This window comes from Micropterus salmoides, unplaced genomic scaffold (assembly GCF_014851395.1).
Source record: "Micropterus salmoides isolate LMB-PRFRI ecotype aquatic unplaced genomic scaffold, ASM1485139v1 Ms_hic_scaffold_21, whole genome shotgun sequence".
In the NCBI taxonomy this organism is placed as follows: domain Eukaryota; kingdom Metazoa; phylum Chordata; class Actinopteri; order Centrarchiformes; family Centrarchidae; genus Micropterus; species Micropterus salmoides.
Window position 1 is genome coordinate 1,830,321 of NW_024041262.1, and position 144,179 is coordinate 1,974,499.

At 39.9% G+C, this 144,179-nt stretch overlaps 2 protein-coding genes across 8 annotated transcripts; both read left to right on the top strand.

The window, feature by feature from the left end:
• The first annotated feature begins 52,643 nt into the window (after positions 1 to 52,643).
• Positions 52,644 to 114,817, top strand: exoc6 (exocyst complex component 6). 7 transcript variants are annotated; one of them, XM_038735176.1, is made up of 25 exons: positions 52,644 to 52,854; positions 65,622 to 65,793; positions 71,198 to 71,245; positions 71,390 to 71,480; positions 72,180 to 72,225; positions 75,920 to 75,973; positions 77,360 to 77,510; positions 77,598 to 77,759; positions 77,866 to 77,934; positions 78,490 to 78,573; positions 80,126 to 80,172; positions 80,320 to 80,440; positions 82,823 to 82,894; positions 83,005 to 83,102; positions 84,236 to 84,341; positions 84,550 to 84,659; positions 84,780 to 84,891; positions 84,983 to 85,117; positions 85,606 to 85,785; positions 86,559 to 86,588; positions 90,905 to 91,046; positions 92,762 to 92,835; positions 105,497 to 105,609; positions 106,383 to 106,394; positions 108,095 to 114,817. In XM_038735176.1, exons 1-25 carry the CDS (start codon positions 52,715 to 52,717, stop codon positions 108,219 to 108,221), a joined length of 2,496 nt encoding a protein of 831 aa, XP_038591104.1. In that variant the 5' UTR covers positions 52,644 to 52,714; the 3' UTR covers positions 108,222 to 114,817. The 7 variants fall into 7 exon arrangements, with proteins under 7 accessions (XP_038591104.1, XP_038591098.1, XP_038591099.1 ...); XM_038735173.1 differs by lacking the exon at positions 52,644 to 52,854 and adding an exon at positions 53,374 to 53,525; XM_038735170.1 differs by lacking the exon at positions 106,383 to 106,394 and having other exon boundaries at positions 52,649 to 52,854.
• Positions 114,818 to 123,198: 8,381 nt separating this feature from the next.
• Positions 123,199 to 127,730, top strand: LOC119916349 (cytochrome P450 26A1). Its single transcript, XM_038736334.1, has 7 exons — positions 123,199 to 123,484; positions 123,867 to 124,091; positions 124,599 to 124,880; positions 125,234 to 125,383; positions 125,502 to 125,636; positions 126,599 to 126,745; positions 126,859 to 127,730. The coding sequence occupies exons 1-7, from the start codon at positions 123,296 to 123,298 to the stop codon at positions 127,195 to 127,197; spliced, it is 1,467 nt and encodes a 488-aa protein (XP_038592262.1). The 5' UTR covers positions 123,199 to 123,295; the 3' UTR covers positions 127,198 to 127,730.
• Positions 127,731 to 144,179: the final 16,449 nt, after the last annotated feature.

A 144,179-nucleotide genomic window follows, 5' to 3' on the forward strand; every position in this document is an offset into this window, starting at 1 on the left:
TTTGTCTCATGTCTAAAGCCATGTTATTTTTGCTGCTGCCTGTCCAAGGCAGGTTGAAAAAGAGATTTCCAATCCAGTCTTTTACCTTTTAAATAAAGGTTTAAAAAATCGTAAAATATTCAAACCCAATTATTAAGAAACCATATGACCAGAGTGAAACACAGATATAATATTATTTTACCTTTTTAAATAATATCTGATAAAAAATACATTTAAAAGTTTCTGTTTAAGTTCTTGTGGATTATATATTTTTAGTAGGCTATGAAAAATGTGGTAAATTTGATAAGATAGAATTTATTGATCCCACAATGGGAACATTCAGTAGGATAGGTATGGACTTACAGCAACATTATATTTTTATCTTAAAATATCTTCAAAATCATTTTGATGCTGGCTTGTAATAGGGGGAATGCCTCTGTCATTGCCATTCCGGGCCTACAGCCCCTGTATTGCACATAAATCTAAGAATGTCACACCAAGGAGACTCTTCAGCAAGCTGGCTCAATTTTCTCAGTTTGGAAATCATGGCAGAGGCTGTTAAGAGAAAACTAATTTTACATAATGTACTACTTAAAATAGTATACATAATGTACATACTTTAAATATCCTGCAGCATGCCTTCACCTCATATCTGACCATATCAAATGAATGGCGCAGAAAGTAACATGAAATAGCATTAGGCTATATCATATATATTGTTCACTTTAAATGGTCCAAAACCAACTAAAAAATAGGCATACCGCATCCAGTAGTGAGAGTCAAAGTGCATGTTAGGCTATCTGTATATCCACAGGTGCATTTATGCAGAATTTCCTCTGGTTTGTCACACTGCCTGCACCATTTCATGGACAAGCCGTTCTCATTCCCAGGTTGTCACATAGCGACTCCTTGTCAACGCTCCAGAACCTCTCATACAGACACACAGGAGGCTCCAGTAGCAGACGGTCAGATTAATTGACACGTGATTAATGTTTTGAAATGGTCAGTTTAGTTAGGTTTACACAACAAAACGTGTTTGGGACTTGAGTTGCACTTAAGTTGCACACATAGTGACTTGAGACTCGTCCTCAAAAGATATGAGATTCAACTCAGACTCAAGTTTTGGCATGTAAAAAATATTACATTTTTTTGGCACATTAACACTAAGGAAATATCCGATGAGCTGAATGTAATTCCCTCCCTTATTATCATGAGTAACCTTACGTATCTGGTGGCCACAGATGACTGACAAGCTGCAGCAATCTTAAAACGCAACGATAGCGAGTCAAATATGTTTAAACTAGCTCACTATCAGCTAACTAATGTTAGCTTGCTACTAGCTTTGTAGCTAATGGTGGTCAACTTTATTAGTTTGGCGTTGGCTGAATAGTTTTAAAAGATGAGTGAGTGCTTGTTTGCTTGTCGTACTTGTACACATGCTGGCTTTGCCATGACTATGTTGAAATACTAAGGTAATGTAATCATCCATGTTCTGCTGCCACCATATGCTGGCCTAAGTTTAAACCGCGAGAAAGATCATGTTAATTATTAACGTTGGCTACAGGCAGGTAACAGGTTTATTGTTGACCAGGTAACATTACAGGCTTATTAGGTTTCCATTACACTGGATTTGAGGGGTGTGTTCATTCACAGTTTAGTGTAATTGAAAAAAATGTTACAGTGAATAGGCCTATTGTGTGCCTAATCAATATTTCCTATTGCCATGACCCAATGTTAACGTAGAGGCCTATCCATGTTTTAGCCAACCTTGATCTATACTGTAGCTGATGTTCAAAACACAACCTTTCATTGTCTGTATTTTTGCATATTGCATTGCAATAGCATGTTTAAAATGATCATATACCAAACAATTAATCAATCCTGATACAGCTAAATGATGATAATACAGTACATGCTTTGAATTCCTTAGATATAGCTATGCAGTGTTCTAAGCAATGCAAAGATCATGGTTTGAAGTAAAATAAGTCAATATTATGTTAACTTTTAAATAAGTAAACTGCTTTTGGTTTCACATGTTTGCTGTATCCAGTTTGATCAACCCATCCACCACAAACACCTCATACTGTATGTGGACTTCCTGAAGACACTAAAGGTGCATCTCATACAGATGCTAAAGGGTACCTTGCACATCTGTTTGAAATGTCAAGGGGCAAGTGACAAAACATTGAGATCTGATAACCTGGGAATGAGACTGGGATTGATGAGATGGGTTTTTTTGTAATTGGAAGTAATTGGATCATATTCATACATAGATAGATACCAATACAACGTTATAATACAACATCATAAAATGACTACTTACAAGTAAAATCTGTATTCAAAATTCTACTCTAAGTTTTTTACTTGGGTACATACAAATATGGATTACTGACACAGTAATCATTATTTTAATATATAGCTTGTAAAAAGCTCATATTAACTAAAGTATGACTTTTATAGTTGAATCTATAAAATGCTGTGATGATGATATTCTGTCTTCTTTCTTTGAAGGTTGAAGGTTAATTAAAAAATGGTTATATTTTTATTTACAGGTGGCGATATCTATTCTAAACAAACATTTTTAATTTGTTTTGATTTGTTGAAGAGCTCATATTATACTCATTTTCAGGTTCGTCAGTTTATTTAGGGGTTGTACCAGAACAGGTTTAAATGGTTTAATTTTCAAAAAGCACCATATTTTTTGTCATACTGCACATTGCTGCAGCTCCTCTTTTCATCCCATGTATTGAACGCTCTTTTTTAGCATCTCACTTCTACAAGATCTTTGTTGGGAGTTGCACATGCGCAGTACCTAGATAAGGACCACTAGCCAATCAGACGCAGAGTAGGGTGGGTCCTGCAAGCAAGGTAGTTTGATCCAAAACAAAGCCGCTTCACGTTTTATCACTGGGCCTTTCCAAAACTAGACCCCTCGCCACTTACACTTTCAATTCTGGTCGGAGTCACCTTCACAGCCAAATTGAGCTCCCTAACCTGCGTAGGGTTTAAATACAGCGACAACTTTCGGACGAACTACCCTCTCCCCACAGCGTAAATAGGATCTGACGCTACCGCTGCACTCACTGCTATAATATGCGTATCAAATAAACAACAGTTGTATTAAGATTCAGGATTGATGTTGAGGAAAAGTGTTTTTTTTTACAATAATGAAACTTAAAGCTTTTGTCATTCATTTTGTATTTGTGATCGTGTCGAACATGACTTTATATATTTACGAAAAATAAATACTATATTTTTTTATGAAAAGATTGTTATTCAGTGTAAAGAAAAGCCTATATATTTGAACCTCTTAATCATAGCATATATGAAAAATGTTACATTCACAAATACAACATTTCAATATAAATCATACATTATATTGAAATATATAAAGACTTAGGCTAACTATTTTCCTTTAATGCCTTTGTTGCTTGTTACATAGCGTAATCCTCCTGTGTATCCCGTTGTGTCAATGTTCTATTATTCTGTTGTTTAATGTAGGCTATTTTTTTTTTGGCTGAAGATTTTTGTATAAGATGAATATGATTCAATAAAGACAACCTTTGTATTGTCTATCAGACAAGAGCATTTTTTTTATTAAACACAATATAACCTTTGGGCTACATTGTTCACCTGTGAATAGTGACGTGACATACAATGTTAGTGTAGTTTTGAAATAAAAAATCCGACATGTTAACCGGCAAAGTCACACGGAACGCAAATTGAAAGAAAGGTCCCCCATCGTGCAGCAAAGGGTGTTACACACCTTCAACAAGCCAGCATCGGTGCTGACTCGGCATTGGAGTCTTTAACAACCCACCACCACTCCGCCCTCATTGGTTTCGGATGGCACTCAATGTGGCGGACCCTTCGCATGAACCTATTTAACCTATTTATTAACCTAGTGTAAAAGCGCTTTGAGTGGTTGAAAAGACTAGAAAGGCGCTATACAAGTACGGAGCATTTACATTTACATTTACATTTCATGCATTAAAAGGTATTTAACACAATAGAGGAAATAGAAACAGCATAATATGACCTCTTTAATGTTACGGTTTAGTGGACGACCCCCTCACTCCTGATAATTTCAATGCCACCACTGATCACCTCATAGATAACAAGAGTACTATGGGAAGATGCTGACCCCCAAACTGCTTTGCAGGACTGGAAAGTTGCCTTAAAGTTGACAAGACTAGCTGAACCACTTGTGAACATATGCAAATAAAGCAATATAATGCTTGCTGCTGATGTTGTTGTTGTTTGGAAAACAGATGCTGATACATCAAGGTCCAATTCAAATATGTAAACCCAATCATTGCTCTTCATTCTGCTGTTTTACTGCTTCCTGATTTCCTGAGGAATCAAAGGCAGCCACAGATTAGCAAACAGTTTAGTCCATGTCAATGGTTGTCTCATCACCACATTCAACTTCAAATATCTTATCATTGAGCTCTCATGCAAACACTGTGAGTGGGAGTTTTTCAGTAAGTAGATTAGGTTAATAATTGAGTGAACCCTCAGAGCAGCAGGGACAGCTGGAAGATAGTAGGGGACTGATTGATTGTCAAACAATATCTTCACAGTACTTTTTAATACAAGAGATGATTGCAGTTGTTCAGACTGAGAGGTAAACTGAGAGCATGGGCCTGCTTTGAAAATATCACACAAGGCCATTTTTTGGCAAAGTGTGATAGGTTTAAGGATTAAAGCTCATTCCTCTCATAACCTTGTTTGAGTTACATTACTGAGGTTCAATAGCCTCACACATATACGACTATTCCAAAACCAACAGTATGCCCATTGATCACAGCCTCTGTATTGTGTAATGGTTCACAAATTGTGCAGGTAAAGTCAACATTTGGAGGGATAGCACACACAGTTGGTGGGTGAAATGTTCAGCAGATAGCTGGTTGATTCCAAAGTGCCCGTCTGATCTGGTCATACAAACACACGCACACACACGCACACGCACAAACCACCCTTGGACCCACTTTCTTGTTTGATTGGTGCAGCCTTTTCAAGAATAAATGACTACACTTGTTGACTTTAATGGTTACACATCGTGACCCCTGACAATAAAAATAGTAAAAAAATTTCAGTTGTGGCAACATGTGGCAAAAAAGGAAACCAGGCTTTTTTTTCTGGCTGACAAAAATTCAAGAGTACCTATGTCTTACTATGACAAATACTGTGGAATGTTTGAAGGGCCATCAGGACAGCCTGGTGAAAAAGAATAAACACTGCTGTCAGGTAATCCTTTTCTCCTAGAAATTACAATTATATTCTAAACATTTGTAACAGATTTTTATTAAAAACAAATATGTTTGCAAAAATGTGTCTGACTCATATCTTGACTCAGTTCAGGATTTTATTCATTCTCATTTACTTTTTACCAATTGATGATTCAATAAACTTAGCATAGCATAGTGTTTTAGTAGCCTAAACCTAACTTGCTCAGTGTCAGTGTCTCAATGTATTACGCTTTTTTAAAAACACTTCCTGGGTTGGAAAAAATTGTATGTGAGTGTAATTTTAGGGCACACGGTTGCTTCAAGTTTGTTGATTTTCCCAGTTTCCAGATATTTTTAAAGATTACATTCCTCTCTGTGGACTGAGGAAACTTTACACAAACAGGAAGTAATCGTGCATTTTTTGGGGACTATTTTCCGAGGTGGATGAATCCACCTATGGTGCTGAGATAAGTATTTGGGGCTGCAGGACGGTGTTTGTGGGACTGAATCAGAATAAACTACAGTGTGTGTTCATGGTGATGAAGGAAAATGTCAGTGCAGCAGTGAGGCTCACTGATGGGTTTTAATAGTTTCTGGACAACAATGGAGCTCTATGGCTCAGAGGAATATTAAAATAAAAGCACTTTTTCATCACTGTATGCACAAAAAAATATAGCCCACGTTGACGGTATTCATTAAATGACGTGAAGCTGACTGTGACAGAAACCTTTATCTAACTTTAACCCAATCAATACCTAAAAAAAACTATATACTCTCTATATAGTAACCGTTCAGAAATTTAGCTACTATTTCTGACCAAGGATCAGAGGCTTTGTATCACCTCCCTCATAGACAGGCAGGCCAGTATTACAACAGCTCACTAACAATCTATTAGCTGTGTGTGTGTGTGTGTGTGTGTGTGTGTGTGTGTGTGTGTGTGTGTGTGTGTGTGTGTGTGTGTGTGTGCCCTTGTGCTATTGGTGGACACAAGTTAATGTGTGGTTATATTTGAACGACTGAGGAATGTGGTGACTGTTGACCTTGGCCAAATGGAAGCCATTATCTCCTCTCACTGAGGCCTCCCTCCGCTGAGTTGATAAATTAATGAGAGAAAACACTGCTTACATCGATACTAGTGTCGCCAGCAACCACAGAGAGAGAGAAACAGAGGGAGGAAGGGGGGTTACGGAGAAGAGGAAACAGAGAGACAGGCATTGAGAGACAGAAATATCAAAATGGCAAATATTCTTATTGAGCAACTGGTGCAGCTATTCATTATTCATTCCAGCATTTAATTTCTAGACCTGTGTTCATTTACAAGTATATCAACAAATTTACAATGAAAGAAATTGCACATTTAATAGCAGTAATGCACAACTGGTCCAGTTCCATTTTAAAGGATTTATGAAGTGGTGTTTACTGGTACTCAATTAGAGTGCAAAAATAATAATACACATGTAATAATGTTTTTAATATATATATAACTATGTTCAAAATACAATGGTGCGGTGTAGAACAGTAATAATAATAATAATAAGTAACATTTCAGACAACCAGATGTGATTTTTAGGCAGTTGGCCTTAGATCCATCACACTACCAAGGAAGTGACCACTGCTGTTAAGTGGGTAAACCACTGAGCATCTGTACAAAGAAGTGGATAAAGAAGCATTCATACCAGATTATATCAGTATCAGAATCAGAATCAGAAACAGCTTTTTTGCCAAGTAGTTTTGACACTTATAAGGAATTTGCTTGGTGATTTGGTGCGTGACAACATAATATAATATATAAATGTAAAATATAAAAAATATGAAATTGACAAAACGTACATAGAAGTTGTCATAGAAGAAGAAGAATAAAATTGATCAGAGAGGGAGAATCCTGCAAGGGCAATTGTATTTAGCCACTCACCACCAGGGCCAACACATACATACAGAATAAACAGGAGAGAGAAAAAGAAAAAAAAAACACTTTTCATTATAAAGCTAAAAATATGAAACATCTCAAAACAACCACAAAGTAAAGAAGCTGTACAAAAGCAAACGAAAAAATATGAAAAAGACTGATAGGAGAGGGGATAAAGGACTATTGTCACATGTCCATGCAGCATAGGGCCTGGTGATGTCCTGAAGTCAGCGATGAGACTTCACTTGCTAAGATGTGCTCAGGTAGGTTCAAGATGCTCCTTGAGAGCTTTATGATTTTGTGGTGACAAATACATCTCCCATTCTGTTTGACTATGATAATGTGTGAACAGATCACACAGAACATTGTTCAGGTAATTTCATTTATATACTTTCACAGAGTGTGTGAAACCTGCAATTAATAGACAAGATCAAAAGTCTTTCAATTAGCGATTCATAACAACTCAGAAGAATGACGGAAAGAGTTTAGTCCTGAAACAAGTTCACATCGACGGGAAAAGTCTCTGCGTATATTTTCTGAAGTGACTGGAGAAGAGTGCAACCCCTGCAGGCCACTATTACCTTTACTTACATTTGTCTGTACTTCTGTGAGGATATTGTGCTGGCTGCTCCCTCCTATCCCCCAGCCCTCTCACCCTCTGTATTGCTACCCCTCTCTCTCGCTCTCTCTGTTGCTCTCTTTCTCTCTCCCTCTCCCCCAACCGGTCGAGGCAGACGGCAGCCCACTGCCATGGTTCTGCTCGAGGTTTCTGCCTCTTAAAGGAAGTTTTTCCTTGCCTCTGCCGCGTAGTACTCGTTCGGTACTGCTCTTTCATGAAAAGCCCTATGAGATAACTGTTTTTATGAATTGGCGCTATATAAATCAAATTGAATTGAGTTGAATAATGGTTTTTGACCTTAACACGATAAATCAGGGTACCATCACCCATAATGTGACTGTGTGACACACACACACACACACACACACACACATGACCCAGCTATAACACTGTAGCTAACAGAATTATTATTGCATCCTGGGACCATTTAGTCATGTCTACAGCTCTCAGTGCAGAGGAACTAGGAGTTAAATTGGCCGTGTACTGATTTGTGTTGAAAGCGAACAAACACTGGCTCATGTGCTCTGCTGGGTGGCACACAGGACCAAACAGCTTTCTGAAGACTTTTAATGATGACAGATTTACGTGTCTGGGTGTGCCGTGAGGGAAAGAGTGAGCTGCACCCCACAGCTTCAGCTACCATTAACCTGCCATTAGGACATTGTGCTACTTGTACCTGGGTTTTGTCTTTTTCATTATGGTTCACATTTTGTACGTTTGTCCACTTATTTTTCATTAAATTGTTTGTTAAATTAACAGGGAAATGCCAGATAAATAGGTTTTAGAAGTAGAAATGCAATTATTTAATGCATAGAGGACATTGAATCAAAACTGTGCCCCATAGATCACTATGTATGCATTGACATATTGTAGGTGTACATGTACTGAAGTAAGTTATTCATCTTTGCCCATGAGCTTAATGGGCAAACAGACTGAAATTCAGTCTCAGTTCAAACTCTATGCCTCCAGTTTGTACCTCAGGCTTACTGATATAAATTTTCAGTATTCAAGCCTAGACAATGGTAAGCCTGATCCCATCACAATGACACCATCAGCTGATATTTTACTGTACAGTTTTCACAGGCACAGAGTGTAAAGTTGGTGGACTTTTTCTTTAAGAAACACCATGATGAGAAAGATTGGGGCTGTCCTCAGTGTAACAGTACAAACAAGTTAGACACTGCCAACGCCAGGTATTAAAACAAAGAAGTGAAACCAGTGTGTACTCCAAAGAAAACAGTATTGTGAACGTGAGCAGGGCTGCAGCCCATGGCAAACTTTTCACAAATCTACACTATAAACACACTCCAAGCTTAGCAAATACTGCAACACACAAGCGCTGCTGCATCAAGACAAGGGCTCACCAGCCTTGCAAGATCCAATGAAGCAGAGACATGTAGAAACGATCTGGCCGGACAGATGTAAAGCTGACTAGAATAAGTGGTCATCTCTCGTTTGGGCTCATTGACTTATCATGGTCCCGGAGAATCATAAAGAACTGGTACTGCTGGGAAGGTCCATGGAACTGCCCTGTAAAGCATTTATCTGCAGCCACATTAAACCAATGTCATGTTGTGTACTTAATGTTGTCACTTTTCCAGTTTGAACACTCTATATCCTAAAACCTGCTTAGAATCAGTATGTAATAGGGAATTGAGATACAGCTTTGGTTGTGGTTAGGGAAAGATCATGATTATGGTTAACAAAAAAATCTAACATTAATTCTAGGTGTGTGGCTGGACATACAAGTACCCTGCTACATGAAAGTCAGACTACCATTTGCACTGAACTTGGACATAGATTGTGCTGGGGAACTGTCTAATATGGAGGTCATTTGTAAGGACACTGGGATTAGGTAGGTGCCAAATAAAAGCAAAAAACAGTAGAAAGTGTCTTAGTAAGGTGTTGGTCATCATTTATACATACCTAATTTGTATGTGTGACCAAGATAATATTCATGAGTTAGCAAGAAAGAACATGTTATGTTCCCTCCATCATCCCACACCTGCATATGTGGTCAGGGGTAACGGAGTCTTGCTGCCTGAGGGTTTTATTGTCTGCTTTCACACCATTCAAATAGTTTTGGGACATTCCTTAATATGCAAACTCTCAATGTGAACGCGCAAACGGTCGTCAAGTGGATAGAGTATAGGCGTTGGAACCAGACTGAGGAACTGTTGGAACCAGGCTGGATGTCACAACAACTGTATGCTCTCTGCATCAGATGCTGGGGTGGAACGGACAGGGCAGAATTTAAAATGAAACTCAGATGGACGCAACAGCCTGTAGGTTAAAACACATTCAGAATACATTGATATAGCAATTTAGAGAACCCATTTGCTTTAAACAGTATATTACCATCAACATTGTTTATGCGCATTTTGATTGGCATTTTCTTTTTCATTTTTTTTGTGACATTACAAAAGTTTGCTTGAAATTCGCTTGACATTTAGAAACATGGCTAGTGTTGCTTCTAATACTGAGTACCTTAGCACAGGGGAGTAGGACTGGTGGAAAAAGGTGACTGAGTGTATAGGGCCCTCATGTGAGAAGGGCCCACAAAAATAGAATGATAGTATAGCATAGCATAGAATAAATAGCTGTAGATACGGGGAGGGGCACATAGAGAATACCTGTGTACAGGGTCCAGAATTTTGTGCTACGCTCCCTGTTTCAGCATATAGCCAGTCTACAAGTGTTTATATTCTGTCAGTTAAGCAGGTATGATAAAATCTACAGTAATTATGAGAATACGCTGTGAACACAACAGATTATACCAAAAATTGCTCACCCTCCAACATGTCCTGGCAAGATCAAATTTGCTGTCTGTGGTTCAACCGAAAACATTTACACTGGCAGCCTCTCATCTCTCACTTTGAAACAATGTAATCTATGCCACTGGACAAGAGTGATGGAAGTAAGATGGGTGCAGATACAGGGTTCATCTTAGACTGTGACCTTGCGGGTGCAGTGCTTAAGGTTAGGTTGACATGTTGATTTTGTTGTTCACCAGTTACCCATCCCCTTTCTTTTTTCTCAGTTGTACAATTATTTTTACTGTCTGTATTTATTTAATTTATTCAACAATTATTATTACCTACAATAAACATTATTAATTAAATTAATTTAACATTATTTTGGTTTTATGAGCAGTAAGGAGATTGCTGGGGGACTAAGGGGGGATAATACTGTCTAAAAAGAAAAACATGAATCTGTAATACTGTATCATCATCTGTGCACATTGTTGAATAAAACATGGATAATATAAAACTACAATATACCTTTTACTTATTTTATTATTATTACTAATTTCTGCAAAAAGTCATTTCTGTGTCAGTGATGTTAAATGACTCCATTGCATGAACAAATAACATGATTATAGTGACATGTCAGATTGCAACCCATGACCCCTACACTACTAAAAACGCATTCAAATGCAATAATAAAAACACACAATGCACAGATTAGGTATTGAGAAATGAGCTATTGTCCTTTTTCTTATCTGGTACACACACTCGGTTCTGTTACAAATCATTTAGATATCACACATTTAACACACACACACACACACACACACACAGTTATTTTGGAACATGAAACATGAAAAGTGCCAGTAAAACACAAATGGTAAAATAGGAATGTCAGGCTTTATCAGGATTTATGAGGTCTTGTAATGTTGTAATTCTTGTAACTTATGTATGTTTAAATTTTTTAAAAGAGAGAGAGTGTGTGTGTGTATATATATTTATTGTTATCTTGCCGTTTATATCATGACACTTGTATAAGATGCTGTTTTTGTTGGGGTCATTGTGGGTGTAATGCATGGATTGTGCTAGTCACAAGACCTGCACAGGATCTACTTAGCACACCTGTAAGCACTTTTGTAATTTCACTGTGTGAGCCTGAAGAAGCAATGGGCGAAAAGCGTTGCTCACAAATAAAATAATAAGTCAGATCAGTGTGAGGTAGTTCGCATTTAGATTTTTTATAGACTTATCCTGCTATCTACCAGCACCTCATTGTTGTTGCTGTGCATGGGGAATTTTTTGTTTTGTTTTGGTAAAATACATTCATTTTAATTTATTTATAAATTGATTGGAATGAAAGAAATAGACGGTATATGAAAATATATTTCACAGTTCTCCACCATAATCAATTTGGTCCATTTTAAAAATAAGGGTAATAACGATAATAATAAAATAACAAAATTAGAAGGATTGTTTTCTGTATGTCATGAGTTAGCTCAGTATGTAAATGGCACAGTATTTCATCTATATGTAATATGTTCCAGTGGTGGTCAGGATTGGGAATCAGTCGACTTAGATGTGGGTTTAGATGCTAAGTCCCGTAGGGAGAAATTGTCATGTTAAACCCTTGTGTTTTTAAAGTTGAAGTTTTGGGGGCCTTTATTGGACATTCCATAGAGAAGAGGCAGACAGCAAACAAGGGGAGAGAGGAGTCATAGCTTTTAATCAAACTGTGGACATTGTAGTTATGTTGTATGAACTGGGGATGTACATTCAGATACCACGGCACTGCAGGTTAAATCCTTTTAGTGACTTTTTTAGAATATAAATGAAAAACTTTTTTATAATAAATCTTTTGTTATGCTGAAGGAATGAGAAATACTGAACAGGCTATTAGAGAGAAACGTAAATTTTCTGTGAAACTGTGCATATGACTTTAGCCACAAAATACATACAATAGACTACATGAACTCACAGTACTTCCCATTCAAATTCCTCAAATACAAGAAGTAACATTTATGTAATATAGTACCATTATTTTATCAAACTTCCGTCATCATCAGTTTTTGCTCAAGACATTTTTTTTATATTATTTTCTCATTTTGGAAAATCCTCTTCACATTCACCTTGAATGTTGAGTGTATCAGCCTGTCTTTGTTCAGCATCCCATCTGGTGAGCCAACAGTGAGGCCTTGAGTTGTCCCAGAAACCACTTACTGTGTGTGTGTGAAAAGGCTCCACATCGAGACATTAATCCCCAAAACAATAATCCAATATATAATGTGAGTGAGGCCATTTGAAGCAATGGAAAACAGGAGAGGGGACGGGGGGGCCTGGCAGGATAGTTTCATTCCTCCGGCAGCTAAGGAGACATCACTCACCGATTCATGGGTGCACTCAAGTGTACTATTTGCTTTTCAATTAGGCCATATCCAAATGGAAGATAGGGAGGTTTTAAAAGTATTCACATGCTAGTTAAAAGAGTACAGGATTTTCTGCCTCACCGTCCAATTTAGATAGAGTCCATCTGAGCGATTAGCTGCTCAAACAAGCTGCCCTGGCAGAGCACACACACTGATAATAAATAGTTATGGCCAAATGTTGCAAACATCCTGCTGAATTAAGGTGCTATTAGGGCACAAGTGACATTTTAGGATAGCTCCTGAGGTAAGGTGGGTTGCTACTGGAAAATACAAACTTGTTAAACTTTCCATAGTGATAGGATTATAAAAGTCAGGCTTTTTAATTAGGTCCAAGGGAGTTTAAATCAAAGGCAACTGGACTTGGTTGAAGATACTTCAATAGTCTATTTGGCCTTAATTTAACCTTCCTTGGATAACTATGACCTGGATGACAGATAGATTTAAATATATTAAATATATATGAATATTTTTTGACAAATTAAGCTATTTGTCAAAAAATATTTGTGCTCAAAGTTGCAAAAGTTGCTTAGTTGTTTAAACGGGGTTGTGATGTATGACTATAGTAATTCCATAAGTCATGCCTCATTAAAAAACTGTCACGCCGTCACGCCTCGTTAAGTCAGAGCATCAAACCGATAAACACTGTTGTGAGCTAGCTAACCAATTTATCATATATTTTACTTTCAGTAGGTATGTCTCTCTGTGTCTGATGGTCGGTTTGTCTTTCTAGTTTAGTTAGCTAAGTTAACTAAGTTGTAGTTAGCCAGGTGTAGTTAGCTAGCATAGTTATTGCAGAAAGTTGGCTAATAGAGGGTCTTCATTTAATTTTTTAGTTTCCTCCTCTTGGTCTAGAATACGCATCCCACAGCATTATGCACCACTCTTGGGACACACAGAAAGGCGCTATACGGAGCATTTACATTTTACTTATTTCCACATTTGCCTTATGTTTAGTTGGTACAATAAAACCATTAAGCTTATGTTTACGTGGGCTTCCTCTCTTTGTTACAAGCAGGAGCCAACTTGTAACAATATACTTCACATTCTCAAAAAGGATCTATACAATTTTGATACCCAGTCTTAAAGTTTTTTTATGTCTTTAAGTGTAAAAAGCCGCCAATGAAGAGGAATTATTATCCTGAACCAAGTACAGACATCCACCTTATTTTACCTTACTGCCACAGTTATTTTAATATTTCCAGTAATCTGCATTTACAAAAACTTCAGTGACTCATGAGCCAGTCACACATACTGTAGATAATATGGGGGAACAAACAAGCAAATAAACAGATAAATGATTAAATAACTGTTTTCAGTCACATTAAATTAACAGTACTGTACATAAAAGAGATGCTTATACTTTCATCAAAACACTTTGTTTCCTTGAGTTCAGAAATTTTCAAATAAGAACTCACAATGTGGAAAAATGACCAGAAATTCATGTAGCATTTAAGCTTATTATATTACATTTGGAACACTATCAGAAATCAGCACTGTCTGGGCATGGCGGGATTAACCTGTTAGGCAGCCGTGATGCAAAAACTTGCTATTGGGGCCCTATTTACCATCCGAACACCATCCCCCACTTCTGTGCACCTCAGTGCATTGGATAGTGATGGCTCCATTAAGCACATTGCACAAAGCAGAGTATGGAAGCTTCATTACATGCCCAGGAACCTGGATGCCCAGACCTAGAGATGAACCAGTACTCCTTTGCTGGAAGAAAATTACTCAGTGCCCCACATTTTCCATTGTCTTAATTACCTTCAATAGTGCGTCAATAGAATGTGCTGACTTCATTAAACACGATTCAAACTAAAATGATAAAATTCGAAGGTTTGACACAGGGACCTCTGCGTGACAGGGCATGATTACCTGGTAATACAGGATCTGCCATAGTTTATATTGTATTTTGAGTAATTTCCAAATTATCACATCACTGTAACAAACTTGGGACACCCTAACAGTTGCTTCAACCAGCCTGTGGGCAGTACTAGTACAGTGACAAACATGATAATATCTTACCAGCTTCCCACTGGGAACCTTGCCATTTTCTCCCTGTTGTGAAAACACAGATTGTACAGATATCTAATTTTCCGATGTCAAGGGTGTGCCTTTTCAGTTGGTTGTCAAATCATTGTGACATTGGTTGTTAGAAAACTGACCAAAAAAAGACTGGTTTATTAAACCAAAAATGGCGCCTGATATCATTCTGATGCTGTTTGGCCTGACGGGCTTCAGCAAATGTTGTGTTTTTTGTTATCCTTACTTGGAGTTTGTGTTGGAGGATTGGGAGTGCACATGCACGTCACAGCCAATGAAATTTGCAGATAATCCGTCTCATCTTCATATAGGAATGGGCGTACTGGCCATCCGAGGTAACAGAAAAACCTGTGAAGTGGATTGTTTTTATGTGAGGTTACAACCACTTCACACATGTGCAATTAGAAAATGATTAATTTCATAAAAATAAAAGAAAACTACATATATCCTCTTTAAGTGGTTGTCTGTTTTTCACCATGGTCTCTCGTGTCTCCAGTGTTTTGATGGATCATACTTTGTCTTGTGGATTCTGTACTCTTTTCCTTGGATCTAATGGACTATCAACTTTTGTTTATGGATGAACCTTGTTTTTGACTTTGGACTGCTTCACTGGTAGGCCTACTTTTAAATTTAATAAAACCCATTCCACTATACCTCTATCTCGTAGTGTCTGCCTCAGGGCCCCAAACCCTTGTCTCTAGCGTACAGCTGACCTTAAAGAGGTGGTGTTATAAGTTGGCTCCTGCTTGTAACAAAGAGGAAGCTCACGCAAACATAAGCCTAATGGTTTTATTGCACCAACTAAACAAACAAATTTCAAGGCAAACGGGAAAATCAGTATTATCCGGGGTGTCGCGAGTGTATGGGTGAGTAAGCCTGGAACTCAAACACCAAATCTGAACTGCTTGAAAACAGCTCGTTAGTAGTCCAGCCGTTTCCCTTTCTTCCCTGTGAAGTCACAGGGATGAAAGCTAAATACGCCTCGTATAACGCTCGCCAATCGGCTAGTCCAACACGCCCTCAAAAACACCGGTGGAAAAACAGTGAGCTGCAGCACACCTCTCCTCTCCCTTCCAAACACTAGCTACCCTCCAGGCAGTCAGTGGACATAAAGTTGTTCCTGTGATGTAGAGACAGAGCTCAGTTAAAACTTTATGGATACAGATTAATAACTCACCACTCTGAAACTCTTGCTCCAGTCCATGTTGCCAAGCTGGTCGGCAACATGTACAGCTGAACCCGAGCTGTTTACCGGCTTCTCATTGGCCCGCCCCTTCTCTGCTTCTGATTGGCTAGTAGTCCTTAACTAGGATCTGCGCATGTGCAACTCCAATCAAAGATCATTTAGAGACAAGATGCATCACTCCATAGATAAAACGAAGCCTTCAACACAGGGTGAAAAGAGGAGCTGCAGCAATGTACAGTATGACAAAAATATGGTGTTTTTTAAAAATTAAACCATGTAAACCTGTTCTGGTACAACCCCTAAACAAGATTTTGAACCTGAAAATGAGCATAATACCACCTATTAACAGAATAAAACTGCCACAAATGGACCCAGCAGACAACTGCTCACTGCCATTTTCGTGGCTGGATTTTGAGGTTTCATGGAAGTTTTTTTTTTTTGGAGCCAGACTTCCTCAAGTTTATGGTTCCGTTCTGGGAGTGGGACCCAGAGTTTGCTAAGGGGATGTCAAGTTCCCAATGGCGTGGACATATTAACTTTTCTGCCACTCCTGTAGAACCTGAGCCTGTGTCACTTCTACAGAAAAGCCTTAGCCTGTCTGCTTCAAGGCCTACTTGCCAAAGGCAGGCTAACCATCAGGCTTCAGTATGGCCTGCTAATCACCAGCTCTTGTCCTGACCTGCTAACAATCCAACCTCCAGTTAGCACCCACTCCTGGGCCTGTCGCTGTTCCCTGCTCCTCCAAGGTGGCTTATGAGGCCCCCCAGGGGAATGGGGTCCGCAACATGAAAAAGGCTCCAGGACAGATATTTCTCTGTTTGCATTTCCATCAGACTACACTACTAAATCAGAAAGCCCGCAGTCTTCTAGTCATCAATGAATTTAGCCTGTCGGTTCTGACCGTTCTCCCCGCTGACGGCCAGCTCCTTGTCCTCATCCTCGTCACTGACCAGCTCCTCGTCCTCATCTGCACAGCTCCCCATCCTCATCGCCTCCCAACTTGCCACCCAGTGCTAAGGAGGACTCGCTGTCTGGCATCTCAGATTCAAGACTGCCCGACACCATAGAGATGGATCTGCTCGGCGTCACAGAGAGAGAGAGCTGCCCAGCAATCTGGAGACTTTCAGTGAGTGCCCCAGGGATTAGACTGGCCAGTACATCTGAACCTTGCTTTCCAGTCCTGACATTCAGTTGATTAGCATTTCAGAGACTATGGTAGCACCTCAGAGACTTTCTTGCCAGGATCTTCAGAGACTGAGCTAGCCAGCTTTCCAGTGGCATTGCTATCCAGCTCACCTACAATACAGCTGGTTGTCCAGTACCACGGATGTACCACAAGTCTTGGCAGGTTTCCAGTTGGCGGTTACATCCGTTCCATCAGCAGCCCTGCCAACTTCTGTTTCCTGTGTCCAGTCGGCGGCTTGGCCGACTACTGACCCTGCTAAGCTGCAGCCAGGGATGGAAATTAACACCAAGTGCCAAATGCGGTTAGATTTTCTGTTTGGCTACTAAATGCTGAAAATGTATTTAGCGTGATATCGCCATATAACATCTATTGGTGGTAACTAGCAGCAGATTGGTGTTCCTGTTTGTTGTTTGTCCAGTTAAATTGGTCCTCGCTGTACTCATGGATCTAACATCATGTAACACACGGATTTCATGTTAATTGTAAGGGGGTGGGCGTTAGGAGGGGATAGGAGTCCGAAGGGAAAGAGGGGAGAGTGTAGCCACTTTCAAAAAGAGATCTTGCAATAAACACAGAAAGAATGTTACTATCAACGTTCCTGACTAAGAAGCGAATCAAATTGTACCCCACTCTCCGGCTCGTGCAGCGCAGACAGCTGGCACGACACCGGCAAATTGGCACAAAACTGTGAAAATAATGCAGTGTGTTTAATTACGAAAAATGTACTGAGAGTGTTTTTAGCATTTAGCTAGCTAGCTACCATTGTAATGTGGCGACATTTACCAGTTGTAGTAAACAAAACAACAAAAGGAAAAAATGCAGACGAAAAGGAGGCTGAAGCATAATACAGTATAAAAACAGAAAGTTGGCAGTCCAGTCTAGTGTCTGATACACTGTCAGATCTTTTTATGGCTCAGCTGTCCTCCCAAGAGATCAAGGAGTATGATCCATAGACCGTATAAAATTTTGAACCCACAAATCCTGTGATGCTGTGGCACCAGAACTCTGTCAGAACCAGGAGGCAAGACTTCATGGACCATGCAAACAAGGTGATTTTAGAAAATGAGCAGGCTGATGAGGATGTTTAAGTTCAACGTTAAAAAGTGAGCAGTGATTAGATTTAAGTTGAATGATGATTAGTAAGCATCTTGTAAGTTTAGAAAACAATTTACTGTTATGTCTTAAGTACATTTAATAGCAATAATATAATTTTGGCCAGTAAAAAATATGTTTGGCCAGTGGATTTTTTCATCTACCAGTCCCCTTGACAGGTGAGCCAAAAAGTAAATTTCCATGTTTTACTTCCTCGCCCTGTGTTTCTGGGTTGATTGTTTGCAACTGCCCTAATGTGTATAACCTGTCCCTCTTTGTCTGGCCTCCATAGGGTTTCCACCTTTGTCGCTGGCCTCCTGCCTGTCCTCCTGAGGGGCTTTGTCTTCACTGTCGGTTTCCTGGTCACCCTCCAGACCTGCTCGGCCCTTCAGTCTGGCCCCCTAATGGTCCTCCAAAACTGTTCAGTCCCTCTGTCCTGCTTGAAGGCCACCTGCCTGAGAGCTTGAGTTCCCCTCCGGTCCTGCCTCCGTGCAATCACCTTATCCCCCTCACCAGAGGCCTAGTCCACACAGGTATTTTTATAACCTGAGTTTTTTCTCCTTTGAAAAAAAATCTCTGTCTACATGAAAATGCAAAAACTCGCTATCAAGCGCCGTCAGGAGCATGCCAAATCACCAGGCTAACTGTAAAGCCATGTTGGCCAATTGGAGCCTAATAAAATTGTAAACAAAGCTGGCAGTGGTGCACCATCTGACATCAAACACAGCAGATAACGGTGCACACTCTGACGTCGCAAGGCAAAAACTCCAGTTTTACCGCCTACACAGCCAAACCACGTAGAAAAACTCACAGTTTTGAAAATCCGCGTGTTTGTGTAGACAGGGCTTGAGCCTCCACCGACCTTCATCCCACCTGCACGTCATTCTGTCATCAGCCAGTCTCTATGTATACCTGCCCAGTCACTGCAATCACCCTGTCTGCTTTGACTCTGTGGATGTGGGCCCTTCCCCGGTTGACACCTCAAACCACCTCTGATAGGTAAAAGTGACCTGGGCAGGTTTTACACTGACATGTAAAATTGCCATCACATTTACATAATGTGGTAGGTGCATGTCTTAAAGGGGCTTAGATGTCAGCGATAACAGTGATGCAATATTCCTGCCCCAATTCAGATGCAAATCAGTTTGAAGTGCGTTGTCAGTTAATTTGCAAGTAATGTATCTGTATTAATTTATAGCCTATGTGTGCATGGACGTATGTGTAGAAGTATGTGTGAATAGGATCAACGCAGCTTGTACGTAGTTTTACAGTGTTGAATAGCAGCTCTTATCGTCCCCTCATAGAGACAAACAGACCTAAATGATCCAGTTATAAGCTTTCATCGATCTGCTGCTGGACGTTTTATGGCATGCTTGTGCTGATGTTCCCATCCCACACCATTGATTTTTACTGCCTGCCTGTGTAAACAGCAGGCACCCTTGTAAAACTGTGTGTTCAGTGATAGGGTGATAATCCCAGATCAATGAGAAATAATGGATGCTACTCTTTCTACTGATATATGGGACCGACTGCCTTGACAAGCAGTTGTAAAATATTTTACTCTGTTTATTTTACCTAACTTAAAGCTGTGGTAGGCAATGTTGGAGAAAGAGACAACTATATTTTGAAAGTTTCCAACCAAGAAAGCCCACCCTTTCTTCAGGCCTCCCTCCTGCCACTCCACCAAAACACATGTACATGTGCAGTGAGTGCACGGGCAGAGTGCACACCATAGACAGTATATTAAGTGTAGTAATTACCTACTACAATACTACTACAGGGCTACTTCCTTTTGGCACCAGTGTCTACTGCGCATGATAGCGCAGCATAAGCGTGGTTTAATGGCATGGAGCAGCGTCTGAAACACCGTAATTCTGGTAGCTGCACAGTTGCAATATGCTGCGGCAATAAAAATTCTCTTGGCTCAGTGTATTTGTCTGACTCGGATCATAACTGTTTATTCTTCCCACCTACAAGGCTCACCCACCAAACAGCAACGCAGCGTCACTGATGGCCGAATAGTTTTTTTTAGATTCACAAAGTGCTTGTAATCTAAGTAATACGGGTACATCTTTCATGTGCGACAAGATGTCACAAGGTTGTTGACGTCATTTTTGGGTCGGTATGTAAGCAGGCAGGTAGGCCAACCAATCATCTCATTCGGCCAATCATTAAACTACAAACAGAATTTAAAACAACAAGGTGTGTCTGGAAGGCTAACCTGTAATGATTGCTTCTTCATCTGCCTTGAGCCTTCTCAATCATCTGTGTCTGATTAATCACCATGTTTATTTCTCTGGAGTCTACTGTAGGTTGCCGTTTACAGCAGTAAAGGTGGTAGTAGTACATGCATCAATGGAAATGATTAATAATACTAATAATGATAGCAATGTTGCTGATAGTAATAGCTTCAACCTTAGCTAGTTGATGTTCTTTGACCTGCCAGCCTGATTCCTTTTGTATTTATTCGCCACACCTGACAGGAGTATCAGTAAAAGCATGCTTCAAGGGTTCTTTTAATGGTCATTTTACAACAATGTCAGATAACAAAATGTACATTCGTAATCCCTTTATTCTACACGAACAACACAGAGCAAAACACACCAAAACACTATAGTCAGTAGTCTCAGCCTGGGGGTAAAAGCTGCTCTGCAGTCTGGTGGTGTGGCAGCAGAAACTTCTATATCTCCTGCCAGAAGGCAGCAGGATGAACAGGCTGTGGCTCACCTCACCGATATCACTGATGCTCGGGAGATGGGTACCAATGATCTTGTGAGCAGTTTTAATCACCCGCTGCAGAGTTCTCCTGTCCTGGGCCGTGCACATCCCATGCCAGTTAGTGATGTTTCCTGTCAGGATGCTTTCTGTTGCTCCTCTGTTTTTGTTGCTCCTTCTCCTTAAGAAATACAGCTGTTTCTTGACCATCTTGGAGATGTGAGATGACCATTTGTGGTTCTCTGTGATGCAGATTCCCAGAACCCTGAAACTGTTCACCTGCTCCACCTCGGCTCCACCGAGGTAGACAGGGGGATGTGTCTTCACCTGCTTTTTTCTAAAACCAACGATCAGCTTTTATTTGACTACTACTGTTTGATGAATGCCTGTGGGTCTCAATCCAGACTTAGTACTCGATAGTGAGCTAGTTTAGTGGGTCTTTCTCTGCTTTGTGTTATGTAGAAAGCTAGGACTTCTCAGGACTTCTCAAGCAATTAATTTTCCAGCAGTGATAAGAGCAGTAATAGTTCTGTAATTGTGGACAAACAAATCAGCTCAGCTTTGTTTTTGGGAACTAAAGCCAATGAAAAGGCAGCAAGTGCAGTTAGCGAAATAAAATGTCCACTATACTTCGAATGATGGAACACCAACATTTCCTCTGAGGGAAAATGTCCAACCTTAATCTAAAACCTAATATAATCGCATACACATTTGTAAAAGAACATATTAAAAACATATCAGTAACATAAATCTGATGGCAGAAATACTGGCCAACTTCAAAGTTAAAGTCTCTGATGTGTGTGTGATCTACATAAATCTCCCAAATGTGTAATGCCCTGTCACACTACTGCACTAGGATGGATTCATCTAGACCAGCGCAAGAGCAGGTTCTTCAAAATGAACAAACCAATGAATGCCTCTGAGCTTGAGATGCTTATACATGAGGAAAGAAATGGTTGCAATGTATTTGTCTTTTTTTCCCCCTCGAACTCATGGATGGACAGTAGAGAAATAAATTATGCTTAGAAATATATTATGCCAATTCAGTCATCAACCGAGTCCTCCAATTTATACTACAAAAACTGCTTGCCATTACTTTCCGAAATGACCCATGTGAGCATTTTGTCATTTGGGCCCCTATTGGCAGGACATCACTGTGCGTCAACATTTGTCATGTTAGGTTTAGGACATAAAACTACTCTGTGGAGATGAGTGACAGATCATAGTGATGGTGTCACAGTCACAGTCTATGAACCTACTTTGACAGTTAGTCCCAGTACACAGACACCATCCTGTAACACTACTGAGCAACCAGTCAATATCAGAGTGAACTAGTTAAAAAATATATAATAAGAGTTTTATTTTTGCAGGGTAATCAGGGGTTGGGAACCAGGCTAAATAACCTGTTCTTTGGCTTTAATTCATACTTTGAAGAAAAGTAGTTACTGTCATTCCATATACTTGCCTGCAGGTCAAAGTAACAAAATTTTGTATACTGATGTGTGAGTAGCTGCAGTAAATGAAAAGCCAGAGACAGGGTGGGGAATTCAAAGGAAGAGACTGAACACACGCACACACACACGTATCAACACTGGCCTTTACTTATTAATGTGCGGTTTCAGGAAACTATTGCTGCACTGATGTTTCCAGCTATAATGTGACTGGCCAGAACAATGCAGTCTTAATTTGTTTGGTTTCCGGCTAAGGACTGCAAAAACAGTGATGGCCACAGAGACAGGAAAGGACATTAATAGATGAAGGAATGCTTGTGGAAGAGGGGGGTTGTTGGGCAATATCCAACACGAAGGAATATGTTGAACAGAGAAATTAGCATACTAGCAATAGGGTGTTGAATTATAACACACTGTATCACTAAAATGTAATGTATACATAATTTGTACATGTACAACTGACTCTGATGATGGCTTCATTGAAATTGAATTTCTTATTATATTTTCAATATAATAAGAAATTCAACCTATCACTAATTAATACATAACAGAGGCTGCTTGGCAGAGTACCTGTGGTTTAGCTGTGATAGATCAGTCACATTTGCGGGGATGTTTCTGTTGGTGGACACCAGCTGAGGAAAAGCATTTTAAAATTCTGCTTTGTAAAGGATGAATTACCCGTATCCCTCTAAAGGAAAGATTGTTTCAGATGATTCATAAGATTCACAATTTACATTTGACAAGATTCACATGTTACAAAGTGCCACCAGTTTTTGTTCAGAGCGTGTATCTTTTTCTTACTTTCCTTACTTCCTTTTGGTTTTTTTTTACAATTTGTTTACAAAGTTTTTCAGATTTAACTTTAATAATCTTCCTGGCACCAGTCAATTGTGTATTTGAGGTGTTTTTCTACATTATACTCTCCATGGACCCTGATGCATTCTTGTTATCCATGGAAAGTGTTATCTGAGACAATGAGTGTAACAGGATGTGCTGTTTTATCACTTCCTCCCAGTCTTTGTTTAAGACTGCATCGCAGTGAGTGAAGGAAAAAAGGATGTGGGGGGAAAGTAAAGAATTAAAGGAATTAAGAGGGCATTAGCTAAAAGGATAATTTAACATGTAAATTCCAGCCATTTACTCAGAAAGTGGGACATATTGTCAGTGATTACCAGGCTTCTTGTGGCAGATTTAACATGGGCTGAATACTGATGGAAATGTGATATGGGCTGAGAGTCATTCTGCTTTCTTGATGGGTAAAAGTACTTGGCTTATGTATGGCAGAGTAGGGCACTACTGTGCAATACAGCTTCTGGAATCACTTAATTAAAATGTGTTTTTCCTCAGGGTAGCATGATTCATGATCAGTCATACATCACGCAGTATCTTGTAGGAATTTTGGTGTACGAGTGGTGCCTGTGAGGTTATCAGATATCTTAAGTTGAGAAGATTGTGCCAGAGGAAAGGCCATGGAATCAAAGTCAACAATAAACTGGACTGGATGGACAACACCGAGGCCCTCTACAGGAAAGGACAGAGCAGGCTGTTCTTCCTGCGGAGGCTCAGGTCGTGTGCACCAGGCTGCTACGGATGTTCTACCAGTCTGTAGTGGTCAGTTTCATCTTCTGTGCTGTGGTGTGCTGGGGAGGTGGCATCGGGACTTGTGGCAACCAACTGGAAAAGCTGGTGAGGAAAGCCAGCTCAGTGGTGGGGATGGAACTGGGTAATGTAGAGACAGGATTAGACTGTTTTATTATTTTTGACTTTTCTGATAGTAAATAATTGTTATTGTTTAATGAACTGAACAAAATTATAAAGGCAACACTTTTGTTTTGCCCCCATTCATCATGAGCTGAACTGAAAGATCTAAGACTTTCTTAGGCTGGCCTTTTATTGTGGCCAGCCTAAGGTACACCTGTACAATCCCCCTGCTGTCTGATCAGCATCTTGACATGCCACACCTGTGTAGTGGATGGATTATCTCAGCAAAGGAGAAGTGCTCACTAACACAGATTTTGACAGATTTGTGAACAATATTTGAGAGAAAAAGGCTTTTTGTGTACATAGAGAAAGTCTTAGATCTTTGAGTTCAGCTCATGATGAATGGGGGCAAAAACAAAAGTGTTGCCTTTACGATTTTGTTCAGTGTAAAACTGTCAAGAAGTTGTAAAAGTTACTGATTGGTGCATGCACATTTTGGGGTCATTCAGTAGCTTGTTTTTCTAGCTTAGGTTACTTTGTTTGGCAATGTTGTTCTAGATTTTGATTGCAATGCATGTTTTCTTATTGTGCAAATAAAAAAGTGGTGGGGATATGTCCCCAGCATCCCCAGTGTAAATGACACCTATGTATATGATATTATTTTATCGGCAAAATCAGCAGGGTTCATCCACAGGAAATGTGACAAAATCTCAGACATCATTGTTACGTTTAGTAGAATATTGTTATGATTTACAGGAGCTTTTGAAGTGCTTTTTTCACTTGTTTATCAAATGGAAGAATTCACACAGACTCCGAGAGATGCATGTCTGCCACAGTGCCACCAGCACAAAGTAATTTTTTTCCTTTGGCACACAGTGTAATCTCTATAAACAGCCGCTCAAACCAGACGGATCTCCTGGGCCAGTATTTCAAAACATTTAAGCTAGATCCGATTTGTAATCCATTTTTTTTGCTATACCAGATTAAATTGATCGTAAAAGAATTTTCAGGAAATTCTGATTCTGATCCAGATTCAACAAGATCAAGATTACAGAATGCAGATTTGCATTCTTTGGATAGGCCTCCATCTGTTGGTCAAAGTAATACAACAATTAACAAAGGTGTGAAGTGCCAGTCTCTTTTTTTCCTGAATATTTTGTAGTGGCTATGTCTGATTCTGAATGTGGGTAAAAGTGGACTGGAAAATGGGCTGAACAAGAATGTTTCTTTGACTTCCTTAGCCAGGAGTTTATCGACTGTGCTGGGGTCTGTGATGACTGACAGCAAGTTGTGGGAGAGCTCCAGGGAATGTGGATAGCGGATCACAGCCAAGGTTGACTGGTAGGAGATGAAAAGGACTCCGGTACATCGGGAGTCGGCTGCTCGTCTTCGAACGTGTTGCTGTCCAAAGGACTGATTAGGAGTTCTGGATCCATTGATTAGATGTAAACAATTATTTCTGACTAACTACTCTGTCACAGCTCATGTGAAAACGGAGTTAAAGGTAAAGCGAATGGAAAAAGTGTGCTTAGGTACATAGTGTGCAGAAATGAGTTCAAGGCATAGGTGTCATTTACACTGGGGACGCTGGGGACAAGCATTTTCTACAAATTATGCTTTCAAAAAATTTGTAGAAAATGCTTTTAGAAATGTTTATTTGCACAATAAGAAAACATGCAATGCAATTAAAATATAGAAGAAACAAATGTTCATTGTCCAGGAAAAGTAACCTAAGCTAAAAAAAAACAAAACAAGCTGCGGATTACAAAATGACCCAAAGTCGTGCAGCACCAGTCAGTAACTTTAACAACTTCTGAACACAGTTTCTTTTTGGCCATGTTTTCCGTTCTCTCATGCATACATACAGTATGTGTTGCCTCAGCAGGGATAATATCACACACAGCAATTTCACACTGAAATGACAGCTAACAGCAGGAGAACAGATTTAAAGTTTGACAGCGACTACATGATTGGCTGATTTAACTAAAGAGTGAACGCCCACAGTCCTAATCAGCCCACGGCTGATTAGAGGAGCAGGAAGAGAAAGAGAGTTGTGAATGAATGAAGCATAAAGAGAGACTTCCTGGTTGAACGTACGCTAAGCTTCATATAACATATAATCAAAAATGCTTTGTGCACCTCTGTATTGTTAAAGGAGTAACTACTTAAAATCACACTTGCATGTTTGCAGGTATTCCTTTCACGTTTCACAACTCATCTCCTTTCATTGAAAATCAACCTGAAACTATAAAATTGAGGAGGATAACACCGTCTGACAGTTTTCATTTTTTTTATCCATGTGGTCTCTCAGGCTCTTTATTCAGTTTTTCCCCTCACACTCTCCTTTGACCTCTGTCTCTCTGTGTGTCTCTGTGTCTGCTGAGTTGTGTGGAAGCACCTTCTTCACAGTCTGAAGTCAGTGATGGTACTCAGAGGATTTGCCTATCAGTAGCAGCACATGTTCTCCTGTTCAAAAACAACAAGCTATCTAAGACCGCACATGTGTTTACTAGGGCGTATAACTGCACTGCTTTACTGAACACTCTGCATGTGTGTGTATGAGTGTGTGTGTGTATGTTTGCTGTACATATCTCTGCCTCTCTTTCACTTCCACATTCTAAATGAACGAGAAGCCAATTTCACAAACATGACAGACAGACTAGACTGGCTTGCACATATTTTCCCACACACATACTGATGTTAAGACCGGAGCAAGACATTTAACTTTTGAAGGGGAAAGTGTGTGGGTTGAGGTTGCCCCCTGTTTTCTTTATGGTCATTGTTTATTGTTTATAAATCCATGGCCTCCAGCTGGTGCATCAAAAATGCAATACACTGATCAAGTTATCAGATTATATATCAGGCAATTTTACACAATCTGAGCAGATTTATATTGATTTATTAGGAATGCAATACACTATTTCCCTTGTGCCACAGTCTCCGACATTCCTAAAAAGCTCCAGGATTTACGGTCATTACTTCCATCACAGTTTTCACATATAGAGCCCTGCATGGTGAGGCAACTCGGTACATCGCCAACCTGCTTCACCCATACATAACCATTAGGCCACTTCCTAGTTGTTCCGCACGCTCGACTGAAAACAAAAGGTGATCTTGCACTTGAAGTGGTGGCTCCGCCACTGTGGAATGCTCTTCCCTTAAACTTTGGTTCTTCAGTCTCCGTTGATGCCTTTAAATAGTTGAAGACTCTTTTGTTTAAGCTGACCTTTGTCATGTCATGTGCTATCTAAAGTATGCAAACGTGTGTTTTAACGTGTGTGCCTGTTTTACTGACTGACTATTTTACAGTTTTTATAATGTTGCTTAAGTTTTATTTATTATCATTTATTTCTATTTTACATTGTTAGTGCTTTTGCTTTATTGTTGTCTCTTATTATGGCTCCATTAGTCTTGTAAAGCACTTTTTTTTTGTGACTTTATTCTGGGAAAGGTGCTATATTATATAAACTTCATTTACTTACTTATTTGTTCATCCACTTTGCACCGCTAGACAGGTATATAAAAACAATCTTCACTACATAAACTGTACCATTGTCCCTCCTGCAGCTATCACCCCAGCCAAATTTGCTCTATTCAATGCAAGGTCTTTGTCAAACAAAACCTTTATACTGAATGACTTCATCACATCCCATAATTTGGATTTTCTCATTTTGACTGAGACCTGGCTAAAGACTGCGCACTGCTGCCTTAACCCCAGGAATACAGTTTCCTGAAATCTCCAAGGTGCATGGACTGTGGTGGAGGCCTTGCTTTTGCTTACAGCAACCACTTTACCTGTAAACACATCACTATCAATAACTTTCAGAGCTTTGTTGAGTGTGTTGCAGGCATAAAATTCTAACTGTTTATGTTTACAAAATACAATTACGCTGGTCAGTAAAACTATTGAAAATCTTTTCTTTGTATTTTTGTCAGTTAAATAAATGTTTGCGTAAATGAACAAATCCCAGATTGTTGTTTTTATTATATTTTGGAAAATATGCCAACTTTTCTGGGAATTGGGGTTTGTATGTCTCCACATTTTTAATAATCAGTCTGCTCTAAATTTCTCATTTATATTCTTTGATTTATATAATAGCTCAACTTCTAACATTATTGATTTGGTCAATGATTTCAATAACGTGTGTTCCTCGGCTTTAGATGCCAGTGCACTTATTACAACCATGCTGGTTGCAGCAATGAAAACATCTCCGTAAATAAATTATGCTATTTTTAGCTGTAAGCAAGACTGTAGGAGGGCCGAGCGAAGATGGAAAAATACAAAACTTCATGTCAATTTGCTTCATGTGAAAGAGCTTTTGACTTTGCTCAATCGGAAAATAATGGATGCAAAAACAAAGTACATTTACTATGTATTTTTCTGTATAAGTAATGAGAGACAATGTGTCTCATAATTACTTATAAACAAAGTGCTTAATAAGGTAGCTTGGTAATTATTACCGTGTTCGTTTGGTAGACCAGCTGAAGAATAACAGACCGGAGCATAAAAGTTTGCTGTTTTCACCAGCCATTCTGTCGCCTCGCTGCACTTCCTTCAAAACGTCCAGGTAAGAGTCATGTGACTTATATATAAAACTTGTTAATAATCATAAATTTAACAATGGTAACATAATAACAACTTTGACTCACACCATTACCCATTATTACAGTAAACTAGATGCATTATAATTGCATGAAGAACTACTTTACAATTTCTACTTTATCATTGTCATGTGACTTCAAGAACCCTGCCAAGTTTTCATTTATTACGAGGGAGCTCAACAATCGCAGTATTGCCAACTTGCATATTGGAACATGCTATTGTTTTCTCCACCTTTCTGAAAATTGCTCAGACACATATTGTATTCGTCTCCACCGCTTTTTGGTGTGGTTAAGTTTTCCTTAACAAAGTTACCTGGTGGGGGAAGCGGAACAGAGGATTTCATGGTGAGCAGATGATTTGGTGTACTGTAAGTGGCTCCATACTTGTGGGGACACTGATACTATCAGTAGGAGGGGGGCTGTTTATAGTGGACATGGCTCAATAGAAGAAAGTCCTTAAATAAGTATCGTCCAGTCATCCAGCACTGTGTGCAAGGACTGAGTCAAGTACACACCTCACTGTTCTGATCTGCTGCTCCCATATACCTACAGCTGGCACATTCATGCAGAAGCCACTCTGCTTGTCTGCCAGGTATGTAGCCACTCTTTCTTCGTCCACTTCCTCGCTCTTTCAATTGTATTTCTTGCTCCAGCGAACTTGGATTCCTGATCTGATGTGTCTAACAGTCCCACGGGTGGCTCTCAAACACTGTAAGGCATTGATAAATGCATCGGCCGTCATGTCTTCCAACATCTCTATGTGAACTGCTCTGAAGCATAGACATGTGAAAAGGACTATTGTTTGTTTTCCTTCCAATTGTTTGCTCCAATCTTGCTTGGCATTGAAGGGACCAAAACATCCATACCACAGTACATGATCAGTGGGGAGAGGTCAATGTGGTCGTTGGGTAAATCCGCTGTTGCTCTGGTGGCGCAGGGGACAAACTGCCTTATGTACTGGGCTGCTGTCTTACTGTAACCAATAATCCAGAAAACATTGGACCGAAGTTCATTCAGGGTTTGTCTTCTGCCTTGGTGTTGAGTTTTTTATGATAGTATGCAAGGATGAGGCAGCTTCCCAGATTTCTGGCTGAGTATGTGCAACTCCTTTCTAAAAGCGTCTTGCTGTACAAGCTTGATGAGAGTGAGAGTGGCCCTCCTTCTTTCCTCAACATTAAAGAATCCTGTCTTCTTAATCTCTTAGCTAATCGTCTGTCTTGAAAATCAACTTGCTTTGCAGCGTCAGTTTTCAGAACTAGGGTTTCTTTGATTTCCATCAGGGTCTCCCACCAGCAGCTCTGAAATTCTTTGGTTTGTAACTACTTCTCTCTCCCATAGGAACTTGGGTCCTTTGAGCCAGTTTGACTTGATCAGCTCTGCTACTTTGAAGCCCCTTGAGGTGTGATCAGCAGGGATCTGTTCTGTGTCGAAGTGGAACCACTGTCCTAGGTCAGTGGTTTCCCGAATTCTCTGGACACGGTTTGCGATGAAGACATGGAACCATCAGACTTTGTTATTGATATAACCAAGGACTATTTGTGAATCTGTCCAGAAATCCTCCTTTAGCATGCTGCTCACAGCAGCAGAGATTATTGCTGCACCTAACTCTAGTTAACTCTAATCCCTATATTCTTTGCTGACGTGGAAGTTGTGGCACATTTTTGACATCATGACAGCAATTGGATGTTTACAGAATTGGCAGAGCACTCCAGTCAGCCTGTTTGTAAGACCAGGTCCTGTTAGCAGGTGGTTGTTCAAGGAGGTGCCTTTATACTTCGCAGAATAGCTGAAACTACACTGATCTTATCTGGCTTCCTCAGGTGATAAACACCTAGGTCAGTCTTTTTTTTGTAAGGCTCGTAGTCACCTCCAGTTGTGACCTCTCGTGGTGCCTGTTCTCTGGAGTAGTCATAACCAATCAGAAGTCCCACCCCACAATCCATTAGCGCGAAAATTTTGTGAGCTTTGAATGCAAAGTGTCTCCACTTATTATCTATCTCACAGGTGGGAATGTGTGTACATTCAAGTGGAATTAAATACTTTGTGTAGGCAGGAGGTAGGTTGATGAGCGCCCTCTGACTCTTCCATTAACTCTCTGACTCTCCCTGGTTGAGTCCCGTCCCATCACAGCAGAAAGCTTTAGTTTTACTGGCTCCATTACTGCCTGCAGCTTTGCACACCTCCCTGTCTACAAATGTGTGACTAGTCTGAGTATACAGTAAGGCACACATTAGGGTTTTGGAATGGGGAGTTTCAGGTGAAGAGATCCATACTGGAACGAGGATGGGGATGTATTTTCTCCACCTTGCAGGACACCTTGCGAAGAAGTCTCGTCTGCTGAAGGACAGTTTTCATGCTATTCACTATATAAGCTGGTTTATTGTGACAAAATAAATCTACCTACCTCCCTACCAATAGAGTTGGATGGTTCCTTTTACATATGCCACTCATGCCCTTGTTCTTACAGTCAGAAGTGTGTGTCCTCTTCTCAGGCATGCAAACCATAACTTATTGTCCTGTATGAATTTTCTCTTGTCCTCCACAGACCTTTCCAATAGCTTTTTACACTTATGTATGGAGTGGTTTTCTCCACAATACATACACATGACTGGGTTTGAGTTATGTGCTGGCTTGCTCCCTTTGTTTGTTTATTGGAATATTTCAGCTTGACCTCATCAACATCATAAGATTTGGCTGTGGCACTTGATGTATCTCTGGACTTTATATTAGTGGCAGCGGTGTTTGCTTTTGGACACTTTATTCTTTATTTCAACTTTTCTTAAGGCTTTAAAAGCATTGCAATGATGGCACTGGACTGCATGCTATGCATGCTTCCTTTGAGATGAATCAAGCAAACTCTTTAAAGCTTGAATAGTCTTTGTCTTTATCTAGCTGCTCTGTGACATGATGATTCCACCTGGATGTTATCCGATCAGGGAGTATAGCTAGCATCTTCTGATTCTTTTTGCAGTAGTTCATGATCTTCTATTGGAAAGCACGCTGCACCACATGACCATACCTTTCAATGGTAAGAGCATTTTGATTGGATGCATCTATAGACCACCTGATTCAGACCATAACACATTTATCGATGCACTTCAATCAACACTTGAGTTAATTACTAAAGAAAGTAAATTATGTTTTCTACTTGATGATTTTAATATTAATTTACTCAAATGTGATTTACCACAAACAGTTGATTTCCTAAATGCACTCCATTCTTTTAATTTTTTTCCTCTTATTACTAAACCGTCTAGAATTACCTCCTCATCTGTTACTCTCATTGATAATATTTTATTTAATTCTTATAATTTTGAGGTCTCTTCAGGCCTCTTGAAGTGTGATGTTTCTGACCACTTTCCTGTTTTTCAGTTTATCCAATCCCGTCAACTAATGTCTAGCTATCCTAAGACTGGGTCAAATAAATATCGTAATTTTTCTAGAAATAACATTGTTCATTTTAAGTCTGCCATTAGCAATATCATATGGGAGGAGGTATTTGTGGCACAAGACGTTAATAGTGCATATAGTTTATTCTTAAAGTCTTTTAATAAGGCTTTGGATTTATCATTTCCGTTGATGAGCACAAAATCTGGAAATAAATATTCTAAAGGGAAGCCGTGGATAACTGACGAACTAAAAAAGCTTTCCCGAAAAAAAAAAAAACTGTATAGGAGGTCTATATTTAGTCCTTCTTCAATTAATGTTGAAATTTATAAGAAATGTAAAAACCAATTCTCATCGTTAGTAAGAAAAGCAAAGAAAGCATACTATTCAAATCAATTTGTTCAAGCTTCTAGAAATATTAAGACGACATGGCACCTCATTAATCATTTATTGAACCGCTCTAAATCCCCATTTACTGCCCCTGTAGTAATGAACAGTGAGAAGGGGGTTCTCTCTAACCCTGTTGATATTGCTAATGGTTTTAATGATTTCTTTATATCAGTTGGTTCTGATCTAGCGTCTAACATTAATGATTCGGAAATTCATCCATGCTCCTTAATTAAAGGTCAATATCCTTCTTTTTATAATTTTGACCCACCAACAGTTCAAGAGGTTCGGAATATTATTTTATCACTTAAAAATGCAGCCCATGGTCATGACGGTATTAAAAGTCTTCTTATTAAAGAGACAATTGACTACATTATCAAACCACTTACTCATATTCTCTCACTGTCTCTGAGAACTGGAATTGTCCCTCAAAATTTGAAGATTGCTAGGGTTATACCAATTTTCAAGACCGGTGACTCCAAGGATTTTAGTAATTATAGGCCAATATCAATTCTCCCGTGTATATCGAAAATTTTAGAAAGACTTGTCTATTTGAGATTATTTAATCACCTGGATGCTAATAATATTTTATACAAACATCAATATGGTTTTCGGAAGCGACACTCTACTGAGCATGCCCTTATTCAACTCGTAAACTATATTTCTTCAGCTCTTGACAATAAAAAATATGCTCTTGGAGTCTTTCTGGACTTGAGTAAAGCATTTGATACGGTCAGTCACAATATTTTGATTGCTAAACTTAGTAGATACGGAGTGAAGGATGTTGCCTTGAGATGGTTTAGAAGCTACTTCGCTAATAGAGAGCAATATGTTTACCTGGAAGGCTATGAATCAATGAAGTCACAAATTAAGATTGGGGTCCCTCAAGGATCAATTTTGGGGCCTCTTTTATTCTTAATTTATATTAATGATATGCCTATGACTTGTACCAAACTCCTCCCAGTTCTATTCGCTGATGATACAAATCTTGTAGCTTCGCACCATGACTTCAATATTCTAATAAAAATGGTTAACGAAGAACTATCATATATTATGGAATGGTTTCGATGGAAAAAACTTACTCTTAATATAAAAAATGTAACTTTATGATTTTTTGTAATACTCACAAACATTACCCAATTGAATTATCTAAGATCTTCATAAATAATACTCAAATCGAATTGGTTCAGCATACCAGATTTTTAGGAGTCATTATAGATAGTGGTCTTAATTGGTCTAACCATATCAATTTTGTATCTAAGAGGTCAGCTAAAATGTTGGGCATATTGAGGAGGGTTTGTCCTTTGGTTCATTCATCAGCATTTTTAACCTTATATTATAGTTTTTTGTTTCCATTTATTAATTATTGCAACATTGTTTGGGCAGCTACTTATCCTACCCACCTTAAGAAATTATTAGTTATACAGAAAAAATATCTCAGATTTATCTCACATTCAAATAGATACGCTCCTTCGGGCCCTCTTTATAATAAATTTAAAGTTCTCCCTATTGATAAGGTAAATATTTATCAAATATGTTTACTTATGCATAAGTTTATATATAGGAAACAAGATCTACCAGATTCTTTCCAGAATTTGTTTATTCCTATCTCACATGTTCATTCATTTCACACTAGACATAGCAATAATAACTTAGTCTTACCAATCACACGAACTACAAGACATCGATTTAATATTTCTTTTAGAGGTCCTAAGCTCTGGAGTGACTTAAGTCCATCGTTGCGATCAATGTCCTCTTATTCAGCTTTTAAAAAGCATTTGAAGAGTTTACTACTGCTAGCTTGATGCCTTTATGTAGTTTTTAGTAAGTATTGTTGGTTTGTATTGAATTGCTTTCTATCGCTTGTTGTTTATTTTATTTTCATTTTTTTCTTTTTTTCTTGTGTGTTCTGTTTTTTGTTGTTCTTCTTTTTTTCTTCTACTTTGATGCTTAGTCTGCATATCTCGTGACTTAATATGGGAAAAGGAGTGGAACTCTGTACAAGCCTAGTCTGGCTTCGTTCCCTCCTTGCATTGTTCTGGACTTGTACCAAACGTGCTAAACAAATAAACTAAACTAAACTAATACCTTGTATTCAGCTTCTCCCATGCTTGTTGATAGGCCTCTTCATCTATTCTGTAGAAGCTGCCTTCCAGAGCAGACCTTGCTTCTTTACTGATGTACTTTTGTAAGTAAAATTACCTATTGGCAGGACTTGAGCATTATCTCTCTAAAAGGGCCTTGAAGCTTGTACTTCAATCTGTGAATTTCAGTGGGTCACTTGAGAATACAAAAGGTTCTTGTACTGGAAGAGGTCTACATCTCTCACTCTTTTCTTTTGACTCTTCCTCAGTATACACTCTGAGCTTGATGACCTCAATGTCTCTTTGATTTTCAAGATTTTTCCGTTGCCGCCGTTGTGCATCAATGGCAGCTTCCCTTTCAACTTCAGCTTTCTTGAAATACTTGGTGACTGAGACTGGTGGAGCAGTGGCTGAGTATGGTGGCTTTGGAAACATTGGATCCATAAATGGAAGCATGCATAACTTGGATTTTTCCACTTCAGCTTCAAACTCTTCTTCTTTAGTCAGGCTCATTCTCATTAGTCCCAGTCAATCTGCATCCATCACTTTCTTTCTAATGTTGCATTAGTATCAAAGTCTAAAGGCCGTAGCTACATGCAGCTGCGTATCCTACGGTGTACACTACGCCGTAGCCCCACAACAAAATCTTGTTTGTGATTTGAGAGGAACAACAGTTAATTTTGAAAATAAATCAGGGGGTCAAAGAGATTTGTTAATATAAGTATATGTACTTTACTTGAGTATTTTTAGTTGTTGCAACTTCTTACATTCACTTCGCTATATTTCAAAGCCAAACTTTTTACTCTCTTACGTGCACGAGACCTCGTTACATTGGTAATAGTAATAATAATCTTTATTTGTAGAGCACTTTTCAAAAACAAGTTACAAAGTGCTTTAACAAGTGCAAAGACAATAATACCCAAGAGACAATAATACAAAAACAATACAAAATAAAAGCATGAAAACATTGAAAAGACTAAAATACACGTTTAAGATAAATGTAAAATTAGTAAAATAGAATAAAATAAAAGGGATAAAATAAAGTCAAATAAGATAGGGAAAGGATCTCCTATAAAAGTATGTTTTAAGAAGGGACTTAAAAGAGTTCACTGACTCAGCCGACCTGATTTCCTCGGGCAGGCTGTTCCAGAGCCTCGGGGCCCTGACAGCAAACGCTCTGTCCCCTTTAGTTTTCAGTCGAGAGTAGTCCATGCAGTGCACCTGAGTGGAGCAGCATTGAAAAACAAAGTCTGATGTAGATCACATTTAGCCTAATGTGCAGCTGCAGTGAATCTCTCTGTCCTGCTAACCAGCTGAGCAGTGCAGCTCTTGTGTCTTGGTTGCTTGCCAGACTTTGACTGAACACTTTTACAGTGAAATACAATTCTTTAGTACGTTAAATAATAAACGCAGATGGGCCACAGTGTTTATAAACTGTAGCTCGGAACAGGGGCGGATTGGTTATCTGGCAAATGCCAGAGGGGCCGGACCATTTGCTTTGGAGTGGGCCGGACAGATTTATAATAATATCAGTGTTTCCCACACACAGGCTTTGCTTGGGCGGGATGCTCAGGTGCATTAATGCCGGACCAAGTATATTTGGGGACCCGTTTAAGCATTTTACTGAGAAAGATGCTATCTATTATGTTATAAGACGCAGACACAGTGGATATTTTAAAGAGGTTGTGTCAGGGTTTGGTGTGTAGGTAAGGCTGAAGGAACCAAATTCAGGACACAGAGCGGAGCAGGTACAGTTTGAAAAGGTATTTACTGACGGCAAAACAAAAGGCGAGCATACTTACAACTGGAGTGGCTGAGTCCAAAGAAATCCAAATTAAACAATCCAAATGAAACAGGTAATCCAACGGGTACAGATCCAAGATTGACAGGGCACGAGATGAGACAAAGCAACACATGACAGAGCAACATAAAGCTACAATGGCTGGACAAGGACTGAAGACACAAGCAAGCATATATGCACATCCAGGGACTAACAAGCAGGGCGGGAGCAACACAGGTGACAGGGATCAGGACTAACGAGGCAAAGAGACAGAGAGACAGGCATGCAGAGCGATAACTGGGGGAACAAACATAACCTAGGTACTAGACACTAATCACAGAATGATCATAAACCAATGAACAACTAATCAGGCAGAGATTACAATAACACTAGACAGGTAGACAGAACGGGAACAGGAACAGAACTAGAGGCACAGAATACAGAGCAGACAAAACTAAAATAATGCAGACACAGAAGTAGGAGTAAATACTAAGACATGAACTAAGGCACAGGACTAAGAACTGAGGCAAAGAACTAAAACGCAGGACAAAGAACCAAGATAAGAGACAAGACAGATATTTAGTAAACTTAAAAATGCGAATGAATAAAATAATAAACAAGGCTACACAGAGAAACACAGGACAGGATTGTGACAGGTTTAGAATAAGAAGTAGAATTAAAATGGTAAAAAAGAAATATGCTACTAGAAACAGAAATATACTGTTATTCTGTATGAAACATTGAAAATATAAAAATAAATTGTTTTTACACGACGTCAGTGCAGAAGATGAGGTTTTATCACTTATTTACTATGGTTATAATATTAATATGCCTAATAATTATAATAATAATAATAATTTGCATTTGACCCCATTGGCAATGGCCTGAGATGGGCTGACCATCTCGATTAGGTGAATTAAATTGGGATATTTAGTTAAACACCTCATCAAAGAGAGTGCAACATAATCCGATTGTCGGAAGTTGAAGTTACTTTTCTCTGAACAGAAAACCATAATCCTTTTTTACTCCTGCCATTTACCAGACTTATTTTTATTCATGTCTTTTCCAATGTTGAGAGCAGTGTGTGAGAAAAAAGATTTCTGCAGTGTTTACATCCTATAGCCTATAGTGAACTAGGATGTTGCTGGAATCAGTACAGCCACAAACCCCTGGTCTTCTAGTACCAGTGCTGTGAGGAAGGATGCTACTGTAGGCCTCGCATAGACAGGGAGTGTGGTAGAGGTAGGAAGAAAACAGTGACACACAAATGTTCGGTTTGTAATTAACCCTGCAGTAGAGACAGACAGTAACAGCAGACAAACAGACAGAGAGCAGACAGACTCTACAACATATTCAGATGGACAGCCATTGTTTTAACTGTAGCCTATATAAATTTGTTATAAACCAGTTCTCTTTAAAAACTATTGAGCGGTGTGTGCCAGTCACATACATTAAATGTTATAAATCTGTTACATACGGTGGGCTTACTGCTTATATTATTTCACCATTGTACACAAATGTAGCCTAAGTGAATGTGTGTTCGTGAGAGGGGATGTGTAATAAAGGGGAGCTGGTGTGGCTACAGTGCAGGGCTGAATTTTTGTGCATTCGAGCCAGAAACATCTGTGGGACCAGTCCAGACAGGATGTGATGGCACTCCTCATACATGACTATTAGAATGCTGATTAGCTGGACAGACTGGGCAATATGGATGCACACCTCAGTAAATAATAAGCATCACATATTCAGCCGAGTCATTTTATAAATAGTATTTTACATTTGAAAATGTATTGAAGGAAACCTGGAGGAGCCAGTTTGAATGGACCTGATGCAACTGCTAGAAAATAACTACAATTTACAGGGTTTTACAAGTTTGTAGAGTAGATGCTGGATCATCAGTGAGTACAGGAATAGACTCCAGCCAGTCAGACAGTACAAGAACAGCTGATCTGGATGTGGATCAGCTGTTCTTGCCCAGTACAGGCGTCTTTTGCAGGTTGCACTGACTTAGGTGAAACACATCTAGCCTCAGCTAGTACGAGTACAGACCCAGTCCAGATTTCCTTAGCGGGTCCCACAGACCCAGATGAAGCACATCCAGCCTCAGCCAGTACGAGCACAGCCAGTGTAGAGTCAGCATCAGACTCTAATGAAACAGTTGGCTCCACCAAGTGACCCCCCAGTCTTATCAGACTTCGTGAGGTCTGAGTTAGTGTGTAGAGGTCTGTTCAAACCAGCACTGTTTTTTCTAGAAGAGGATTCTATTCAGGCGTCTTACAGAGGGAGGACTGTAGTGAGAGCATTGCGGTGTCAGGTGTGACTGTGCAGCAGACTGGCTCTGTTTTTACACTGTGAGTCACAGCCTGTTTGTGACCAAGTGGTAACGCAGCTGGTAGAGTTTTGCAATATAAACATCAGAAAACTGAAGCCAACCTTGCTTTGCTTTGGGACTGTTAGCTGCACTTTATGAGAGGTGCTGAAGTTAACATGTGGGTTTTTGGGGAGATTGTGAATTAATAAGTGTTTCAGTTAGGTTTGGTTTCTGCCTCCTTGTCTTGTCTTAACATACCCAAAGTATTTTAAAAACCAGGTACTTTTTTACTTTTACATGAGTAGGCTTATACTAGATGACTTCCACCACTGCTTCAGTCATGGTTTGACATGAAGTTTTGTTTGTTTCCTGTTTTTATTTTTTTTGAAAGTGTCTGACTCTTGTGTTTTATTCTGCTTTATTTCCTGTCTGGATCCTCCCTGTTGATTAACTAATGTCTCACCTGTGTTAATCCACCTGCCTGCCTGTAGATGTGTGTATAGTCCTTGTTCTTTCCTGGTCCTCTGGAAGTCCTTTGTCGTTTAGTGTGTAGTGTTTGCCTGTTACCCTCGCCTGTTTGTTTGCTGTGTATTTTTCTATCTGTACCTCAAGGTCCATCTAGTGGCTGTTGTGGAGCTTCCGATCATATTACATGATCCTTATCAGCACATAAGCAAACTCCATCACCTAATGAAAATCATGTGATGATCGAAAGCTCCAGAACGTCTACTAAATAAAGAGCCAGCAACTGGTTGGTTGGTTGGTTGGTTGGTTGGTTAGACCTTAATGTAAAGGTCTTGTCAACCACTCACAGAATTGTTTCTTTTATCTTAGATTACTTTGTATAACTTCACAAGTGAAATAACTGAATCTGCAACTGCTACTACAAATAGGTTTTTCACATGCGCAAATTTTATCTGTTTGGATCAATCTTTTTACAGGTTCACAAATGATGAAGTCTGAACATCAACAAGATGGAAGTCTTGAGGGAGACCATTATCTTTGTTTGACTTCTTGTTCTTAGTGTTTGATAAATCTGTGTGGCAGAATGAGCTTGAGCTTCATTCAGAGAAACAGAGGTGAAGAGGAGTCCACAGCAGGACAGACAGGAAGACAGCACTGCAAATACAAGTCTGACAGGTACTGTGATCCAGTATGCAGACTGCTGCTCCACGTACAGCCCATTTATACTGGACAAAAAACACTAAACACCGTAAAACATCTGGCTTTTGTGTTCAGTGTGAAAGATTGCGATTGGCATCCATTCCTGGCAGTATAGTCACAGTTATTTATTAGCTCCAGCTCTAATCGGCAGTGATGGAAATGTGACATCCGGGTGGACACGCAAATGTTTGCCCTTATTCTGGCGCAACTTATTCATCTGCTTCCATTTGCAGATGTCTATAAATGTCTCATTCATGTGTTTATGTAGAAAACATAAACAGCTGGCAGACTGTTAGTATGCTAAGCTAACAGTCTGCCAGCTGTGACATTATCCACACCTGTTAACGAGAAACGCTACAGCTACACCTTATTTTCACACAGTCTATGGGCTGCACACAGCAATTACCGTAACATGGGCAATGTAAACGGAGGTTCATTTTGGTGTAAAAAGGGTATTGGTGTCAGAATACCTTTGATAAAATGATGTCATCCTTTATTACTTTTCTTTTCCAAAGAAAGTCATCTAATTCAGGAACCCAGTTTGATATTTATTTAGGAAGTTTCATGGTTTTAAAACAGACAAAAGAGAGACAAAAATCTTGTTTTGTCATTTACTCTTGAGAGGAGAAACGTGGGTGCGTGTGTGTGTGTGTGTGTGTGTGTGTATATAAAGGAGAAGAATAAACAGAGGGATAAAGGGAGAAGAAGTGTGTAGGCTACATATGATAACATTGCTCCTGGTTCCTGTCCACTTGAAGGAGACAGCTGACAGCGTCTGGGAGGTTTATGTCTGCTGAACAATAATAATGCAGGTCTGTATGTGCACAAGAGAGTGTTTTTGTGTGTGTTTGTGTTATGTGTGTGAGTGTGCCAGTGTAAGTAATGAATATGGCTGAGTAAACAAGACACTAAGAGAGACACTCAAAGACCCATCAGAGCTTTTTGTCCTGCTGACACAAGCTCTTCACAGAGACAAACATTCACCTAGAACAACATTTTCAAAGCCAAGCCTACTGTCTATAACTGTTACCTCCAATAGCAGAAATCTGGCAGATCCTTTCAAAACAATAATTTAAAACAAATGTAAAAGTTCCACAATAAGATCACTTCTAATCTTCATTTGCTTACTGGCTACAAAGAGAAACTAGAAGAGAGCACTCAGTGCACAGAGTGCAGATTTCCACCAGGTGTGTCTGGGTGTATGTGGGTGGGGAACAGGGAGTGCGGGGCAGACTGTGTGTCCAGCGTGTGAGCATAATGGAATGAAGGGGTGAAAGTTTTTAGTAATTCAATTAAATTCTATTTATATAGCGCCAAATCACAAACAGTTATCTCTGAGTGCTTTTCATAAAAGAGCAGGTCTAGACCGTACTCTATGATGATATTTACAGAAACCCAACAGTTCCCACCAAGAGCAGCACTAGGCGACAGAGGCAAGGAAAAACTTCCTTGTATAGTGTAAGTTTTCTTATATAGATGTATGCAATGTTTTCAATGTCAGGGTTCCGTTTAGAGGGAGTGATGTGGGAGAACTGGATGGAGAGAAGAGGTGGGGGAATCCAGATGGGAGTGGCTGGGGAGGCCGTGACTGAAGAACACCTCCCTGACCAGGACATCTGCTGTCTCCCTAGCTGTAGGCAGTTTAGGCAGAAGGACAAAATGTGCAAACTTGGAGAAACGATCCACTACAGTCAGTATGACTGATGGAGGGAGCCAATTCACTAAGTCTAATGCCAGCATTACCTGGATCCTGCTGGTTCAGAAGGGCATCCTCAACCTCCTGTTCGATCCTCTATGGACGCTGCCTCGATCACGCAGGCACTGGGCACGACTGGTATCTGTAGCTGAGATGGAACTCTCCTCCTTGGTGAAGAGGCGGGGCAGAGCGCCCGGCTTGATGTTCTTGGAACCAGGCCTGTAAGTCAGCACATATTTAAATTGTCCAAAGAAGATCGCCCACCTGGCCTGTCGAGGGTTGAGGCTTCTTACAGAATGGATGTACTCAAGGTTCTTGTAGCCCATCCACACCACAAATGGCTGCTCCGCCCCCTCCAGCCAGTGGCGCCAATCCTCCAGGGCCAGCTTAACTGCCAACAACTCCCAGTCGCCCACGTCGTAAATGGGGTCTGCGGGGAACAAACGATGGGAGAAGAAAGCACATGGGTGAAGCTTCTTATCCACAGGCGAGCACAAAGACAGGACTGCCCCTGCACCCACATCAGGGGCATCCACTTCCACCACAAACTGCAGGGACTGATCAGGCTGGACCAGGATGGAGGCGGTGGAAAATGCTTCTCAAGTTCTTGGAACTCAGCCTCGGGGGACCAGAGTAACTGCCTGGAAGTGGAGGTTAGAGCAGTGAGGGGAAAAGCAACACGACTACAGATACGAATGAACCGTCTGTAGAAATTGGCGAAGATAAGAAACCTCTGGAGTTGCTTCCTGTTCTCTGGCCTGGGCCATTCCTACTCTCACCTTATCCGGGTCCATCTTGACCTTACCCTCAGCTATGATGCATCCGAGAAAAGACACAGTGGAAGCGTGAAACTCACATTTCTCAGCCTTAATGAACAGCTGGTTCTCCAAAAGCTACTGGAGGACCAGGCGGCATGGTGGATGTGTTCAGCAGGGTCTCTAGACAAAATCCAAAAGTCATCCAGATAGACGAACATAAGTGCCCCATTATGTCTCATATCATGTTGGTGAGCCCAAAAGTCATCACAAGGTACTCGAAATGCCCAAGGGAGGTGTTGAACGCTGTCTTCCACTCATCACCCTGGCAGATCCGGACCAGATGGTAGGCATTGCGCAGGTCTGGAAGCAGAGTTCATATAGAAGCCTTATCTATAAATAACTTTAAACTTTAATATAATTGGAATGTGTTCCAATTAATGTGTTTTATTGTGCAAAAATATTTTATCAATATGTTTCCCAACAATGCTGCCTATTTTAACCTGTGTAAGTTAAGGTTGAATAAAATTACCATATAAAGTGGGAAATCAATGTTAACCTGGCATAACACTATGCATATCTAGCTCTGGTGTAGGCTTGTTCGACACCAGGATCTTTTTTCTGTGAATTAGGTAAAACTTCAGTTTTTTTGTAAAAAAAAAAAAAAAAAAAAAAAAAACATCAACACAAACTTAGACACAACAGAATAACATGAAAGATGAGATAATATACAGTATATGGTACAAATTTATTTTCAAGTTCATCAAATGTCTTGCTGCATTGTGGTAAGTGTATGTGTGTTTTTTAATGTGAGTTAGATATATTGTTGTGTGCAACCAAACTAACCACATAAGGAGAGAAAACAAAACAGACAGCCAGAGACAAAGAATCATGTAAATAAAAGTGTAGGAGAATGTCTATAATTTATATTATTACATATTCAATTGATGTACAGTATTTCAGGGAAAACACAAACATGCAGTTTGGTGGGAGAATCAGCAAAACACATGTGACAACAGATGAGGATAGTTGAAAGGTATGGAGGAAGCCAGTTGTTAATCATCTCCACACGTTCTCTGTAGCTCCCTCTACAGGTTGGCATCAGTCAGTGCTGCTCTGAGGTTAAACTTCAGTTAAACCAGATGCAGCAAGTTTAAATTAAACCTCAGTTAAATCAGGTGTGTGGGAGGGTTAAGTTAAACCTCGGATTACGATGATTTCTAAAGGACAAAGCAGCACTTAAAAGTATTTAAAGTCTGTGCACATCCGGAGCTTCTTCTCTGAAAACAGGTGAGAGTGAAACAGAGCAGTAAAGTTATTGGCCGGACAGATAAAAAATAATTTGAACCTCACTACAGTGGGGCGCTGCAGATTCAGGTGATACTCCCTCCTACACCCCTTTCACACTGTCAGATTGTTTTCACAAAAATATCACTAATAGCTGCTTTAAACCTTACCTAACAGAGCAACAGACCTGAGGCAATTTTTGGATATATATATATATATATATATATATATATATATATATAGATGTGTATAATGTGAACAGTTCAATAGAAAAACAAATTGAAATCTTTGAGGGGGAAAAAATGAAAAATAAAAACCCTCAAATAACCTGGTTGCATAAGTGTGCACACCCTTAGACTAATGCTTTGTTGAAGCACCTTTTGATTTTATTACAGCAGTCAGTCTTTTTGGGTAGGAGTCTATTAGCATGACACATCTTGACGTGGCAATATTTGCCCACTCTTCTTTGCAAAAGCGCTCCAAATCTGTCAGATTGCGAGGACATCGCCTGTGCACAGCCCTCTTCAGATCACCCCACAGATGTTCAGTTGGATTCAGGTCTGGGCTCTGGCTGGGCCATTCCAAAACATTAATCTTCTTCTGGTGAAGCCATGCTTTTGTGGATTTGGATGTGTGCTTTGGGTCGTTGTTGTGCTGAAAGGTGAACTTCCTCTTCATCTTTCTAACTGACGCCTGAAGGTTTTGTGCCACAACTGCCTGGTATATGGAACTGTTCATAATTCCCTCCACCCTGACTAAGGCCCTGGTTCCAGCTGAAGAAAAACAGCCCCAAAGCATGATGCTGCCACCACCATGCTTCACTGTGGGTATGCTGTTCCTTGGGTGATGTGCAGTGTTGTTTTTGCGTCAAACATACCTTTTGTAATTATGGCCAAAAAGTTCTACCTTGGTTTCATCAGACATTTTCCCATATGCTTTTGGGGGACTTGATGTTTGTTTTAGCAAACTTCAGCCGTGCTTGGATGTTTTTCTTTGTAAGAAAAGGCTTGCGTCTTGCCACCCTACCCCATAGCCCATTCATATGAAGAATACAGGAGATAGTCGTCACATGTACCACACAGCCAGTACTTGCCAGAAATTCCTGCAGTTCCTTTAATGTTGCTGTAGGCCTCTTGGAAGCCTCCCTGACCACTTTTCTTTTCGTCTTTTCATCAATTTTGGAGGGATGTCTAGTTCTTGGTAAAGTCACAGTTGTGCCATATTTTCTCCACTTGATGATGACTGTCTTCACTGTGTTCCATGGATATCTAATGCTTTGGAAATGCTTTTGTACCCATCTCCTGTCTTATGTCTTTCAACCATGAGATCTCTCTGTGGACCGTGGCTTTTGCTCGGAGATGCAACTAAGAAAATATCAGGAAAATCCTCCTAGAACAGCTGAACTTTATTTGTGATTAATCAGAGTCACTTTAAATGATGGCAGGTGTGTAATGACTTCTAGTTAACCTGAGTTTGAATGTGATTGGTTAATTCTGAACACAGCCACATCCCCAGTTATAAGAGGGTGTGCACACTTATGCAACCAGGTCATTGTAAAGTTTTTATTTTTCGTTTTTCCCCCTAAAAGATTTCAGTTTGTTTTTCTATTGAATTGTTCACATTATAGGTCACATTAAAGGTGGAAAAAGTTCTGACACGATTTATCTTTGTCTCATTATTTTACGTCATAAGAACCTGGCATTTTAACAGGGGTGTGTAGACTTTTTCTATCCACTGTAGGTCAATTTCAGAGTTAAGTAAAGCTTATTCTCCCTGCACCCAGTCCTTGTGGCATAGCTTGGGTAAACAGTTTTCTCTTTGGTTTGTTGGCAAACTTTGGTTTGTTGGTATTTCTGAAAATGTCAAACTGATACTTAAAACATGGTATTTATCTGAAACATCTGGACAACCTCCCTGGCTTTAGCAGTGGATTGTATCCATTCCAGGATGTCCTTCAGTTCTATTTGTTTGGAGTGTAACTTACAATGGAGGTCAGCTGTTATATAGAAGACTGTGCTCCGGACAGACACGGGAAGCTGGCAGGAAACTGGCAGAGCATGGAAAGGAAGTGCACATGCAGAGAAGAACAGGCACGGTGACAGTCCCCAGTAGACTCTTACTGCTGTGATCCATATATCCTCTTTCAAAAGGGACACATACACACAAGATTTTCACTTGATGTGAATTAGGCTATACATCATCATTTTCTCAAAGTTTAGTGTGAGCATTCAATTCATTGAATCAGTGTCAAAAAATATGCTACACTATCAATTTAGAACTCCCCAAATTAGCACATAATAGCTAGCAAAGGTTGCTGGGTTTTGGAGTTCTGCATAGTAGAGGTTGGCAGCATTCAGTCTTTCATACAACATAAAATAGAGCATGTATCTTCAAAAAACATTTATTTACAAGACACTAAAAATGGAACACAAAAGAGGTAATCTAACCAAATGGAGGGAACAGAAAAGTGTGTGTTTGTTGGTGGGGGGTGTGTGAGTGCATGTTTGCATGTCGGATGCTCCCCAGAAAGAATGTGTACCGAATGTTTCTTTGTTCTGCCACCGTATGTTCCGTGTGCACTGAGTGAACCAGCCAGAAACAAAACCAGTATGTGAAACGGGACCTTTGAATTTCCTCTTCTCGTGTGTGGCTATGTGAAAAGCCAATTCAAGATATTTGTATGTGATTAGTGTGGGATAACGTCTCATTGTGAGTGTCTAAAGTGAGTGTCTAAAGTGAGTTTAATGTGTCAGAGACGCAGGTACCATACCTGTCAACATCACTGCAGCTTCCAGCACACCTGTTGCCGCTAGCAGGGGCGTAGGACTTGGGGGGGAAAGGGGAGTAATCATGGGAGGAGAGCCCACAGAGATACAAGAATGATTAGCCGTAGATGTGGGGAGGGGCCCATCAAGAATGCCTATACATAGGACCCAGGGTTTTGTGCTACGCCCCTGAGGGCTGTTTCACAAAAGCAGAATTTAGAAGAGATAAAGCTCGGCTTGACCTAGTGTGATCAGTGGATCCTGGCTTTATCAGTTTCCCAAACCAGGCTCAGAAGGTGCGACTATGTCAAGCCATGTGTAAGTAATTCAGCTTTCTTCAAGAGACCACACGGTCGATCACAGATTCATTGATGCTGAAATGGAAAAGACGAGTGCAGCATACTTTATTTGCTGTTACTCACTGTGTGTAAAGAAGGTCTTTGATGAAAAAATGCACATAATATAAAAAAAATAAGTAAAGAAACATGGCTGCAGTATTAAAACAGCGAGAAAAGGTGTGGCAGACAATAGAGGACCGACTTAATAAGTAATTAGCTAAAAGTATCACTGCTCCTAACTGAAACAATGCTGAGATATGTGAGTGGGGAGTCTGGCGGTCCTCCCCCAGATGTTTTTGAGCATTAAACACTTAATTTTCTGACGTCTGAAGAAGTATTCTGCACCAATTTATGGTGTAAATGTCTTTATTTATATAAAAAGGAAACACAAAATTCAGCTGGCAGGTGACAATTCAAAATATACAAATATTATGCAGTACTCAGCAGCTTGTTCTTTTTTAGCTTAAGTTACTTTTTTTGGACAATGCACATATGTTTCTTCTATGTTTACATTGTATTGCATGATTTTCTTATTGTGCAAATAAACCTTTCTTAAAGCCTTTTCAGTTTTTACCATTTTTTATTGCAAGCAACATTTTTAACAAATACTTTTAAAGTGTACATATATATAGTAGGCTTGGCAGAGAGGCCTGAGGTCTGTCAATTTTGTGTGAAAATGGTGTACTTGTTTAGTCAGTATGGATAATAGATAATAAGTCAGTGATGTGGTGCTCACACAAAAGACTGCATGATATCTGTAACTTGACCCTGAGGCTATAGTCCTACAGTCTGAAAACCAGTCTGCCAATGTAGTAAGTATAAGGTGAACAATTTCTGCTGTGCTAATTGATATGTGTTTTACAAACTGTCAGATGTCTGAACTGCACACACTTGAAAAAATTAACAAAATAAAAAACAGGACTTGGAAATTTGAAATCCAGCAACTACAAAGAGAGGTGATCATTGCAAAGCACACTGTAAACATGAATGTAGCAAAATGTATTAACCACTGTTTTCTCTCCCAAACTCGCAGCAGATGATCCCAGGGAAAGAAAAGCATTGTTCTGTCCTCTCCCTCTTGTTTCATGAATAAACAGTGTGCAATATAGCCTCCTTATTGAAGAGGGACGATTATTTGACACAGGAATCCTACATTATGTGTGTGCCATGCATTTCTTGAGTGACCTATAATGTCCGGTGCTCACTTGTAAGGCACAATATAATATAACATTATAATTATGACAGTTTCAGTTAAGAGCTGTGATATTTTTAGCTTCTCACACATTCATTTGGTCCACTATAGGCTGCCACTCTTTCTTTCGCTGGTTTATTGCTGTATCCGTGTTACTTTTTCTTTTATTTATCATTTATTCTTTACAAGTGCTTTTATTTCACATAAACCTACTCGCTGGTGCTCATTGTGTGCAAAGTACTACTGAAAAATATGCAAAACACATAGGCCTACATAAGAACATGGAATGACTGAAAAAACACTTTGGTTTCTGATCGGCGTGACCGCTGACTGACAGACTGACAGAGGAGGCACCAGGATTAACTAAGCCTGGCTGTTAGCCTGGTCTGGAGCAGGCTAGCTGCACAGAATGTATCACCAGAGTCAAGGCTTAATTTAGCCAGGATATCTGGAAAATCCCAGCTTAATCCGCTATCCTGGTTTTGTGAAACAGCCCTCTGATCGGTAGCCATGATACACACACAGAAATGCCACTTTGCGGACTGGTTCCAGGGACCCTGCAATATCACACCTTCTTGTTGGCTGGATTTGTGGTGCATTCAAGCACAATCAATTACTGACCGTGGCTTTCCACTCCTGTTGTTTGGCTTTCAGCTCTTTGTATTTTTTATCAAGCAGGTCTTTGTTGGGAACATTTTCACATTGTCTGGTAATGTGGCCAGTCTCCTCACATTTAAAACAACCAAGGTTTATGTTTTGGCTTTGGGGCATGCTGATGTACTTGAACGCCAGCTGCTATGGTCGGCGACTCCAGTAATGTAGTTGTCTTTTGTTCTTGTTTCTTCCTCCTCTGAGCTCTCTTCTCTATCAACTGTACTTATAGCTCCACCATTTGCTTTCTTAGGCTTTCTGTTTTGGTTATGTATTTCTACAGAATGTTTGTATTAAGCTAATTTTTGGAGTGGCTTTTGAAACATACTGAAACTGCAAGGTAGGTTTCAGCTTTGAGCTCCAAAAATGACGTTGCATCCTACCCATCTTTACTACTCTCCATTCCTCTTCTGTTCACAGATGGAAAAGAAGTTCAGAGATATCAGGTGGAGTCTCAGTTTTGATCTGGAGCAGGGTCTGATCCCAGCAGCCACGAGTGAACTGCTTGGATAGTTGTTGGTTGGCGTCACTGAGAAGTGCTTGCAGTCTTTGAATATATTTAGATGCTTTTCCACCTGCATCCTTGTGACTGCTTGGCAAAGATTTCCTCTCCATTATCAACAAATCCATACGCTGACTACAGATGTCTGACAAAATGATGCGAAGAGGAATGTGAGCTAAGTTGTATTACAATGTCTGAAGCAGGAGAAAGTTTCCAATATAATCCTTCTTTGCATATCAGCGGTGAGGCCATCCTGAAACATCTGAAAAGGACTGGAGGCACTTGGAGCCTAGGCTTGGGGAAGAAGAGGCTTCATTTTTGATAACATGTTCTACTAATATGCGTTGAGCATCTTGGGAGCTCAGCACATGTTTGTCTTATGGTCTTGGAGTAAAAGGCACAGCTGGTCTTCTGGGTTTTGCCGCCTTAGCAGATGATGTAGAGGCAGACTGGAGTGTGACAGGAATAGTCTGAGATCTATGCTGAGGTCTGGATTAGGGCAATCGTTTCATCCCTAGTCTGGATCTAAGGGATGATTTGCTACTATCTGACTTACCCTCCCCAGAATTAGAACTTCCTGCCTCACTGGAATGGGAACATTTTGTCAATGCTGTCTAAGCACCACTTCACAGTGGGGTCTCTAGAAGCAGCTATCTCACAGGCACACTGTGGCTAAGATGTTTAACTGCCTCTTCAGAGTCAAACTCAATAACCACCCCAGTGATTTCCTAATTGGACAATAGTAGACAAAAAAACACTCACACTCACAAGGACAATGTAGGGTCACCTATCAACCTAGGCCGCATGTCTTTGGACGGTGGGAGGAAGCCAGAGCAACCGGAGAGAACCCACGCAGACACGGGGAGAACATGTAAACTCACCACATACACTTATTCAACATCAGTAATGGTATGCATAATTTGGTTATTTTGCAGCATCAAATGAATAATAAATTACCAGCAAATCCCTGTATGAGCTCTACGTGAGTTTTACTTAAAATCCTCCTGGCTGAGTCACCACAGATTGACTTGAAGTAGTGACTCCTCCACACACAGCAGCGGTGGTCGTTACCTCCCACTCACTGAAAATCCTTTGTCATCCTCTCTCAACCTGCATATCATACAGTTCAAATTACAATTTGTTCACACGAAACGCAGATAATTTGCAGTTATTTCAAAGTCCTTTATCACTCTCATTACTAATTTAAATGTCCACAAAACCAGAACACAAAGTTTGTCAGTGACTAGTAAAATACAATGCCACATGACAAACGTTTCTGAAGTAATAAAACTTCACATTCAAATCTCTTACACACATTTCCACAGTGCTTGGTTGCTATTACACTGCATGTTTCTCCGATTGTTTTTTTGATGAACATGAAAATTAGGTACATGCAATTTAAGCTAGCACAGAAAAATAAAATACACACAACAATCATCAAAACATCACATTTTTGTCCTCTGTAACCTTCCTGTGAAACAAAATACCAGAAGTAGCCTACCTCTGTCCTTTATAACTCCAACATCAACTTTTACGTAGTTAAAAAACATTTCCTTCTTAATTTATCTATCTTGCATTGTGTTGTGTTTTTTTCTATCCTTTTTACTAGCATATTTTTCTCCTTTTACTTCCTCTGAATCTGGACCCTTTCTGCCCCTAGTGCTTCTGGCACCCCCTAAAGGATGATATTTTGAAAACTGCGACATTAACCCTACAATTCCATTTGACTGTAACTGTGTTGGTGTTTCAATGAATGTACTAATGTATGCACAATAATAAGGTACAAGCACAAACCAAGTCATTCATTCCCTATAAAACAAGACAGGAAACCAATAAACCGCAGTAAAAGGTTAGGATGCACAATTTGACATGTATGATATAACTGCTCACACGCATCTGCTCTCCTTACTTCCTGTTTGCTCTTTTCTTTCATCCATTCGTTGAACATGGGCAAAAACATGTCCCTGAAAACTGATTTAGAATATTTCATATTTGCATTTGGATTTTGCTCAACTTGAATAATTACTTTAAAACCCCAATTTAAAGGCAGAATTTAATAAATGGCTGGGTGGAAAGAGAAAGCAGAGTCCTGTGTGTGTGTGTGATTGAGGGAGAGATAGAGAAAGAGAGCATCCATTTATCTGTCATCTTATATCTTTACATACATTCCTGCCTCCCTTTCCCCCATTGTGTAGCATCATGCCATCTTCCTGAAACTCTGACACATTTCCTATATTGCTGGTGTGTGTGTGTGTGTGTATGTATGTGACCCACTTCTTGTTTTTGGTGGAGTAATAAGGAAACTCATAGTCAGGGCTTTGTGTAGAGATTATTGTCAACTACTACATCCACACTCCAAATGGGCCAATCCATTTAGAGAAGAATAGCAGGAAATAGAAAGGGGTTGTGTAAACTGGTCAAGGCCTGCTGCCTTACTCAAAATGCAGTTTCCGCAAATGTGGTACCATTTATTTTTATCTACATCCCTTGAGTGGCTCACTTACACACTGACATAATTTGACAGTTGTTACAAATATTATTTATTTCACCTTCCAACGACTAAATATTCAGAGAATATGCCCAAGTATCTGGATGATTAGTTTTACTTACTATACGTCCACTGTGCTACATTTCAGAGGGGAAATATTGTGGGAAAAGATAAGATGGAGGCTAGAGATAGATGTGGATGGATATATATCTGACAGCTATTTTAGTTACTTTGCAGATTTTACATGCAAACAAATGATTAGCCTTTATAATAACCTAATAAAAGGTTATAGCTTAAACTACCTATATGTAAAATTAGCTACACATTGACCAACTGCAATGTGCATCCATGTTTAGTACATCCTACATTCTGTAATAATAATAAAATAATGTACATAACAATATATCACTCTGAGGGAGAAAATTCACTCTCAGAGGGAAAGGTGAGTACTACACAGCCTGTGAAAACAGTTGTATGATGTCTTCTGTGTTTCTAGAGGAGCTTTGTCAACTCAACCCGATCAGGGTCAGTTTTCACCCAAATGTTTCACCTCAGATATGTTCTGTGTTACCACAGGTCTAAATATTATTCTTTCTTTTATTATCTTATTATCTTATTATTATGTTATTATCTTTTTAATAATTACTTTATTATTATTTATTATTTTTCACTGTATTCATTAATTGCCTGTAAAAATCAACATCAAATCTCTAGTTTGACTGCTGACTGTGTTTTGAATCTGCAGTGATAAATACAGCTAGGCTTCTTCGTGGTGTTTCTCCAAGGTTTACGCTCAATGAGACACATGTATACACAGGGAGTAGCTGAAGTTAGTTTTGTTGGCTTCAAAGTCTGATGAATCACAAGATCTCATTTTCCTGTTGCTCCCTCTTTTTCTGCTGACCATAGCAGGTGTCCTCGAATTCACACACACAAACACACACACACACACACACCAGAGTGTGAGAGAGAGAATTTTTCTTTCCTTCTCTTTCACATATGCAGAGATCCTGGTAGTCCTGATACTTCTGAGTCTGAAGACAGAAATGGCTTGTGACAGGGTAAATGCTGCTTTACCCGACCCTCCCAGTGAAAGAGAAGAGGAGAACAAGGAAGAAGAGAAGACCATTTGGAATATCTTTGCAGAGTTAGAATCTGTGGAACTGCCTCTGGGAACCACCTTAAGGTAAACTCAATGAGATGATGGTGGACTCACTTAAAAAGTGAGTAATTGAAAATGCTGATTGATCGTAATATGCACATTAAGAGATGCCATAAACAAAGGAAATATACATGTGGTTTATAATTTAACTGCATTTTTGGTGGCAGATTAGTCATTAAATCTATATTCTAGTTTTTAGTAAAGATGCAATTACAGTATCTGTCAGTGAGTATCAGATCTCTGTCAATAAAACTAAATATGATTTTAATGAGGGTTAGTGCATTAATAATGAAGCAATATTTATAGAGCCTTTCTAATTATTTGTTAATATGGAAAACACGATAACCAATTTTATCATAATCATCATAACAGCCAATGTGTTTTGTCGATGTTGACCAGTGCGTTTGGGTAAAGGTTTTGGTATGTGCAATTCTGTTGCTGTGACCAACTTACTGTAATATCCAGGATATGTGGAAACAAAGCTGCTGACAGTTTCTGATTCGTTAGAGGTGTAGTGCGTCCCCCACAGGCTAGACCTCATACTGACCTGTACTCGGCTGTAGCTACAGCCTTAGCCATTACACACACACAACAATCATGGCGGAGAATGAAACCCTGGAGTGTATAACGGAGCACGAGCGGATTTTACAGGAAATTGAGAGCACCGACACAGCTTGTGTTGGTCCAACTCTTCGGTAAGAATATATAGCTTTTGAGAAAGCCCTTACCAATTATAATGTCTATGTGTTTGTTTGCATCTCCGACGTTGTCAGACCTTTTGTTCATGAGCTAACGTTAGCTTAGTTACCCTAGCCACCGGCAGGCTAACATTAGCGAGTTTAGCCAACAGGCTATATGGTGTTGAAATGAAGCATGAGCCTAGCTGGTTTGTTAGCTAACAGGCCAACAGTGACCACTGTTTCTGTCAGTCGAATGTAACGTTAGCTACAGTAAAAGCACGTTTGTGTGGGATGTCGCGGTTCTGTGTGTTAGTGAACGGCTGGTGACCTGTCAAAATGTAAACATCAATTGTGGGTGTGGCTGTGGGACCGCACATCTTATCATCATTATGCAGCAGATGTTAGCTAACGGTGCGGCTAACAATTTCGACAAGTTGTTTAGCAGAAATTTAAAAATGAAAGCTGATGACATTCAGTTACCATGTTTGATGTACCATCTTGACCCCTTGGTGTTGTGTTGTGGGTGACAAATTTGAATTGCTCAAGATAACGTTCCCTAGCACAATGCATTGGTTATATTAAGTGTCTCAAAGCTAACGTTAGCTTCTAAGGCCAAAATGAATGACATTTGTTTGACAAGCTAGTGTGTGTAAACGCACTTCAGCCTCCGCAGGATGCCTCCACCTCTCACACACATCTTTCCCAAAAACATGCCTGTAGGCCATGGTTGTCTTTCAGCATACCTGGGAAAGCCAATGAATATATATACCCTAAAGGTAGCATTACACTTACCTCTCTCAGCTGGTTTAAGTGTCAGTGATTTTATGATGTTATCTACACTCACATTCAGTCTAGAGCTGACCTAGACAGTTGCAGAATGACTCAAGTCCTTTACATGGGCATCATCCCCTCCTTGATAATCTTCACACAGAACTAATGTTAAAGTCAAATTATTTTTTTAAAATACCATGTTATATCTGCGGGCAGATGTGGCTCAGGAGGTAGAGCGGGTCCCCTGCTAACTGGAAGGTTGGTGGTAACATTACCCCAAATTGCTCCTGAAGGCTGGGCCATCATTGCGTGAATGATTGGTTCCTTTCTGACATGCAGTTAGCACATTGCATGGCAGCCTCTGCCATCAGTGTGTGAATGTGACATTTAATGTAAAGTTCTTTGAGTGGTCAGAAGACTAGAAAGGAACTGTAAGTACAGACCATTTAGGCTTGTTTGTAACAGCTTGAGGGAATGGATACATTATGTGTACTTTTATGTATTTGCAAGTTATTTGTTACTTGAGTTATTTGTGTATGTATATTTTTAATAAACACTCAACATGATTACTGATATTTTTTCTTCTGCATACCTATGGTTACGAGAAATATATTGTCCACTGCAACCGCCCAGTTGTAGTACAGTCCAGTGTGTGTGCAAAGCAGCTGCCCCACACTAAGCTCCTATAACAGCCTGCGTGTCAGTCTCATGTTTTACCTAAAACACATCATATTTGGTATATTAGGTGTTAGTGTGAGCGTGAGTGGTTGTTCGTCTATGTATGGCCCTGCGATGGACTGGCGACCTGTCCAGGGTGAATCCCGCTTTTCGCCCGATGTCAGCTGGGATTGGCTCCAGCCCCCCCGCAACCCTGTACGCAGGATAAGTGGTTGACGATGGATGGATGGATGGATGGATGGACATCATATTTGCACACAGTCAGATAAATAGAAAAGTGTGTGTTGTGTCATAGTACAGTTAGCCCTGCTACTGTTGCATGGTATACTGATACTAGAAGGGTATTGCAATACCCTGCCATTAAATACGGTACTGTGCCCCATTTTATTAGTACAGATGTGGTGATGATATAGGCCTATGCTGCCTTGTCGAAAAATACAACCGTAGTGCAAATCGATAGCAGAGTCTATCACTTCGCGCTGCCCTATCGAAAAATGCTAGCTTATGTGTTCCCATTTCCATTCCTATAAAGGTATAAGTCTCACAGTCTTACGACATCCTCTGTTTGTTGTGCATATTTTGATACTCTATTGTAACATTATAATTTAAGTTTTCAGGGGTAGTGTATTCAGACTAATAACCAGACAATGCTCCCACTACAGAATCATTTTATATTGCACCACTACTCACTCCGTGTGTACTGTAAGGAGCTCGGGAGCATGTTGAAATACTTTTTATACATCTTATAGCATCTGTTCTATAGATCTGTTTGGGTCTGTACCAAACAAATGGTTTCTTACATCTGGAGAACAGGATTTGTAGGCCAGGGTGTCTCTGCAGCACTACAGCACTTCTACATCATAATGCTACTTCATCGCACATTTTGCCTTCACCAAAAAAGCAGCTTCTGCATTTGGATATTGCACTTGGCTGTATTGCTATTTTGAGTATAGTTTGATTAACTGTGCAACCCTATCTGGGCCGGATTATCCAATGGGTATTCTGCGCTCTTGGAGCCCAAGCAAGGGGAAGAAAATACTTTTTTTCTTGTCCTTTATTATTGTTTACATTTTAGATATTGACATCATGTTTAACCAATAAAAAGCACACTGATATTTTTTTTTCCTAAACAAAATTAGCCTATATTATTGGTCAACCGTAATTGTGGAAAGCACGTAACAACCCGCCCCAAACATTGGTCATCAAATAACCCAATGTTACTGGTGTTGATCAGTGTAAATCCCGTAGAGCCCGACCATATGATATTTTGATTTTGAAAATGATTTGGATTGTAGACCTGTCTCCTGTATAAACTACTAACTACTACTTAGAACAGGCCGATATTGAAAGCTGTTTTGTATGTGCGCTATAATACCTTTTCTTGAATGGATCATGTAAAAAAAAAAAAAAAAAGCCTTAGATTACAGTCGCAGCAACTGAACATGTAAACACATCAATAAATATTTGCTGCTAGAAAGTGCAGAGAGAGAATAAGCGTGTGTATTTGACCTTACACATAATCTGCCGTAATAACTATTTTCTATGTAGCATATTCACATCAGGTTTATCCCTTTACCAGCACTCCTAAATTCTGTCCAAAGCTATGAGAAACCATTTCTCAACCACTACACGACTGTCTGCAACTTTGAGATTTCACACCATTGCACATTTCAAAGAGGAGCTCGATAACTTTGTTTGGCTGGAAGCTGTGTTAGGTTCAGCTCACGTTTACATGTCCAGTGTGGTTTGGACTGTAACTACAGACTCGCAGATATATTTAGCGATGGCTAACAGACATCACAAAGTTGAGCCGGCATCATGATTGCCAAATCTCAAATGTTCACATTATACCACCCTGTGAAAGCAGGTTTTATGACCACGAACATTCTTATTATTGGTTTTAAGTATGCTTTGCACCTGCCTCGGTGTTCTCTTCTCACCACACTCTGACACACTCGCACACACCTACACCTCAGGTAAACACCCCGGCTTGCCCCCGCCTCTCTCTGGGCCTTTCCAAAACTGCTTGCACCTCCCTCTCCCTACCTACTTCTACTCCGTTTGCATGAGTGGCATCCAAAACCAGTGATGGGGGACCTTTATTTTAATGTGAGTTCTGTGTGACTTCGCCGGTTAACATGTAGGATTTTTTAATTCCGAAACTACACAACATTTCATATCACCATTCAAAGGTTAACAACGTATCCCAAAGGTTATATTGTGTTTAATTAAAAAAGGATCTTGCCTGATAGACAATACAACTGTTGTTTTTATTGAATATTATTCATCTCATACGAAAATCCAAATAAAATAGCCTACATTAAAGGACAGAATATAATATTTTTCATATAAGATAAAGAGGTTTAAATATATAGCCTAGGCTTTTCTTTACTATGAATATCCATCTTTTCATAAAAGAATATAATATTTCTTTTTCATGATGTCTAAAGTCATGTTCTTAAAGAAATACTCCACACAAACATAAACATGAAATTAATGACAAATGCTTTCAGTTTCATTATTGCAAAAACACACTTTTCCTCAACATCAATCCTGTATCTAAATACGACTGTTGTTTGTTTGATACATGTATTGTAACCATGAGTGCAGCGGTAATGTCAGATCCTAATTACGCTGGTGTGAGAGGATAGTTCATCTGAAAGTTGTCGCAGGTTAGGGAGCTCGATTTAGCTGTGAGGGATGACTGTTTTATTTATTTATTTTTATTTTACACACACACACACACACACACACACACACTCTTACTGTTTATTTATTTAATTTTATTTATTTATTTTTAACACAAAGTTAAAATTGTTATTTTATTATTTAAGTTATTATGTATTTCACGTAACAAATAACCAACTCATCGTGGACTCGTGGAGTTGGGGAGTGCCTTCTGGTGAAACTATGCAACACTCATGACATGATTGAAAGATCTGTCTCTCCGTTTCTTTTAATAGTTCTTTTAATAATCGGCTTTTTACCGCAGACACCGATACATGTGTTTCCAACAACAACAAATAATACATGGTAATTTATAACCTTAATTGTGCGCACGTGTGTGGGTTGGCGGGTGAGGGACCGCCAAAACTTTGTGCCCAGGGGCCTCTGACTTCTTGACCCAGGCCTGAGCCGTAGTTGTAATCATATTATAATGATAGTATTTCCTTTGAGTTGTATCGATGTGCGCAGCACCACCACTTTCATGGTGACAGAAGGAGAGGAATGGCTGCAAGTACAAGGGCTCTTTAAGTGCTCAAATTATTGCATGATTATTGGTTGCCCCCAAGTATTATTATTATTAGTAGTAGTAATAGTAGTATTTTTTATTTATAGTTTCAGTTTGGTAAATGCTCCGTATTTGTATAGCGCCTTTCTAGTCTTTTCGACCACTCCGCTTTCACTCTTATTTGCTGTGGCTCAGGAGATTGAGCGGGTTGCCCACTAATCAAAAGACTGGCAGTTCGATCCCCCAGCTCCTCCAGTCCCAGTCCCTAAGTGTGCAAGATACTGAACCCCAGACTGCTCTGTGAATGATTGTGAATGTATATTTCTGATAGCAGAGCCCCTTACCCTCTTCCTCGCTGTGTGACTGGGTGAATGTGAAGTAGTATAAAAGCACTTTGAGTGGTCGGAAGACTAGAAATGCTATACAAGTACAGACCATTTACCATATCAAAACTTTTTTACTTTTATTTATAGTTTATTTTTAAATTGCATCATGTTATCTTGGTGAGGTCTCATTACTACACATAACAAATCTTAGGGATAATTTTTATATATATGGTATGTGTTTCTGGAAAGTGCTTGTGAATATCAGCCAATATATCACAATATCAGATTTAAAAATCCACAAATATCAAAATCGGTATTGGTCTTCCCCCGTGGGTCGGGCTCTAATGATTACATGATCTCAAATGTTAAGTCAAACGAGTCAACCTTTTTCATCATCGGAGTTTTAATAAAGGGCAATGATGACTGGCTTTAGCATTTTGACTAACTTTTACAGCTATTGTGGTGCACATCTCTATATACAAATGCATCTTTCACACTGGCAACATTAACTTTACTATAACTTGCAAGCTGCTAAAAATCTGGTGTTCACAATAGCCGTGTAATGATACACAAAATTCAGAGTCGGTATACATTAGTTTTGAGACATTTGAGTTTTCGGTGCAGCATTGAAAACAAAAACATTTACAAATATTTTGAAAATGACTAGCAATTCTTACTGTAAGAGCTGATGATCTCAGATACTGCCATAATGTCAGTAAGAACAAATAAATAACACAAATGTCAATGATGCTCAGTTTTAAGACCCTGGCACATTGATCATGTTTTGAACTGCAGCTTGTGCTCTTATGGCACACTTTAGCAGGGCTCAAGCACTTTGACTAGGGCTGTGCGATATGACGATATATTGTTTGATGTAGGGTTGGGAAATAAAACAATAATGATAATTATCGCAATGTTAATAACAATTTTCCTAAATAACAAATTAACAATTTTTCAATATATCGTCAATAAATGTTTGACTAATTCATTCTAATCATGAACAAATTAGCACTTGTCGAGGAAAAGGGACTGGAAAAAGATTTACTAATCATATTTTTTGAAAAAAGATTTTATCATAATTGATTTGAATGTTCTGCCTCAGATTTGTAAAGCGATTCACTGTTTGGCATCAAGTGTTTGTCACATTCTGACCATAAAGTATGGTTTAACCACACAATTAACCATCTGGTATCTTTACTTTTCACTCAAAAATCAGACTTAAACTTGAAAGAAATAATGATTTGACATTTATCCTGATAATTATTGATATCGAATGATATGAAATGTTTTTATCGCGATAACAATTTTGGCCGTATCACCCAGCCCTAGTTTGACGATAGAAAAACGTTTATTGTTAACAATTATCTCTATCGTTTTTAAATTCCACAATTTACCATAATATTTCTGCGAGGGGACGGTGCTTTGTGCCGTAGTGAAGCTAGTTTTATGTTAGAGTTTCTTCGTCTATCGAACACCCAACATAAAACGCAGCTTCAGTGATTATTCATCCTGTTCTGTTTTTGCATCTAAAGGCTGCTTGAAATATAGATTTATATAGTATTGGCTTGAAAGCAGCGGGGATAAGGAGTTGGGCTCCGGTTTGTTTTTTCCTCGTTCCCGTGATAAGCGCATCTGGGTGATGTAAGTGTAATGTGCCTAAAGTGTAATTTATACTTCTGCGTCAAATCGACGACGTGGGTTACGGCGTAGGCCTGACGTGTACCTCCTTCAAAATGTAACTACACGTCGAGTTGACGCGGACCGTAAGCTCTGTGATTGGTCGGCTGGGTAGCCTCGCAGTGCCTCCGAGCCAGCCAGAAGTACCCCACGCTTTAAAGTAACATTTACTAGGAACCTGCAGCGGGTCTTCCAGCTCCGCTGTTTCAATTGTGCTCGCCAAAGTGTGATTGACTCGTACTTGGATCCACTTGTTGTGCTAACCTCAGCGTCACTGTCCTCAGCCTTGTCTGCCAACTTGTCCGTATCTCTGGCCTTCTGAACTTCATACACTTGCCCATTCTGAGTCGATGATCTAGCACGTCAGATACGTTTTCTTTTCTTTACCAACAACTGACTGACTTGCGCCAGAGCTGGATGCCAGAGCTCGTGCACCACTAGCACTCCGCAGCGTAAAGCTAAACACTGAAGTGAACAGTAACATTAACGTTGTACTGTACTGCCATAAAACATCCAAGTCACACCAAACGGAGTAAATTGTAAAGTCACACACACACACAATTTTTTTTATTTGTGACGTTACGGCATTTATTTAATTTTACGAAAGGTCAAGAAAAAATGTAAGACCTTGGTAAACAAAATTTAATATTTTGTAGCCTAAATGAAATTTAATACTTTTAAGGCCTTATTTTTGGAATATGAAATTTAAGACTTTTTTAATACTTTTAAGACCCAGTTTTAAAGCAGTGTGTACATTGTAAAGCACAATATTTCAGTCATTTCCAGACCTCAGATCTTGTGGAAGGAACTGCAGCAAAACTAACAACACTGTAGACTTTGCAGAATACAAGTTGCAATTGGAAAAAATCACTAGAATTGTATAATTACAGGGTGGTTGTTAGTCTTTCATTTTCAAACTATGTGCGTATCAAATGAAAAAGGAAGAATGATGTTTGTAACCCAGAGGCGACTTTATGCTGGCTGAAGTTAGCTTCCTGCTCTGGCAGAAAGCAGCAACCACCTGCTTTTAATTATTAATAACAGGAAAGGGGAACCTCATATGGAAGCATGGAGGCTGATGATTACTGGGCTGCATGAATGTGCATGTGTCCAGTTTGCATGTGTTTGTGAACCTAAGGATGAGCATTTGATTAGGTGGAGCAGTATCTGATTTGTATATACAAAATGTCTCTGTGTCAGCTGGTGGCCTCTGCGTAGCCCCACAGAGGTAATGGGTGAGATTTGTTGGTGTACTACTTTTGTTTGTCCAAACAGTGGGGTTTAAGGAGTTTGATATATGGACTCATAAAAAGTAGAATAGAAAACTGGGCATTCCTGTGAGAAAATTGATCCAAAGATTTTTTTTTAAAAAGAAAAGAAAGATTAATTGCACAACCCTACACACTACTCTTATCAATACTGTTTACTGGTTCCTTTTCACAGGCTGTGACACACGTACAGGGGAGGAGGGGATGGTTAGTCTCAAAATTGTAATACACAAGACTAATTAAGCTAGAAATTCTGATTCATTACCAATCAATCCACACATACAATGTAATTATCTATAAATCATTGTCACCTGAACTGAATCAGATTCTGACTTGTCTTGCAGTCCATGGAGTTCCTACTATAGATAAGACACATTTCCATGTGTGAAATTTTAGGTGATGATTGTCAAGTAATTGCAAATAACAATTTAATTGTATTTTTCGGGTAGTTTTGTACCACACAGGGATCCAGGGGTCCATGTTAATAATTTCTATGCCTGCTCATCAAAACATGGCTGCTGGCAAAGAGGGTCAGTTAACAGTTTGCACACATGCATGTTCTGTAATAACTTTCACCTCTTGCTCTAGTGCAGAGATTTATTTTAAATAGCTTGTTCTAAAAGTGAAAGCTAATCAATGTAGAAGGACACTTTTTTCATTTTATAAATGATATTTATTTAAGTTAATATCCAATTGGGAAACTAAGCCATGTTTCCATTCAAGCATATTCATGCAAATGATGGAATTAGAAAAGCTGGATGGAAGCACCAAAATTTGACAAAACTTCCACAGTGTCGCTATAAGGCTTTACACTCACTTGAGGTGTTTCCTTTTGTTTTTGTTTTGAGTTCATGTGACGTATAAACAAGAGAGACGCATTTGTCAAATACATGATGACGTTGCCAATATAACATCACAAATTAGCTGTTTGGTCTGATTACATTGCACAACAACCATAAACTGGGCTGAAATATACTAAAATGAAGCAGTGCAGGACTGTCTGTAAATGATTTGTTGTTCCGTCTGGAACGACCAGATTTTTATGCTGAGAGAGTGCAATAAGCTCTAGGCACTGTTTCCTGATAACTAGGACCTCTGTTTTTTCTTGATGTAGTTTAAGGAAAGTTTAGGCTGTATTAATTTCAATAACCTATATATTAGGTCTCATCGATTTATAAACATAGCATTTCACTACATTGTCACTAGATGGAGCTGCTGCTCCAGCTGAAATAAATGTATTTGTCAGTCTGGGATCCTCATTCATCATTTCCTAATCCTTCCTATATCAGAAGCATTAAACTTAAGGCCTAAACACCTGTGTTACGTTTTTATTTTGTATCGTTGCTGTTAAATCAGTTTATGAGCTGTCATCACCTTCTTTGTGCCTGTGAGGTTGTTTTGTGCACCTTCCAAGATTCACTGTCTTCTCAAAGAAACATTTAGTAGCTACTGGTAGAAACACTTTCAGTCTGCACCCATGCTCTTTTCAACCCACTGCATCATTTTAGTCTCTGAGATAGATCCGTTTGATGCTTTTCACACAATGTCCCTGATTCCTGCTTTATGTAACAGGTACACACACATCTTGTAACATTTACTGAAGACAGTTATAAACTCAAAACCAGACAGCTACAAATACACGTGTAAGAAGAAAAAACAAGAGAAACAGTGCAATAGTGAAATTATAATAATACACAAATAAACATCACGTGTAAGAATAATGCAAGGGGCTGTCTACATTCAGTTTTTAATTATTAAATTAACAAAAGAAAGGCCAAAAAATGAGGAGGATGTTATATTCAAGTTATTTAAAATAAGTAGTTTACAAAGGGGTTCTAGTTGCCTGTTTTTTATATTGAAACTTAAATGAAGGCTTAACAATATATAACTGGCTGAATGTCATGAAAGTGAAGTTGTGAAGTTCTTTCCTTACTTATTTGAACATATTTGAAAGAATACAGTTCCCTATTTCTCTTAGGTTTTTTCCTATCTCACCATTACAATTGTACTTCATTCTCCACTAAAAATATTACACTGCTTTACAAGATATAAAGTAACATTTTATGTGAAACTTATTTCAGATTTTTCATTGTTGCATTTTTGTTGAGGACATGGATCGAAAAGTGACATCCCTGTACTTTTAAGCTGAATACGATATATAAAATATATTGGGGTATTTTTTACTATTTATAGTAGCTAGTTTCTTATTTCACCGTTTTGATTGTACAGTTTCCACCTTATTTAAGTGTCACTCACTTATTGAATCTGCCTTCTTTCCCTTCAATTTTTATATCAGAACTTGTCTTCTGGACTTTTCCACCCGTTCTCATCAGCAGCTGCGCCGCATGTTGAGGAGGCGTGTTAACGACGTAGCCTATCAAAACAAAACCAAGCTAATGAATGACATCTGCACTGGTGTGTTCACTGTCACTTGCGGGGCTGCACGGTGAGGGAGAGAGAGGAGCAAACGCTGGCAGGAGTTTTTCTCTTAAGGTTTTATTATTTAGGACATGAGGTTAGAAAGTGCAGCTCTATCTCCGCCTGTCCTCTGTCTCACTGGGAGCAGAGTCTCTCCTCTTCTGGTAGTCGGTTCCCTTTTCTATGGCCAGGCTGTGTTCAACCAGTCCGTATTTTGTCAACACGTTTCTTAGTTTAGGACATTTTATTGTGCTCAGGTAATTTGCCTGTGTGAATTCTCTTTTTAGGGCCAGATAACATTGTAATTTACTTTGTATTTTGGTCGTTTCTTTACAGTATTCAATGTATTTTTCTTTTGGCTTGTTGATAATTTGGTTTGGTCTGCTTGAGTTGGCCTCACCTCTGTGGTCATGGAGTGATTTGAGTGCCTAAATCCATCCCAGACCCACTCCTGGACCCGCCTACAGAGCCAACAGGATGCAGTAAACATGGCCAGTCACTTTATCCTCCAGCACCTGGACTCCATAGGAACCTATGCCAGGATCCTGTTTGTGGATTTCAGTTCCACCTTTAACACCATCTCCCCAGCACTGCTACAGGACAAGTTCTCCCAGCTGAGTGTGCCTGACTCCACCTGCCGGTGGATCACACATCCTGTCTGACAGGGGGCATCACATAAAGCTGTGAAAAACTGTCTCTGACACCCGGATCATCAGCACCGGTTTCCCTCAAAGCTGCGTCCATTCAATCAACAATCAACTGGAGAAAAAGATGGTGTTTGGTACTATGAATGGATCATAAAGGAGAGGAAGACAGCAGACAGAGAGATGCTGGACGATATCAAGGAATGGTGCCAGACAGATATGCACACACTCAGTTGGATGGCACAAGACGTGATACGTGGGGGTGGACTGTCAGGAATGCCCTGGACAGCAACAGGCGTGGGCTCATGGAATGATGGATGGATACTCATATTATACATTTTTGTACATGTAAATCCTATAAATATATCCCATAAGTATATTTAACATCCCTGCACAAATTGTAATTTAAATAACTAACCATCTTGTACATTACCTTTATTATTTTGCTTTTTTTTTTATATCTTATTGTCAATTTTATATTTTTGATTCTTGACCTGCAGAACATTCATCATCATTCTTATTTTCCACCTAATATACTTTTATTGTTTTATTCACTAAAATACCAAAGCAAATTCCTTGTATGTGTTACTTGGCAATAAAGCTGGTGTTTCTGATTCCGATTCTGATTCTGACTAGAGCAACATATTAAAATTACAATACGGAAAACCATGAAGACAAAGTTATGAATAGACTGTAACATTTTTGGATCAGGGAGGACTTTGAGCAACTTGGGGTGTTGTTAAATAGAACTGAGTGACATGACCTCCTCTCCAATATTGAGACCTGGAAGAGGAAATTAAAACACAAACGCACAAGAGGCAAAACGTAAGTACAACATTCACAAAGATAGGAGAAAGGAACAGACACACACAGAGGGAGAGAGAGAGACGTAAGAGGACAGCCAATGGTCCAGCACAGAGAAGAAGTGAAAAGAGAGGACAAGGAGGAGAAACTAGAGAGAGAGAGAGAGAGAGAGAGTATGAACAAATATTTTTTATTCAGTTGTTCTGACAGTTGTTTTCTCTTCCGGCCTTATCCCCTCATTTTCTGCTGTACCTTAAACTCCCCTATTCCCTCACCTTGTTTGTCTCTCTCAGATCTATTTACGATGACCAGCCCAATGCCCACAAGCGCTTCATGGAAAAGCTGGATGCCAGGATAAGGAACCATGACCGTGAGATTGAGAAGATGTGCAATTTCCATCACCAAGGCTTTGTGGACGCCATCACAGAGCTCCTCAAAGTCCGTGCTGATGCAGAGAAACTGATGGTAAGAAAGATTACTTGTAATGAGGACTACAGGCGAGAAGAGGCGATAGGTCTGTAATAAAAATATAGTGGCTATGTGAACTCCAACCAACTGCCAACTAGACTGTTAAGAGAACCAAAATTAGCATAATAGTATTTTAGAGAGAAAACTAGAATTCATTCTGAAATAAACCACTATATCACCGCAGAGGTATACATCTTCAAAGAATTCACTCTGATGAATAAGAAACAGCAGGGGAAAACATTTCTTTTATTATTGTTGTTGTTGTTGTTGTTATTGTTATCCATCTTAATTAAACTCTGCTAACTTTCAGGCATGATCACTCGATCATGACTGGACCCAAACATGTGACACATGCACTTGGAGGACACCTAATAAAATAGGTGTACATCTAATACTTACAAAATATAGTTCTACAGCTAGCTTTAACTTTAAATAGAGTATTTCACAAATATAGACTTCAGTTGGTCGGGCCGCCCAGGTATATTAACAGCTGCCAATGTATATTTGACCCATTTTAGCATTTCACAGAGAAACACACAGGGAGCTGTTATTTATTATGTTACAAGACACGGACACGGTGGCTATTTTACAGGCACAGAGGAACAGTGAACACTGCTGATAGGGCTGTGCGATATGACGATCTAAAACAATAGAAAAACTTCTATTGTTTACAATTATGCTATATAATTTATATCGTTGTGTTTAATGACTTGCCCACAGACATACAGCTTGCTTTGTAGTTCGCCAAGACATGCTGCTGTTGTGATGTTAGCTATAGCAGCAGGAGAGCTGTGTTGCTAGTGTCAGGTAGGTTGTGGATTAGCAACCTAACATTAGTTACATTACTTGCATACTTGCTGTGTCGTTGTTCACTCTATCATGGTATATGTCCTGGTGTTGGATTTCTCCAGAATCACTTAAGTTACCCCACCTTTATAATGCAGAGAAATATTGAGTTACAGTTGGAAATGCCATATTTCATTGAATTTACAGTAAATGTTCTATATCGAGATATATATTGTTATTGGGATATGAAATTACCTATATTGGGAAATACATTTTTTGTCATATCGCACTGCCCTAACTGCAGATGTCATTTGGTATCACTTTGGTTTTCGATCCATATGCGGCCTGTACCTGTGAAAACGGAATTACGGATGAGTTTATTAAACGTGACAACTTTATAAAATGTACTGCTGATGGACATGAGCAAAAAGACAGAGAGAGGCGGGACCAGCCGGTGTGTTTGCAGCAGAGGTCTCTGTGTGTATGTGTATGAGTAAGTAAACTAAGTAGGTGTGAGTAAACGCTTTTATAAGGTAGAGAATATAGTAGAATTAGCTGAATTTGATCAATCCTATGCACCCAAACAAAACCCACACAGGCACAGGGAGAACATGCAAGCTCAAACACTGCACCACTGTGCAATCATATCACGGCATGTTTCTGGTCATAGAGAGCAGCAGTCACAGTTAACAGAAAGTTTGCAGTGGAGTTAAATATAATTCGATGTGTGTTTCTGGAAAAGACAAGATAACTGAGTTCTTTTCAACTTGCTTCATATTGTTGTCATTATCAACCACCAGCATCAGAAACTTGTCGGAAACAACACAAGGAGCCACATTTGTTGTGGTCCACATGTGGTATCTCTATTGTCGTTGGCCTGACGTGTAGTTTCATGTTTGCGGAGGTGTGTGTCTGCAGTCCATGCTCTTTGTGCAGATATAAGCCTTTACTAGTGTCAGTTTTTGGACGCAAATAAAATATAAATTGCTATCCTGTGTCGTGGGATACAACAGTAAGATTCTTTATTGGCCAATCTGCTTTGAAGTGACAGTATGGCAAGCTAATGACTTGGGAGGTACCTTCAAGCCCTTTGAGTTTGCAGGAATTAGTGTTTGAAAGTTTATCTTAACTCTAGAGTTTACAAGACCGGTTTGGACAGCAGGCCCCAAAAGGGATAACCAGATCTGTCATCCAGAGGAGATCTGGAAGTGCTAAATAAAACATGACTCCTGCTCTAAATTCTTCATTTCTCCATAATGGGAATAAAAATAATAAACTTTATTTATAGAGCAAACAAAGAAGGTGCTTCACAGAGACACAAAGACATGGATCAAATATAATACCACAGTGATAAAATACAATCATTTATAATTTAAAACTTTCTGAGCCTTAAAAGTAATCAAGAAGAAACCAATCCTAAAACAGACCAGGAGCCAATGTAAAAAGGCTAATACAGGTGTGGTGTGATTGTACCTCTTGGTTCTTGTTAAAAGCCTTGAAGGTGGTTTCTGTACAGTCTGCAGTTGTTCCAAGGTTTGGAGGTAGCCAATGAGAACAGACATTGTTCCATAATGGAAAGATCATAGGTTGAAATCCCTGGTGCAGCAAGTTGTATTAGATAGAGAATTGTCTAGGTTAAGTGTCACTTGTCTCTCTGCTCTAAATCAATCTCAGTGTGGTGCTGCAACCTAGCTGAATTTAAAAAAGGGGCAGTGATAATGTAGTTGGGCCCCCTTGTTCGAAAGTTTCGCTGTTGAAAGGCTTCGTCATCAAAAAGCCGACTGGTCAATTGGGTCATGGCTCTCAGCTGTGTGACAGGAGCCGAGAGTTCAAAAATCCCCATCCAGAATTGAGAAGTTTGTCACTGAATCTGTGAGAAAGGGCCTGTCACAAGCCATTAAACCCCATGAAAGGCCCAGTGCACCGACGATGGGTTCAGGTCCCCGCTGCCTGGTTAATCTGAATTTGACTGCCTTTGTCCTTGCCTCTTCATGGACAATGAGCTGATTACAAGGCTGAGCAGCTGCAGCCAGGGAGGTAGAGAGGGAAAACAGAGGGCATGAAGAGGGAGCAGACAGAGAGAGGAGGGACCGATAGACCTGTGACAGCATGTACGCCTGAACCAAGGCCGAAGTTTTCATACATTCCAAAAATGTATTAAACCTTAACATTTTTTAAACATCTCCCTAAGAGAATAGCATGGAATGAAACCACAGAAACATTACTATGTCAGTGATTGGTGAATATCTTTACCACCTCCACCTTAAAGGGAGAGTAAATGATTCTGAAGAAGGCTTTTTGATATTTGAACTCAACTGCCAATCGAATACACCCCGCCTCTCAGAAGCTCCGCCCCCTTAACTTCAAATATCTGAGGTTTCTCCAGCTTTGAAACACCTTGCCCTTGTCTGGTCATATAACTTTCTTCTTTGTTTATACTCTACAGACCATTTCCTCTTTGGCTGTTACTCAGCCACCTCTCCTTCTTCACAGTGCCTGGAGTCCAGCACTTCCAATGTGCCTGTGTATAGAACTCTCTCTCCCACTGCCCCCAGGGCTTAAAGTCCTCCAGCACAGTGCCGGAATTCTGGCATGGGGCATTTTCATATTCGACTATATATTGGTATATATATATATATATATATATATATATATATATGTTCGTGGAAAATCTTCTTGCGTATTTTTTTAACTCTCACTGATATGTGTGTGAAACGCCAGTCCTCAGCACAATCTCTGTCGGTGCATGCACAAAAGAAGGGGACTGGCACTTCCTGACTACGTGGACACTCATTGGCTATTGTAGGCTGTGGACAGGGCATCGGATTTTCTATTGGGTCAATTAAGGTGTCACTCAAAAGGTCAAGGTGTACTGTTTTGTTTACATGCTAACTGTAGTTAAACCATGTAAAAGCAATCAGTCCGTGTGAATTTATTGATATAAAAATGCATTTTGAACTAAATATTTTACTGGATTGGACCTTTGCCAACATAAGAAGGCCAGTTTTGTCGGAATGTAATCCATCGATAGGTTACGGCTTTTCTGGTAAGTGGCGTAAATTTTTAATATTAGCAGTGCTTAAAGTGGGTCATCGGAACCAGTACTTATTCTTTTTACTCTTCGGCGTAGTGGGACTTTTCTTGGGTACAGGTGTCCTCTCCGTATCAGGTTCTTTGGGCACTGTGTGACACTCACCTGTTCTCGTTCTCACCGGCCTCCTAATCTCTCGGTCGAAACAGAGGAGAAAGAAGCTCGGGTGCCTTTCATGCAGTTGTGTGCGCAAAGTTGCTCATCAACATAGCTTTTTGTGAACCGACTAATCACAGCCTGGAGGTGGCAGGACACTAAAAAATGTTGAACTTGTTGTTCTGCTTGAATGATTATTGACGAGTAGTACTTAGCATTAACTAATTAGAAACTGACCACCATGTAGATCTTTTTTCTTACAGGAATTTAATAAATGGAAACAACCCACACAAATGAAACTGCTGTCCAACTAGAACAAATATTATACTAGTGGTAAGATATATGTAGGCTTTCTGAAATTATAATGAATACACTAACATCAGCCCTAAATCCGGTCGATAAACAAGGCAACATGTAAATGGATATAATAGTACCAGCAGGGCTGGGAAATAAAACAATAATAATTATCTCAATTTAATTTTCCTCAATAATAATATAATAAATGTTCAATAAATGTTTAATTTAATTCATATAATTTTATTTTGTTGAGGAAAACGGACTGTAAACAGATTTTCCCTTATGTTACTCATGCATATTTGTCGAAAAAAGATTTTGTTATAATTGTTTTAAATGTTCTGTGCTTAGATTGATGAAGTGTCCACTGTTTCGCATAAAGTGGCTCAGTTAACTGTCTGGTTTCTCCAACTTTCACTCAGGAGGAAAAATCAGCCATTAAACCTAAAAGAAACAATGATTTGACATTTATTGTGATAATTATCAATATCCAATGATATGAAATGTTTTATTGTGATAACATTTTTGGCCATATCAGCCCTTTTCCCACTTCGAGCATTGATTATAGGTGGTGGCAGAAAAGTTTTACCAGAATGCAGGAAATGAAATGTTTAATGCTCAGTTTTTTCAGGGGGAGGACTCCCAGACCCCCAGATTGAATATTTCTTCATAACAGTGTACAGTTATTTTCTCATCTTGTTCTTACCCAGTATCGTAATTCCTCATGTCTTGTGAGCTAAGTGTATCATCACCCCCCTAATCTGAGCCACTATGTCCCCATCAGTTTTCAACACATGTACTTGCCCCTTACCCTTCATCTTTGCTGTAAAATGTTCTTGCTTTAAGCCCTGTGCCCCCATAACTCCTGTGCATACCTCCTGTTGCAGATTGACTGGAACAATGTTGCTTTCTTTGTTTTCAGAGCACACACGAAACTTAACAGTGATGAAGTATCACTTACTTTCCCTTTAATCACACTAATTTAAAGAGGTCAATTTGAAAGATATTTCAAAATTAAAGTTCTAAATATTTAAGCCTGGGCCTTGGATCTGGTTTTCAATGTGCAACAGTTCCTGTAAGAAATAATAAAATTAGAGGCTGTACTGTTAAACTTTGACGTGTTTGTTTTGAAAGGGTCAAGTGACAGACACTAATCGAAGACTACAAGAGGCTGGGAGGGAGGTAAGTCCATGTCCAACAAAAACTGTGCTTTTTATTGAGCTGTCTGGACAGAGTGTATGTATGTTCATTAACTGCAAAGACAGTTCTGCATTAGATGTGACCGTTCTTTAACCCAGTAGTAACAGTGAGGAATTCTTCCCTCAGGTGACAGCTCAGACTGAGGAGGTCATTCGCTGTCGGATCCAGCAGAGGAACATGGCCACCACTGTAGAGAAGCTCCAGCTCTGTATACCAGGTACCACTGCTTATTGCGTGTCAATGTGATGGTCACCTTAATTAGATGGTAGTGTTACTCACCTGACTGACCTTAGAGTGCTACTGGAGTGTACATGTACTTGTGCGTACAATATGACCAGTTCAGCACCTTGGAGGAAATCTTGGGCGTGTTGAGTGAGACATCTTTATAACCATGAAATACAAGTAATTAGGTGGCAGCCGTGATAAGAGCTTATGTAGTTAAAGAAAGCTGTTTTAGTATAGATTGTGCAGAGGTATTATTTGTAAAATGAAAGGCGGTACTGCTGTCCCACAACTCCTTGTTCCAGAAAAAGAAGTCTCCAACAGTCTGTGCAAGTTAAATACAGACATTTTGAGTTTAATGATAATCATGTTTTTTGGGGTTAAAAGTACACCAAATATTTGTTGGTAAATAAGGCTTTCATTGACAGCACAAGTACTGAGTCACAGAGGGGATATTTGCATCTTCAATTGAGCCCTCTGGTAAAATGAAATTGATGGTTTGGCCTCATCTTCTAAAAATAACATCAGACATGAGATGGATTGAGGAACTTTTTTGTCCATATTTGTCTTTAATATAAACGTATGTATCTTTGTATGCATGGTAAATTTGTTCTTTAGGTGAAAAAGCGAGTGAAATGCCTGAACCAACAAACCCTGCCTTTGCTTCTGTTTCCTGTCTTCTCTTCCTTTGCAGTGCTAGAAATGTACAGCAAACTAAAGGAACAGCTGGACTCCAAAAGGTAATGATGTGTAACTGCAATATTTAAAAAAACAACTTACAGGAACTTCAAATTTTTACAGAGTTGCATTGTTTTTCTCCACCCTATGGAACTGTGATGAACAAAATAATTTTTTCAACACTAGACAGAGGACACTTGAATTAACAACAAACCAAACATTCAATTTGCGAACCCAAAAGCATCTAAAAGCGCAATATACTGACCTCAGACAGATATGAACTATGAAAACAACATTGAAAATAAATATAACTAGAACTGCAAGCAGTTGTAAGAGGGGTCCAAGCCCCCCAGCACCAGCTGCGCCCCTTACAGGCAGCAAAAGTCTATCCATCTCTTAACTCTGTCATCCTGATAATCCATACTGTCATTTTATTATGTTGGTCTATTCTGTATTCGCAGCACCTAGTGTATGTCTGTCCGCCCTAGGAGAGGGATCTCTCCTCTGTTCTCGTCCTGAGGTTTCTTCCATTTTTCCCTGTTAAAGGTTTTTTCTTATCCGAATTGAGGGTCTAAGGACAGAGGGTGTTAATTTACTTCAAAGTAAATGAAAATGTTACAAAAACAACAAAACATTTTATACACTTTTCTATTGTCCATTCTAAAGACATGTTTCTAGCTAGAAGTAAAAAGCATGTTAATCAATTTCCTACTAACTTTTCATGTCTTCCGCTGTGGGCTTTGATTGAACTTTATTTTTACCCTGTGAACTTCACGTTTGGCCGTATTTACATTCATATCTGTATAACGAGGGGAGGGGAATTTACTTTAAACAGGAAAATAATGACCATTTCTTGTTCATTACTGTGTACCAAAGGAAGAGGCCATTCATGGCAGGACAATTGACCCTCAGTGAGCCCTTGTTCACAACAAGGCCCCCTCACTGCAGCTCTGTCATGGCTCACAGCCAATCCAAGGCAATTAGACCATGCTGGCCATCATGTGGGATTTGTGTGTGTGGAGTGTACTTGATGCACTAATTACATAGCCTATACACTTTTAGATTAGAATGAGTTTGTATGGTGCAAATGCACATTATTATCTGTACTGTATGTGCTGATGCCCAGGTCAAATTCTGTTCAATGCCCTGCCACTTGCAGCCTTTGTGCACACCGTCCTGGTGCTCTGCACTCTGGCAAACCTTTTCAGTGTACATTTTATGAGTGTGTCTTCTGTTCATGTGTATACAACACATTTTACACTCACTGACCGACCAATTTGATCCCTTCACAGCCTGCCTATCAGCCTAATGATGGGAGCTCAGCACACTGACCCAAGGCTGAACCCGTGTGATATGTGCACACTATAAAAGACTACAATATCGTTATAACACAGGCAACCAAAGAGGCATTGAGAATAAAAGATGACACTGCACGACATACATATAGCTCTTTGCTTTCCCTGTTAGACCTTAAAATATAAAGCGATTAGCCTATCATTAGTGTATCTAAAGGAGTCAACGCTATCTTCCATATTTTATTACATTCATCCATTAGGTGCTTTCTTGTTCTCTGAAAGCACTGTAAGTTCTCTCAGAAGATCATCATGAATTCACCTGTCTGAACTAGAGATGCACTGATGGATTGGCTGGTGACCAGAAAAGGCCGGTTTTCAGCCTTTTTGGCCATGACTGGTGAAGAGGCCAATCAGCATGAAATGTCTTTTCTGCCAGTCACATTTAACGTTTTACGCCATGTTTTACGTCATATGCACCGCAGCACAGACATCAGCAGACTATTGTAACAGCCACACACACACACACACACACACACACACACAAGCATGTTGTAGGTGTTATAGTTCTTCACAGTGAGTGAAGAAGACATAACGCTCGCAATTTACACCTACAGAGAAACACAAAGCGAGGCTATCTGGTATTACGTTTGAAGATGCGACACTGTGGATATTTCAAAGCACAGAACAGGTAAAGCAACACACCTGTTGGTGCTGATGGTATTTAGTACCTATCTAGATCGGTTATTAACAACAAGCCTCCTCCATGCGCAGCTTTTTAACGTGAGTTGTCTTTATAAAACTGCTGACAGACAACTGAAGTCAACAGAACAGACAGATACAGGAAGAGAGAGAGAGACAGGAGTAGGTCTGTGTGTCTGAAGGGAAAAGCTATTTAACAGAAGTTATTTAACAGTCAGTGTTTAATTGTGTATACAGTTGAATGGACCCCAGTGAGAATAGCCCGTGTTTTTACTGGTGCTAATGGGAAGAATTTTCCAATAAAAGTTACAAAAATGTTTGTGTATGCTGTCAATTATAGTTCTTAGAAAGCAAGACAATTGGAATCAAACACTTTTTTTATATCAAGCCCTAGTTCACATGTAACAAGGCAGCATACTCATTGAACCAAATACAAAAGTAAACATTTCCTTTGAACACCAACACCCCCAGTACCGGAGGCAGCACGCGATTTTCGCGCAAGATGCAAATGGGAAATTCATGTCTGAAACTAGTATTGCATCACCCTGTGCATGCTACACACCTCTGTGAAGCTAGGAGGCTCAGCTAGAAGCTCAAACCAGCCATTTTTATCCATACCAAACACACATCAAACACCAAGCATCTAAAAAAGCTTATATAACAACATAAATCGCTCTGTAATCACTGTACATGGCTGCAGTTCTAAGCTTCTGGTTATCTCTAATCACAACGTATCCTCATGTCCAACCTCTCAAACCAAAGCTAATCTCCCCCTGAGATTAGTTGTAAAGCTCACATCACTCAAATCACCAAAATTACAGTCAAAAAATCAGCTTATTTGTTACTAAAAATATCTCGGCCGCCATCTTGATTATTGTGCAAGACCTGGGAGTTGTGTGCCTGCCTTCTCTTGCCTTTTCTGCAGAGAGGGGAAGTGCCGCTTTGGCACAACCGGTCTTGTAGGCGACTTGTAGGAGCTACGTAGACATCCAGGGTATCAAATGAAAGGTCTGCTCAAGCCGGATCGATTGAATGTATAATTACAATTGCATTCCAAGTCTATTAGAATATATACAGTTGCATTATAATCTATCTTATGATGGTTTTGATGTTCCATTGCATTAAAATATAGCTTTTTTACCAGGCAAGGATGAAAAAAATAATTTTACCATTTAGACTGTTATGGTAAAATAAATATCTTGGATTTATATTCCTAGCTTCTGACCTTTCAAAGGAGAATTATGCATCTAGGCCAAATAGTCGAGGAGTTATGCCTGATTCATTTTGGGTATGTTATTTTAGGCGCTTTTCCTGGAAAAGGGTGGCTGTCCCCACCAGAGGTTCATAATTTAATATCTGTCTCATTATTTGTAATTGTCCCTTCTGTTCATACACTGTAACTTCTCACTTATTTTGACAAATTAGCTTCCGATACACTTGTACACTTGAAATGTATTTATGCACAGAATGAGGACTGTGGATTTTGTCATTTGAAATGGAAGTGCATTAGGAAGGGATGTGCCTAATGGCCAGTGTGAATAGGAGGAATGACTACAGCAAGTAAAACCTGTTTATAAGGGCACTTGTATATAAACTTTAATTTAAACAGGAAAGTCTCATTGAGACACAGTCCTTGATTAACAAAGGAGTACTTGATTAGTGTGTTAAGACAGATGAAAAGCTGTGAAACCTTTTAATGGTTGTGACTAAAGAACAATAGCTGTGATTATATCCTTACTGAAACTACCGTTTCTTTCTACAGATACTATGCTGCATTGAAAACAATGGAGCAGCTAGAGAAGGTCTACATCCCCAGGTAGGATTATATCATCAAAGATGATATTTACCCTCTGTAGGCTCTGAAAAGTTTGTAAATTCTAGACAGCTTGGATTAAATCTGTGACTTCCCATAGAAAGCTCTGAAACCACGTCTACAGCATAATCCACTTCTCCAGTGTGTTATTTTTTTAAAATCACTAAAATATATTTTATTTATTATTCATTAAGTTCTCCTGACAATGAAAGAGATAACCAATTTTAAACTGAAACTATACCAAAGAGCAAATATACCAAAAAGATTTATTTCCCTCCAGGTTTACAGGTTGGTCCTGAACAAGACAGAAAGCAGCCGCATGACCCACCAGCTTACTTTAACTCTTTTGGTGTCACTTGTGTTGGTAGTTGCTGATCAATATGATACAATGATTGAAACTTCATTCCCATTTTTAAAATGTACTATCAGATATTGGAGTTGTGATGCAGTTTTGCAAAATGTAAATGATGACCTAATGCTGCGCTACTATCTTAACCACATGTAATTTCTAATAATCCAGTCTTTCTATTTTTATTTATTTACTGTTTATTTGAGAAGGGACAATGTACATTGATCAACATTAAAACAAAATGTAAATGTACCCAAGTTAGCCACAGGCTAGTTTTATTTTACACGTCTAACACACCCAGAGCAAGATTATTTTTCACTTAGAGTCGTGTGTTTTGGCAGTATTGAGAAAAATATCTGGCTCTTTAGCTTCACCATGTTCACCAGCTAGTCTCTAACTGTGTTTGTGTGGTGCTTGGCAGGTAGTAAAGAGTGTTTAGAACTTTTTTGCAGCTGCCTGCTGCTTCTAGAAAGGAGGTTGATGAGAGTACTGACACTGCACCACAACCGTAATGTTGTGGGCCATAAAACCAAATTAGAGCTGATGGGGGCAAAAACATTCTATAGAGTTGAATGGTGGGTGATTATCTGTGTGTTTGTCACTGTAAGGGACAGCTTTTACATCACACAGTGATGCATTGTCGGATATAAAAAGATATGATTAGGGCAGTTTAATATTATTTTATATATATATATATATATATATTATATATATATATATATATATATATATATATATATATATATATATATATATATATATTTAGTCTGTTCTCCCACTCCAACAAGCTGTTTTTACAGGATTTACATCTCATTAAAGAAGCAATTGTGTTCAGTCTATATAAAATAAAAGATAAATCTCAAATAATGTGTTACCAATAGAGCCCTCCTGCTGGTAATGTTGTGGGTGTTAGTAGCAGGACACTGATTCGTAGGTTGATAGTCTTCTCTCATTGGATTTGGTTAATTTGCCAGCTGTTTTTTTAATCTATAGAATTAGATAATGCTGATTAGATTGGATGTTTGCTGTGTTCCCCATAGGGTCAGTCAGTACAGGTTCTGTCAGATCATGGCTGAAAACCTTCCCAGACTGAGAGAGGAGATCAAGGAAATCTCCATGTCAGACCTCAAGGACTTCCTGGAGAGCATCAGAAAACACTCCGACAAGGTTGGAGAGACTGCCATGAGACAGGTATGAGAGATGTATTTAACAATGACCCCAATAGCAGTGTAAAGGTATATCAGCTCATTGATCTGGTGTGTGTGTGTGTCCCTCCAGGCACAGCAGCACAGGACCTTTAACAGTGCTGTAGCCAAGCAGGCAAGTGTGGGCCACTACACCAAGCCTATGTACTCCCTCAATGGACGAACACAGTCTCACACTCACAACGGCCTGATGGTGGATGACGACACAGGAGATGAGGAAGAAGCTGATGAAGAGGTGATCATTTTCATTGGTTGATGTGTTCAGCATTGCTGAATGACTGTAGAGAAAATGTTAAAGAAATACTTGACAGGAATCATGTTTCGTCTTCTGTGTCTGAAAGGTTCTTACAGCTCAGGACCTGGTGGACTTCTCACCTGTCTACAGGTGTTTACACATTTACACTGTGCTGGTAAGTGAATCTCTGTCTCTCACGCACACCCACACAGGCCCCATCCACAAATGGGATCATAGCAGTGACGTGGTGTTGCAGCATTAACCTTCAAGAATTTAACATGATTAATGAATGACCTCTTCACTGAACATTTTTGTAGAACCTCTGCTCTACTGAGGCAGCGAGCTCTTTACTGATGACACAGATACTAAAAGGTTTACAGACATGTTTGAGGACTCGATCAAAAATGGGTTGAAAGCTGTATCTGCATCTCTGCATACTGAATATTACATTTCACTCTTCATTTGAGTTTGATCAGCTGCATTCAGCTCAACTCATACAGCTACAACATAGCTCGGAGAATATTAGATGTACTGCTCTCATGTTAGCTGGCATGGTAAATGGCGCTGGAGGCACACATCATCTTTTGGAAAAGCTTTATTTTCTTTTTTCGCACAAAAACATTAAAGTGATGGCTTGTGGCAGCAAAAATAATCTTGATCTAACTACTTATCATTGTCAGTAACTTTTGGAGATGTTATTAAAGTCCGTTGTATTTCTCTGTGTCTGCAGGGTGACAGAGAAACATTTGAGAACTACTACAGGAAACAAAGGAAGAAACAGGCCCGTCTGGTACTGCAGCCACAGGCTAACATGGTGAGCAACACACAAACAGGCTCTGATGACCTTATGGTGCTTTCAGACCAAAAGCGAAGTGAGTGTTTGGGGCGTTGAGTTTACATACAAAGTCAATGCAAAGACGCTTAGAGCCGCGATTTCCTGCCTGATGGCCTATCAGTGTTGAGATAGTCCGTACATCACCGAGGCTTCAGAGGGATGTGTGGAGAGGGCCGGGCAGAGCGGGAGATTGAAAATCTGCTGGCCGGCTGAGAGCTGCTAAACTTGGGGGAGAGGAGCAGGGAGCAGTGCTGCAACCTTTGGACAAATTAAAGGTCGGTCAGATTCTGCTCTGACAACTACGCTGTTTACTCGCGGGAGGCGCTCGGAGTAAACTGCTTTTATTAAATTAGCTTTTTACTTAAGTTTTTGGGATTTCAACATTGATTTATCTTCACTGGAGCTTCCGTGCACATCCGGTTCCAGTGTTGTTGTTAGCGGCGTTAGCTCTGTCGGACTACGACTTCATATTTATATAAAAAACGGACAAAACTGGACATTACTTGGAGAAAAGAAAGCGAGGAGGATGAATTACCTGGTGAGTTCAAAAAAACATGTGTCTGTAACTTTATTCCAGCTATCATTGTACTTTACTGTGACCCATAGCCCTGATCGATCCGAACTCCATTCAGAAAACAAACATTTTAGAAGTCGTTGTCTTGCTGTCTTGCTGACAGACCTGACAAAGCATGAATTCATATGTTTAACAAATCTGCATCATGTTGTAGTTAATATGGCCTCAGTTTAATCCTCTTATTGCAATTTAATCACAGCAAAATGTTTACTTTGGGTTCATACAGCTGTAGTAATGGCAAGTTGTGTTTAGTCACGTTAAAATCGGCTTCTCGCGTTGTGTGTGAACACTTGCAGTGAATGTACTCGCGAGGGAAGCACCGTGAGGTGAAAATTCGCGTTTGGTCTGAACGCCGCATTACAGCCAATCGCTAATATACTAGCCTTATCAGGAAACACGCATATAATGCATTTTTATGAAATTCAAAACAACCTCATTAAATTTGCTTTGACCCAGAGAAAGTTGTTAGCTAATTAAAGTGAATTAACAAATAAGGCATTATGTGTAGAATTTGAACATTTCTATCTTTGTTGCCCATTTTGCTATCAAGACACCACTGTAAACAGCAATGCATGGTTCTACTTGCGTGCACTTCATTAGATTATACCAGGACAGCCCAGAAAGAATTTGCTCTGCTGCTCTTTATATAATTTGAAAGATTATATAGTTATATATATCTGTCTATATGTGTGTGTGTGTGTGTGTATATACATATATGTGTGTGTGTATATGTATATAAATATATATATATATATATAAATATGTCACATCGGCCCCTGTGAACGGGCACTGCACTAGTACTTTAAATTAGCTGCCCAATATTAAATGCTAAAATCTCACTGAACACATCAACACTTACAGTTTGCAAAACAATCCTTGCTCACAAATGCAACACCCCACAATGATAACTTATATATTTTATGCATTCATGTACTGTGTGTGTCTTTGTGTGTCCAGCATGAGACAGTGGAAGGCTACAGAAGATACTTCAATCAGATTGTAGGGTAAGCTGTTCCTCCCATTTTCACTTCATTGTCTGAATACAGATTTTTATCTTTAACATTACATTCTGCTGACTGTGTCGGTTCTGTTTGTTTCAATTTTACATAAATAAAAGTATTGAGATGTGTGTGTTTTCTGTGTGTCGTCAGGTTCTTTGTTGTGGAGGACCATATCCTCCATGCCACACAGGGGCTGGTGACCAGAGCTTTCACTGATGAACTGTGGAACATGGCCCTGTCCAAGATCATCGCTGTGCTCCGCACACACTCAGTAGGCTTTCAGACAGACTCATACACACATGCATGAGCACACACACACAGCCAGCAGGGAGTGGACTGTGAATGAGAAGGAAACTGTAGAGAGTTAATAGAAATAATAGAGCCTGCTGTGGATCTATTTATCCTGGAAGAGCATTCATTCACTGGCTGATACAGACACACAACACTGTGGAGGTCAGTGCACCCACAACACACTAATGATGTCACTCTCAACGGAAGAGGTCAAAACACACATACGCATGCAGCCAAAGAGGAGGTCATTGGGGCCTTAATGAGAGACAGATTGCAACAATAACAGCAGATTAAGAAGGCATATTCCTGACCACTGGGGTCCAGTCAGTTGTAAATGACCTAGAGGATTATGCTAACAGGCCAGAGAATGGGTCGCACAGTGTGGGGTGAAAAGACTAACAAAGGCTCTGGTCTCCCCCCTGGCCTTCAGCCCCTCTTTTGGGCCACGGCACAGGCAGCTCCACACTGCCTGGGTCCTGCCTTTACAACTGCAGTATGGTCAGCCCACAGGGAGAAAGTCTTTTCAAACCTGCCCATGAGTCAGTCCCCTTATAAATCAAATAATAAAAGGTATTCATACTGTTAGTTCTGACAATGTTTTGATAACAAATAACAAATCGCTCACAACTTTACCAATTCTGATCATCATTAATAACAACAGATTAAAAGAGTACTCTTATAATGGTACATACTGCACAACTAGCATTTAGCATGGATCAGAACATGGTAACTAGACTAAGAAATGGTCTAAACTGGTGATGTACACTCCTGCCACTGCTGTGATTTACTGCTGTATAGTTCAGTCTCCAGCTGATTGATGCTATGTGTGTGTCTGAGTAAAGAAAGAGGCAGGCCGTCCCTGCTTTACATCAAGTCTCAAGCTGCGTTCGTTTACTCTGTTGATTTACACACTCCTGTGTTTGACAGTATCCTTGTGTCAGTGTTAAGGGACTCAACTCTACTTCTTTCAGGGTCATAAATCACTCTAGAGCAGTCTAGAAAAAAAGGAGGGGCTTGATTGACCCTTGGCTAAGCCTCTCCCCCTTAGTTATTGTTGCTACGTCTGTCAAGCTTTCTATTCATTTATGTCATTTTTGTAACAATGAAGCTGTGTGTGAAATCATTTTTTTTCTCACTCATTTACTATTCCCTACATAAAATGGAATAGTGAATAAGTATTTTATAAAGAACAATGAATTAGTGTTTTTCTTTACGGTTTGAAATTAGTCTTTAGTGCATCATTTGTATTTTTCACAACTTTTAAATGAGAAGCTGGACTGTTAGCAGAAAGTCAAGTCAAGAAAAATAATGCTGTATAAGTAGGGAGTGACTCCAGACAGAGGAAGACAAAAGCAGACTCTTTGTCTGCTGAAGTGCCAGCCATCGCTGGCAGCAGCAACTTTGGCAAATGTAGCTAGCCATTCAACATTAACTCTGAGTTTGTGGGAAACTCTGCTCCAGACTTTTTAATGTCTTTGGCATACTTGTAATAAATTGAGAAACCGACACAAGTGCCATCAGTGTAAAGATGGAAAGATGTCGTGCAACGATGGCAGAAAGACTAATGGCTAAAGCTAATAGGTCCTAGACAAAAACTTATCATCTTCACCAGTAGAAGATATGGAAATACAGGAACCGAATCGTATTCCAGGTCAGAGCTATTTAGTATTATTGTACAAGGTAAAATATTAGATCAGATTTAATTTTCCTGTTTGGATCCTACTACAACATACTTGGACCACCACTAAAAATGTGTTATTGTAAGATAAACTTTGAGGACGATGACCAGCTCATGTGTGGCGAACATATCTTGATTCCCATACTCTGGTCCTAAAAACAATGATGAACGATGAAGAAGAACACAGCCACTAACAAAACCTGAAATTCAGATAAAGTAGCATTTAGGACTGACCCCCTCACAGCTTTTTTATGTAATAATGTGTTTAGCTAATGAAATGCAAATTCTTGGCTGTGAAAGTAACACAAGGTTACTGTTGTAGCTAGTAGTTAGCCAGACATGCTAAAGAGAGTGGCTTACATTTGAGCAGCAAACACACTGTTTAATCAAGGCCTTATCTTGTGTTCTTTTTTGCTCAGGGGAGGGGTTTAACCAACAAGCATTTGTTGTTTAAATCGATGAATTTACAGAGTACCTTAACACAAACTCTGCTACTTGCCGTAGTAAATGACTTTTTAGTACATTTTAGAAATCTTCATGAATTTAACAACACAGTGCTAAATACAACTTATTAACATTTCTTCATAAATTATCACTATATTATTGTTGCTTCTGCTGTTATACATTTTTCCCCACATGCAGTTTTTGAGTGTTGTTTTGATCATTATCATGTTTGTTCCCAAGTCATACTGTGATGACCCAGACCTGGTCCTGGAGCTAAAGAACCTCATAGTCATCTTCGCTGACACACTGCAGGTCGGTTCAGTACTGTACTTCATTTGAATAGCTTGTGGCCTTGAAGTTTGTAGAACAACTGCGGTGAAGACGATTGTCTGTATGTGTGATGTCTGTGTATGTGTGTACAGGTTTATGGTTTCCCAGTGAACCGGCTGTTTGACCTACTGTTTGAGGTCAGAGACCAGTACAATGAAACTCTGCTGAAGAAGTGGGCACTGGTTTTCAGGTGGGCTGTGCTGATTTGACCGTCTGTAATTGCATTTCTGTTGGTCATTTTACCTGTGAGATAATCACATGAAAGCTGGTGTGTAAATCTTTAATTTATTTAATTTCTTGCACATTCATACATCATTTCATGAAATTGAACAAATGTTTAAAGTTGTGTATCTTGAGATGTTTCTGTCAGAAATATAGAGTGGTGCAAGGAGAAGACAGTGCAGTCTTAACAGGTCAAAATTCCAGCGTTTCATGTAGTATACAGAACATCTTTATTGTAAGGCCAGTGCAATGACCCTAATGAAGGCAACAAGTCAAAACTTGCCTTTCTCTTTCTTTATACTAATTCTTTATACTATGTGTTGCCAGAGTTTTTACCCCTTAAAGAAATGATCATTGTGCCAATAATGTCTACTTCTGTTTAAGACTAGAACTGCCATGGATTGCAGTATATCTAACACTGCCAACGGGGAAAATTTACCTGCTATTATAGTGCATTGATTTTGTGATTATTTCTGCTACATGTTGCTCAAACACATTTTGCTCAAACATTCTGCACTTTGGTTGTGCATTTCACACAGACAACATCCCCGCACTTCAGGCATTTACAGAATGTTATATTGTGTTAGCATTGTGCCTTCGCCATGCAGGACCTTCTTCTGTGCTCTACTGCATCTGAAGGGCACGTCCACACGCGGTGGCTCTTTTAATGACATCCACTCTGCGCTGTTTGCTAAATTATAAACACAGTTTGAATGTAAATGCAGCATACAACACAATACATTCTATTTAAAAGAAATTATTGACTATTCATAGTTTTCAGTCATGTGACATGCAACAACATGACCTGGAGAGCAAAACAACAACCAACATAGCGGCTCACACCGCGACTCCCCCGTAGAGAGACGCCGCAAAAGCAGTCAAATTTTATTTGGATCACCTTCAACTTAAGAAAAAGAATGATATGAACACAAACTGCAAGTGTTGGGCATATCTGATCCATATAATGTTACAGCCTCCGCTGCTGCATTTCTACCGTTAAAAACCACCAGGAACTTTGTGGATGAACTTTGAGAATAGATTCTCAAAACATTGAATATTCATACCAACAATGTCAGTGTGCACACTTGTTTTTTTTCACAGGGAGATCTTTGAGTTGGACAACTATAGTCCCATCCCAGTGGAGACAGAGGAGGAGTATAAACTGGTAGTCAGCCGCTTTCCTTTCCACGATGCTGAGATAGAGAAGGTAACAAGTTTTACCTTGCTTTACAGGTTTTGTCGTCTTGTGGGACATTTGACGTTTATTTTCTTTTAAGTCTGTAACTGAGAGTTGCCAGTGAACCAGTTTATGTCGACATGAACAATGAATAAGTCTTGAAATTATTTACCTGGTATTAGATGATATGAGTCATTTAATAATGTTGTTTTGTGTGTGTGTGTGTGTGTGAGAGCAGCAGGACTTTCCAAAGAAGCTTCCAATGTCTCAGTCTGTCCCTCAGATCTACACACAAGTCAAAGAATTCATTTACGCCAGCCTCAAGTTCTCAGAGTCACTACACCGCAGGTTGGCCTCACTGAACAATTCAGTATGTAGAGGTGGACACCAAGACACTTCTGTGTGTGTCTTTGTTGTCCGACTGTAGAATCTGTTCTTTTTAAACATAAACTTTGTTTGTGTATCCAGCTCAACAGAGATAGATGACATGTTGCGAAAGTCAACAAACCTGTTGCTGACTAGAACATTGAGCAGCTGTCTGCAAAACCTCATCAAGAAACCTCACATAGGACTGACCGAGGTAGGAACAACACTGCTTTTACTGATCACACACAAACACACGTCACCTACACCTAAAGGATTCAGTCCAAAATGTTACTTTTCTTCTGTAGCTGGTGCAGATCATCATTAACACCACCCACCTGGAGCAGGCGTGCAGGTATCTGGAGGAGTTTATAACAAATATCACCAATGTCTCCCCTGAAACAGTGCACACCACAAGACTCTATGGCTTGTCCACATTTAAGGTAAATGTGAATCTAGTGTGGATTCTTCTTTGTGTCTTTTTTTGTGTTAATTATACTGTTTGTTTCTGGAATGATGTGTTTTGTTACTGCTCTTCATTATTTTCAAACTCATGCAGACTGGCCTTAAACGTTGCATATTATTCTTTGACCTTGGTGCTGCAAGGCACTTCCAGGACCTGGTGACAGGCTGTTCTGCTTCTCCAAATGGAACTACTATATTATCCTCTCTTGCACTGTGTTGGGGAGTATTGCTGTGTATGTGAAGAAAGTAGTAAAAAGCTTTTAGTGTCTCCAGAGGGGGCTGTGTGATGTCACCGTCAATTACGGCTGAAAACAACAAGTCTGAAAATGAAAGAAATCTGAGGGTTCGAAGTTACAAAGAAGTGAGCTTACCCAGACCTCCGTAGCCCGCTGCTCATCTCTGCTAGAGGCTGTGTATTTAGTCCTGTAATGTCTAGTCAAAGGAGCTTATAAAATATCTTTCCCAGGATGCTCGTCACGCTGCAGAAGGAGAGATTTATACCAAACTCAACCAGAAGATCGATGAGTTTATCCAGCTGGCTGACTATGAATGGGGCATGGCTGAGTCAGACGGTCGGGCATCTGGATACCTCATGGACCTGATCAACTTCCTGCGTTCCACTTTCCAGGTCTTCACACACCTCCCGGTGAGTCTGACCCTCCTGCTAACCTCTGACCCACTGAACCCACAGCCTTTCTCTTGGAACTGTGGACATTGTCTTGGTTTTTTGACTCATTTTAGCTGCTTGAAAAAGGTTTGTGGCAGTGGTGAATGTGCTGGTGTTTTTGTTGATAATAGGGATGTGATCATTCTTTTATTTCCTGTTTTCTTTCTATTTTCCCTAAACCCCCAACTGTTCTGCTATCATTTCATCACATCCCTATTAAAATGTGTATAGTGTCTGAATGTGAATTGTATGTTGCGTTGGTGATCTGGCCATGTGCATGGTAACTGTGCTGTTCCTGACTTGTACTGCTTTTGCACACACTGACATTATCTACAACAAAACACATTTGGTGATATCTGAATGTGAAGGACTTGGTCAGTAAATGTGTGTTTTGGCCCTGAAAGCTGACATCTACAGTCTGTTCAGTTCTGCTCTCAGTGGGCCAGTTGCCTGCTCTTGTCTCCAACATCTCTTTTCATGTCTTGAATGAGTCCCAGCTTATTCCGTCTTTTGTTTTTCAAGATTGTCACTGTCTTGCCATCCACACCCCCTGTAATAAACAGCGCTGTAACTAAATTGTTTTACTAGAAGTTTTATTCCTTGATTAATTTGACTTGTCAAGCATGCAAGATATCTCTCGTTGAATTTACCTCCTCCTGTCCATTTATTGTTGCCACATTTCTTTTCCTGTCCTTTCCTTCTTTCCCGCCCCTTCTTCCATTTTTGGTTGGTTTGGGGGTGTCCCTGCTCAGAATAACAACAATGACCATGCGTCGATGTCGGTGAGTATTCCTGCCTGGCTGTTACAACACTATGCTGCCATTCTAGAGGCAGAGGGGAGGTGAAAAGCATGCTTATGTTTGGCTGTGGAAGCTCCACTACTCCAGGCTTGTTGGTTGTTCTGGCACCTGTTGTAACCCTTAGGACACTGAAGGACAGTGTTTACATTTGCGTTTTAACAATAAATACTCTAATCTAGTGGTGGAAATGGCCATGTTTTACTGGGGGAACCATACTTGGGTGTCGTTAATGTAACATTAAAATGTGTGTCTAAAATATGTTTGACAAATTGTTGTGTTAAACTCGTGTTTAGGGATGGGTATTGTTTGGTTCTTTATCAATACTCTAAAGTAAGTGTAGTTTCAAGAGTAATGTTTACATCAACAAAATCACTATATACTCTCTAAATACAATCAACGCTTTCTTCATGTTCACATGTTTACGATTGTTGAACAGGTGTATTGATAAAGTATTGGCTTTTTATTCGCAGAGGTTTTATTACACTTCCACAGTAATGAGCGTAGTTGTCGTCACCTCAGTAATCTTGGAGTTACCGTCACCTGGTTCATTTGTCCAGCGCGGCCTCTCTGCTCTGCTGTTCACTGACATTGCTGTGTGTGTGTGTGTGTGTGTGTGTTGTAATGTAACATATCATAATCACAGGAAAAATATGGTGGGTCGATAATGGTGGGTCGATAATGAGTTGAGAGTTTACTGCGTCATTTATTCAACACTTAAATACCCTGAAATCAAAATCAATGTGTATTTGTTTTTATTGCATATGCCTTGCACTATATGTCACCAGTACACCAGCATCTGGCCCAACAATGATAAAAAATGTTGTTTTGTAGGTATTCTTGATGGTATTTTAGGGTTTGTCATTTCCTGGAAAACGATTTTAAAATGTTGATGACCCATCCTGCACTCAGAGGCGTGTATTAGTTCAGAGACTCATTTAAAGAAAATGAACAGCTCTTATTGCACCAGTCAAATGTTAGCATTAAGGATGTTAAATGGGATGTTGTGGAGCGCTTACAAAGATATCACAAACACTAACTGTAATTTACAGATCCATTCAAAGTTTCTGTTCGATTTTCAAACACTTGAGGTTGGAAAGATGGATATTAAGTTGAAAAATACTTGCTCACAAAAGAAGCCAAATCAAGAACATCTGAAATCGTGGGAACGCTCACAATGCTTATTTGCATTGGAGCTATGAACATAATGCCCCGTGTGTATAACTGTTGATTGAGCCATGTGTTGGAGTACTTGTGCTTTTTGTTTCATGTGTGATGTTTTGCAAAGAACACAAGTTCAATTAATAGTACTATAAATGGTCTCAAACACTTCTGTGACATTTTTTATGACCCAATGACAATTTGACCTGGTAGGATGTTTTTTATATTCACGGTAAAGTGAGAGTTCATGAAATCTCTTCAAGTGTGATGTATATTTAAGAATTGTTCCAGTAGTTGTTTATTAGGCCAGGGGTTGGGAACCTTTTTGCTTTCATGATATTGTTATTAATTAGATTAATTAAACAGTAGTGTAATGTGTGCTTTGGTATCAAAACCTGCATCGTGATTGAAACGCCCCCTCAACCCTCCGCAAAAGAAATAAATACATTTTTTAACATTATACCGCCCTGTGAAAGCAGGCTTTAATCCCCACTGACATTATTATTATTTTTAAATCTACCTACTTTGCACCTGCCGGGGACACCTCTGGTCACTCACTGCAAACGCTTAGCTAGTATGGGCCTCTACAAAACTGCTTGCTCCTCCTTATTAAAGCAAATTATTGATGCAAACTAATCCTTTTAAGCTGATGAGGAGACGTTTCTTTTTGGATTTTAATGTACAAATACTCATGTTGCCTATTTTTTATATTAATGTCTACAGATAAATTTACATTTGCCATAAATGTAAAAGCACTGTGGAGAGCATCATAACCAATCAAATTACTTTACCCAAAAGGTTGTAGTTCCTCCCCAGTAGACTGATCTTTCAGTGTTGTTCATTTGTTTATTTATTATCTGCTCTACCTTTTCCAACTATTTGTTCAGAGATTTGGTAAAAATAATGGCCCAATATGATTACCATGAGGGAGTAATCATAGTGTCACACCCCCCCCGCCCCATGACTACCACGACCACCACGACCACCACTAAAACATTGAAATTTTAAGCTATTCCAATGTGCATCACATGCTCATGGACACAAGAGCAATGCTGCTGAGACATGTTGTGTTGGGGTTTTCTATTCAGACATGCTACGCACTATGCGCACAAAAAAAATTTGCTTCACCTCCGCTTCTACAACTCCATCCTAAGGGAAACACTGTATGCAGATTTGAAACTTTAATTCTGAACCTTTTCAATGAAAAAACACTAATGTATTACATTGTTGCTCTTTAACTCATACAGTTCCTGCACCTCATCAGACATGTCTTTGTCACCCCGTTATCAAAACAGGAGCATCAGATCACAGATTTGGGGGTTTTATAATGGTCAGGAAGCTATACAGTAGCACTGATCAATATACTACCAAATTCAACATCATTTACTCTTAACAACAGTAACTACACACCCAAATTCTGCTAGCTTGCTGCCTCTTATATTTTTATATATATATATATATATATATATATATATATAAATAGCATATTTAAATGATGCAGCAGATGACTGCAGGACAGCTACTGTAGGGGGTGTGGACCCGCTATGCCCTGCAGTTAGCAGGTGTCCTGAAATGTATACTTTGCGGCAGCTGATATGAAATATAATCTGCCTCAGAGTAACAATTAGATCATATGAATCCAGATTATTCCCCACCACATGGCCAGTGACCCAAACCCAAAATTGACCTGAATTTGGTGCTTGGCGGATGTTAATTTTGGACCCTGCATGGTGCAGAGAATGTACAGTGTTGCCGTGCCAGACTTCAGTTTTGTGCTGCTCTTTGCTGAGGCAGATAGGCCTCTCAGCATGTTTGCAGCAGTTGCCCCTGTTTTGGTTGTTGTTTGTTTTGGTTTTGTCTTGCTGGCAATCATCAGCTGTTCACTTTGTTTGCTTGCTCAGATAATCTTCAAGTCAAGCGATCTCTACTCAAATAGGCATAGGCATTCATTACAACATTCAGCTGCAAGACAAAAATTAGATTTGTGTTCAGTCTAAACACATCTAAAATGCCCAGCTAAATGTGTGTCGCTAAAAGCTTTTTGGGATAATGTAGTTATTAACTAGTTGGTGAAGCTACCAAATTTCAGTTTTACATGCTGCTTAAAATCTACACAATTGAGTTGGTATTAAAAAGCCTAGTTCAAAACTCAGTGTCAAACTTGTGTCTACTTCCAGTAATAGCCATGTTGCTGTATATATGATGATGCAAGTGACACGTAAGTCACGTGTTTTCCACTCTGTCCAAGTGGGGTTTGGCAGCTGTCAAAGAAGACACATAATTTGTGGTTAATGAACTTTTGAAATTGGGTGGTGATGGAGCAGTGGATAAGACGCCTGCCTTTGGTGTGAGAGACCCGGGTTCAATTCCCCACTGTGACACATCCACCAATGTGTCCTTGAGCAAGACACTTAACCCCTAGTTGCTCCAGAGGCAAGTGACCTCTGACATAATTAGCAATTGTAAGTCGCTTATATAAATATATATATATGTGATGGACTGGCGACCTGTCCAGGGTGTACCCCGCCTTTCGCCTGATGTCAGCTGGGATTGGCTCCAGCCCCCCGCGACCCTGTATGCAGGATAAGCGGTTGATGATGGATGGATGGATGGATATATATATGAATATGAAAATTTAATCAAGTATCTTTGAACACATGAGCTCACAACTCATAGGTCCCTGATCCCAGGGCTGGATAGCAGATTGTGCAAAGTGCTTGCTTTCCTTTGACTGATACATATTTGCACCTGTATTTCTGTTTTTCCAGAATTCAAATTGGAGCTAACAGTCTATTATATTTTTCCCTTCTTGCTCTTTATCCCCATATCTATTTTACTCCTATATCCTCTTCCCACAAACCCTCTTTCTGTTCTTTCACCATTTAACCTTTTACTCTCCTCCTTTTGCTCATTTGCATACATACTTTCTCATAAACCAATCCTTTCTGTGCACAATCCCTCCCTCTTTTTATTCATGTTCACCACCCCTTCCAATTGCCTTATCCCGCCTCTCTCCCTGCCTCCTTGTCCTCATTCTTCATCTTTCCTACATCTTTCCATCTTTCCCCCCTCTTTTCCACTCTCTCTTCCTCTGTCACCTTCCTTGTCATCCCTCCTTCCCATTGTTTCTCTCTCTGCAGGGAAAGGTAGCCCAGACAGCTTGCATGTCAGCCTGCAAGCATCTGTCCACATCACTGATGCAGATGCTGCTGGACACAGAACTCAAACAGATCAGCATGGGGGCCATTCAGCAGTTCAACTTAGATGTCATTCAGTGTGAATGTAAGTAGTCATTTTCATTTCTGTTGATATTATACTGTATTGTTATATCTGTAGCGCTGGAAAGTCTTCATATAAATTGAATTTGATCACAGCTTGATATAAACTTGGAAGAAACCATGCTCTACACACATGTATATATTTATTTCATAATTTCCAGATGTATTTCATTAATTCTATCTCTGCAAGAAAGCATCAGTGCAAATTAGAAAGTGAAGATAGACAAATGAAAACTAGTTTAATATTATTTGTAGGTTTACTGTCAAATGTGTTACTGCCCAACACTGGACGTACATAGTTCATCCTTACAGGTAGTCTGATTGAAATCATTTTTTATAAGATGTTAACTCTTAATCATAGTATCTACTTATACTACTACTACTACTAGTAGTACTACGACTACTTACAAATATCGATACACATCCTTAAATACAGACATAATATATAAAATGGATTTTAATTGCCCCAAATGTATTTTGAAAAGGCAACAGGCTGAACTGGGTGCCAAAAATCAATGTCATCATCATTTACTTAAATTATGATAAATTGATGCATTTTAAATGTTGTGAATGATCATGTATTATCTTCATTAAGCATACAAATTAGTGTTACTTCTCACCATGGTGCATACTGTTTAGTTATATACACATTATATACGTTCTATAGAATGAAGGTGAAAAGATGAACGCAGATGAGTGATGATGTAGGTTTTCAGCTGACTGCTATTCATTAGGCTGGTTGATAACTTAATGTCGTTAATGGTTAGGCCTATATTTATCACCCAACTCTAGTTGCTACTACTGGTAATCCAACTGAGGAGTAAATGATGCCAGTCAAGAGCTTTCATGTGACTTTCAGTTATATTTTGGTAAACAGTAAAGCAAGGAGTTGTTTTAGTGTCAGCTTTTGTATTATCATAAAAATATGCAATAACATCTATATCAGACACATATATATTATAATTGAGGACAACTTAGTTTTGTTAGGATGTATACCCTGAACACTGATTATTTTTTACAGTGTCAAAAGAATAAAACAACATCACAATTTACAGAGGTTTGGCGGTTAAACGTTACCCTTAGTACAGGTGGTTAAACAGGTGGACAGATACAGAGGCCAGCCCAATGCACTGTATCTGCCAGTATTTTCTTATTGCAGATATATCTGAATTGAAATGTACATGGGCCAGTAAGTAACAAGAAATTGCTGTACAGACATTTCAAAGATATGTTTGAGGTCAATTAAAAATAGTGACACCATCCCGTAGTTTGTCCATCAAAGAGCACTGACATTAACATTTGTTTTACCTGTAAAATGTACCACTGAGTAAATTTCTTGGTCACAATTCTTCAATAATCAAATTTAAGGAATCCTCCTCAAAAATGCTTGTATATGTTTAAAAAATGTATATCAGCCCAAATATCAGTATCAGATTTTTTCAAACTTGAAATTGTCAGAATTGGCCTCAGCAGTCCAGTATTGGTCAGGTGCTAGTGGCTAGCAAGTTGTCTGAGTGTGTTTTGAGGTGTATTTTAATCCTTCTTTGGTCCAGCACTTAGTTGAATGACTGTAGACCTCCTTATTGTCCACTGTGTTTATATGTGGCCCCAGCACTAAGAAGCAGATCTGAAGCCAGAGTTTTTGACGCTATCTATGTGTACTGGATTGTGTCTTCTGTCAAGTGATTGTTTTCTGGTGGCATATTTGTTTCTTCTCAGTATTTGCCAGTTCAGAGCCGGTCCCTGGCTTTCAAGGAGACACACTCCAGCTGGCCTTCATCGACCTACGACAGGTAAAGTGTCTCACTGAACAGTGCAGAAGAAATTAATTTACACAGACTTAGCCAGCACAAGTTTAGGACAGCTTCATTTACTGCACACATTTTTGTTTTATGTTAGTTATTTCATTTAAATCTGTCGTCTTTTGATATCATCTTTCCATCTAGATCTCTCCTATAAGAGTCCTTTCATTATTCAACACTACACAGAGTGCATGCCACTCTCAGTATACTCTCAGGCCCCATCCACACTACTCCGTTTTAGTTTACAAACGGAGAATTAAAACGAATACGATCTCCGTCCACACCAGCGTTTCCGCTGCGTTTTTGGAGTTGATCTCCGTCTACATTAAAACGACTGAAAACGCACAGCTAGGACCCGTTCAGGTGCACTGGGCATGCGCGTGCCGGTGTAAACATGAAGCAGATGGTCTATTCTGTAGTTACAGAAGATTTGGCGAAAGAATAAATAAATACAGACTAAGCATCAGACCAGTTTTTTTTTTTTTTTTTTTTTGTTGCATGGATCAATAACGAGCTGGGACTGTTACTGAATGTAACACGGTAGTGTGGCGTCAGAAAACAGACTGGGAGTTGTTGCAAAGTAAACGCCGACATGCACAGTACAAGTGTAGGCAGATGAGTGTTATTTGCATGGTACAGAATATTTTAATAAAAATACGATGTCAAAAACCCGGTCAGCAGCATCGTGTTTCTGCTTTGCAAGACCCAATCAGAGAGACAAGCGTGAGCGGCTGCGTCATCGTTTCTAAAGTCCTCCGTTTTGACCCGTCTTCACTAAACGCAGTAGTGTGGGCGGGGCCTCAGTTTCGAACATGTGAACAAAGCAAATAAAGTTTTAAAAAAATGTCCCCAGATTTAGTTTATAAATTAATTTCTCAACTTTGATTCTTTTCCACCTTTGTCCACTTCTATGGACAACTTCTCTGCTGCCCCACATCTCGTCTCTCTCTGTCACATTTAACAATATTGTGGTTCACTGGCTGCTTCTTTTGTATAACCTTTTCAACTTTCACCTGTCCTATAGTTCACCTGCTCGAGAAAATATCTGTTCCCACACACACAAGCACAAACCCCCGTCTTCCTTTTGGTGTAAACACCAGTGGTATGTGAAGTGTTGCTGGGTCTCATTAACTTGGTTCTGTGCTGACCTGTTAATCTGAGCCTGAGGGTGGAGGCTTGGCGCTCTGCATCAAGTCCAGGTCTCAGCACTATAGTGAGGTTTTTTTGTTGAATACTCTGCAAGAACACTGAAAACCTTAAGGTTTTTATAGTAGCATAGGACCTCTCAACCGAAGTAAATAAAGTAACCTCCCACAGTCAAAATTTTACAACACTTGGCTGTGCATTTTTGTAGCCTATTTATTAGTTTTAACGAGGTGATATTATGCTTATTTTCAGGTTCCTAATCTTATTTAGGGGTTGTACCAGAACAGGTTTACATGGTTTACTTTACAGCTCCTCTTTTCACCCTGTGTTGAAGGCTTTGTTTTATCTATGGAGTGATACATCTTGTTTCTAAATGATCTTTGTCGGGAGTTGCACATGCTCAGTTCCTAGTTAAGGACTACTAGCCAATCAAAAGCAGAGAAGGGCGGGTCCTGAAAAGCCGGTAAACACGGCTTCGGTTCAGCTGTACATGTTGCCGACCAGCTTGGCAACATGGACTGGAGCAAGACTTTCAGAGTGGTGGGTTATTAATCTGTAACAAAAGTATCTTTCATCCATAAAGTTTTAACTGAGCTCTGTCTCTACATCACAGGAACAACTTTATGTCCACTGACTGCCTGGAGGGTAGCTAGTGTTTGGAAGGGAGAGGAGAGCTGTGCTGCAGCTCACTGTTTTTCTGCTGGTGTTTTTGAGGGCGTGTCGGTTTTCAGACAGTTCAGAGCAGATTTTTCTGTGGGAGATGGGAACTAGAGAGCTTCATTGGGATTGGGATTCCACGGGACCCAACACAAATCGTGCGGGAGCAGGCAGTTTTAACTCTGCTGCGGGCGGGAGCGGGCGGTCAAAAAATATACTGGGGGTCCCACAGTAGCGCTAATAAGATGGAGTGAGTTGAAAATAAGGTAAATGTGAGTGTATGCGGCTGCTTCTGAGAATGTAGTACTGCACGGGCCTGACTCGAACCGGCGACTTAAGGTACAGGAGTAGGACACGTTGATGAAGAGGCCAAACCCCATAGGGAACTGGCGTCAGTCGCAAGTGCGTCTCTTAAGGTGTCGGAGAGTGAGGTTTACTCACTGCACAGTCTCGCTGGCTTCCATCACATGGGCTTATACAATACATGTCACAATGTTGGTGTGTGCGGGCGGGAGTGGAGGCACATGTTGCGGGAATGGGCGGTAATGGTCACAAAATCAGCGGGAGTGGCCAGGAGCAGAATCAAGAGTCCGCGCAGGTCTCTAATGGGAACTCCCTTTGGGCTGGACTTTGGGGCTTATTCACTATTACATTCACAAAAAAGGTATATAACTCAATAAAGGAGAGTGAAAAAGCCAAAAAGCAGTATACCACCTCTTAAGTCACATCACAAGACTTGAAAGTAGAGAGTTTGGGGCAGGTGTGTAAACGTCTCTGTTTAGCATCGTTTTGGATGGACAGGCTCTGGCTGCTGCCTACTCCTTGTCAATGCCATATTGTCACAGCATATATAGAAATATATAAAATATCATAGAAACTATTTTAGGAAACATCATAAAGCAATTCTACACACAATCGATTAATATTCACAGAAAACAATAAGAATTTATTTTCTCATTTAATCCGTGATTTAATGTGATTCAGTTGCTTTTAAACGTAATGCAACAAATATTAAGAATAAAAGTTCCTTCTATAAATAATGGAAGGAATTAATATTATAAAGAGTACAGTGTAGACCTGCTCTGTATTAAAAGTGCCTTGAGATAACTTCTGTTATGAATTGGATTGAATTGAAAATTCAATTTCTTTAAGAAAAATTCCTTTGGAAATCAACAGCTGCCTATCAACACAAATAACTGAAAGAACAGAACTTGTATTTGTACCAAGATTTTTGAGTTCTTTTCAGGAAAAGTTTTAGAAAGTTACAGACCTGAAGGGTTACCTCAAATTTGAATATACATTTAATTACTAAAAACGTTTAGGTTTTTAATTCCATCCATCGTCAACCGCTTATCCTGCGTACAGAGTCGCGGTGAGGTGTTTAATTGTAGAATGTAAATGCTTCACCAGGTTGCTGAAACCCCCAAATTCACAGGAAAAAATACAAAGGACATGACCTCAGTATCATCAGTGATAGCTACAGCCCTACCTGGGTCTTTTTTTGAGTAGAGCTTAGTTTCCTGCGTTGCACCTCATTAGACAAGATGTGCACCCTTTTATACAGGCTTCTTGGTTGACATGTTAATCCTAGCCTTAGGTAAAGGGGTTGGGAGGCATCCACAGGTTGAGGTTACACTGAGGTCATCCTTTGACTTTTCCATTATCTTATGGCTGATTTCTTTGCTATAGCTGCTTTTAGATTATTATCCTGTATCCCAGTGATTCCCAAAGTGTGGTACGTGCACTCCTGGGGGTGCATGAGCTGCCTCTAGGGAGTGCGCAACAGGAAGAATGGAATAGTGGTGGATTGCAAAGTTTAGCCATCACATTATGAGAAAAAGGTTCACTGCCACTGTTACTTTCTAAAGTAATAAATATACAATGTTATATCACGATGCAGAGTTGCAGTGAAAAGACAGAGAAGTGTGTTTAAGCGCAGTGAGCGTGTAAGGAGAGAGCCATCGCTTTCAAGTGTCACTTCGGGCATGTTCACTGGTGTAACAGGGAGTGTGTGTGTGTGTGTGTGTGTGTATGTGTATGTATATGTGTGTGTGTGTGTGTGTGTGTGTGTGTGTGTGTGTGTGTGTGTGTGTGTGTGTGTGTGTATATATATATATATATAATATAAATCCTAGTTGTTCTGGTCAACATAGAAAGATTTGTGTGGTGCTATGTTCTATGGTCTGAATGTTTTACACCTCAGTAATTATATGCACCACATAATGCATGTGTAAAACTTGAAACTTGCTCAGTTTTATCATGGTATTTTTCATGCAGCTTGAAAATTTTATTGTGCTTGATTTTACTGTTTTATGCCACAATACAGTTGATAGAAACAAAGTAAATACATGTATGAAATAAACAGTACTGTTGCCAACTGCCAAGAGACACTAGTTCTTATATGAATGCTGCTTGCCACAAAGTCAGGTAAAACTTATTTGCAAGTGTTGACATTCCCACAGTGACAAGCAAATAGTAGCGGAGGAAATGTGACTTTTATTATGTAATTTTTCTTCCAGTGGGTCTTCACCATCAGACTGAAATAAAGCGAATTTTTGAGGCGGCATGATTGCATGCGAAGTTAATGGAACAAAACCGGCAGATGCAAACACATGATTTTACTCCAGGCAATGCAAGTTGACACAAAGATGTGTTGTGTGAGATGAGCAAGAGAGGGGAAAAGATCATTCCACACACACAGTTGGTGCTTGCATTTCTACAGCTAACGTCTTGTACATTCAGTACATTGACTGTTTGGGACAAATAATCTTGGACATGAATACAGCCCAGAACTCAAAGTCAAACAAACAAAGCGTTTTTTGCTGGATTTTTTTAAGCAGATACTGGGACTCTGATGTGAGTAGGGATGGGTATCGCTGGTCGATACCTTTATGGTATACCTTTATGGTATCGACCGAAACAGCCCAGTATCAAGTAGAATCAAAACGTCTCCAGTCAAACCAGTACTTCATTCGATCCATTATGTAAACAGATCGCGGCAAAAAATTATTTGTATGGTTTTGCTTGCAGCCAAACACACAAACAACACACTGAAAGAAAGAGAAGAATACACCTTTTTTTCCCTTATGTGCCTACACCATGAACTGTATAAAAAAGGCCTGCAGGCGCCGAGGCCATGTGTGAACAGCCGCTCACCTTCTGCTGCTGCCTCAGGCACATTCATCACTGTTGAAAGTTTATAACCACAAGCTTTCAGTTGGTGTCTGTACATATTTATTTGCTATTCACATCACTTGTCACTGATCGATCAGCTGATTTTCCTCACGGAGCCTCCGGCTGCAGCTGCTTCACGTGTAGTTGGTTTGATCAGCTGGACGTGCAGCCTCTCTTTTCCTCTGTTTGTGAGTCTTTAGTGTAGTTAAGTGACTTGTTTAAACAGATTTTTTACTTATTTTATACCTTTGACTGTCATTTTTGGAGGAGGTTTGCATCTCACCAATAAAGGAAAAAGCACTCGTGGAGATCTTTCAATTCAGTTTATTGATCGAAAGTTAACAAAATAATTACTTTCATCACACGTATCATAAAATCACTTAAAATTATTTTTGCACGATATGTTTAGTCACTAAACTATTTCACTCCTCTCTCATTCAAATATAAAAGCAAATCGCAAGCTGTAGTCTTTCCTCATATAATACTATCCATGAGAATGAACTAATTAGGGTGAGCAGCGATCTGATACAATTTATTTATACAAGTTATTTGAAACAAGAAAAAAATAAAATAGATGACCTTGCTTGTCCATAACATCAATAAAAACAATTATAGGATATTAATCAACTGCTATGGCTTCAACAGGTGGCATTTTATGCAAGGTATCGAATGAAGTACTCTATTGGTATTGGTATCACTTTAAGGGAATTGGTTTTGGTGCTGGTATCTAAAAATTTTAAACGATACCTGACCCTAGCTATGAACGATATATAGGCCGATGCAATTTCTTACTGGCCAGCGTATACACCAATACTGATATATCGTCAATAAACTAATATTGGCTCATATATATATATATATATATATATATATAATCGGCCTGGCCAGTTTATCTGTCAAGCTCTACTTCACACATATCAAACACTGGAAATTCGACAGAATGTCATTTATTGTGAATTAAACCACTCACATGGGTATGTACATTACAACAGAAACATGTTTTAGGCTCGACAGCCTGTCTCTTTCTCTCTGTATGAGTGAACACACCTTATGAACGTCATTCCCTTGTTGCTGCGTTTGCTCACTCTTGAGTAATGGGTGAAGAATTCCAGAAATGTTACCAGGTTCTGATTAGACACACGGCCAGAGAAACAACTGGTACGTTCTCACACAGGTGCTGTATAAGCAGCTTCACGCAGAGCCCTCATCTTTCAAGCACGTTTTTAAGGTGTAACCATGCAGCAAGGCCCATTGTAAAAATACTGTATGATCTAGTCAGACCTAGAGTTTACCTTTTCTCACCTCTGGTTCACCGGTTTCTGCTGTCATGCCCAGAGTGACAAAGACAATAGCCATTATAACTCATTTTATTCCTAACAATACAAGTCAATGAGACAATAGCATCAGAGACGTCCAAAGTGAAGCATCACAAGTGCATAAAGGGAAAGAAAGCAGAGAGGGGTTTCTAGAGTTTCAGAATGCCGCCCTGACTTGTTCCAATGTAAAGGTGAAACCAGAGAGTTTCCTACAAACTATGAGGGAATGTCACAGGGATGATGATCTGACACCATCTTTTAGGGAAATCACACACACACCTCATTGTCTTTATCTGTCGCTCAGGCTCGTTCTATAAATTGTAAACATTCACCTCAGCCTAACCCTGGACATCAACTGGATGCAGCCTTATTTGAAATCTGTTCTTCAGTTAATTTATTCAAAAACACATTTGAAGCTCATTTCAAATGTATGTCATGACAGATCCTTTGTGGCTGTTTATGACTTGTTTAATGACTGTATGCAGCAAACCGTCTTATTAGTGAATATAAGCAGAAGGAAAGTTAAAGCATTCCTTCCTCTGCTTTAAAAACTTCAGATCTTCTCTTAAGTCATTATGGTTTCGAGGACGACGTCTGGCAACTCAAAACTTCAGCTCCCTCCACAGATTTTCTATGGGATCAAGGTCTGGAGACTGGCTTGGCCACTCCAAGGCCTTAATGTGCTTCTTCTTGAGCCATTCCTTTGTTGCCTTGGCCGTGTGTTTTGGGTCATTGTCCTGCTGGATTACCCATCCACGACCCATTTTCAATGCCCTGGCTGGCTAGTGGATCTAAGAACACATCACAGCAATCTCCCAGAACAAGATCCAGTAACCATCCAAGAAAGAGTGGCAGGTATGAAGAGCTGGACAGCACCAGGCCCTGACATGATCCACACCTACTGGCTGAAGAAACTAACTGCACTCCATGAACGCCTGGCAGCACAAATGAATGAACCAACAGCTGATGGATGGGACCCACCCAGAATGGTTAACCCAAGGACGGACAGTCCTGATCATGAAGGACCCCCAGAAGGGAACAATCCCATCCAAACTACCGGCCAATAACCTGCCTCTGCACAACATGGAAGCTCCTGTCAGGCATCATAGCGGCTAAGATGAGTAAGCACATGGCTCAATACATGGACAGAGCCCAGAAGGGAATGGGCAGTAATACCAGGGGAGCCAAGCACCAGCTACTGGTTGACCAGGCAGGCCAATCTGTGCACCGCCTGGATTGACTACAAGAAAGCCTACGACTCAGTGCCACATACATGGATACTGGAATGTTTGGAAATGTACAAGATCGATAAGACACTAATAGCCTTCATCAAGAACTCAATGGGTCTGTGGAAAACTCAAAGCCAATTGCAGAAGTCACCATCAAGTGCGGCATATACCAAGGCGATGCACTATCCCCGCTGCTGTTCTGCATAGGCCTGAACCCCCTCAGCCAGATCATCACAAAGACTGGCTACGGATACCGGTTCCGAAGTGGAACAACCATCAGTCACCTCCTCTACATGGATGACATCAAGCTGTATGCCAGAAATGAGCGAGACATCGACTCACTGATGTACACTACCAGGATCTACAGCAACTGTGTGGTCGCATGGTATCAAAAAGAGGGAAGATGATCAGAACCAAGGGGATTGAACTACTAGAAGCCCACATTGCAGATGTCCAGGACAGCTACAAATACCTTCGGGTGCCGCAGGCTAACAGAAACCATGAGGAGGCAGCAAGGATGTCCGCCACAGCCAAATGCCTACAGAGAGTAAGGCAGGTCGTGAAAAGTCAGCTGAATGGGAAAAACAAGATCCGAGCCATCAACACATACGCCCTGCCAGTCATCAGATACCCCACTGGTATAATAAACTGGCCAAAGGAGGAGATAGGCCACTGACATCAAGTCAAGAAAGCTCCTCACAATGCATGGAGCAGCAAATCCAGCACCCTGCGACTCTACACCAAGCGTAGCGAGGGAGGCCGGGGGCTAGTGAGTGTCAAGACCACTGTCCAGGATGAAACGACGAAAATCCAGGAGTACATCAGGAAGATGGCCCCCAAAGATGAAGGGCTTAGTGAATACCTCAGGCAGCAGAAACCCGAAGGTGAGGACAAGGAAGACGAAGAACCTTCATGGAGAGACAAGCCGCTGCACGACATGTACCACAGACAAATAGAAGAAGTGGCTGATGTCAAGAAATCCTACCAGTGGCTGGAAAAGGCTGGGCTGAAGGACAGCACAGAAGCACTAATCGTGGCGGCACAAGAACAGACACTCAGTACAAGATCAATAGAGGCTGGGGTCTACCACACCAGGCAGGACCCCAGGTGCAGACTGGGCAAGGATGCCCCTCAGACAATACAGCACATAACAGCAGGGTGTAAGATGCAGGCAGAAGTGCGTATATGGAACACCATAACCAGGTAGCTGTCATAGTGTACAGGAACATCTGCCATGAGTATGGGCTGGAAGTCCCAAGGTCAAAATGTGAGACACCTCCTAAGGTAGTTGAGAATGACCGAGCTAAGATCCTGTGGGACTTCAAGACTGACTGGTGATGGCTAACCAACCAGACATCATGTTGTTCGACAAACAGCAGAAGAAGGCTGCAGTGATAGATGTGGCAATCCCAAGCGACAGCAACATCAAGAAGAAGGAACACGAGAAGCTTGAGAAATACCAAGGGCTGATACTAGAAAAGATGTGGAAAGTAAGAGCAACAGAAGAGTGCATTCCTAGGAACAGCTAAGATACTGCGCAGAACCCTCAAACTCCCAGGCCTCTGGTAGAGGACCCGAGCTTGAGGATGAACTAGAAGGCCTGGCTCGGGTTGAGGGCAAGGCTCTGTGCCGGCCAGCACAGTTGTCAACACCGAACTCGCTCATCCATGTCTTTATGGACCTTGCTTTGTGCACTTGTGCGCAATCATGTTGGAACAGGAAGGGGCCATCCCCAAACTGTTTCCACAAAGTTGGGAACATGAAATCATCATGTTATGCTGAAGCATTAACAGTTCCTTTCACTGGAATTAGGAGCCACAGCCCACCCTGATAGCCGGTTAGCTTGCCAGCAGCACACTGGCTGGACTATGGGAGCTAACTCTGGTCAGAAAATCACTAAGCTTGTCTATTAGATGCAAGAGGTGTCACTTGCAGTGAAAATGTTCATTTCAGACTCTTGAGTTTGGCCAGTAAATAACAAGTAATGTCAGTAGAGACACATCAAAGATAGGATTGAGGTAACTTACAAACTGTCTATTCAGCTTATTTTGTTACACTGTGAAATGTCTCGTTCTCTACTAACCTTAGACACCATTGTTTAATAATCTAATTTAAGGGGTCCTTGTTTGTTATGGTTAATGGTTTTTGTTAAAAAATTGACAACATATTGTTATATTTCTGATAAATATTAATATTTGTATACGTTTAAAAAATGCAGGATTTGTTGTTGCTAATAATCCCTCACTGCACAGGAATACAGTGTGTGTGTGCACAACTAAGTTATCAGAATTGAACCAATGGCTGGACATGAAAATATTAAAATAAGATCCATTTTGTAAAAACTGGAGTTTTGCTTTGAGTAAGTATTGTACCAAATCAGTTAGTTGTTGTGAAGTGTGAAGAGTTCACAGTGAGGGTCAGAGTAAGAAGTGGCACCCTCTACATGGCTGCTTGTGGCTAATCACTTAGCTCCAGGTGAGAATAATGGCATTGTTGTTAAGACCTCTCTGTGTGTCGGAGTCTCTCAGTCAGCTGAATAATGCTATTCTCACTGAGCTGTTCTTTCACTGCTCTTTCAGCATGACCCAAACACCCAGCTGTTTCACCCTATGACATTAGCATACACTGTGTGGGGGGGTAATCTCTATCAGGTTAACTAGGGGTCGTAGTGTTTGGGAGGGCTTTTAAATGTTCCTGTTCACACTTAACACAAATAATGTAGCAGCAGACCCCCCCCCCCCCACACACACACACACACACACACACACACACTCTCTCTCTCACTCTTCTGTCTTTTCTCTTCGTCTCAGAGTGACGCAGGATATACGAGTGTTTACAGTCATCACATAATCTGACCCTGCTCCTGACCTGGTTTAAACACGGCTCTCACTCTGCTTGATTTTGATGCAAAAGACATATGGTAGCAGGTTTCCATAATAACTGTAGGCCTCTACTGTATTGTTTGAGGATTACTATACCCTTAAGCCTAGTTCACACTACACGATTATAATCACAATTTGCCGGTCGGTGAGCTCGGCGACCGTCGGGCATAAATCAGCAATCGATCAGCGGTCGCCAGTCGTTATGTGTAAACTACTCAACGATGCATTAAAATGGCTCCCTGACGTATCACTGACACATTGCCCACAGCGTAGTGTCGAACGCTAGGGCTGCAGCTAACGATAATTTTAGTATTCGAAGCTTCAATAGATTATTTCAAAGATTCATCGATTTGTCGTTTAAGTACTTTTGCTTGAAGTCATTGTTGCGTTCACACTACGTGACTGATCGGTGACAGGGACACAAACACACTACACAAGCTCACAGCAGCTCTGTCACCCGACGCAGGTCTCCAAACCTCGTTTTGTCAAGAAAACACTTGAAATATGAAACAGGAAATGAGCGATCCTGTACATGAAACAGCTGTTGTTTGTTATTATAAAGATAACAGTTATAAAGACAAAGAATCTGGGTGAAGGATTAGCACACACAGGTAGCAGGGATTGTCTGAGCTACAGAGAGAGCTGCAGGGGAGTTAAAAGGTGCAGCTCCCTGACACCCAGTTAACTCATGACTGTGACGTTACAACAAACAGCCCAAAAAGGAGAACAACAAACGCACGTGTGCACATTTTCATCTGAGGACTGCAGCTTACTTTGGCTTCAACTCGACAATCAATCATGATTTCAGATCAAATGCTAAAGTTACTGTTACCTTGTCTGTGGTCTGCTGGCAGAACACCGGGTGTTTTCTGATAAGGTGCTGTCGTGCTGTTGCCGAGGCGACACAAGTTTCATTTTACGGTGGATGGACTGTAACATTATAGAGTTGTTGTTTTCTTTAGCTTGAAATAATCCCATACTTTGGACACTTTCTTCTTTTTCCCTCGCTGTTTTCTCTCTCTTCCCCCACTTGGCAAAGAAACACTGCCGACCCCGTTTTTCATTTTAAAACTCCAGGTAGTGTGTTCGTGCAGGACGGGCAAAAATGGAGGACTAGAGACGATGATGCAGACACTCACCTTTGGCTCTCTGATTGGGTCTTATAAGTCATTCAAAGCACAAAACACAATGCTACTGACAGAGTTTTTGATTTGGTATTTTTATTAATATATTTTGTACTGTGTAAATAACACTTATAACCTACACTTGTACTGTGCATGTCGCCATTTAATTTACGACGACTTCTGCCACCACAGCCGCTATTAAATCCCATGTAATTCAGTAACAATCACAGCTCGTTATTGGCCTATTCAAAACCAAATCTGGTGTGGTTCTTCGTCTCTTTTTCTTTATTCTTTCACCAAATCTTCTGTAACTACAGAATAGACCATCTGCTTCATGTTTACATCGACACGTGCATGCCCGGTGTACATGCACGGCCAATAGATGTGCGTTTTCAGTCTGATACACAGCTAAAACGCTGCTATGGACAGAGATAGTATTTGTTTTAATACTTCATTTTTAAACAAAAACAGAATAGTGTGGAAGGGGTCTTAAGCACATAGTATCAATATTTTAAGAACCTGCAGAGCATTTAGAGCTGAGCAGCAGCAACAACATTAGCTAATGTAATGTTAGCTCAGCATCCAAAGTGAGACTGAGAGCTGCCAAGTGGATCATTGCATACAGCATCTGATCTCTTTATCAGTTTTACGATAAGTGAAGTAATATTATGTGATGTGTGAGTGATGGAGCTGTTGTTAAACATCTACTACAATAAATTGGTCTGGTTTGCGACATCCAGATGAACTAGAAATAATGTAATTTACACACTGCACGCATTCATACAACAAGACTGTTGAATCAATCTAATTAGCAGCTTATAGTAACAAATAAAATATATGCACACAAGAAACAATTTTACAGAGTCCATTATTACATTAAAGCCACGAGAGACGTTCTTGGTTTCTTTATTTTTTCCACAGTATTGTTATTATATCCCTTAGATGGGGCATTTGACCGCCTCCCAAACAATCCTGGTTTAGTATATTCATTGGCCCACATCAAACACACTGTCTCTTCATAACCATCCCCAAACAAACTCTCACACGCTACCAGCATCAGTCTTCCTCTGTTCCCCTCTCAGGTTCTGTCTGAAGTGATGTTCTGTTGTATTTGTGTGTTATAGCTCCTGGACCTGTTCATGGTGTGGGACTGGTCCACTTACCTGGCAGACTATGGCCAGCCAACCTCTAAATACCTGAGAGTGAACCCAGCCACTGCCCTGGCTCTACTGGAGAAGTGAGTGATCTCTACAATATTTCAACATCACTCTTTTGAATGGCCAAGTAGCATTGACGGTTCACATTTGTGCAAGGGTGAGGCTTAGTATGTGAGTGTGCTGATAGTCCCCAACAAACAAATAGCCTAAAATGTCTTTTGAACCTTAAAACATCAGTATTAGTGCTAGGATGTTTGACTTCAACAGTAGTCAAGTTTCCATCCAAATGTGGGGCATTTTTATCAAATTTCCAGTAATTCTGCCATAAAAACTGCTAATTAATAAACAGATTTAGTCACAAAGCCTGTTTCCATTGCACTTTGTTGCATTTTGTTTTCATTGATGAGATTTCACCTTTTTTCCCCAAATTTCTGGCTTAAAGTAATGCAAAAGTAAGGACGTGGCCGCTTTGATTGGCAGTTGGGATAGTCTGTGGTTATTGCCTTTTCACTTCAGAAACTATAAGGCAAGATTTGGTTGCAGGTTCCAAGATTGCTCTTGGATTAATTCAGATCAGGTGTCATGATTATCTATGAAAATGTTAGCGTGCTAACACATAAACATTTTCTGTGATCTGATTTGTAAGAAGGTTTTAGCAACATTTGAACATTTTATTTTACATTAATAGCACTTAAATTACATTTATTCTTGCATATAACTTGAATTGACAACCTTAGATATGAATGTGACAGCTTTGTCTTTTTTCTCCTCTCCTCTCTTTATGTCATGGTTTAATTTTTGCTCTTCTGTTTCTCTAAATCATCTCTCATTGTTGCTAACTGATGCTGCTCAGAGTCTACAGGGGGTAGGTGCTGCTTGTCTTTGGTCCTGTCTATGCATGCTCTGGTAATCTAAACATGGATCTACCTCCTAGTTTGCCTTCTCCTTAGCTCCGCACAAATTCCGAACTAAGCTGTAATATTTTAGTTAAGGTTAAAGTCCATTATTGATTACATTGCTGTATTTCCTGAATTCCTGCTTGAACCTAACCACGTAATTGGGTTAAACAGGAAAACATGTCTAGTGCCACATGGTTTGATGCTGCATGAGCTACATTCTAAAGCCTAGTCCAGCATCTTGAGCCCAGATCTCAGTGATGAGGGAGGGTAAGAAATATGCGGAAAAAATCAAACTCTAGTGCAGCTTTAAAAAGAAGTATATGGTATCTGTACAGTGGATTGTGGCTTCGTAATCTGAACAGGGAAATTATTCATGAGTCAAAATGTTCACAGACTTTCAAAATTACATCATGCTAATGTCATAGTCAACTAAATAGGTAACTAAATAATATTTTTGGCAACAATTTGTTTTTTTAGAATCTATCCTCTGTCCATCAATCCACCCATTTTCGGCAGGCTAAGCACGGCATGCTACCTAAAGCTCATGACCATAGGTGAGGGTTAAATTGAAAGCTTTGCCTCCTAGCTCAGCCCGCATTACTGCTGACACCGCACCAATCCGCCTGTCCAACTGGTGCTCCGTTTTACTTTAACTCATGAACAAAACCCTGAGATACTTAAAGCCCTCTTGGGGAGGTAACTCACTCCTAACCCGGAGGAAGCATTCCACCATTTTCTTGCAGAGAACCTGGCCTGCAGACAACCACAGAATTGATCACTGATGTTTGACCTAAGGTGTTCTGTTACCAACTACACTTATGAATTATCCTATGCTCAAACATGGTGTTATGGCCAGTCCAAAGGGTATATATATTTAGGGTCACCAATTCACCTAGCCTGCATGTCTTTGGAGGGTGGGAGGAAGCCGGAGCACCCGGAAACAGGGATTTGAACACACAACCTTCTTGCTATGAGGCAACAGCGCTAACCACTATACCACCACGCCGCCCTGCAGGGATACAATTTTCATTTAAATAATGTGTTGTTTTTATTGTCTCTCCATGACATCGGCGTGATGTAACTATTTGTTCTTATATGTACACCTTGACCTTTGCCATTTTAGCCATTTGTATGATGAAAATGTTGCCTGTTCAGTTGAATTTAGCTCAGAAGCTAAAATCCAGTATGCAGATGAATTTGCTTTGTCCTTTACTGAATATGGTAGACCACATTTAAATGATATTGTATAATTTAGCTATATTTGAACTCTTTTTCATTTTCGCACTCACTTGGTTCATTTTGCGTTCACACCACAAATTAAATGCACCAGTGCCCATTTGGAAACGGACCAAGATCCTCCTCTTTAGTCTTAGTCCGTGTGTACAGTCCATACCAGAGTTTGATTGCCAGCTTTCACACTAGCCAAAACAAAGTTAACTAAACATCAAATGACATCAAATGAGAGTTTATTTGAACCAAACCTCACAGGTTAGGTGTGACAACATCTTCAATGTATGGGAGCAACTGCCCCTCCGCAAAGAAAAGCCCATCCCCACTAATTGAGAAATTGTTACTAATCCAAATTATGAGCACACTGCTCAGAGAATCAATTTTTGTGACTTCTCTCTCTTTGACACTCTCTGTCTCTCTGTCTCTCTGTGTCCAGGATGAAGGACACCAGTAAGAAGAACAACATCTTCTCTCAGTTCAGGAAGAATGACAGAGACAAACAGAAGCTGATAGAGACTGTGGTCAAACAACTAAGGAGCCTGGTCAATGGCATGTCCTCCTAAACACACACACACACACCAGAGTGACGTGTGTGTCACGAAGAGATATAAAGAATGAAACATGCATGCAGTCACATGCACACACTGAACTGCCAAAACACTCACAAAGGAAGGAGATTTTTACACAGGTAATGAAGTGACATACAGATGAAGAACCACACAGGGAATTTACACACACACACATACAGACACACCATAGTGACAGACAGACAGACAGACAGCTTACATAACATAAAGGCACAGCAATACACACACTGTACAAGGCATGCAGGGAACAGACAACACATGAAGTCATATCCTCTCCTTACTATTATACCTGACTGAATACTCAATGTAAATAACACACACGCATATTAAACAGTTTACTAGACTATTCACAAGACTGAACAGTAACATGTTTGTAAAGTATTTTTAATGGCTATGACAAGACAAACTATGTTTTGTACATTTGTGAGAGTGTAATGATTGTAGCTGCAGAGAGAGACTGGTACAGCAGAGGAAGTGACACTCAAGTACTGGGACAACGAGGTTAAAGGTCAACACTTACTGCACCCTTGGTAAATGGGATAAACCATTTCCTGTTGTCCTATCACAAACCTATACTATACTTTTGACATGATAACACTCCTTCTGATTAGATTAGAGCACATTTGTCCTGCATGGATGAAGGTGGAATGCATTTTCTTGCATTTCAGTCTGAAGAATTAAAAATTAATTGTAAATCTACAGAGAGATCAGGCTATTGGTAATCTAGTGATCAGATGAATGTCAGTTATTATAACTGTCATCATTTAAAGGCAAAATACGAGGCCATAACTCAATAATGACCAATCCAGCCAACATTGTGACAGTTGTGCATCCATTTAACATGGGTCTCGTGTTAGCTAAAAAAGAAACCAAGTAACCGAGTTAGACACAGGTTACGCAGGTAATGGCACAACAAAGTAGCAACATGGTTTTTCCAAAATCAGTTTGATTTTCAGGCTTCTTTACTACCACTGAACTTATTTTGAGTTTTACCTTACCATGTGAGTCTGTGGGTCTGAATTTTAAAAAAACAATATAAAAAATTTGAAACCCAGTTACACAGCAAAAGAAGTCTTTCTTCAGGAAAAATCGTCTTGGAAGAAGATATGAGGTTTCTCGTATCCTCTACCCCTTTGGATCTGCGGCTCTAATGGATCTCCCTGTTGATTTATATTCCAATACTGTTATTTCAGACTGCATTTCTATGGAATCACTGCCATCAAAGGACTCAGTTGCTGGGCTAAGTAAATATGTGCAGAGATTTGTCCAGTTCAACTTTGACACATCAATTTGCACCACGGATTTATTGCAAACGACCCGCAGAGCTGACGTAGTGTCCTGTCTGTATAAGCCGCTCTGTCAGTGCATTAACTGCTGCACTGAGGACATGTGGCATGGTTAAAAGTCAGTGATGAGAAACAAGTTAGAGCTATAAACATGTTCTCTTGTATCGTCTTATTTATCGTAATGTCCGTAGAACATTCACATACATGAATAATTCTTTTATAGTTGTACAGATTGTGAGTATATGTTTATAATTTTTGTTTACTTTACAAGAATGGAATCAATCAATTGGCTTACTTGGTGTTGAGTCTTGTTGGATCCTCTGGACCTGTGGTAACTCATAACATCCTTCTCTATTTAAACCTACCGGGACATTTATACATATCTTCAGAGAATTGCAAATCCAGTATAAATAGTCACAATGTCATTAAGCGTCAAGCATCACCAAATCATTAAGAAGTATAAATAATGGCTTGTGCCATTTTCTGGTGTGGCTGGTAACTTGGTTTTCTAGTTAACTATCATTGCAGTTTCTGTAAAATAGCTATGATATCAAAAATGTGATGAATCATATACAGATGGTTAGCCTGGCATGAAAATGTGTCACTGTTCCCATTTGGTTTTCACCATCTATCTACTTCAACAGAGTCCTGTTTATGGAAAAACCAAGTTAAACTCATTGTCCCAACACTTCAACTGCTGTTACTGTGTATGTGTGTGTGCAGAAACACAGTGACATTGAGGTCATGGAATGATAGAAGAATATATGAATGGATGATGACGTCTTCAAAGACTGATGTTCATGGGGAAAAAAAGGGAAGTTTTGTTGAACTCAGTGGTGTCTTTGCTTGCTGTTTGTCTTCTTTTCTGCCTCACATTGTATATTTGAAGCAACGTCCTGAGACAGAACCTTAGTGACTGAACATGGAGGAGTGTGCTTGCACACGACACATGGCTGTCACAGCCAAATGTGATGGAACTTGTTTGCAGATAGCGGTTATGGGGGTGAGTCTTTGACACCCAGATTGTAGTTGGAATCTTCACGTGCTTTGCACATGAGAATGTCAAAAATGGGGCTGAAAATCTGAAAAGAAGCATTTTTGGGTCCATCTTGCTTGGGACACACTTTCCTAAATTATGCAATCTGTTAAAACAACAAACAAACACAAACATTTATTAACTGCTCTTAAAATCATATCTTCCTACCACAGAAGCAGTTCCTAAACTCATGTGTCCTATCCTATCTCAAACCATGTATTTTATCCTAACCTAAGAAATCCTAATTGGAGCTGTAAACTTGATTCTTCAATCGGCACTCGTCCTGTCACGCCTACATGTGTGTTTAGAATGTACCTGACTGCCTGTCGCACTTCACTCTTCACTGGCTAGCTAGCTTTTTAGTTATTTTGAATTTAGGACCGGGTCTGTACCATCCTAACTTAGGAAATTCTTCAGTTAGGACGGTTCTGTAATAGCTAAATTCCTATCCTGAGATGAGATATGATTTTTCCCCCAAATGCATTAAGGAAACATGTTTTTGTAATACTAAAAATCCTAAACGCCATCCTAAACTGAGATAAGATAGGATTTCAGACTAAGGACATTGCTGTAATGAGGCTCGTGGATTGTATTAGGTTGGACAGGTTTGTTCAGCAAAGTCTTCAAGAGTCTGATGAGGATTTTGGGCTATGTCATAGTGACCACTGCATGAAGCAATCCTATTGGAGGGTTTGCATGTGATGTCACCATATGAGAAATTTGCCCCCGATCACATAACACTGTCACCTGGTATCAACATGCAGTCGTTATCTGGGCGTGTTTGTGTAACTGCAGACAGAACATATAGCTATCGGAATGTGATTGGATCAGCCAGACCACCTCTAGATGTGTGTTGTGGTCAGTTCTCAAACAGGTATAAATGTATAAATCACGTCTCTATTGTTTGGAAATATTCTTAAGGAAAAAAATCCATACAACTAGTTGAAGGCCAATAAGCTACAGACAAGGCCTTCCTCTTTAAAGGTAAAAGAAGTAGACTTCAGGACACGTGCAGGACACGAGTTACATGAATGGTGGGGTTAGCCAAGCTAGCACTAGTGATAGCAAGCTTCTACTCTGGCTCTGATTACCTTAAAAAATATTTTATTGTCCTTGTAAAGTCAGTTTCATTAATTAGCTATTTAAACAAGGGGTCTGTTAAAAATGTAGAACTATAGGAAAGCACACCTTCCTGTGTAGACACCCAGTGTGGTATAAACAGGCAGGTTGATGCTCACCTAAAACCTGCACATGACTTGTGTTTTGGGTCTGTGCTCCACTTTCAGCAGGCATTTTTGCACTGAAACAGATTAAAGTTTTCTTTTAGATTAATTCTTAAATTAATCTAATTAATTTTAATTATTTTAAGTTGTGTGTAAATGCTACTGCATATACTGCTTATTTTGTAAAGCTATTTCCTGTGCCTGTCTGTTTTGGAGTATATCGGCCCTTTAAGTAACTAGTTAACAGACAGATATAATATACAGAACAGCCACGGACACAGACAGTAAATGCACACGTGGTTGCCTTTATGCTACATTGAGTGTCTGAATGGGCATTTTCAAACGTGCAGTATGGATCGTACAGTCTACACAAGCTTGCATTGTGGGCTACTCATGGACATAGAAAGATTATGAAATTTACGTCGCTTGCAGCTATTCGGATGTACGTATAATTTGCACTTTAGTAAGGCACTCAGCTGGTGGCCTACAGATGCTTTTGGCTGTCTCAGTCTGTGATGTGACCCTAACTTTGCATGCCGTAAAGGATCACCAAGAGTCTCCCACATAGTTTTGTTTTGCGTCGTGTTTGTTCATATGTCCAGCAGTTCTGCTTGCCTACTTGGATTATTGAGATTTGAACACAGTATGGAAAGAATCTAGATGAGAACACCTCTTAATACCAGGTGCAAGTGCTCAGGCCTATGTCCAGATGCCAGTATCCATTAAAGATCAAATGTTAATACCAGGTGGAGACATTTCAGTATCCACAGCCCAACTGGCACGTTGTACACATCATTGATTAATCTGATTACCTTTATATGTACAATTACACATTAGTTTGTTTATCTTCCAGGATCACAGCTGTACTATTTCATGGCTTCCACAGCAGTGTTTGGCCACTCAGTGGTGGGTGAGGGTGGTCAGTGGGTATCATGTAAAGGTGACATCAGTGCATGCCCTATTCCTCCCTCCTGTCAGTTGTAGGGTTAAGGACATTATTTAAGTGACATTAACTGCAGTTTTCTCTACAACCAAACTACTTGATTCACGCAAAAAAGAAAACCAGGCCCACATGGGGAATTGTTATTAGTGATCATATATTATTATATATCTAACAGTTCAGTAACTTGCATCCTAAATTCTTTCTTTATGTCCTCAGGGTGAAATGAAGCTTTAGAATCTCATGACCCATGTATATCCACAAAGCACAGCAATAATGAATTGGTTCCTTTACAGCCTCGCAGGCAGGTTGATGCTCACCTAAAATCTGCTCATGACTCCAGATGACATTTTATAATGAGACTGTTTCTATTCTATTTATGTTTTGGGTCTGTGCTCCACTTTCAACAGGCATTTTTGCACTGAAACGGATTAAAGTTTAGATTTATTTCTTGCCTTTTTTTAAAGTTGTGTGTAAATGCCACTGTATATACTGCATATTTTGTAAAGAAAGTATCACAGCAGTTTGTCTGCTACAAACAGAATTGGAGGTTGACACTGTGATATGCGCCTCCATCAACACCTAAAGTAAATATGTAATTAATAAGAGTTTGAATTTGCGTTTGTTGCTTACTTGGTGAACACTGATTTGAGCTGTGAGGAGCTCAGTGATTTACGTTGGTACCTTCTCTCCACTCATTTGCATGGTTAATTAAGATATAAAAATGCTATATTATGTTCTAGCATGACCCTGAGTAACATTCCAATTTGACGTTTGTAAAGATTTCAACTAACTGCTAATAGATATTATCCAAGATAAAGTACAGTTCCAAATTCAGTTTCAGTCCAAGGCTTTCTGTGGACACACCTCCTTTCTGGGATTCATCTCATGAGTGTAAACTGGTTCTCCTGGTTCAGAGGTGTGTACAGTGCCTGGTCACTCAGCTCTCCCTCTCCTCCCATGCATTCATGCCCATTTTGCCATAAATTCTCAAATTCAAATTCAGCATTCAAAAATCAGGGCTAGCCCTAACAAATAAAGGCTGATTAAGAAACTGAGAATAGGTGGAATTCCTGTAGCATAATGCCTCACACAGCATCATGTACATTTGTACAGTACTAATTCCATCCGTACAATCATGTCATACTCACCACTCTGCTGCTCTCACTTTTTCATTTTAGCACAAATACTGTTTTCATTCACTAATTATGTCCAATTCTTTCTACTTTGTCAGGGGTTTTAGCACTAAGCCACTGTCAGTGCAGAGCTTTCACATTTAAACCCTGCCAGAAAAAAAGGGTTTCATTGAGAGTAACTTAACAGCAGTTGAAACAATGGCAAGTAGAAGCGATCAGAGTATGGAAGCAGTAAGTCTGTGACAGAAAAAAGAAACTCCTAGCAGCAGAATGGGGAGTACAGCATGACTCTGGTGTTGGAGGTTTCTTATCAAGACAACAATTAAACATGGCGGAAGTGTTGAGTTTACATCAACAGCAAAATACACAAGTGGATCAGAAATCAGGCAGGCCTTTAACTCATACAACCCTGTCTCAAAGCAGTTATGTTGACATTTTATACTACTGATTTGTTTCAAGTGCAGGACATACCAGAGAAAAAAAGTCAAATCCAGGCACCAAACCTTCAAAAAGGATCTGCTGTTGCAAATTAGCTGTAAAAGTCATTTCTGTCATTTCAAAACAATGGTCAAATATACCTAGAAAACATGGGAATTAGAAATACAGTTCCAGATGAGGTAAATATTTGATATAGTATGTTCATTAATATAATATACAAAAGAAAATCCTTGTGAATTTTGTTGATTCAGATACTTACCTAACAACTCAAAGTACAAAGGGAATCAGTCTGGGATCTTTTGATTTGGCATCATTTCTGTTTCCTGTTAAAACGGCGAGCTTGTTGTTTTTTTTCCTTCCACAGAAGTGGAGAGAGGGTACATACACAATATCCAAAGGAATCCTTGCTTTACCTTTGTCATTGTTCTCAGTAAGATACCCTAACTGAGATGTTTTCTTAAATTTGTTATTTTTATTTTGTGTGCTGTAATAAAAGATAATTCAACAGAAGCATCTGCTTGTTGTTAAGAATTCAGTTTGTTCTGATCAGTCTGTCTGTCCAGCACTGGACACTGGAGGGTCCTCCAGCTCTGGTTTCTAATTATTAATATTATTTCTTATTCACCAGATATATGAGCTGTAGAAACAGGCGTGTACAGGTAGGAGGTCATTGAGAGATATGTTTGTTTTTTGAGGGGGGGGGGGTTGAACTGACCCTCTGGAGCCACTGAGGGAAACTAGGGTGCAGAAAGGACTGGGCCTCTTCTTTTACTGCATCACCAGTCACAGCCTAGATATGAGTGCCCACCCCCGTCTCACACAAAAAGACAGAAGCATCACTTGTTCCGTGAAGGTTTTCTGTCATCTTGTATCTCACTCTCAGTGCCTCACTCTATCCCACCACACACACGCTAACAGGGAAACAGCAAGTGAACTTTGGCCTGGGTCATCGTTTGAATGCGAGGATCCCTGTCGCCGCAGATGTAATGAGGCGAGAGACATTTAGAGAGCTCCATTATCACAGCAGCCAACACACAGAAATGTGTTTGTTTTTATCGGAGGCTTACTGTGCACTCTCAATACATTCGTTACATTCTTTTTTCTTTTACGTTCTATTCTTCTTTAACATTTTGACCTTTCTTCTACCAACACTTACTCCACCAGTCTATATCTACAAATAGAAGATTTGAGGAAAGAGGAAAGCAAAAAACACCATTCTGCTGATACTACAAGCCAAAATTACTTGTTTATTACTATAAATGCTATTTTATACTTCTCCATAATTTCAGAAGGTAATATCATTTACTTGTAATGTTATATTTTTACTTTAAGAGACTACTACTTTTACTTAAGTGAATACTTCTACCACTGCAAGCCAGAAAGGAAAGGCCAGAAATTTCCTCAGAGCCCACAGAGGGTTTGCAACACCATCTCTGCATGTGGGATATGTCACACACGTCCAATTATCTAATGTTTTAAAATGTTAAAATATAATGATATAATTAGAATAATATATTTTGTAGGCTCCACCCGCAACTTTCTAGAGTTAATTTACAGCCTACAATGGTGATTTATTTATAAATACAGATAAAAAAAAGTGGTGCCATGTTCTGTATTTTGAAGTTCACCAGTAATAACCCAAAGGGCTGTCCACAACATGTTCTCATAATTTGCACATTTAGTGGTGAAACAGGGGCGTCACACTCTCCCAGGAGTAGTCCCTCTGATGCTGAAAGTCAGTGCAGGACGCTTCGTCACTACTGTCAGAGCTACTCTGAGGCAGGGCTGAAATTGAGCAACAAATCGGCCCTGGCATTTTTGGCCCAGACCAGCCCCCCACAATCGCTGGAACACCACTCACCAGTACACCATCCTTCTGGACGCTGAACGGCTATCCTGCTCTGGAGCAGGTTATGTTCAAGATAAGAGATCAACATAATTAAAAAGCACCGCCCACTGCCCAATCAGTTCTCTTGCAAAATGACTTTACCATTCATAGAAGATCCCTCTGACTGTTTTATAGGCTACTTTATGTGTGTGATGCAGAGATGCTTTTGTACACCGATACCATCCAACAGAGACTGACTGAGGCATTAAAGCCTTGTACTTGTACTTTAAGATATGACAGTAAGTCTACTCACCGCTTTGAATTAGGTTTTTATATTTATTTTTAATTTGCTCCCAAATCTGTTTCACCCAACCTGTCACAGTCATTAAATGAAGTGGTTTCATTGTTCTTTTTATGTGAGGCTAAACATTATGATAGTCAAGTTAAGTTGGTCAAACAAGCCATAAGAATAAGCAACACATTCATTTTATGGATCACATAAATGTAATTATAGTCGGATGTACTGGTGCTATAATGATGGGCAGTGATATTATGACTCTGTAAACTTCCACATTCACACAGATGTTTTGTGTCTTCCTGCGTGTTGCAGCTGCAGCTGTGTTACTTTTAGCCTGGATTATGTGTTTAACTTCCTATTTGTCTAATATTATAGTTTTCTTTTGGTTTGTAAAATATGCCACTCTGCTGCCTGTAGACCTGTTCATGTGTGCGATTGGTCATCCCTTTGAAAACACGATCCCTTTTCTATGAACACACTCACGGCTCGATTGGGAAACCCTGGGTTGACTTACCAAGTTTATGGTATTTGGCATTGACTGTCCCACTTTATGATAGCATCTTATCTTATTATCATCGTTTCCCTACATGGAACTACACTCTCCTCCTGCTCGCACTGTTCCACAGCTTCCCTGTCACACACCTGCTCCTCTCCACTGGCCATTGCCAGCCACCTCGCCTGTTGCTACATAATGACCATATCACATATTGTTGAGGCAGGCAGACAGCACATTGTTAGCTTCTGCTTATTCTGAGTTCTACTGTCCTTCCACTACCCTCATCCTCTTTACTGTGCCCAGCGCAGGGTTTAAAGATGTGATTGGCCCAGTCCAATGTCAGTTAAGAAAAAAACATTTGGCCAGTCTACCTGTTTTATGGGCCGGTCAGACCCCCCAAAAAAGACAGTTGTGTTGGCCCACCAGGAAAGTCCAAGCCTGCTCTGAGGTAGGTGCGGTTTTAGTCCCTGGTTCAATTTATTGGTGACATTCTGAGTTACTTGACATAACCAATCCTGGATATCACTTATAACAAAAGCCAACATCACAGTTCATGACTAATTATGTCTGGGTGAAACCAGCAGATTTAGCGTTCCTGTGTGAATGCAGGGGCAGGGGGGGGCAGTGTTTCCTTCCTGCATGTGAACAGGAGTGACAAGTATTTTAGTGCAGGGATCAAACGCTTTTACAAGGCAGTAAACAGGTTTTACATTCACTTCAACAATACAGCAGGCAGACAGGGGAGGAGGAGGAGACACATACCTCCTCTGACCCAGGAACACATTCACATGGTCTGACCTCCACACACATACCAGCCCTATAGTTTACAGTGTGCCGTTCACATTTTACCTGCTCAAAGCAAATGAAAGCTTATTACTGTCAGTACGTTCTGTACTTTGGGTTGTTTTTTCACACTTGGAAAAGCTCCTCCAGAGCCACTGACTAAGTTGTAGTTCTTGTGACAGATCTGGAGGAGCTTTCCCAAGTGTGAAGAAATAACCCTGATGCAACGTTAGTATTCATTTGGAGTTGTGTTTGACCTGATGAGTTTAAGTCCAATAATCACTCTGTGTTTAGCCCTGCTTTAGAATGTGTTGCCCAGTCTCACAGGGATAATCATGTTTTTAAATTATGACACAAGCTAAAGTGACTGCACAAGAAAGTGTAAACTCAGTATGAACTGTCTGTTAGGACTGCCTGCTTCAACAGCTTCATTCAATTATTTAACTGTTTGGATATCTGAACAGACAGATCAGCTTAAGCAATGCACTCTCTGTTTTTTCTATCTATTTCACTCTCTCTTCTCTCTCTCTCTTCTTTCTTTCCCTCTCTCTCTCTCTCACTTTTCTTTTTCTGTTTCGCTCTCTCTCTCTATGTTTAACAGCCAGTGAACTTGGTTTTGCATGAGAGTTCACCGAGATGTCAGGGTCACAAGCAGGTCATCCAGTGCACGAACAGGGGGAGGCACAAACACGCAGCAAATGTGCTGACTATGGCTCTGTGTGTGTGTGTGTGTGTGTGTGTGTGTGTGTTTATTGAACTCCTGCAGTTAAGTCTGAGTGGTGATAACAGTAAACACTATGACTCAGTGAATCAGCTGTAATGTTGTGGAACAGAGACTTCATCACTGCAAACATTTACTCAGGTACCATATTTAAGTGCAGTTATGTTACTCATAAATATGACGCATTGCTGTAAACTATAGCCTCCCCAATAATTCTTCAGACGTCCAGAACCAACAGCAACATTATATGATGCTACGTGTAAACATGTAAACACATGCTACATGTAAATGTGACACCATTAACCTGCCTTCAGAATGAGCCATTTTACTTTGATATGTAATAGTTCATGTAATTCATGCATCCATATGTACATTTTAACTGAATATATCAATAAAACACAGTTAAAGAATTAAAATGTAAAGTAGAAAGAAATATAAAGCTTCATATTTTTCCTTTAACCCCAAAATAGTAGGTTACAAAAAGAGATTAAAGCTTTATAAGACAGTACTGGTATTTACAAAAACACTTACAGTATAATGTCTCCTTTCCCCTAAATGCTCTTCGTTACTCTTTTGTTACCCATAGAGTTGTTTTTTTCCACTCTACCTCAAATAAGTTAATAAAAGAAATGGGTTTGGTGGCACTGAGCGCTTTGGATAGAAAACATCACTCCTGAGAGCAGTTGATGGAAATGCCCATAGAACTGATGTTCATCAGTGTATGAATGTGACAAGTGTTCGAGTGGTTGGTAGACCAGAAAAGCTCTGTTTAACCTGATTATGGGGCAAGATGCCCATATTTGGACCAAAGTGTTGGATGGACAAATGGACCAGGGTAAAAACATAATGTAAACAAGTTCTTCGAGTATCTTGAACCAAGTCCAGTTGCCCTTTATTTGAACCTTCCTCAGATAACTTAAACAAACTTTCCTCTACCGAACCGTTTACAGTACTCCACAGCAGTGAAGGTGGAGAGTTCTGGTCAGTCTTGAGGTGGCGTCCAGCAGGTGATCAGCAGGTTTACAGTGAGTTTGTGGAGCAGCATGGTGAGATGTAGACCCTCTAATCACTCGCTACACTTGAACTTCCCTTCACCCACCCGCCCCCTCCTTCTGCCTGCTGTATCACACCTGAACAGCAGAATCCTGTTTCACACAATCACATTGTGATGAGAAAAACTCACCAGCTACAGCATGACAGCTGGAAACCCATTCACCCCGAAGATGCATCACCTGTCATCTGTCTGAACAGAGAGTAAACAAGGATTTGTGCAGTAATGCTGTGGCTGATGTTGTGTTCATTGGTTTTTTAAAAGTACTGGGGTCATTAGACAAACCCCCAACCCCCTCCATTCACTTCAAGTGTGGATACTCAAAAGAAAGTCTGATTTTTAAATGATTTATTTAGTTATCAGTTCGATAATATTATCTGCAAGTTGTTTTTTTAATTGAAACATTGCTTGGGAATATGTAGGCTAGCAATAAAGCACAATATGATCTGACATGATGGATCAGTCACTGATTATCAGTCTTAAATAATACCCACAATGTTATTAATTGTAGAATGTAAACTCCCCCAGGTTGTTAAAATCCCGAGGCGGTATGTGTGCTTATGCCACGTCTACAACCGGACATTTCTAGTTACACGTAACTGTCGTTTCTAGCGTGGCCTAACAGTGCAGGGTTGTGTGAAGTTGATGGCTATCCAGAGAGAGAGAGAGAGACAAAGAGACTGACCTCTTGTTCTGCAGCCTTTGTCATTATTGCACATGTTGCTTTTATTGTGTAATAGAGGAGTATAGCAGGCCTATAGCTAAACTATAATGAATTTTCTGTTAACTAGCTAGTTAATGTGTTGTAGTGCTGTTTTCACCCAGTAGAGCCTACCATAGATCCCCATTTCATGCTCCAGACTGGGGTCCAGCTCGTTGTGAGCATAAAAAGGATGATAGTAGTTTATTCTCATGCTGCAGACGTGCTACAACAATGGATTCATGCTCAAAATATAAATCATTTATTCCAACCAAATCTCGGCACTGAAAAGCAGGAAATCAATCTGCATTGATCTAAGAATGAATCTGTGTGGTTCTTACAGTATCCGCGGTCTACAGCTGCTTTATACAGAATGAAAAGCTTCCCCTGCAGTACATGAAATCCCTGAAGCACCTGAAGGCAGCAGGACTGATATGTTGATAAATCCGTAGCCTCTGAGAAGTGCAGCGCCAGAGCGCAGTGCCATTCAGTGTTTACCATCATCACATCACCTGAAAAGACACCAGGCTGCTACAGTATGGGGTAGGACTGAAAGGGCCTACCCCATACAGGGCCCCCATGTTTATTACAGTAACTGTAATAAACACAGTTACTGTAATAATATTACTTTTCTCAGTAACTATTAGTGTAACTAATTACTTTTCTAAAAAAGTAATATTATTACAGTTACTAAAGCAAGCAACGCTGCGTTGCTCGTTACTGAACGCACCATCCTTGATGTGAATCCAGGACTGTGCAGCAGGTCAGCGGCACCTGACCTTCTGTTGTTCATGTCCGCTGATAGCCAAAAACTAAAGGAAGAAAGGAGAACGAGGGAGAGAGGCGTTCTTTCCAGGTTTACTTCCACAGCTGTAAGTAGCTTCTGCCATTATTGTGTCACAGTCTAAGATGCAAAGAACATTGTCGTCTATTGTAAACTCTGTGCGACCAGCAAAAAGCTTTCAGTGCGAACATTTCTACATCTGATTTAATGAAGCATCTGCTGAAACAGCACAGCGACGTGAAACTTACAGAAAAAAACTCTGGCAGCAACTGACACTGATGCTGGACTCGTCGGGAGAGAGTGGCGTTAATGTAACGTTTTGTAACTGCTCTTATAAACAGGCTACATGTGAAGAACAGCTATTTAAAAGTCGGGATTTACTTGCTTTATTTTTTTTATTTCAGCCGGTGCCGTTAAGAAACGTTAGGCTATATGCTTTGTAAAAAACACACTCCTTGCTGCTGTTATGAATATGATATTAGTTAAAATGTCGCGAGAGGCTGCTTTGTTTGGGGGTGAAGGGGGTGGAAGTGAAAGCAGTGTTTCCCATAATTAGCCTATAATTTGGATAATTATCAACACTGACCTCCACACGTTGATTTTCTAAAATTCTTTTACTAGGCGCATTTAAAATCATATTTGATTGAGGAGCTTTATTGAGGAGCATATATTCCCAGCACCACCTCCTCTCACTTGCTTGCTCCCTCTTTCTCTCTCTCTCTCATGCACAACCTCCCCTTTATTCTGTGGGAAACACTGGAAAGTAATGTAGTAACATAACTAGTTATTTTTATCACCCAGTAATAAGTAAAGTAATAATATTACTGTTTTAAGGAGTAATAAGTAACTAGTAATATATTACAATTTCTGAGTGAGAGGCCTATAGAGAATGCTTATGTACAGGGTCCAGATTTTTGTGCTACGCCCCTGACAGTACAACTATTCAGAGCTCTACACACATCAGTCTGGTGATACAATAAATCTTTTTTATGAAGGAGACGTCTGGTTTTCAGGGCTCATCATATAGTCTCTTTTCCAACTTGCATCAAGGGATTAAGTGTCAGGTGTGGCGGCGCACCTGAATATTGTATCTTCACCCCACCCCACCCCTGCTTCTACACCGAACTAAGTAAACTAGCTTAGGTGGAGGACGGGTTAGGCAGCCAAGTAGGCGTCTGAGTTAGGCCCACTGGTGCGCATGAATACTGATATGTTCCACCCTCCCACAGAGGCAGTGAGGATGCGGTGCCTCGGCTTCTGAGGGCCTGCTCTGTGTTTATTTTTCATACGGCGTAGCCCGGGGACAACCTCGCGTGTGCATGCACATGTGCGCCCGTCCCTCTGCTTGTCTCTGCTGACCCAAGTGTGAACCCGCTGAGAGAGATATCATTTTTATAACACACACGCACACACACACACGGGGCGGAGAGAGCAGGTTAAAGTCTTTTCTAGATTAGGAAGCGGCTCCCTCTGTAAGCAGACTGATAGAAACTGAGAGTCAAGCAGAGGGCAGCTTCTTTCCAGATGGGTGTTAGTCATTATTTCATCTCTCATAGTCAGCTCCTTGCCGCACTGATCAGATCATGAAGGCAAGAGGGAAGGATCGGGCTAATGGTTAGGATAATTACAGTCACGTGGGGAAATCTGTGAAAAGAAAATGTGCAAACAGTAGGGTGCATCCAAATCAAATTATAAAAGGTGAAATTGCGTGCAGGCAGCATATAGCCTACAATGAACTACAATTAAATAAAAAGTAGGGTTAACTTTGAATGGCATCAGCGAGACCCACGGGGAAGGGGATTAGGGAATTCTTCTGTTCTTTTCCATTTACTGAAGCAGTTGAAATGTGCTGCTTAAAAGCTTTTTGCTCTTGAATGCAGGCCGCCCTGCAGGCATGATTACAGATCCTACAAACGGGGCTTAAACCAAGGTAATGAGTGTGTAAACTAGCTGCCTCATTGGCAACAAAGGCGTCTCGGGACGCGCTTCCATTGTCTCTGAAGGAATCCTCACCTTTTCTCAGTGAAATCCGCGCGGATTGTCTGCGTGCAACAGGAGGTAGGGATTAAAGATGCGGCCCCTGGAACAAATGGTGAGGCAAGTCATCCAGTAGGCTACAGGCCGGGGGCGGGGCCGAACGACACCCACAATTAAAGATGAACTTTGAGTGAACTAATTTATCTGAGGGAGGAGAAGGTAACAGGCTGCCCGCAGTCCTGGCAGCCTATAAAAGCGCTGGATGAGCCGCCCTGAGACTCCGTAGACAGAGCTTCACCTGAACTGCATCACTTCTCCAACCAGATACTGTTTGTCACAGAAGCCGCTGCAACATGGCTCTGAGCACACTGCTGGCCACCTTTCTGTGCACCATCGTGCTTCCGATTCTGTTGTTTCTGGTCACGCTGAAGCTCTGGGAGGTTTACATGATTCGAAGCAGAGACCGGAGCTGTCCCAGCCCGCTGCCCCCCGGATCCATGGGCTTACCTTTCATTGGAGAGACGCTGCAGCTCATCCTCCAGGTAAAAGCATGGCTGCGGAAACACTTCATGATTCATAATGTCCACACGTGGATAAGGATGTTCCAGAAAACTAGAAAATGTGATTTAAACTTTTTTTTTATGGCTTTTACCTGTTTTCATCTTGGTAAACAAATACCACTGATTTAAACTTTGTGCGCTTTCTTATGGCACCTATAGGGTTAAAGATGGTATTTAATTGAAGTAAATATGCAGTTTTAAGTTAAGTCTGCCATTATAATAGTGTGTAGTAGTAGGCCTACTGGTTAATTTCAAACATAGTAGCCTATCTATATATTGATTAGGATTGTAGTGGACTCTGTGTTATGCAGAGCTGTATCGGTGTTTGTTTATTTAGTAATGTTTTGCGTGTCTGTGTTTGTAGAGGAGAAAGTTTCTGCGGATGAAGCGGCAGAAGTACGGTTACATCTACCGCACACACCTCTTCGGGAACCCCACGGTGCGCGTCACTGGAGCGGATAATGTCAAGCAGATTCTGCTGGGGGAACACAGGCTCGTGTCCGTGCAGTGGCCCGCTTCTGTGCGCACCATCCTGGGCTCGGACACACTGTCTAACGTGCACGGAACCCAACACAAGACCAAGAAAAAGGTAAGTTCGGATTTAAGTTGAAACCCTCTCAGTGGGATGGGAAAGAAGCTACTTTTGAGTAATTTGGTCAGTACATTTTAAAATCAGTTACCTTTTATCTGTTATTGGCACATTAGATGCATGCCAGCCTATGGCACTGTAGTCTGCTTTAAGTAAATTTAGATTTGATGGCATATTTATCAGAAAAATAAAGAGCAAGAGTAAATCTTTCCTCTTGCTTACTTGATCTTGCTTAGTCTGAATAAGGGAGCACAATAACTGACAAAAGGGTTCATTCATTAAATAATTAGTTTTATCAATACTGTGTCTGAAAATTAGTTACTGAACAAATAAGAGGCCATAGTAATTTGTGATCACTGGATCCTAAAATCCAACTCTCTTAAAACAAGTGAAAACACAAGGTACTGCAGTTACAGTATGTCAAACCATCTCCAACAGAAATAAACTTTTAGGATTTTCTCTAGAGATCCTACAATCTAACTCCCCTTCCCTCCTTCCCTTCTACAGGCCATCATGCGGGCCTTCTCCAGGGAGGCTCTGGAGCTGTACGTTCCCATCATCCAGGAGGAGATGCGGGCAGCAGTGAAGGAGTGGCTGGCTAAGGACTCCTGTGTTCTAGTCTACCCGGAGATGAAGCGGCTGATGTTCCGCATAGCCATGAGGATCCTGCTGGGCTTTGAGCCGGAGCAGATCAAAATTGACGAGCAGGAGCTTGTGGAAGCTTTTGAGGAAATGATCAAGAATCTGTTCTCTTTGCCCATTGATGTGCCTTTCAGCGGACTGTACAGGGTAAGAGAGAAACGCATACAGTAGTCATCACTTAGCCACTCCCCTTTTTTTTAAGCTTTGAACATGTGCAATAAAATCTAGATTTTATACTGTAATTAAATGAATGAAAGCCAATGGGTGCCTGTAATGTGTATATAGTATTAAATGATCTAAAATGTTCAAAAACTCTGGTCCTTTAACTAAGAACAAGCACATTACGTGAGGCAAAGTGAAATGGTTGATGAAGTTATGTCTGCATGTACCCAGTGAGGGAAATGTCAGTAATTCATCTTCTTTTGTTGTGTCTCTGCTGCCCTTCATTCATTCTCTCCTCTGTCCATCCCTGCTCCTCCTGCGATCTTTCTTTCCTCCAGGGTCTGAAGGCAAGGAATTTCATCCACTCCAAGATAGAGGAGAACATCAGGAAGAAGGTGCAGGAGTCCAGCAAGGAGTCCAAACACAGAGATGCTCTGCAGCAGCTCATAGACAGCAGCAAGAAGAACGGGGAACCAGTCAGCATGCAGGTAGAGACATGGTCAAATTTCATATGAAAAAACAAACAAAACATCTCAAGCGCCTCCTTATAGGCCATTACTTTGGTTAGAGCCCAAACTAATTCTGTATCTACCTTTGTGTTTCCAGGCCATTAAGGAGTCTGCCACAGAGCTGCTGTTTGGGGGCCATGAAACCACTGCCAGCACAACCACCTCTCTGATCATGTTCCTGGGCTTGAACCCTGAAGTTGTGGATAGACTGAGGCAGGAACTGATGGACAAGGTCATTACCACTGCACAACTTTAGATCTCGTTGTTCTCTTAAGTTGTACTTGCAACACCTTTAGTGGCTGCTGCAATTTAGTTTTTATGCTGAACATTCAACATAACAGACAATCTGGTGAACTTTGAATTAATTTCATTCATGTGACCATTTTATAAAAGATTCATGCAATACACAATCATATTTAAGCATGAGCAGGAAACATCGCTCTTGATCTTGCAAACAGTAGTTTACCTAAAAAGGTCTTTACTCAAAGTCTACTTACGCCTTTGTCCTGAGCTTTCAACCACATCTCATGTTCAGTTTGCTCAGTTGTCATGGAGAAAATGATCATTCTTTACTCAAGTGATGACATCTGAGCTATCTCCGTGACAACTGAACAAACTACATCTGCTGAGGAAGATGCAGTGGAAAAGCATGGGGGGAAAGCTAGGAAGTGTCACTATGAGTATCATTAAGCATCCATAGGATTTGGGGAAAAGTTCCTGCCGATATCTACTCTAATATAGTTACTCTATTGTGTATTTTAATATAGTAAGTATAGCCTATAATTGCCAAAGAGATAGTAATCCACATTGAAGTTTCACAGTAAATATATATGGTGTAAGATGTGTGTAAACCCTGATCAGGAGCTAGATTGGGAATCCAGGTCAGATGAACAGCCCTGATGCGCTTAGACCAATTAAACATTTTTTACCTAGTTTGTTGCTTTGATGTGTGCTTTGAGTTACTGGATAACTAGGCTTGTCTGAACCTGGAAGGCCAGCAGACCTAACAAGCTAACCTACAGTACAAAAAATGATGTATGGTTAGATTGTTTTCAGTTTGTAACACCATCAGTATTTTGAAATAAGTGTGCATGAAATAAACAACCTGCACTATCCCATTCGCCACCAACCATCATTACACTTTGATCACATCGTTTTTTGCTTCTCCTCACATGCCTGTTTGTCTGTCTTCAGGAAGAGCAGGGAATGGACCTCCAGAGTCTGAACATCGAGTCCTTGGAGCAGTTGAAATACACCAGCTGTGTCATTAAAGAGACTCTGAGGATCAACCCTCCTGTCCCTGGAGGCTTCAGAGTGGCCCTCAAGACCTTTGAACTCAATGTAAGTTAACAAAGACCTTTATGAACTAAATCTGCAATTGGGAGATTGTAGAGACAAACTGAGAACCTGTATGAAACTGTCTGGTTACTGATCATTTACTGTCCCCATATCAGGGTTACCAAATTCCCAAAGGCTGGAACGTCATCTACAGCATCTGTGACACCCATGATGTGGCAGAGATGTTCCCCAACAAGGAAGACTTCCAGCCGGAGCGCTTTATGACTAAACCCTCTGCCGACTCCTCCAGGTTCCAGTACATCCCATTTGGAGGGGGCTCTAGAATGTGTGTGGGTAAAGAGTTTGCTAAGGTCCTGTTGAAGATCTTCCTGGTGGAAGTGGTCACAAAGTGTAACTGGACTCTTTTAAATGGGCTACCCACCTTAAAAACAGGGCCTACTGTATATCCTGTGGACAATCTGCCAACCAAGTTTACCAGCTATGTACAAAACTGAATTGCAATGATGAGGGGTCATGTTTCCTTAAAGCAGCGTAGAGTGAATTGTGAGGTTTCCCCAAAACTCTTACAACATTTGTTTACCTCCAAATCCATTGGGAAACTACGGTATAATCAAGGTACTTAGGGAGTTTTTGGAAACACTTAAGAAACGGATCAAAGGCCGGATTTACACGGGAAGAGAAAATATGTTCGTAATTCTAATCTTTTGGGCTTGTCAATGTGGGTTTTTGGCATGACTTAAATTATACATATTGTAGATGAATTAATGTATTTTACATGTGATGTTATGTTAACATGTTGGCTTTGTATATACTGTATATGTATTTTTTCTAAGATATGAACAAACTAAACGAGAGGCACTATACACAGAAATGGAACACATTTAATCAGCTCAGAGGTGTATCTATATCATAATGTACATATGAAATGTAGAGTCTGTTTATATAACTTTTGTATCTCACCCCAACTTATTTAAATGACTTGTATTCTATTGTATGAGCTTTTTATTTAATAAAATGTTTGCGGAGAGTCTTGTTTGGTTTTTTTGTCCTTTGATTTAAATCAAAGGATTAAACTAACCTGTTGCAATATGTCACCCTTTTGAGAAATGCACTGATTTGCCTTTTTTGTGAGAGTAAGGGAAAAAAGAATAGATTTTTATTGCCATTGTGCTCAAAACAATGAAAATCTGTTATGCAGCTTTTTGGCAATTTGCGGCAATCAAGATAGAGATTAATTTAATGTCCAACATGTTGGTAATCTGGTATACTGGGCATTTTCCTGGTGGGCCAATGTGCTTAATGTTTTCTTGTTTTTTTTTTTTTTATTGCTAACAACCGGCCCATAAAGTAGAGGAAGCAGCCTATTGGTTCATTTTCTATAATGACACTAGTGTCTCTTACTGAGCTGGCCACACCTATCCCCCTCTGTCCTCTGGTTTCTTGTGCCAGATGCCTTGGCTCAGTGCCAAAAATCTGCTGAGGAAGGAGTGTGTCATTGTCAAGATGGATAAGCAAACACAAAAGAAGGGGAGTACTGACAAGTTGCAGACCACATAAAATGATGGCGCCATATGTGTACATACTTTGGTTGATCATCTATTTTTCTCTAAATAGGACCATAATTTAATGTACTGAAAAAGGTTTGAAACTAGTGATGGATACCATAAACTCATAGTAAACATCAAGTGAAGTAAGTGAAGAAAATTAATAATCAGGATAGAGGCAAATCGTATCCAGCCCTGTGTACATTTAACTCGCCGCAAACTTGTTTTTGGGTGCTGTCTCTGTTTTCGTTCAAGAGCTTTGAATGATAACAGCCTTTAAAACAGCTGCACGGCAGCTGCACCAAATCCACTGAAAAAGCACTTGTAAAGTTACTCACCTATCTGAAAGGCATCCGACAAGCCTGCACTGAGTAAAGTCTTTGACAATGTCCTCAGAAATCCAAAACTATCTGATTTGGGAGCTTTGTGACCCTCTCCTCTTGTTCTTTTATCTCCTGTCTCTTCTGAAACAACTTTTATGAGTGAATAGCATGACTGCTAGCTTGCAAGTGTGCTCTGCTAGTCTACTTGTCAGATTTTGCGTTTCACCCGATTCACATGATCAAATTGAAACTCAAGATTGGGCTTTCATTTACATATTACCCAGCAATCATCGCTGCACTTGTCAGCTATGTGACACGAATACCAAAGAAAATAAGACTAAATTCATTCTGTTGAATCTGTGGAATCAATTTTTTTATATTTCACCATATACCTTACAGCCTACTGCTTGCTGCAGACTTTTGTCTTGATTCTGCTTCATCGTGCAGCACAACAATGTTTTTCAATTTTATTTATTTAACACAAATTCATAGCAGTAGTGATGTCATTGCCCCTTTCACATAGAACAGGTCTGGACTGTACACTTAATAATAATATTTGCATAGACCCAACAATTGTCACCATGAGCAATGGGGAGCAATGCTAAATAGTTGCGTTTATAATTATCACTGTGACACTCTGCAACAATTTCTTTGACTTTTTTATCCTTTAGTTTGAATAAATAGGTTTACTGTAGTACCACTGAAATCATAACTTTAGAACTTTATCCCTCTCTCTCTCTCTCTCTGTTCCTCTCTCTGTCTACCCCCCCTTCACCCCAACCGGTCGAGGCAGATGGCCGCCCACCCTGAGCCATGGTTCTGCTCGAGGTTTCTGCCTCTAAAAGGAAGTTTTTCCTTGCCTCTGTCTCCTAGTGCTTGCTCTTGGTGGGAACTGTTGGGCTTTTGTAAATAGCATCATAGAGTACGGTCTAGACCTGCTCTTTTATGAAAAGCGCTGTGAGATAACTGTTGTTGTGATTTGGTGCTATATAAATTAAATTGAATTGAATTGAATTACAACACACAAATATAGAATTAAATGAAAACTTGAAGTTTTAATGAAGTTATTAATGCTCTGTGTGACTGTTTTGAAATGTTGAGATAAAGAGCAGCTGTCTATGGTTTATTTGAAAACAGCAGATAAAGTTTGTTGATGACAGGTAATGAATCTGTACTCTGTACACAAAAGGGGTGGGTGGTCCGTTATTCTTACAGAATCAATAAGTTGTGAGGAGAAAAGGAAAATAGGATAGAAATCTGGAATCCATAGAAGGAGGGAAAGCAAAGCGGTGGACTGATGACCCTGGCAGATGAGCAGACAGAGGGTGAAACAGAGGTCATACTGATCAGTTCAGTTTCAGGGCATGGAATTAGTATATACCTCCAGTGGAACAGTGGAAGTAGGCCAGTAGCATCAGAGATGAGATTCTTATAGGTGTACGTGTGAATCTGAGTGTTTAACTTGACTACTTTGTTTGAAGAATGAATGTGTAGGAGATGAGATGATGATGAAATAATCCATTAATAAAAGCATAAAGAAATATGGGGCTGCAATAGCTGCACCCCAAAGTGATCATCATTCAAAATATGAAAAGAGCTACAATGTAAAGTGCAGAAAATGTGGTTTCCATACAAAAATCCCAGCTTAAGCGTGACTCTTTTACCTGTCTATTGGTTTGTGTTTGTTATTTTTGGCTTGTGCTTCTCCGTTTTTCTGAATTTGGTCTTAACTGTAAATGGACAAGTTTTCTAGTGGTAGGATTCTGTGTGATGTGGCTCTGCTGCTCTTCTGATCCTCTCAACTGTCAGTCATTTCCTGCCAGGAACTGGGAAGTGTTTTAAAACAAAAACGTAGTAGTGAGAATGTAGCCTTTATGTCAAAGTCAAAAGGTTCAAACAGCTTACATTGTGGCCAGGCAGGCACAGATCAAATTCAGGAGAAGCAGTCAGAACAGGCAAACTAATCTGACAAGTTGTAGGCAACAATCAAAATCACAAAGTATGTAAAGGTCCCAGGGAAACAAAGAAAGTCCACTGGGAAAACAAACACTGGGACAATGGCATGAACGCTAGACACATTTGCACAAAGACAAACGGGCACTGAGACAAAGCAACATATAGACTAAATAGACTGGTAAGGGACTAGATAACTAGATACTGGTGAAATTAGGGAAGGGCAGTCAATAAAAACTGGTTGGTAAACACACAAAGGCAGGAAGTAAATTTACACAAAACACGTAAGAAAGGTCTCATTCAACATAAAACAGGATAACAAAACTAAAACCCAAAACAATGACAGTGAACAGCTTTACTAGCCAGAAGGTTGAATATCTCAGCAGTGAAGTGGAGTGCTACTGTCCAAATGATCATTTACCATTAAAGTTCTGTAGACACTTCCCAGAGTTCCTTATGGGATAGGACTGACGGTTTGTGGAAGTTTATTGACTGACAGTTACTGAAGCTGTGATTTAGATTCCCACTACTTTGTGTGAGAGAGAAACGTTCAGGTTACTGTGTACAGTCCTGGCCACACGTTTTGGTTTATGTCTCTGTACAGGCACAATGGCGACCACTAACCTCACTGTGACAAGTCTTCAGGAAACCGTACACAGTCCCTGCAACCAGCTGATGTTCACACTTTACATTGTGTTAATGAGTGCGCTGTAGAGCTGTTGGTAGGTGTTTTGCTGTTTACTTTGGACAGAGCCGGGCTAGCTGTTTCCCCCTTCTTCTAGTCTTTATGCTCAGCTACATTTACATTACATTTATTCATTTAGCTGACGCTTTTATCCAGCGACTTACAATTGCTACATGACAAAGGTCACACCCCTCTGGAGCAACGAGGGGTTAAGTGTCTTGCTCAGGGACACAATGGTGGATGGTTCACAGTGGGGGATTGAACCCAGGTATCTCACACCAAAGGCAGGCATCTTATCCATTGCGCCATCACCACCCCGTTCTAGTCGCTAGAGCTGACTTTTTCATATAAATCCATGTGTAGCATTTTTGTCTTTAGCTTTCCCATAAGGTTGATTGCCATGTTAATGAAATAATCTGCTGAAAAACATTGAATGTGTGTACAAAAACTTACATAACCGGGTCACACTCGTCACTGTCAGTCTGCTCCAACTCAGATACACACAGCCCCAAAAAAGAAATAAGAAAAAACAACTAATACAGTTAAAATCAGTTAGCCGTGGTTTCCAAAATAAGGTCAGTGGTAGGGGAGAAATCTGGTTACAGATCTGTATACGCAGATTGACAGTGACCACATTGCTACAATTCGTGCAGGGATGGACTGGAAATTAAAAATGCCCTGGACTTTTTGACTCAGACAGGCCCACCGAATCACATGAAGCATTTGCATTCTGTGTTTTTGTAACACTTTATAAAAGTCTTCACTTATGTTGGTAAATGAATGCCAGTGTTTCCGCAGGCTGAGGCAGCTTTACTGGCACATGTGCTTTGGCCTCTTTCACAAGTTGTTTCTCTTTCTGGTGCCCTTCTGATTTACACCCAGCCTCCCTCCACTCCACGTTGACGTATTAGCATTGTACTGTTGTCCCTGGCTGTTGTTTATTACTGTGCGACTTGAAATAATTGGATCCATAAATGCTGAACTCTTATACTTACTGTGAGTCTCTGTTGATAAGAGTTTTAGCTTAATGGCCAAATTGTAATAGTAAATTGTAGGTGACACCTTTATGTCCGGCCATCCTATCCCCGCTGGTGCAGCCCTTGAACGATGTGAATGAACTTTTCTGAACTTTGCCTCCTCTCCTAATTCTAAAGAGCGTCTCCTTCCCTCCATTGTTCACCATCACCCAGTGGAGACGAAACTTTGCACGGCCAAGGCCATTTTCTCTAAATTTGTGACCATTGTAGTGAATTTACAACACAGTGTTGAAAGAGGTTGGAAACTAGCTTGCTTTCAATTAGATCCTCAAGCCTGAACATGGTTCACAGTAAATCATTGGTGTAGTTATTAAGGGGAGCACTTTTAGCAACTACAGAAATAAAAGGAGAGAGAAGCTGAGAACAAAATCTGATCTGCTTTCCAAGTTTTTGTCTCTGTTTGGTTTCAATATTTTCAGTGCTCTGGGTTTTGTAAACTAAAGTGATTTTAAGGGTGCAAATGAGATCTCTATATATGCTTTAATTACAGATGTCTAACCTTTAAGAAAATATGCCTGTGTACCATTTTACCCCAAGTACAAAGTGTATTTATTTATTTATTTTCTCTGTGCATTCACTACAGTGGCTCTAACTTAGTACAAAGTCTGTATTCCAGGGAAACTGCTAGAATACTGTGCACTATAACAAATATGGAAAATAATTCTGGTTGTTGTTTTAGAAGTTGGTGTAAATGTTTTTGAGGTTAGTGTGCATTTACATCTCTTTTTCTTCTTGTCTTCTCTATTTTCTCTCTTTCACTCTACTGACAACAAAGTAAATCCTGATGGCTGAAAATATTATCGACTTTCTCTCCTCTGTATTTGATGCAGTCTTGCTATTTTTTTTACCTATAATCTGTGATGTTAACATGATGGCTAGTCTATTCGATCAAAATCCTCAGTCTCCAAACTAAAGAGATACAGTAGGTTGCTAATGCCCTTTTCTGTTTATTTGCTACTGAAAAGCTGCTTAACTGACACAACAATAAAATGTAGTTTTATTTTTTCTACATTTATACTTAAAACAGGATGATTCACCTTCACTCCATTTTCCAAATAAAACCAGATAGATTCTTTTACATAATTTCAGTCATAGAATAGTTCAAAGCACTGGCTAAATGAATCACATACAAACAAACAAATATTTTATTATAGATAAATAACCTCTATGTAAGAAAATTATTATTAGTGTTACTCACACTCATGTAAAAACACTGAATTGTTTTTTTCAACAACCTGTCAGAATATTACAAAATAGCCTACTTCCCAGTCAGTAACTCTGTTGCATTGCAAATCAGCAACCCTGAAATCCATCCAGATATTATGTCAGAAGAAATATAATCTCATATTCTATTCATAAGAAGAAGAAAGAGCAAGAAATTCAAGAACTTTGAAACTCAAACATATGAACTCCAAACTTTCCCATTTTCCCACTGAACATACCCAACATGAAATACAGAAAATTAAGTTTCAGCTTGACAAAAAAGAAGGAAGGAGTTAGATGTTGCTTTGCACTAAAAATATCATTAAATAATATATTGATACCTAAAATAATTGTATAAGTAGTAAAGCAATAGAAAAGCAAATTGGGCAAAAAAATTTAAAAGTTTTTCCCCTCTACCTTTTCCTTACAGTGGTTTGGTCCACTGCCTGCTTTCCCCCTTTACCTCACCTGTACACACAAGTCTGGTGGGAGATAATAAAGTTTGAATCACTCACTAGTTGTGGAACTCCAGTAAGCAGACTGGCAAGTCTATTTTATTCACTTCAAACATCGGGTTTAATACAGGTGAGTCATTACTAAATTAGTCAAGACAAAAGAGCTAGCTGGTAGGTGTGACTGGTGTTGCAGTTCCATAATGTAGGTGAATGGCAAGTGACAAGACAAAAAATGGTCAAAAGTGAAGCAAAGTCCAAAATATACTGGCTTTAAGTTCCTCACATGGGTTAAGCTTCAAAAATACAGAATCTTATATTTCCCACAATGCAACCAACTTTCATTACTTTCTCTGCCTGATAAACACCCATGTGTTTTGATCTCCACACCTTTGTAATGTAGGCTTTTTGTTAAACATTTCATAGTCTCCATGCTTAAGTGAGGATCACTCTGATGACGTCATCATGATATGTTTTCCCACTGACAAAGGGTCTCATAGGATGTGTTGTACTCCCCATAATAAACAAACTGATCTTCACGTGTTAAATTTGGACAACCCGTGTATTTCATACATCTTTGCATGTCACATTTGCCGTGAACACACCACCAAGGAAATGTGTGCTTGCTGTTAGCACATGATGATAATGTAAGTATATAAAATATAACTAATATATAACTTGAAAAAATGAGTTAAAATATTGGTATGGTCCTTTAAACTTTATTAGACTACAAGACTGACAGCTGGTTGGTGTCACAACAACAGCAAGCCAAAGTTTGTATACTTTCTAAGAAACCCACACGTCAGGTTTCACCACAGATATGAGAACAACCTAGATAGCAAGGGCTTGTTTTCCTGGTACTGTCAGCTGACCAGCGGTGCGTTGGCTCTTTGAACTGCATCTTTGTAATGCATTTATCTAAATATCACTGTATAGAAATGCTAGATGTCCTAATAGGTTACGTTGTTGATCTGAATGTATTTAAGATGATGGATTTTCACACCAGGGGGCTTGAGGCAGTGACAGGTGCACCAGGTGTTTATTTCACAATGGCACACAGGCAGAAAACATGATTCTGTTCACCGATACTGTAACAACAGGAAAGCATAGGGTCCTGTTAGCAGAAGCCTTAGTCTTAGCATTGGCGTTGTGAACATGTTAGCATCGTGGATGTGTTTACTATACTGACGTAGGTATTTAGCTTAAAGGACGCTGTGACAAGAACAGTCTCACTGAACCGCTACCATGGCTTGTTTGACATTATGCTGCTACTTATATGTCTCGTTATGTTAGCAAATGGTTTAATTTGTACATGTTTAATTTGTACCAGGGTGGTTTCTTAAAGCAGTGTTAGTGGAACCCTTACCAAAAATTGATAGCTATTTTGTTTTTATCTGAAAATGGAAATTTCTATGAATTCCATGATGTGAGACAGAATTTGGGTTTTCATAGGATACTGGTGATGGCGCAGTGTTGTAAGCTGCTTTGTTAAAAAGCGTCAGCTAAATTAATAAATGTAATGTAATGTAAATGTAATATAGTTAACTGTTGTAAGGATATGTTGAATACTAGTTGAGAACTAAACTATCTTTCTGTCTTGGGAAAAAGGAAAACCTTTGCATGAGAGCATCATCTTGATCTATTCTATGTGTCTTAATGGTGCTGACATGGTTTGTACAGAGTAGGCTTGGACATTTACACCACATTGTTCTGATAACTCAGCAGAACAAAAGCAGTTCTCTTGGTTTCAGATGGGGAAATCCTCTCTGTTTCACTGCTGTCAAAGTCAACGAGGATTACCGTAAGCAGATTTTCTTGGATGACTATGCCCTCAAACACACTTCCAAAAGTTCAGCACAGCTCTGAACTTGAGTGAGTTAGTTGAGAGCTAGTCTGTGGTTCCAGAAACAGTTATTCCCAGCAAGGTTCAGGGAATACTTAGGATACCAGGGGCTTTACAACTCAAGTCCAAGGTGAGGGTGACACTAATGACTTAAAAAGATCATCCAGGAGGCAGCGATAACACACACACAGGGAGCAGTGATAGCCAATTATTTCAACTAAATAAATACTCAGTATGAAGTTATAATGGAGCTACATTCTTCATTTGTCACAGCTCTTTAGCACTTAGATTACATTTATTTTACCGATTTTATTTATATACTCAGTCCTCAGTAATTCACCTTGAGACTCTTGTAAGGCCTACCATCAAACTGTGTGTTTACAGTATTTAAAACAATCCTTCTTCTTTTACCGTGACCAGATACCGGCAGCAAATCCCTGCAGCCAGGTTCCAAAGTATGGTGGAAAGTCTGAAACCAAAGAGTTGAGGCTGTTACAGCAGGAGGTTAATTTCAAATAGTTTTGGAATGATGAGTCCAATAATCACATACAGCTAAATGTTCAGGTGTCCATATACGTTTGTGTGCCAGTATCCATATAATTTTGGCCATGTAGTTTAAATTAAGGACATTGATAAAAGCATGTTACAGTTAGTGGTTGGAGTTTAGACAGAAATAAAGAAAGATTTGTTTACCCCTGTCACCTGCTGCACAGCTCTAGTTTCCTTGCTCATATTGCAAAAGGGTTTTTGGGTCCATTCTTGTTCTTTATTTTAAACTTTAAATAAGGCTGAGCAGGGATTGGATGGTAGGATACAGCCTGTGAGAAGGTCACAGGGGTCATATCACTGAACTTACACAAGGATTCCCCACTTTCATGAGCCCAGGAGCAATTAAACATCTAAAGGATAATAAAAAGGAAATAAAAGTCACAGACAACACTGGTTCTCTAGTGCCGTTAATGTCTCCTCACTGTCATTTACATACAAATGCCACACCCTGCCTCATAAACACTGATAGACCAAGACTCTCTATTGACGACACACACACACACACACACACACACTCAGATATGCACACATGATTAGCAAATCATACAGTACATACCATTTACTAAAGTGTACTCCAAAACACAGCATTAAAAGATGTGTACACGCTGACATAATTACACACACACCTCAGATTATCTGATGGTGTAGAAGGAGGACATGGGGAGGCCAAAAGGATCTAACAGCTATTTGTCACATTTCAGACACAGTCATCCCTTTGTTGAGGACAAAACTAAGAAAAAAAGGCCATTGTCTGTCCCAATAGAACATCATCAACCTGTCAGGAAGGACATAAATCCCATACACACCTACAGTCATAGACACACATAGACAAGTGCCCTGTATCTTTATACTGTGAGCCTGTTAATGCAACATCAGAAACTATTAAAGGATGGAAATTCAAATCAGTACTCAAAAAATTTATATTTTCTTTGGACCTTGCTCTTTAAAGAACTGCCATTTTTTTATGTATCGCAATTTTTCACATTTTATTGATACTAGTGCAGTGCTCGTTCAAAAGGTGCTGATGGCTTGGCCTTCGGGATTGCTGCTAGAAGGTTTCTCAGCATCATCGACCTGCAGAGCCAGAGAGTCCCTGCCCTCAGATGCAGCAGTCCCAGACCCACAGTTTAAAACAAATACATTATTAAAACTGTGGTAGGCAATTTATTTCAGAAGAATTTTGTTACATTTGTTGAAATTCTCTTTTCATCCCGACAGCAATCAATAATGTGAGAGGAACAGTAGACTAGACACAGGAGACATGGTTAAAAATAAAAGGCCACCTTTGCTCTTCCTAAAAAGTCAGACTACCTTCCTCCTTATGTGACCCCTTCCCATTATCGTTTTCATACTTAGTTTGTTAGTATGGTTATAAAAGCAACCAACACTCATTACAAGCAGTTACTGGAGTAATATTGACATTGATTAAGAAATGTAATTACATCCTCTCCCAATAGCCTCCAGTGAACCTTGTCAGTACCATCACAGAGAATGTAGATGACAAGGAGAAAGTTTGATCACAACAAAGTAGTCACCATTGTGGGGGGGATTTGTGAGGGGTGGTTGTTAAGGTGAACATCAAATGATCATCACGCAATGAAACAAAGGTTGAAAGGAAGGCAGGGAGGGAAAGACAGAGTAGGCGTGAAAGAATGCCTGGGTCTGGAATGCATTTAGAGGTTAGCATCCAAGCTCTTTCCTCAAAGACCAGCACTTAGCTACATGTACTGAAGGTGTTAAGGGCAGGCTGGTGACAGACAGAGAGCATTAAGATGGAAAACAAGTCTGGTGTAAGCTTACAGTTCAACCAAGGTCCACCAGCTGAATGAATAAACAAGTAAAAGTAAGGAGGAAGAAATTAGAATCAGGACTAGAATTTACTAAGTTAAAAAAAAAACTTTTTATTATGACATATTGATTATAAATAAGCTATTATTTGACACAGTAATTGCCGATAATATACTATACTGATTAACAAAAGAAATATATTTTATTAATGAAATTTGTTGCTGCTTATTTTAGAAGAGTCTTTTGAAACCACTTAATGATTCTTTTCAGGTCAAATAAAGGCTAAACAAAAATGCTGAACACAATACTTACACATCAAAGTCTTGTTCTTGGAAATAGTAATGTAATGCCAACTTCCTTAAGTTGGCATTGTTATGTGTTCGGTTTTATGAGTTCATCCATTGCACAGTTTTTATGCCTAACAATGTTCAAACCTCATCCTCATCACCACAACAGAGTTTAATGCAGCTTGTTTTAAATTTTTCCAAAGTCAGATTTTTACAATTTCCATCACAAAGGTAATGTCTGCCAGTCAAGAAAAGCAAGGCAGGGCCAGTAATGTGATTGGCTGTTGCCTCAGTCTGAATAAGCGGACAGCCAGTCACATTACTGGCTTGCAGTGACTGTGTGCTTTTGTTCAGATTATGAATCTGAAGCTAGTGGCCTTAAACGTGCAGAGGTGGTGTCTATACGTCTTGTGGAGTGGATTTATAATAATACTGTGGATATATAGCCAGACGGTAGCGCGTGTGGATCTATCAGTGGGTTTACATTCACCTGCTTATCATTTTGTAGTGACCTGATTTCTTAAACATCCTGTATATGTTTTCGTTAATCAGGGTAAGATTTAAAGACAAACACACCACACACTGCTAGATATGTGCATTGTAGCAAAGCAAGATGTGTTGGTGAAGGTGTGTTGCTTTAAGTGAAACGTGAAACATATTTGATTGCTGGATGATGTTGTGTTGAACCTGGATCAATGTTTTTGCTTGATGACCCTGTGTCTTTTGGTCTAAGCCCTGTGCGTTGGCACAACTGCTATGCCACCAGACTGGCTGCATTCAAATGAATGAGAGGGCTGTATTTTTTCACTCAGAGCAAAGTTGGTGTGAACATGGCCTTACAGCATTAGCAGCTACCCCACAGAACATATCAAAAGTGGGCAAGCAAGTGAAACCAGCGGTCACTAGGGACACATTCTGATGTAAGGTGTGAACTGTCTCAGCTGGATTTACACACAAATTGGATACACCTGGATACAGGATAATGGGTCTGAGCAGGGGTCTTGTTGGCAGGTTGCCATGTCCTGCATACACACACACACATACACGGTCACATATATATGTAAACCACCCACCCACACCCACAAATGCACATTTGTGTGAACACATTTATCATCCAGTTTCACTTTCTGTTGGTTCCGTGTATTCCCATGATCAATCATAGTCCCAGTGTTTGCTCTGCTATTGGCCATCTTTCATTGTCACCATCAAAGGATTATCTTGTCTTCTTTGTAGAGTGGTGTAGGTGTGTACGTATGCGTGTGACTGTCATGTTTTTTGTGTTTCCTTTTTCTAGACAGGAGTTTCTTTCAGTCATCACTGGTGCTTGTATTGGAGTGAATGAGACGGAGGGTGGTGAGAGGAGAAGGGATCACATTTTGCTTCATTTATAAGCAGAAATATTCTTTTTTTGTCTAGATTTTATTTCCTTCTGTGGTTACTGCTTAATCATCAAACAGTGTCTGTGTCAAGTGCTGTGCATAACTTGTGGGGAGTTGGTGATTGATACAATTAATCATCGACCATCATAGGTGTCATTTACGCTGGGGACGCTGGGGACCTGGGGACATGTCCCCACCACTTTTTGAAATGGCAGATGTTGTCCGCATCACTTTTTGAAAGCATTTGTTAAAAAAACGTTTAAAAAAACTTGCACTAAGAAATGTTAATTAACAAATGAAAATGCTATAAGAAAGATTTATTTGCACAATAAGAATGCAATGCAATCTGCGTTGTCCAAAAAAGTAACTCAAGCTAAAAAAAAAGCTACTGATTACTGCAATATATTTTATTATATTTTTAAATTCTGATTTGTCATTGGCCACCTGAGTTTCTTGTTACCCTCTATATAAATAAAGACATTTCCACCATAAATTAGTGCAGAATATGTCTCCAAAATGCAGGAAATTAAGTGTTTAATGATCAAAATCTTCTTGTTCTCATGACCTCAATCTTGTGCAGTGTAACATCTCGTCACACCCCTAATCTGAGCCCTTAAATGTCCCCACCACTTTTAAACACAAAGTGACGCCTTTGTCGACCATTAGCATATTTAATGTTGAAGAATTATTGTGAGACAGGTTCAGGTGTGAAGAAGTTTCAGAGACTGTTGAAGACTTTGCATTATTTATTGAGCCCGGCCGAGGAGACACAGTGCCAGCACACAACAAGTGAACACATCAAATGCCAACACCAGATCTGAAGGATAACATTTTTTGGTCCCTTTCATGTTTCTGTCTCCAATGCTACAGCATATTGGAATCTATTACTATCCATGAGTTGTACTCTAATCTGTGGAGCCAGTAAACCTTCTTGTAAGACTCAACCTTGCCAGATTCCCAGAGAACACTGCTATCTGCTAGCCTGACGCCTGAGCTACTGTCTCTAACTAATCAGTCTAACTCTTGCCTCCCTAACAAAGGACAGTTACATGAGAGAAATAACTAGAGCTGGAAGGTCAGTGAACACTTGTAGGGTCAGCTAATGACTCAAAGCTAGACCTCTCTTACCTTTCCATGTTTCATCAATTAAGCCCCCTAAGAGTATTCTTTAACATTTAAAACATTAATTTAGTTCAGCAACACAAAGTTTCCATTTTCAAAAATAATTTTGGTGTGTTTCCTGTTCTTATTTATATCATTGGTAGTGAACCATAAAGCAGGACCCTTACTTAAACCAGGAAATCAGCTCCATGTATGTGTCTTAAATATCTGAGGAGATCCTTGATATTTGTTATATCTGGTATTTTGGATTGTATTTATGGCATACAGTAATTTTTTTATGAATTTATGAAAGTATAATTTTCAAGTATCATTGTCAGATTTTGCTATCAGCAGGTTTAATACAGTCCACAATAAGGGCTTGTTTACATCTAACCCAGACAAGAATGTCTATATTGGCTGATTTTGATAAACCCCAGATTTGGTATTCAATAAATTTTTCTTCAACATTCATTTTTCAAATTAACTTAAATTAAAAGTAAAGTTAAAAAAATAGCATAGTTAAATATATAATTCTCCAGGAGAACAGTGATCCAGTTGAAACAGTCTCCTGAGTAGAGTAGCTGAAGAACAAGACTGTTATTATAGTGCATTATTTCCACGTGTGACAAGTTGAACAAAGCATTAATCAACAAAATACCCCATGCAGGCAGTGAACTGAAATCAGCATTTGTGCCAAAGACCTTTTGCTGACACAAGTAAAAGGCAGACGATGTGACAGACCTCCCCCTCTCTCCCTCATCTGGCCTGCACATGAACTCTGCTCACCTCCTAACCCCAAAGTAGCAGCATGCCTGGCTGTGTGTGTGCCTATCACATACAAACAGATCAGACACAGTTTTGGGCTTGGATAAGATAAGACAAATGATCCAAATGATGTGAGGCTGTAGAGAGCAGAGAGTGAAAGATGTACTTCTGAGAGCTGTTGTTGCCATTTAAACAATGATAAATAGAGAACTCACAAGTGTCTATCTCAATAGATTGCAAGCTCAGCCACTTATCACACTGAGCTATTCTCAAGACTTGGAAATCCATGTCGGCGCAGCAAAACATGATAGTGTTAAAGTGTTGAAATGAAGATATTTGCAGATTAAACCTATTTTACTAAATGTTTTGCAATCGCTAATAGATCTTACTTTTTTCCTCTAAAATGTTGCTATTGCTATAAAAAAAGTTCTATATTTAGGCTAAATAAATTACTAAGCTATACTATTATATTATTTATATTGTTGATTTTATTAATATTATTGTTGATTTTCTTGTTATTGCAAGTATACGGACGGCTGTGGCTCAGGAGGTAGAGCGGGTTGGCTGTTAATCGGAAGGTCGGCGGGTCGAAGTGTCCTTGGGCAAGATACTGAACCCCGAATTGCCCCTGGCGGCTGTTCCGCCAGTGTATGAGTGAGTGTGAATGTTAGTTTCCGTTTGAGCACTTAGGCTCAGTGTATGAATGTGTGTGACTGGTGAATGCAGATGTAGTGTAAAAAGCGCTTTGAGTGGTCGAAAAGACTAGAAAGACGCTATACAAGTACGGAGCATTTACATTTACATTTGTATACGACTACAATATGAAAAGCCTAAATAATAAGTTAGCATAATTGTGTCACTTGATATCACTGACAACTGTCATATTTAGGCATAATATGACAACTATTTTTACTAGTTTCCCGCTGTGAAAGTCAAACACATCTGGAAACATGTTAGTTTGAACTACAGTTTGGGAAACGGTTGTACTTCAGATGTTGGTTGGTTTAACAAGCATTGTACCCAGATAGCCCCCAACCTTGCTCCCCTGGACAGTCCACTGATTGTAATTATTAAATGAAAAGGAGACTGAAAACTCCAGAACCCTTCTCACAGTATTAATTTGCTGAGTTTGATGGCTATTTATTTCTATGAAAGAAGATAAATTGGCATTACAAATACACAATTACACTATTATAATCCATCATCTTTTGGAGTCACATTTATTCTTATCTAACTTAGCAAAATTCTAAATTAGTAACGGTAGGGTGGGGTAGAATTAACTGCACACCCCTGCAGAGATCAGATTTTTATTCAGTTGTCTTCTTTACTGGGCAAGCCCTCTTTAACTCTTGTTAAATCCCACAGCTGTTTACACTATTCATTTCTTCTAACTACCATACAGAGCTCTGCCCCTTGAAAACTTTATCGTTAGCTGTTGTTGTTAGACAGGCCCCAGTAGCCGGTGCTGACCGACCAGATGTAGCTCCTGTTTGCCACCCCTCTGCACCTCCCAAGCAGCCGGGAAGTCAGGTGGGCTGGGTGACTGAAGGAAGGAAAGCCCTAAGCAGGAGCCCACAGTTCACCACCAACCTGTTCACATTTCTAACAGGTTCTCCCAACTCAGCGACACACCTGCTGAGAACTATGATTATTGGTCGCTTTAACTTGAGAAACGTTAAGTCCGAGACACTAGCGACCATAGTTAAATGTATTTCTGGGGCCAGAGTGGGAAACTTTGAATCCTTTTTAAAACTGCTGGCTAAGGATAAGCGTAGGACTGTTTTTAATTTGGTGGTAACAACTCCAATTACGCCAAAGGTCACTAAAATTAATGTTGAATTGAGTTGAGTACATATGGACATTATCGGACTGCATAGTTCCGCTGGCTGTTGAGATGGTGTCCAGCAGATGATGTGGACTTTTAGGTAATTGGTGGACTTTCTAAAGAAGACCTGCTCTGATTAATAGAGATGGCGTTCACTCCACTTTGGATGGAGCAGCTCTTATATCTAGAAATCTGATCTAGAATCTGTTTTAGTGGACCAAGATCATGACAACCCAGAGTTGAGACCAGGAGGCACACTTCTTTGCTTGAATTGCAGCAGTTACCACCCAAAACCCCATGGTGACAGTGTCTGCCCCCCGACCATTTAAATCAAAGTAAACAGAAGAGGAGCTGTGCTTAAAACCCACTGCAAAGATACAAAAAATGTAAGTAAATGTAGAATCTGAAACATCAGGTGTCCATCATCTAATACTAGTAAATTATTTATTTCAGATTATCATAATTTTTATTTTGTCTCACTGAAACCTGGCTGGGTCATGAAGAATATAGCCTAAATGAATCCAATCCCCTCAGTCATATTAACACTCACATTTGTTATGAGGGTGGTGTGGAGTGGGGACAGAGAGGACCCAAACGCAGCACTCAGAGGGAAGGAGGTTTATTGAGGGGAAAAAGGGGTAGAGGGACTGGAGGGGAGGGAGAGGTGGATGCCGGGGAAACTCAGGCATGGGGAACCAAGGGGACTGGGGACCAGGGAGCCGGGGAACACTGGGGCCGGGGA

Coding starts and splice junctions, on each gene's coding strand:
- exoc6 (XM_038735176.1), top strand. CDS start 52,715: ATGGCTTGTGACAGGGTAAATGCTGCTTTACCCGACCCTCCCAGTGAA. Junction 72,226..75,919: donor GAACAGCTGGACTCCAAAAG/GTAATGATGTGT, acceptor TTCTTTCTACAG/ATACTATGCTGCATTGAAAA. Junction 84,892..84,982: donor CTCACATAGGACTGACCGAG/GTAGGAACAACA, acceptor TTTCTTCTGTAG/CTGGTGCAGATCATCATTAA.
- LOC119916349 (XM_038736334.1), top strand. CDS start 123,296: ATGGCTCTGAGCACACTGCTGGCCACCTTTCTGTGCACCATCGTGCTT. Junction 124,881..125,233: donor CTTTCAGCGGACTGTACAGG/GTAAGAGAGAAA, acceptor TCTTTCCTCCAG/GGTCTGAAGGCAAGGAATTT. Junction 125,637..126,598: donor GGCAGGAACTGATGGACAAG/GTCATTACCACT, acceptor GTCTGTCTTCAG/GAAGAGCAGGGAATGGACCT.